The sequence below is a fragment of the Leucopleurus acutus genome (assembly GCF_964270905.1).
Source record: "Leucopleurus acutus genome assembly, chromosome: 10".
In the NCBI taxonomy this organism is placed as follows: domain Eukaryota; kingdom Metazoa; phylum Chordata; class Mammalia; order Artiodactyla; family Delphinidae; genus Leucopleurus; species Leucopleurus acutus.
The window spans coordinates 50111105-50255283 of NC_139153.1; positions in this window are offsets into that span (position 1 = coordinate 50111105).

The following is a 144179-nucleotide window of genomic DNA, read 5'->3' on the forward strand; positions in this document are numbered from 1 at the left end:
AATAGAATTACAAATAGGGTCAATTTCTTTCAAATCTTTAGAAAACATAAATGTAACTATAACAGAGGCCATATTAAAATATTAAAATAAGAAACACTGCAAAAACATAAAAAGCAAGAGTCAAAAACTGGAGTAATAGAAAATAAAATGCATGAATTATATCAATAAATGTAAATGGCTTAAAAAACAAACATTTCCTATTGAATTTAAAAAATCAACAAACTGATAGATACTAAAGGAGAAATAATTAAATGCAGTGTTGAGCCTACATAGGATCATGGAAGTGACATTAGTGGAAAAACTGGTGAAATTCAAATAAGATTTAATGTTTAGTTAATAAATTATACCAATGATAATTTTTTCTGGTTTTGATAACTGTACTCTTTCATGTGTAAGATATTAACATTAGAGGAAGCTGGGTAAAGGATATACAGGGATTCTGTACTATTTTTGCAAACTTTCTGTATGTCTAAAGTTATTTAAAAATTTTAAAAAGTTAAAAATAAAATAAAACCCAACTATATGTTACTTTAAGAAAGCAGACCAGGGACTTCCCTGGTGGTCCAGTGGTTAAGACTCTGCACTTGCACTGCAGAGGGCATGGGTTCGATTCCTGGTCAGGGAATTAAGATCCCCATGCTGTGCCAAAAAAAATAAATAAAATGAAAATAAAAATAATTTTTTAAAAAAGCAGACCAAATCTAAAATACTGCATATGAACGAGGCTTTCCATTTAACAATGGTTGCTGGATCACAACCTTCAATGCATCCTGTTTAAATTACTTTTGAAGTAGGAAAAATGTGAAAGTCTATAAGAAGGCTAATAAATAAGACTGATGACCAATTTATATGTTGGTTTCCACAAATATAAACTGCAAGAAATAAAAGTTATGGAAGTAGAAATTTTATACTTAGAGAGATATAAAGGACACAGCACTAATTATAATACGTTATTCATACTGGCATCCTGATTTTTAAATTAAGTAAACGATAATGGCATTTATGAGACAATTACAACTGAATAATGATTGGATATTTGATGATATTAAGGAATTACTATTAGGTCTAGGTGTAATAATAGTGCTGTGGTTATATTAACAAAAACAAGAACAGCAACAACATAATAAGGCTTTACTTTTAGAGGTCCACACTAAAATATATATGGATGAAATGGAAAACAATTCTTAAGGGTAGGAATTCTGGCTATATGAAAAACTGAACTTTAACAGAATTTTCCTTTTTCTCCCTTCTTGTTAAAAATACAAAAATGCTGGGCAATATCATATGATACTCACTAAAGGAACTAGTAAAAGGTGTACTATAATTTAAAACATTAAAACTTGGAAGGAGTATGGTTGACAAAGTAATAGAGGACAAATAAGTTAGTCATCGTGGTGGTAAAGAATACTGGACTGCTGTCACTGTTAATAATGGTGATGACAATGGTGACTAACTTGGAGGTCCTTTACAAAAAAAGTGGAACTAAATATTATACAAAAAATTATGGAAAGAGAAATGGTCACAAGTAGAGTGCTCCAAGTTCCTATACTGCTTGGAAGGATAATAAAGACACTAATTAACCAGGAATTTTAGGTTTGGACTTAATATCATATGTAAACTTCAAAGGTGTAAAAGTAATGAAAAATAGTAAAAATATAATTTAAACTTCAAAATCCCTAGAGGAAAACAGGGAAGTAAAACAAAATAAAGTAATCAAATAGGAGGGAAAAAAAAGGTAAAGAAAGAAATAAACACAAAAGTATGGCAAATAGAAATCTTAAAATATCATGGTATAAATCCCTCCATATATGTCAGTGTACTAGATATTGTTGTGCAACACTGCCCTTGAACACTGGCTTAAAGCAACCACCATTAATTTGGTCCTGCAGGTGGGCAATTTAGGCTGGGCTCAGCTGGCTGTTCTGGTCTTGGTCCAGCTCCCTCACACATCTGCAGTAAGCTGAGAGCGGGCAGGTGATTCTATTCTGGGGTCTGGGCCGGCTGTCATTTGGTGTGCATTGGCTCTCCTCCACATGGTTTCTTTTCCTCTAGTAGGTAATTTGTGCTTGGTTAGACGGAAGAGCCAGATTTCCAGCAAAGTGTGTGAAACGATGCTGTGCCTATTGAGGCCGAGGCTGGGAACTGGCTGAGGAATGGTCCTGCTGCATTCTATTGGTCACAGCAAATCAGAGACCAGCCCAGGTTGAGGGGACAGAGGAACAGACTCTTTTCTCTTCATGGGAGAAGAGACACAGTCACAATGCAAAGGGCGTGGAAACAGGGTAGGGAGAGTATTTAGGGATAAATACTAAATAAGCAGTAAATATAAATGGATAGAACTCTCTCACTGAATATTAGAGATTTGTGTATCATAAATGTTAAAACAGCCAGCTTCTTAATATATATGAGACTAAATTGAGATAAGATTAAACAAAAAAATTAACCATGTAATGCAAAACGACAAGCAATGCAAAAAATTACTAATCAAAGGAAGCTGTTGGGGCTTCCCTGGTGGCGCAGTGGTTGAGAATCTGCCTGCCGATGCAGGGGACACGGGTTCGTGCCCTGGACCAGGAAGATCCCACGTGCCGCGGAGCAGCTGGGCCCGTGAGCCATGCCCGCTGGGCCTGAGCGTCCGGAGCCTGTGCTCCTTAACGGAAGAGGCCACAGCAGTGAGAGGCCCGTGTACCACAAAAAAAAAAAAAAAAAAAGGAAGCTGTTGAGGAAAAAAAAAGTATCTATGGTAGCAAGAATTTTTAGAATAGGAGAGCCATTGTTTAATCATAAAAGGAAAAATTCACCAGAAATACATTATAATTTTGAGTCCATATACACCTAACATTGGAAAAATCAAGATATATAATGTGAAAATTAACAGAATTAACTGGTAATTAAAGTGACAGAAAAACTGATAGAAAAATTTGGATGACTAACAGTAGAATTCAAAACAGAAAATATACCTTCTGAAGCACCAGATATGGTAAGAGAAAAGTAAATAAATCCCCCACTAAAAGAGCCAGAATTCAGGGGAGCCTCAAAGGAAACAAGATGGCAAAAGCAAAGCAAAATGTACGTGTTTTAACGCATGTAAAGAAGTTCATCTTTCTTATTAAGTGACAGATACTTTGAATGGGTCAAAAACAAAATTGAATTATATCTTATGCAATATAAATAGACCCTAAACCAAGTGTAATGATAAGGTAAAAATTAAAGATATAAGGAGAGGTATGTCAACAAACATGTAAATATAGCATTATATCATAATATTATTTTCAGATAAGGTAGAATCCAAGGCAAAATGTTGCAACTTCCTGGATTATTGATGTGTTGAATAATTTTGCATAAAAGTATTTTCAGAAACATAGTAAAAGTGGGAAATTTTAAAAGACCATTCTGATGTTGACAGATGATGGAATAACAACTCAGCAAATACAGACCTTAAGAATATAAATTATGACATATCTACCTTCATTTATATGTGATATGCACAGGCTCTATGCAGAAGCCAGTATAATCTGCAGTCTTGTTAAAAACCAAGTATCCTCAATGTGATAACTGAGCAGAAGAGAGCAGACTTGCCAATTCAGGCTGGGAGTTTTCTGATGGGATTAAGATAATAACTTAACCATAAATTTCAACAATAGAGCAGACTCCAAAACTGTGATACATCCCTCACTTCTCAACTTTTGCGGAAGGCTGTATCTGTATTGTGACAAGGATCATTCTAGATGAGTGCTTCTTCACCGAGTCATTTTCTTCCTTTCATGGGATATTTGGCAATGTCTGGAGACATTTTTGGAAGTCACAATAGGGTGAAGGGGCTGGCTGCTACTGGCATCTAGTGGGTAGAGGCCACAGATGTTGCTAAACATCCTACTACGCAAAGGACAGCCCCCTACAACAAAGAACTATATGGCCTTAAACGTCAATAGGGTCAAGGTTGAGAAACCCTGATCTAAACCAAAGTACTTAAAAGACCTGGCATAATTTGGAGTCTAATAGCATCAAATGGAAAGGATTTTGTATAAGGCAGTGATGCTGAGAGGGGTTCACTATGCAGTTTTACTAACTTCAGGCACTTTTGAAAGCAGATTATCAAGCAACCTGCTCATGAAAAAGGAATTTCCTCTGTGAAGACTACTCGATTTATTCTATTTGCCTATTCTATCTGAGCGTGAAAGAACTTAAGAGGGTTTTGATCAAAGAGTATGAACCTTCAAAAATTGAATGTCAGTCAAGTGGAGAGGAAAGTCTTAATAACATCTATAGCAGTTCCCACTTACAAATACACTTTTAGAACACATTTGTTCATTCATCTATTCAGTATTTATGTTTCAAATTTCTACTGTATTCACAGCCACATCTTTTGATGATAGACATAATTAAGCTGAGACCTTTTTCCTCAGCTAAGTGAGAACTGGGAGAAATAGGGACAAAAATGTTGGCTGGGTCACTAAGCTAATTCCAAAAGCTTCTTAAACTCGAGATGAACCTGCAGTACAAGGTTGAAATGAACACACCAATAAGGACCCAACAAGCCTGGATAGTCAAGAATTGAAAATTCAAACATAGGGAAAGAAAATCATTCATGTAAAGCATTTTCTTAATATCACCTATCATAGAATCTCTAATTTTAGCCTTACAGTAACTGAACAATTTAGCTGTTATTATTCCATTTGCAAATAAGGAACTTGAGACTCAGTGACTTGGAGTCACCTGCCTTTATTCACAGAACTTGGAGGGTGGTGTAGGGATCTGAATCTTAGGATCAGTGATTTGCCTACTCCACCAAGGTCAGCATGATCTGCTCAGGAAAGGAGTATCTCTCTCCATACTTGCACCCCTGCTCTACATGCAAGTGCAGACCATGAAGAACAGGGGCCTGGGACCTGTAAGAGGAAGGCAGAAGATACAGGATCTGAATTATCTGAGTTTGAGGAGAACCTGTCTATTCTGTGATGACAGACTTTCTTGTCCTCTCTACACCTTAGTATTTCCTTTGTACTTTGTTTGTCCCATGAATTATTCAGAAGTTTTCAAATTCCAAATATTAAGTTTTACCTTTTAGTTGACTTCTAATTTAATTGCAGCACTGCCAGATTTGTGTCATACATTCTTTAAAACCTATTGCGGGTTGATTTATGAACTAGTATATGACCAATTTCTGTAAACATTACATGTACACTTCAGAAGAATCTGTAGCTTTAATTGTTGGGTATATATGTCTGTTATGTGATTTTCGTGTGCATAGTTCACCTATCAATAATTTAAAATGTGGTGAAATCTACATGGTAGAGGTATGTTTCTCTAGTTAAATGATTCTTTTCCTTTATATGTTATGGGAATAATTTATATAAATTTTTAGAATTGTTTTATGTTCTTAGTGAATTGAACATTTTAATCATAGTACAGTGTGTCAGCCATTAAAATGGGTCTCTCAGGTCTCTAGCTGTAAAGAGCATAATTGACCCATCACCCCAACTACTGGGGCCTGAAATTCATTACTGTGTTCATGTGGAAGCCACTTGTTTCATGGGCTGCTCTCAGCCAAAGACTGAGTGTGGCAGCCCTGTTCCTGGAAGACATGGGATTCCCCTAAAAGGTAACTTTGACTCAGGGACTCCCCATCAGATTTACCAAACTTTCCTGAGAACTGCACCACATTCTAAGACTTTCCCTTTGGTTTTCTGCCAACATCTGTATGTAGATTTTTCGTATTTTTCCTGCTTGGTGTTCTCTGAGCTTCCTGGACCTATGGTTTGGTGTCTGTCATTAGTTTTGGAAAATTCATGGACATTATTATTTCAAATACATCCTCTCTGTTGTTTTTTTCTCCTCCTTTGGTATTCCAATTATACATATGTTACACCTTTTGATACTGTCCCATAATTCTTGCATGTTTTGGTCAGGTGTTTTTTGTCTGATTTTGGTGGTGGTGGTTGTTTTGAATACTTCTTTCTATGTGTACTTCAGTTTGGGAATTTTCTACTGACATAGCTTTAAATCCTTGATTCTTGCCTTGATGGTGACCAGTCTACTGATGAGCCCATTAAAAGCATTCTTAGTTTCTGTTAGTGTTTTTTTAAAAATAAATTTATTTACTTTATTTATTTTTGGCTACTTTGGTTCTTTGTTGCTGCTCACAGGCTTTCTCTAGTTGTGGCAAGTGGGGGCTACTCTTCATTGTGGTGCGTGGGCTTCTCACTGTGGTGGCTTCTCTTGTTGTGGAGCATGGGCTCTAGACATGCAGGCTCAGTAGTTGTGGTGCACGGGCTTAGTTGCCCCGTGGCATGTAGGATCTTCCCGGACCAGGGCTCGAACCTGTGTCCCCTGCATTGGCAGGCAGATTCTTAACCACTGCCACCAGGGAAGCCCTCTGTTAATGTTTTTGGTTTATAGCATTTCCTTGTAATTCTTTCTTAGAGATTCCATCTCTCTATTACATTACCCATCTATTCTTGCATGCTGTGTACTTTTTCCATTGCAGTTTTTAACATATTAATCATAGTGATTGTAGTTTTCTCCAGGGTAATTGCAAAATCTGACTAATATTTGAGTCTGGTTCTGATGCTTGCTTTATCTCTGTAGACTATTTTTTTCTTGTCTTTCAAGCATTTTTGTTGCTGTTGTTGAAAGTTGAACATGATTATGATGTGATTCATAAGAAATGCATATTTTGGTCTTCATCCTGGCTCCTGGCCAGAGATCCTAAAACCTCTGTAATGTCCTAAGCAATAAAGGTGCTAATAACATCTTTTGTTCTAATATTTGGTCTTTGATCCCAGTTCCTGACAGAGTTTGTAAATCCCTTGGAATTATCCTGAGTGACAGGAGTGTATTGTTCTAATGAGGAAGCTCTTGGTGGGCTCTTGGATAGCTTTAGATTGGGAGCTGGTCATCAGAAAGACCAAGCCATGATAAGAAGCTTGGGACTTTCAGCCCCACTCCCCATCCTCAAGGGAGGGGATAGGAGCTGGAGATTGAGTTAATCCTCAGTCATACCTATGTGACAAAGCCTCCATAAAAATCTCTGGTCTATGAGGTTCTGAGAGCTACTGGGCTGGTGAACAAATTGAGGTACTGGAAGGTTGCACGCCCAGAGAAGGCATGGAAGCTCTGTGCCCCTTCCTCTAAACCTGGCCCTACACATCTCTTCTACTTGGATGCTCCTGAGTTGTATCATTTTACAATAAACCAGTAAGCATATTTCCCTGACTTCTGTGAGCCATTTTAGCAAATTATCAAACCCAAGGGGGTGCTTGGGGTAACCCTGATTTATAGTGTCAGTCTGAGGTACAGATGACAACCTGGGACTTGTGACTGGCATCTGAAGTGAAGGCAATCTTGTGGAACTGAGCCCTAAACCTGTAGCATCTGATGCTTACTCCAGGTAGATAGTGTCAGAACTGAACTGAATTGTACACGTGGCTGATGTTGAGGAACTGGTTGGTGTGGTAAAAGACCCTCACATTTGGTGGCCAGTAGTACTGACATTAGAGGAAATGGTGAGCTTTTTCCTTTCAGTGTATTGGGTAACACGAAGGGAGGTAAGCAGGGTGTATGCTAATCTGGCCAGGAGTTGGCTGTGTTTGCTATATTTGTTAGAGAAGCTTCAGTTTCCTGCAGTGTCCTTGTTTTTGTCTCCCCTGTTGTCTTTGGGTTTCCCTGACAACTCCTTAAATAGAATCTGTGTCTTTAGCTCTTTCAGCTGTAATCCACTGTTATTTTACTCAATCCCTGTTGAGGTACAGGGAGGGGAAGGATTTTACAATTTTATGATTAAATCTCAGTCTTTTAGTGGCTCTGTGTCCCTGAATTCTGACCTGCACAAGCACATCTCAGCTTTTTCTACTCCCCTTAGGAGAGATAGAAGGCTCCTGGGTATTAGAGTTGGATAATTATTCTTTCCTCAGGTCAGATAAGGATCTGGTGAAGTCCTTTCCCGTGGAGAGTAGACCTCTGCTGTGGAGAATGCTACCTGCATTATTTCAAAAAGGTAACTTTTCTCCTCCCTCTGTCAGAAACACCAGGAGACTTTTCTTTACTTTTTATCATGTGAACTCGGTGGTGCTCCTGGAAGCATATCTATGAAAATGTGGGGTCTCCCTTAATATTAGGTACTCCAGAGTTTTCACTCCTCATCTCAGCTGCATTCACCCTCCAGCAATTTGTCACAATGACTTTAAGCTTTCCCACCAGTTGATGGCTTCAGAAATTTCTGATCCATGTAAGCTGAAACTTGGCTGTGATTCTCTGCTTCAACAGAGATTCTCTGTATTTGCCTATCTTTCCAGATTTCAGGGTGGTACTTTGTCCTGATTTCAATTCTTTGATGAACTGGAGGAAAGTCATTTATTTTCAGCTTGTCAGCTTTTTTCTTCTTTTTTAAAAAATATTTATTTATTTGGCTGCATCAGGTCTTAGTTATGGCATGCAGGATCTTTGTTGCAGCACGAGGGATCTTTAATTGTAGCATGTGAACACTCAGTTGTGGTACATGAACTCTCAGTTGTGGCACGTGGGATCTAGTTCCCTGACCAGGTATCGAACCTGGGCCCCCTGCATTGAGAGCACAGAGTCTTAGCCACTGGATCAGAGATTTCTGTGTATTAATTTTGTATCCTGCAACTTTACCAAATTCATTGATTAACTCTAGTAGTTTTCTGGTAGCATCTTTAGGATTTTCAACATATAGTATAATGTCATCTGCAAACAGTGACAGTTTTACTTCTTCTTTTCCAATTTGGATTTATTTCTTTTTCTTCCCTGATTGTTGCAGCTAGAACTTCCAAAACTATGTTGAATTAACAGTGGTGAGCATGAACACTCTTGTCTTGTTCCTGACTTAGAGGAAATGCTTTCAGTTTTTCACCATTAAGAATGATGTTCGTTGTAGGTTTGTCATATATGGTCTTTATTATGTTGAGGTAGGTTCCCTCTATGCCCATTTTCTGGAGAGTTTTTTATCAGAAATGGGTGTCAAATTTTGTCAAAAGCTTTTTCTGCATCTATTGAGATGGTCATATGGTTTTTCCCCTTCAATTTGCTAATATGTTGTATCACATTGATTTATTTGCATATATTTAAGAATCCTTGCTCCCCTGGGATAAATCCCACTTGAACATGGTGTATGATCCTTTTAATGTGTTGTTGGATTCTGTTTGCTAGTATTTTGTTGAGGATTTTTGCATCTATGATCATCAGAGATATTAGCCTGTAATTTTGTTTTCTTGTGACATTTGTCTGTTTTTGTATCAGGGTGAGGGTTGCTTCATAGAATGAGTTTGGGAGTGTTCCTCCTTCTGCAAATTTTTGGAAGAGTTTGAGAAGGATGGGTGTTAGCTCTTCTCTAAACGTTTGATAGAATTCACCTGTGAAGCCATCTGGTCCTGGACTTTTATTTGTTGGAAGATTTTTTAATCACAGCTTCAATTTCATTACTTGTGATTGGTTTGTGCATATTTTCTATATCTTCCTGGTTCAGTCTTGTCAGGTTGTATGTACCTTTCTAAGATTTGTCCGTTTCTTCCAGATTGTCCATTTTATTGGCATATATTTGCTTGTAGTAGTCCCTTAAGATCCTTTGTATTTCTGCTGTGTCAATTGTTACTTATCCTTTTTCATTTCTAATTTTATTGATTTGAGTCCTCTCCTTTTTCTTGGTGAGTCTGGCTAAAGGTTTATCAATTTTGTTTATCTTCTCAAAGAAGCAGCTTTTGGTTTCATTGATATTTGCTACTGTTTTCTTCATTTCTATTTATTTCTGTTCTGATCTTTATGATTTCTTTCTTTCTACTAACTTTGGGGTTTTCTTCTTTCTCTAGCTGCTTTAGTGGTAAGGTTAGGTTCTTTATGAGATTTTTCTTGTTTCCTGAGGTAGGACTGTATTGCTATAAACTTCCTTCTTAGAACTGCTTTTGCTGCATCCCATAGGTTTTGGGTTGTCGTGTTTTCATTGTCATTTGTTTCTAGGTATCTTTTTGATTTCATCTTTGATTTCTTCAGTGATCTTTTGGTTATTTAGTAACATATTGTTTACTGTACATGTGTTTGGTTTTTTCAATAGTTTTTTTTTCCCTGCAATTGATTTCTAACCTCATAGTGTTTTGGTTGGAAAAGATGCTTGAAAAGATTTCAATTTTCTTAAGTCTACCGAGGCTTGATTTGTGACCCAAGATGTGATCTATACTGGAGAATGTTCCGTGTGCACTTGAGAAGAAAGTGTATTCTGCTGCTTTTGGATGGAATGTCATATAAATATCAATTAAGTCCATCTGGTGTAATGTGTCATTTAAGGCTTGTGTTTCCTCATTAATTTTCTGTCTGGATGATCTGTCCATTGGTGTAAATGGGGTGTTAAAGTCCCACATTATAATTGTGTTACTGTTTTATGGCTGTTAGCATTTGCCTTATATACTGAGGTACTCCTACATAGGTGCAAAAATATTTGTAACTGTTATATCTTCTTCTTGGATTGATCTCTTAATCATTATGTAGTATCCTGCCTTGCCTCCTGTAACAGTCTTTAACATCTATTTTGTCTGATATGAGTATTGCTACTCCAGCTTTCTTTTGATTTCCATTTGCATGGAGTATCTTTTTCCATCCTTTCACTTTCAGTGTGTATGTATCCCTAGGTCTGAAGTAGGTCTCTTGTACATAGCATATATATGGCTCTTGTCTTTGTACACATTTCAGCCAGTCTGTGTCTTTTGGTTTAGGCATATAATCCATTTACATTTAAGGTAATTAGCAATATGTATGTTCCTACTACCGTTTACTTAGTGGTTTTGGGTTTGTTTTTGTAGGTCTTTTTTCTTCTATTGTGTTTCCCGCCTAGAGGAGTTCCTTTAGTATTTGTTGTAAAGCTGGTTTGGTGGTGCTGAATTCTCTTAGCTTTTGCTTGTCTGTAAAGGTTTTGATTTCTCCATCGCATCTGAATGAGATCCTTGTTGGGTAGAGTAATCTTGGTTGTAAGTTTTTCACTTTCATCACTTTTTTTTTTTAAACATCTTTATTGGAGTATAATTGCTTTACAGTGGTGTGTTAGTTTCTGCTTTATAATAAAGTGAATCAGTTATACATATACATATGTTCCCATATCTCTTCCTTCTTGCATCTCCCTCCATCCCACCCTCTCTATCCCACCCCTCTAAGTGGTCACAAACCATCGAGCTGACCTCCCTGTGCTATGCAGCTGCTTCCCACTAGCTATTTTCCATTTGGTAGTGTATATATGTCCATGCCACTCTCTCACTTTGTCACAGCTTACCCTTCCCCCTCCGAATATCCTCAAGCCCATTCTCTAGTAGGTCTGTGTCTTTATTCCCATTTTACCCCTAGGTTCTTAAGTTCTTCATAACCTTTTTTTTTCTTAGATTCCATATATATGTGTTAGCATATGGTATTTGTTTTTCTCTTTCTGACTTACTTCACTCTGTATGACAGACTCTAGGTCCATCCACCTCACTACAAATAACTCAATTTCGTTTCTTTTTATGGTTGAGTAATATTCCATTGTATATATGTGCCACATCTTCTTTATCCATTCATCCGATGATGGACACTTAGGTTGTTTCCATCTCCAGGCTACTGTAAATAGAGCTGCAATGAACATATTGGTACATGACTATTTTTGAATTGTGGTTTGCTCAGGGTATATGCCCAGTAGTGGGATGGCTGGGTCGTATGGTAGTTCTATTTTTAGTTTTTTAAGGAACCTCCATACTGTTCTCCACAGTGGTTGTATCAATTTACATTCCCACCAACAGTGCAAGAGTGTTCCCTTTTCTCCACACCCTCTCCAGCATTTATTTTTTCTAAATTTTTTGATGATGGCCATTCTGTCCGGTGTGAGATGATATCTCATTGTAGTTTTGATTTGCATTTGTCTAATGATTAATGATGTTGAGCATTCTTTCATGTGTTTCTTGGCAATCTGTATATCTTCTTTGGAGAAATGTCTATTTCAGTCTTCTGCCCATTTTTGGATTGGGTTGTTTGATTTTTGTTATTGAGCTACATGAGCTGCTTGTAAATTTTGGAGATTAATCCTTTGTCAGTTGCTTCATTTGCAAATATTTTCTCCCATTCTGAATATATCCTGCCACTCCCTTTTGGCTTGTAGAGTTTCTGCTGAAAAATCAGCTGATAACCTTATGGGGATTCCCTTATATGTTATTTGTTGCTTTCCCTTGCTGTTTTTAATATTTTCTTTGTATTTAATTTTTGTTGGTTTGATTAATATGTGTTGTGGAGTGTTTCTCCTTGGGTTTATCCTATATGGGACTCTGCATTTCCTGGACTTGGGTGGCTTTTTCCTTTCCCATGTTAGGGGAATTTTCAACTATAATCTCTGCAAATATTTTCTCAGACTTTCTCTTTCCCTTTCTCTTCTTCTTCTGGGACCCCTATAATTCAAGTGTTGGTGCGTTTTATGTTGTCCCAGAGGTCTCTGAGACTGTCCTCACTTCTTTTCATTCTTTTTTCTTTATTTCTGCTCTGTGGCAGTTATTTCCACTATTCTATCTTCCAGCTTACTGATCCATTCTTCTGCCTCAGTTATTCTGCTATTGATTCTTTCTAGTATATTCTTCATTTCAGTTATTGTGTTATTAATCACTGTTTGTCTTTTCTTTAGTTCTAGGTCCTTATTAAACCTTTCTCATATTTTCTCAATCTGTGCCTCCATTCTATTTCCTAGTATTTGGATCATCTTTACTATCATTACTCTGAATTCTTTTTCAGGTAGATTGCCTACTTCCTCTTCATTTATTTGGTTTTGAGAGTTTTACCTTGCTCCTTAGTCTGCAAATACTTCCCTGTCTTCTCATTTTGTCCAACTTACTGTGTTTGAGGTCTCCTTTCCGCAGGCTGCAGGGTCATAGTTCCTTTTGCTTTTGGTGTCTGCCCAACGTGGTTGAGGCTGGTTCAGTGTCTTGTGTAGGCTTCCTGGTGGGAGGGATTGGTGCCTGCACTCTGTTGGGTGGAGCTGGATCTTGTCCCTCTGATGGGCAGGTCCGTGTCAGGTGGTGTGTTTTGGAGTGTCTGTGAGTTTAGTATGACTTTAGGCAGCCTGTCTGCTGATGGGTGGGTTTGTGTTCCTGTCTTGCTTGTTTGGTGTGAGGCACCCCACAATGGAGCCTGCCGGCAGTCAGGTAAAACTGGGTCTTGGTGTCGAGATGGAGACCTCCAGGACAGCTCTCACTGATTAATATTCCCTGGGGCCAGGAATTCTCTGGCAGTCCAGTGTTCTGGAGTCAGTGCTCCCACCCCAGAGGCTCCGGCCCAACCCCCAGCCAGTGAACCAAGACCCTGCAAGCTGCACAGCATGGCAAAAAACAAGAAAAAAAATGGGGAGTGGGGGAAGGAGACAGAGAAGTAAAACCCAAGACAAATAGCAAAGACAGAAAGAAAAAAATAGCAACATCAACAATTAAAAAAAGGAATAAACAGAACAAACAAAACGCAAGACAAATGGTAAAAGCAAAACCAAACAAAAAAACAAAGAAACACATACACAAAAGAAACAAAGCAAAAGCAAAGAATACAAAAAAACAACCACCAAACAAAAGAACCCAAGAACGAAATCAAACAATTAAAAACAAACTAACAAAAACAAAAGACAAAAGAAAAGCAGAAGGCAAACTAGAAAACAAAGAAAACATAAACAAACAAGAAAAGATAAAAACAAAACAGAACAAAGAGAAAAAACAAGGAAAAAACACAAAACAATGAAATTGTAAATATAGAAAAATTAGAAAAATAAAAATGTATTAAAAAGTTAGAAAATAAAAAATAATAAAAACATAAAAAAATAATAGTAATAATAATATTTTCCTGGGGTCTCAGATGTCAGTGTCTTTGCCCCACTATGAGCCACAGCCAACCTCAACCTCCCCAGGATGCTTCTTCAATACCTCTAGGTAGGTCTCTTGCCATTCTGTGGGCACTGTGAGGACAGCTCAGACTCAGACCTGGCCCAAATCTCGTGTGTACTTGCACCCAAAGTCCACAGCTGCTAAGGCTAGACCTGTCTCAGTTGTGGGAACACTTGTCCATTCAGATATTCCATAGATGCAGGGTTTACCAAGCTGGTTATAGGAATTTAATCTGTGGCTTGTGCAGCTGCACAGAAATATTTTCGTTCCTCTTCCTTAGTCTCCCCACCCCTGGGGCTCAAGTGTGGTTTTAGCCCCACCTCTGCATGTGGGCCACCCACAGACGTCTGGTCTCAAGGATGCCCTGGAATACTTGGGTCTGCCCCGGTGAGGACAGGGACCAGGGGTGGCACAGCTGCCAGGGTTGCAGGAGCCTCGGCAGCGACAGGTGAGCAGGGAAGCTGGCAGCCATAGGCGCGAGAGATCCGGCACTAGTGGGAGCCTTGCCTAGTGCCCAGCAGCCAGCATGACAGCATCAGCCCTGGCGGGGGACTTGCCTAGTGCCTGGCAGCAGGCGAGCCCCTATTTGATTTAAGTCATTCCATCTTTGGCTGATAATTTTAAGAAGTTATCTTTTTAAAAATTTGAACTTCTCTCTTATTGCTTTCATCAGTGCAATTTGATCTACTTTAAAACACAGGTGCACTACATTTTTTTTAAGCTTGAAGAAAGGATATTAGAGGAGTCAATTTACTTTGAAAGGAAAAAAAAGGCACTGAGCAGTGTTTTATAACTGGAAAGGAGATTTGAACATCTAGTGAATTAGTTATATTTGAATATGACAGATAATTTTAGAAGCTTCATTTGTTCACTCTTTTGAGTACAATAATGGATGACAGAAGAGTCATTTTCTTTGTGAAAGATTAGTAGCCTGAAATACACTGAGAAATACACCCATCTCAATGTTCAGAATTCATCATAAAATGTTAGAGCTGGAGAGAATCTCACAGCTTAATTTCTCAGAACTCATCATCTTGTAGAAGAGAAAACTGGAACCAAGGTAAGCTACCTGATTAATCCTCCTCCCCAAACAGAATAAGGATTGGAACCCAGGTTTCCTCTCTCCCAGCTTGTCAGTACTGCCACTCCAGGCCAAATGTTCTAGGGAGTTCACACAGCAAAGAATCTCTTCTTTCTATCTCAAGTCAATAATCATTGAGTTTCCTGTGAAACTGGCAAAACCAATCAGAGGTAGTGAGATGTTCACATTTTGGGGATAAATTTCATTTAAAACATTTAAATATTTTTGGATTTTTAATGGTTTAAACAGTCAAGAACACTCTACTGGAATAAAATCTCTCTAAACAAAACTTTACAAAGGACAAATATTTTATTCAGGATTTATACATTTAATATCACCCATAAAATAACAAATGCTAATTACTGGGCCTACTCTGGCATATTTTTAATTCACCAAAGGGGGAAAATTAAATAGATTAAGCAAAAACTGGCTTAAATGGAGCACATCTGTAGTTGAATGACCAGAGTGACTTTAATCATATTTATCCTGCCTCACAATTGGGCTATTTATTGGCTAGCTGGTTGCCTCAAATTTTCATAAAGTTTAAATAACAGAGAATTAATTCACAATGGGCTAATCTTGTTCATCATTCAAATAAAGCTAGACTTTACTTCACGTGCATTATGTCATGACAAGTAATTTTAGAGTTGCTGGGTTTCTAGGTTATTTGGAGTTAGGACATAGGCTAGGGCCAAGGGTATCAAGGCTAAAGCACCACTATTAAAGAATGACTCAATTTCAGAAGCTGAATGAGGAGCAAGGTAAGAGCAGTCAAATACAGTTCCTTTAGGATCTCAGGAGAGTTGTATCCCATTATTAACACAACCTGATTCCAGTAAAAACGGGCCATTCACCATGAATCAGGGTAGAAGAAGAGAAAGTAGGGCTGTCAACAGAGAAGGTGCCTGGGGCTTTGAATATAGATGTCTCACATAATTGTGCATTTACCTTCACTTTCAGCAGACTCATAATTATTTCATGGGTGTAGCACCATTCTACAGCCCACAGAATTTTTACACATTATTCACCCATCCATGAATTGACTTAATTGCTGATTTCTGAAATTCTCTCTTTAGAGATTCATTTGTTTGGCATTATGCAAATCCCATTATCAGTTATTCATACATTAGCATACATAATTATAGCATCTTGATTAAGGCTGATTAAACTTTCCATTCATCAAAGAGAAATGCAGATACTCTGGATCTAGATATATTAGTTTTATTTTACTTTACCTTCTAAATAGTGCCTATAGAAAGCTGACTATTAGATAAGGTTTTCTCAGAGCCCAATAGCTAGATTGTTGGGAAGGTGAGGGAGAGAATAAACAAACTAGAGGTTCCATTGTATAGGAAGATCTGTTAGTTCCTTAGAAAGATGATTTAGTGAATCCTAAACTTCTTTATTTGGGGTTTTTTTTTTATTCTAAACATTTTTAAGCCATATAATCAACCATAATTTTGGCTTTAGGTGACTTTTAAGTTCTCCAATATAAAGAGAAGCTTAATAGTTGGGCTCTGCTCGGAAAGTACACATAGGTCCCAAATATCTGTATCTTTTTATTAATTTGTTATTTCTCACCTATTATGTAGCCTTCTCAGATATCTTTTAAGACTCTAGATTTATTTAGTCATAAAGTTGACTAAATGTTAGACTCAACTAGAGTTTTCATTTTACATTGACAGTAAGATAGAGAGAAAGGGGACCAAAGAACTTGAGGGTGTATACATCAGTCAAGTTCAACCACAGAAACAAAACTGGTATGATATATATCATCATATGTATAATATGATACATATTCTATATATATGTATATATGGATAAATCATATATATTACATAATTATACATATTACATAATTTATATAGTGTGTATGTATGTGTATGTAGGTATATGTGTGTGTGTGTGTGTGTGTGTGTGTGTGTGTGTGTGTGTGTGTGTGTGTGTATGACAAGGAATTGGCTTATGTGATTGTGAGGTCTGGCTAAGCAAGTCCAAAATCCATAGGGCAGAAGGGAAGATCATGCGTGGGCTGGAACCCATGGCACAAGCTGAAGCTGTTGTCCACAGGCAATCAGAAGGTAACATTTTAAATAGGACAGAAGTCCATGGGCATGGTCAGAAGCTGTTGTCCAAAGGTGGAATTTTTTCTATATCTTGGAGATGTATCAGTATGGCTTTTAAGGCCTTCCACTTGATTCAGTCAGGCCCACTCATAGTATTCAGGATAATACTCCTTACTTAAAGTTAATTGATTAGGGACTTCAATTTCATCTGCATAAATTTACATACCAACACCTAGGTTGGTGTGTGATCAAATAACTGGGGACTATAGTCTAGATAAATTGACGTATCACAAAAATCATCACAGTGTATAAAAGGGAGAGGTCATGGTGATGGGCCATAGGACCTTACAAGGGTAGCCCCTAAAGACATGACAATTTCTTTCTAACATCTTCAACCCTTCCTCTCTGGGACTATTTCCTATTAATACCACCACCACCACCCACCGCTTTTTGTTTTTGGCAGCACCATGCAGCTTGCAGGGTTTCAGTTCCCCAACCAGAGGCTGAACCTGGGCCACAGCAGTGAAACTGACAAGAGTCATAACCACTGGACCGCAAGGGAATTACCTGCTATTTCATTATTATTAAGTCTGTTAATTAAAAATAAGCATCTCTCTTGCCTCACAGCACTCTCTTATTATCTTTTTTCTAATTTTCCCCTTTATTTCACATGCAAACCTCTTTATAAATTTACCCACCTAAGATCAATTGCTATATGAGCTTGTGCAGCCTCTGAAATATTTATTCTCTCTCGTCAACACAGACATAATCTTTTCTTAACAAAATTGATCATCGACTCCTGTCACCACTTTTAACTGACTTGGTGGTAGAAGTACTACACTGAAATAAATAATAAATATAATAAAGAGGACTCCACAGAAATAAACACATGAATTACTTGAAAAGTAGTAAAGAAACAAAGGATAAAATAAATGAAGATGGAAAGGTAAAACTTAATCTGTCATTATCCCAGATGTTACAATTTTCTATATCAAAAAGCCTGTGAGACTCACGGACATAGAGAACAGACTGGTGGTTGCCAAGGCAGAGGGGGATAGGGGAGGAATGGAGTAGGACACTGGGGTTAGCAGATGTAAGCTATTATATATGGAATGCATAAACAACAAAGTCCTACTGTAGAGCACAGAGAACTATATTCAGTATCCTATGATAAACCATAAGGGAAAAGAATATAAAAATAATGTGTATATATATATATATGTATAACTGAATCAGTTTGCTATACAGCTGAAACTAACACAACATTGTAAATCAACTGTACCTCTATTAAAAAAAATTTTTTTAAAAAGGCCTGTGAACTATCCACACCTCTCATCCAGGGAGCCTGTGCAGCCCGCCACTGCCAGGGTCCCATGATCCAAGCACAACTTCCCTGGGAGAATGCACAGCAGGCCTCAGGCTGGTGCAACGTCACACTGGCCTCTGCCGCCGCAGGCTCGCCCCATACCCCTCCCTCCCCCCGGCCTGAGTGAGCCAGAGCCACTGATTCAGCTGCTCCATTAACCCCATCCTGTCTGAGTGAAGAACAGACACCCTCAGGCGACCTACACTCAGAGGCAGGGCCAAATCCAAAGCTGAACCCCGGGAACTCTGCGAACAAACAAGAGAAAGTGAAATTTCTCCCAGCAGCCTCAGGAGCAGCGGATTAAATCTCCACAATCAACTTGATGTACCCTGCATCTGTGGAATACCTGAACAGACAACAAATCATCCCAAATTGAGGAGGTGGACTTTGAGAGCAAGATATATTATTTTTTCCCCTTTTCCTTGTTATGTGAGTATGTGTATGCTTCCGTGTGAGATTTTTTTCTGTATAGCTTTGCTTTCACCATTTGTCCTAGGGTTCTATCAGTCCATTTTTTTGTTTGTTTTACTTAAAAAAAGTTTTTGCCTTAATAATTAGTTTTTATTTTTTATTTTAATAACTTTATTTTATTTTATCCTCTTTCTTTCTTTCTTTATACTTTTTCTCCCTTTTATTCTGAGCCGTGTGGATGAAAGGCTCTTGGTGCTCCAGCCAGGGATCAGTGCTGTGCCTCTGAGGTGGGAGAGCCAACTTCAGGACACTGGTCCACAAGAGACTTCCCAGCTCCACATAATATCAAATGGGGAAAATCTCCCAGAGATCTCCATCTCAACACCAACACGCAGCTTCACTCAATGACCAGCAAACTACAGTGGTGGACACCCTATGCCAAACAACTAGCAAGACAGGAACACAACCACACCCATTAGCAGAGAGGCTGCCTAAAATCATAATAAGGCCACAGACACCACAAAACACACCACCAGACGTGGACCTGCCGAACAGAAAGACAACATCCAGCCTCATCCACCAGAACACAGGCACTAGTCCCCTCCACCAGGAAGCCTACACAACCCACTGAACAACCCGTAGCCACTGGGGACAGACACCAAAAACAACAGGAACTACGAACCTACAGCCTCCAAAAAGGAGACTCCGAACACAGTAACATAAGCAAAATGAGAAGACAGAAAAACACACAGCAGATGAAGGAGCAAGGTAAAAACCCATGAGACCTAACAAATGAAGAGGAAATAGGAGGCCTACCTGAAAAAGAATTCAGAATAATGATACTAAATGTGATCCAAAATCTTGGAAATAAAATAGAGGAAATGCAAGAAACATTTAACAAGGACTGAGAAGAACTAAAGAGGAAACAAGCAACAATGAACAACACAATAAATGAAATTAAAAATACTCTAGAAGGGATCAATAGCAGAATAACTGAGGCAGAAGAACGGATGAGTGACCTGGAAGATAAATAGTGGAAATAACTACTGCAGAGCAGAATAAAAAAAATGAATGAAAAGACCTGAGGACAGTCTCAGAGACCTCTGGGAAAACATTAAACATACCAACATTTGAATTATAGGGGTCCCAGAAGAAGAAGAGAAAAAGAAAGGGACTGAGAAAATATTTAAAGAGATTATAGTTGAAAACGTACCCAATAAGGGAAAGGAAATAGTTAATCAAGTGCAGGAAGCACAGAGAGTCCCATACAGGATAAATGCAAGGAGAAACACCCCAAGACACATATTAATCAAACTATCAAAAGTTAAATACAAAGAAAACATATTAAAAGCAGCAAGGGGGCTTCCCTGGTGGCGCAGTGGTTGAGAGTCCGCCTGCCGATGCAGGGGACACAGGTTTGTGCCCCGGTCCGGGAAGATCCCACATGCCGTGGAGCGGCTGGGCCCGTGAGCCATGGCCACTGAGCCTGCACGTCCGGAGCCTGTGCTCCACAACGGGAGAGGCCACAACAGTGAGAGGCCGACGTACCGCAAAAAAAAAAAAAAAAAAAGCAGCAAGGGAAAAACAACAAATAACATACAAGGGAATCCCCATAAGGGTAACAGCTGATCTTTCAGCAGAAACTCTGCAAGCCAGGAGGGAGTGGCAGGACATATTTAAAGTGATGAAGGAGAAAATCCTACAACCATGATGGCTCTACCCAGCAAGGATCTCATTCAGATTTGATGGAGAAATTAAAACCTTTACAGACAAGCAAAAGCTGAGAGAGTTCAGCACCACCAAACCAGCTTTACAACAAATGCTAAAGAAACTTCTCTAGGCAAGAAACACTAGAGAAAGAAAAGACCTACATTAACAAACCCCGAACAATTAAGACAATGGGAATAGGAACATACATATAGATAATTACCTTAAATGTAAATGGATTAAATGCTCCCACCAAAAGACACAGACTGGCTGAATGGATACAAAAACAAGACCCATATATATGCTGTCTACAAGAGACCCACTTCAGACCTAGGGACACATACAGAATGAAAGTGAGGGGATGGAAAAAGATATTGCATGCAAATGGAAATCAAAAGAAAGCTGGAGTAGCAATTCTCATATCAGACAAAATAGACTTTAAAACAAAGACTATTATAAGAGACAAAGAAGGACACTACATAATGATCATAGGATTGATCCAAGAAGAAGATATAACAATTGTAAGTATTTATGCACCCAACATAGGAGCACCTCAATACATAAAGCAAATGCTAACAGCCATAAAAGGGGAAATTGACAGTAACACATTCACAGTAGGGGACTTTAACACCCCACTTTCACCAATGGACAGATCATCCAAAATGAAAATAAATAAGGAAACACAAGCTTTAAATGATACATTAAACAAGATGGACTTTATTGATATTAATAGGACATTCCACCCAAATCCAACAGAACACACATTTTTCTCAAGTGCTCACAGAATATTCTCCAGGATGGATCATATCTTGGGTCACAAATCAAGCCTTGGTAAATTTAAGACAACTGAAATTGTATCAAATATCTTTTCCGACCACAACTCTATAAGGCTAGATATCAATTACAGGAAAAGATCTGTAAAAAATACAAACACATGGAGGCTAAACAATACACTACTTAATAACGAAGTGATCACTGAAGAAATCAAAGAGGAAATCAAAAATTACCTAGAAACAAATGACAATGGAGACACGACGACCCAAAACCTATGGGATGCAGCAAAAGCAGTTCTAAGAGGGAAGTTTATAGCAATACAATCCTACCTTAAGAAACTGGAAACATCTCGAATAAACAACCTAAACTTGCACTTAAAGCAATTAGAGAAAGAAGAACAAAAGAACCCCAAAGTTAGCAGAAGGAAAGAAATCATAAAGATCAGTTCAGAAATAAATGAAAAAGAAATGAACAAAGCAATAGCAAAGATCAATAAAACTAAAAGCTCGTTCCTTGAGAAGATAAACGAAATTGATAAACCATTAGTCGGACTCATCAAGAAAAAAAGGGAGAAGACTCAAATCAATAGAATTAGAAATGAAAAAGGAGAAGTAACAACTGACACTGCAGAAATACAAAAGATCATGAAAGATTACTACAAGCAACTCTATGACAATAAAATGGACAACCTGGAAGAAATGGACAAATTCTTAGAAATGCACAACCTGCCAAGACTGAACCAGGAAGAAAGAGAAAATATGAACAGACCAATCACAAGCACTGAAATTGAAACTGTGAATAAAAATCTTCCAACAAACAGCAGCCCAGGACCAGATGGCTTCATAGGCGAATTCTATCAAATATTTAGAGAAGAGCTAACACCTATCCTTCTCAAACTCTTCCAAAATATAGCAGAGGGAGGACATTCCCAAACTCATTCTACAAGGCCACCATCACCCTGATACCAAAACCAGACAAAGATGTCACAAAGAAAACTACAGGCCAATATCACTGATGAACATAGATGCAAAAATCCTCAACAAAATACTAGCAAACAGAATCCAACAGCTCATTAAAAGGATCATACACCATGATCAAGTGCGGTTTATTCCAGGAATGCAAGGATTCTTCAATATATGTAAATCAATCAACGTGATATACCATATTAACAAATTGAAGGAGAAAATCCATATGATCAATTCAATAGATACAGATAAAGCTTTCAACAAAATTTAACACCCATTTATGATAAAAACCCTCCAGAAAGTAGGCATAGAGGGAACTTTCCTCAACATAATAAAGACCATATATGACAAACCCACAGCCAACATCGTCCTCAACGGTGAAAAACTGAAACCATTTCCACTAAGATCAGGAACAAGACAAGGTTGCCCACTCTCACCACTATGATTCAACATAGTTTTGGAAGTTTTAGGCACAGCAATCAGAGAAGAAAAAGAAATAAAAGGAATCCAAAACAGAAAAGAAGAAGTAAAGCTGTCACTGTTCGCAGATGACATGATACTTTACATAGAGAATCCTAAAGATGCTACCAGAAAACTACTAGAGCTAATCGATGAATTTGGTAAAGTAGCAGGATACAAAATGAATGCACAGAAATCTCTGGCATTCCTATACACTAATGATGAAAAATCTGATAGTGAAATCAAGAAAACACTCCCGTTTACCACCGCAACAATAAGAATAAAATATCTAGGAATAAACCTACCTAAGGAGACAAAAGACTTGTATGCAGAAAATTATAAGACACTGATGAAAGAAATTAAAGATGATACAAATAGATGGAGAGATGTACCATGTTCTTGGATTGGAAGAATCAACATTGTGAAAATGACTCTACTACCCAAAGCAATCTACAGATTCAATGCAATCCCTATCAAACTACCACTGGCATTATTCACAGAACTAGAACAAAAAATTTCACAACTTGTATGGAAACACAAAAGACCCCGAATAGCCAAAGCAATCTTGAGAACAAAAAATGGAGCTGGAGGAATCAGGCTCCCTAACTTCAGACTATACTACAAAGCTACAGTAATCAAGACAGTATGGTACTGGCATAAAAACAGATCTATAGATCAATGGAACAGGATAGAAAGCCCAGAGATAAACTCAGGCACATATGGTCACCTTATCTTCGATAAAGGAGGCAAGAATATACAGTGGAGAAAAGACAGCCTCTTCAATAAGTGGTGCTGGGAAAACTGGACAGGTACATGTGAAAGTATGAGATTAGAACACTCCCTAACACCATACACAAAAATAAGCTCAAAATGGATTAAAGACATAAATGTAAGGCCAGAAACTATCAAACTCTTAGAGGAAAACATAGGCAGAACACTCTATGACATAAATCACAGCAAGATCGTTTTTGACCCACCTCCTAGTGAAATGAAAATAAAAACAAAAATAAACAAATGGGACTTAATGAAACTTCAAAGCTTTTGCACAGCAATGGAAACCGTGAACAAGACCAAAAGACAACACTCAGAATGGGAGAAAATATTTGCAAATGAAGCAACTGACAAAGAATTAATCTCCAAAATTTACAAGCAGCTTATGCAGCTCAATAACAAAAAAACAAACAACCCAATCCAAAAATGGGCAGAAGACCTAAATAGACATTTCTCCAAAGAAGATATACAGATTGCCAAGAAACACATGAAAGAATGCTCAACATCATTAATCATTAGAGAAATGCAAATCAAAACTACAATGAGATATCATCTCACACCAGTCAGAATGGCCATCATCAAAAAATCTACACACAATAAATTCTGGAGAGGGTTTGGAGAAAAGGGAACACTCTTGCACTGCTGGTGGGAATGTAAGTTGATACAGCCACTATGGACAACAGTATGGAGGTTCCTTAAAAAACTACAAATAGAACTACCATACGACCCAGCAATCCCACTACTGGGCATATACCCTGAGAAAACCATAATTCAAAAAGAGTCATGTACCAAAATGTTCATTGCAGCTCTATTTACAATAGCCAGGACTTGGAAGCAACCTAAGTGTCCATCAACAGATGAATGGATAAAGAAGATGTGGCACATATATACAATGGAATATTACTCAGCCATGAAAAGAAACGAAATTGAGTTATTTGTAGTGAGGTGGATGGACCTAGAGTCTTCATGCAGAGTGAAGTAAGACAGAAAGAGAAAAAAAATACCATATGCTAACACATATGTATGCAATTTAAGAAAAAAAAAAAAAGGTCATGAAGAACCTGGGGGTAAGACAGGAATAAAGACAGACCTACTAGAGAATGGAGTTGAGGATATGGGGAGGGGGAAGGGTAAGCTGGGACAAAGTAAGAGAGTGGCATGGACATATATACACTACCCAACGTAAAATAGATAGCTAGTGGGAAGCAGCCATACAGCACAGGGAGATCAGCTCGTTGCTTTGTGACCACCTAGAGGGGTGGGATAGGGAGGGTGTCAGCAGGGAGACGCAGCAGGGAAGAGATATGGGAACATATGTATATGTATAACTGATTCACTTTGTTATAAAGCAGAAACTAACACACCATTGTAAAGCAATTATACTCCAATAAAGATGTTAAAAATAAAATAGGCCTGTGAGTCTAAAGACAAATAATCAGAATTTAGTTCTTAGCAAAAGTTATTAAAATAAAATGGCAATCCCAAAATTCATTTCATTTCTATTATCCAGCAGCAAACAATTTGCAAATACAATGTTTTAAATGATATTCTATACTTAAACATCAAAGAAATAATGTACTAAAGAATAAATTTAACAAATGAACTGTAAAGCCTTTGTAGAGGTCTTAAACCTTTGTTAAAAGATAGACCTATAGAATGTTATACTTAGTGAAGTAAGTCAGACAGAGAGAGAAAAATACTATAACATTTAATTGTGGAATGAATAATACAAATCAACCTATATACAAAACAGACTCTTAGATATAGATGACAAAGTATGGTTACCAAAATGGAGAGGGAGGGAGGGAGGGACAAATTATGAGTATGGGATTAACAAATACAAACCACTATACTTAAAACAGATAAGCAATAAGGATTTACTGTATAGCACAGGGAATCACATTCAGTATCTTTTAATAAACTGTAATGAATATAATCTGAAAAAGAATAACTGAATCATTTTGCTATAAAACTAACACAATATTGTAAATCTACTATAGTTCAATAAAATTTAAAAGAAATGTTTAAATAAACAAAAGATAAATCATGCAAATAGGAAAAATACTCATTGTATAAATATGTCTATTATCTTTGAATTAAATATATAAGGTTGATGCTATCTAACTTGAATCCCAACAGGAATTTTTGTGTTTTTAGGTTGTTATCACTGAAGGACCAAGAAAAATATATTATTCTAAGATCAGGGGAAGTAAGTTAAGCAATTGGGGGTTGGTAATTCTGTCACAATCTGCTTCTAATGTTTGGTAATTAGAAGCAATATAATCTTCCCAAATGTCCATTCAAACTCAATGAAATATTTAAAATTTAGTATCTGGTGAAAATCTCAGGACATATTTTTCACAGGCTTTCTGCAATTTCCTTTCTTCCCAGCACCACTCACCTCTTCCAAACTGAGGTATCTGCTTATACCTCCTTTTCCATCCCCCACAACCATCCTGTCTATGGAGTTCAGACATATATCCATTTATGGATTCTCACGCTTTCACCTAGAAGTATTGTCCTTTTAAACTGGATTTACTTAGACATATTTATTCATGTTGTTTTTCTTGATTTATAGCAACGAAATCTGTCCATGATATAGACAAGACAAAAAGTCTTTTCTTTTTAAACTCAAAATTTTAATTAAAATTAAGTTTTTAAAAATGTTTTCTATTCAAAACTCATCTTCTCATTCAGGACTATGTTTTCTCTTTGGTTTTGTTTAATCTGGTGCTGGTTCAAATAGTTGGCGATTTTAACTGTTAGCTTAAGAATTAGTGTTGGGATGTGGAGACACTGAATAATATCCTCCAAACTGACAACGTACTTTGAGATTGAAAACCAAAGCAGGCAACTCCATAAAGTGCAACTTTATGTAAGTGGGTAACTTACATACAGGAAGGATCTGGCAGAGGACAATCCACAGGCATTCACATCTGCACCCTGCACCGCCTACAGCAGTACAGGGGGATTTAAAGTGGCCAAAGCTAAAAACAGAATTTGACTAACAAGGGAGAAGCATGTCCTCACCAATGGGAACCAGGGTTTTTCCTCCCCTGGGGGGTCTCATGACCACTGACCATCTGTGTCAACAAAAGGCATTCTTCCAGTTTTCCTCTCAGGTGAAGGCAAGGTAAAAGTTGATAGGGAACTTATCTGGCTTGGGGGCATCCCTTGTGAGTAGGCTAAAGCTCAGTCACACAGAGAGGGGAGGTGGTAGGATGTGGGTCTAAAATGGAACTGACAAAACGGAGTCCGTGAGGTTTAGCCACAGAATCAGTTTTAAGACTAAGAAAATAGAAAGCTGACTTCTGAGCTCTGTGTACATAGAAGAGGTATTTGTGTGACTGGATTAATTAGCCATGTGAATGAACACTTATGTTAAGGTTCCTAACTATCTGAAATTTGAAGTATTTTCTCTGAGGCCATTCATTTTCTCTAGTAATAAATACTTTGCTATTTCTTCGATGATATGGGGGTATAGATTTCTGATTGCTGAGAATTCTGCACCCGTGGAGACAACAGGATTGTCAATTATTTCATCTTTAGTTTTCCAAAGGAGCTGTTTGATTTCAGATACATTTTCCCTTCTACCCATTGTCAAAATCAGTGTTTCCAAGTTTCAAGCCTCTTTGGGAGTCTAGAGATGGTGTCAGCCCCCTCTCTGTCTCTCCCACTCCATGCCTGCTCTGGCCTCTGTTTCCTCCTGCTCTAGTCCAATTCTTACCACTTTCTGTCTTAACATTAAGTTGGATGATTGTCTTCTCTGCTAATGTCTATTCTCCCACGTTTAGGCATTTAAAGTTTATCATTTTAGTATCAGTTTAGCAAGTTATCAGCTGTGTGAAAGAACAATATGTATTATCTAGCCAGTATCTTTAATGCAATGATAAGACAGGATAATGTTTGGATCCTACTCTTTCTGTCTGAACTTAGGGAAATACATAGCCTGGATTGCATCTGCCTTGTACCACTTTTTGAGCAGATAAGGAATAAGTCACTTGAAACGATGTCTGAAATATAGTTGGTGCCCAATAAATGCTAGTTCTTTTGTTTAATCTCTTAATGTTTCATTGTTCCTCTCCATTATATACAGTTCTTCTCATGACTCTTTCTATACATACTGGAGGAATTGCACGTAGTCCTTTACCTTTAACCTTGATGCTTCCGTGAATATGTCTACACGCAACAGGCTGAAGTCAAGATGCATCTGTTTGCTTTTCCTGGATAACAAACTACCCCAAAATTTAGTGGATTAAACAATAATTATTTATTTAGCTCAGAAATCTGTGAATTGGCAATTTGGGCTTGGCTCTATGGGTTGGTTCTGTTGATCTGGGCCAGCCTTAACAGATCTCAGTTGGACGTGCTGACCTGTCTTTGGTCATTTGCTGATTTGACAGGAACTGGCTAGTGTAAGATGCTTCTGCTGGAATCGTTCATTTATTTGCCATGAGGTTTCTCATTTTCCAGAAAACTATACAGTGATGTTCCCATGTCGGCCCACTTCATAAGGGCAGAAGTGGGCAAAAGACTAATTTAAATTTGTACAGTGTCACTTTTGCTACATTCTACTGGCAAAGTCAGTCACGAGGCCAACCTGCATGGGTAAGTGTACTCTCCCTTTCTCATCTCCTGCTAGAAGGAGCATGAAGAATTGTGGCCATTTCTGAATCTATCACATACAGCAAAGGTATTTAATGTAATGGTCTCTTGAAGATGTGTCCAGGTAACAGTATAATGAAAGGTCTGAGGAATATCAGGTTGAGAACCAGGGCAAGGTTTTACTCAGCAGAATCCCTGATTTTTTGCTGATCACTTTGTTCCCACCTGATTCACAGAAGGGGTAAGGGAAACACGACTTGCTAGCCAATTCTTGCCTGCATCTATTTTTTTGCAGTCTGCTAGGTAAGGATGGTTTTTACACTTTTAAATGGTTTAAAAATATCAAAAGAAGAATATTTCATGAAGTGAAAATCATGTGAAATTCAAATTTCAGTGTTCCTAAATAAAGTTTTGTTAGAAAACAGCCATGCCGCTATAAAGATTATTCAAATGACAATCTATAAACAACAATATGAGTATTTAAATAAAAATGTATTTTAGAGCTTAAAAAAAAAGAAGAAAACAGCCATACCTGTACATTTACATATCACCTATGACTGCTTTTGCGCTGCAACTGGCAGATTTGAGTAGTGGCAAAAGGGACTGTACGTGGCCCACAAATCCTGAAATATTTACTATCTTATCTTTTATAGAGAAAGTTTACCAACACCTGATTTATAACATATGCCAAGTGTTTGGAGATGGGTATACCATCCATGCAAAGCTACGAGGAAAAAAATAAAAGTCACCAAAAGCTATGAGAAATAAAGTTTAACACATAGAAAGGTCAAGACTTAAGACTCCCTCTCTGAAACATTAATGATCTAATACCACTAATTATCTGAAAACAATCTTAAGAAAGGAACTTGGTCTCCCGAGGCTTCTTTTTTATTGGGCATAAGTAGGAAGAACTAACAGATTTATCACATAATTCAAAATAAACAGCAGGAAGGGTTTATTTCACTTTTATCAGTTTGATCAGAATGAATGGTTTCCCTAAAACCATGTTTAATCTTTTCAAAATGGAATGCCCAAGTACCTTGAGTTTCTAACCAAACTTCAGTTAGAGTCTGTTTCCAAATCCTAGGAGAAATGGAGTGGAAGGAAAGCAGGATGATGACAGAAGGGGCAAGGTGGCACAACAGAAAATGAGAAGTTGACAGTGAGTAATAAAAATCTAATTTTTCCCATGAATTAAAAACGAGAGCAGAATTCACAAGAAGCAGCCATACCGAGAGCTTAAATGGCTTCAAGCTAGGTCTCCCAGCTCCCTAAAATCAAAAACAGTGTTTTTATAACTGTATACATTTTTCCTTTTTCACAGCACTTTGCACTGTAGCCTCTATCATTTTCGTTCATCTATTTTCAGTAAGCTAATTTTAAAAAAATTTTTATTGGAGTATAGTTGACTTACAATGTTGTGTTAGTTCCAGGTGTATAGCAAAGTGAATCAGTTATACATATACGTATGTCCACTCTTTTTTACATTCTTTTCCCATGTAGGTCATTACAGAGTATTGAATAGAGTTCCCTGTGCTGTACAGTAGGTCTTTATTAGTTATCTATTTTATATATAGTAGTGTGTATATGTCAATCCATATCTCCCAATTTATCCCTCCCTCCACTTCCCCCTTGGTAACCATCAGTTTGTTTTCTACATCTGTGACTCTATTTCTGTTTTGTAGGTAAGTTCATTTGTACCCTTTTCTTAGATTCTAGTAAGCTAATTCTTGATTACAAAATAAAGTATAAGTATATTCAATGGAGACAAATTGGAACATACAGAAAAATTTATTGTAAGTAAATTTAATTTTTTAATCCTCATTACTCAGGGATACATTAATATGTTGTCTTATTTTGTTCTCTACTTTTTAACAATGAACATTTACATTTTCTCATATTATACAAATTTTTTGTCTGCTTAATGTTTCATCAAATTACCATATTTTATAAATACTTTATCTAGTTTGCTTTTTATCCTTGTTAATTTTTCAGTATCATAAATAATGGCATTGAGATTTTGACATAAAGTCATTTTCTTCTGAATTTGTCATTATTTCTTAGGAAAGACTGGGAGGTTATCAGGTCAGCACATATGGATGTTTTGAAGGCTCTGGGTTTATGCTGCCACATCATTTTCTCCAATTTCTTTTTACTGAGGACTAAGATACCTGTCTTTGAAACAGAATGACTGTAAAGATCACTGAATCCCCTGCATTTTATTTTGATTTTGTAACACGCAGCTACATAGACTGGACGTAGGTTAGTAGCTACAGCCTTTCTTAGCAAGGCCTGATAAGATGAACAAAGCAATGAATCAATATTATGTAGTTGTAGAACAGCAGACATTCTTGATTAAAGACATCTACCTCTACTTTTATTCTTCCAGCTCTGAGGCACATCAGTCTCAGTGTAAATCAGGATGTGACTCTGACTAAAGCTTACCAAAGCTGTATTAACCCTTAAGTTTGTATTATATCAGAATTCCCAAATGCTGGGTCAGTAAATTGTGATATTTGAAAACAAAAACAAAACCAGCAAACAAGCAAAAACACATATCTCAGTGCATTCCAGTTCTGGCTCAGCTATGGGTTGTCTGGGTGATACTAGGAAAGGCATTTAATCCCTTGATACTTTGATTTTCTCATATGTAAGAACTTCTTGGATGTGATGAGTTTCAAGACACCGCAAACTATTTTTAAAAGGCTATTATTCTCATCACGTATTTAAAGTACACATACTGGTATTTTCCCTCCCAGAAAACTCTTCAAATTAACCTCCTTTCTCATTCAAAACAGATTTGGCTGTAAGGGTACCTGTGATTAAAAATCTAAAATGTTTCCCAACATCCTTCTATCCTCCTGTTCAAATCTCTTCCCCAGCAATTGATGCCTAATACCCCTACACTGACATAACTAGGTGAAACCACTGGAGTGATTCTTCATGGGCAAATGCTCATAGGTTTCAAAGTGACTTTCAGATCATACTTATATTAGAAGCAATCAACAATAATACTCCTTTAAAAAGAAAGGAGAAAAATAGTACCTTATACTCAGTTTTAACATAAACTCTTTCATGGTAATATTCTTAAGCTCCAAATAGAATTTCTAAAGGAGTGATAATAGAATATAAATATATGGAACACTGAGCTAATATAGACATTGACATTAATTATAAGTGGGGTTTTTTTGCAACTAATGTAAAAGGAAATAATTATAAATTACCTTATTATATAAAAAGGGACACACGTTTTCAGAAAAGATACTTAATTTTCTTCTACTAAGTTCTAAATGAACCACACAACGTAAGCACTGTTTCAACCAAAGTTTAAACAGAAAATACCTCATATCTCAATAGAATTCAAGAGCCTAATGTTAATGTACTCCATTGAAGGCCTTCTGAAGCTTCTTTCTAGGTTCACAGCTGTTGTTGTTTTAATTTTTTCACATGAATTAAATGAAATGCAACTAAAAATAAACTTATTTTCCTTGTTACTGTTTAATAGAATCAACAAATGCCATCAACTCAAACATAACTGGTCAAATCTCCATTAAGTGGTTTTCCTTATCAAAAGGACTGACAGGACATCACATATAAATTGTTGCTGATGGACTCATTTACAGGCAGATGATATGTTATGTACATTCATAATGAGTACTCTGCATTACCCATTTCCAAAAAGCATCATGTTATTCAGTGTAAGAAGCTCTGATTTTGGCTTGTCACAAATCAAATATAGTTCATCATTCACAGTATCTAATGAACTAGGATTTCTTTCCATAACAAATTCACCATAATTAGAAAATATGTGAAACACATTCCTGAAAATATCTTCCCTAAGCTCTGCTGTAAAACTCCAACCCAAATGTTATCCTCATCACTCCAAGAATCCTGGCGACCCAAAGAGGCCCCAGGACATTATATCCTCTGTCTTCTCCAAATAGTAGGAGAAATGCGGGGAAGAAGTATGTAAACCATTTACAAGGTCCCTACCAGTTACAGGACTGGGAGTGATCACCAGAGAGCAAAAGCAGGTTCTCCAAAAATCATCCCCCTCCACGTCCCCAGCCTTACTACAACTCGATTAAAAAATGGATAGAAGACTGAATAGACATTTTTCCAAAGAAGACATATGGATGGCCAACAGGCACATGAAAAGGTGTTCAACATCAATAATCATCAGAGAACTGCAAATTAAAACCACAATGAGGTATCACCTGCCACCTGTAAAAATGGCCATTATCAAAAAGTCTACAAACAACAAATGCTGGAGAGGGTATAGAGAAAAGGGAACCCTCCTACACTGCTGGTGGGAATGTAAATTGGTACAGCCACTGTGGAAAACAGTATGGAGATTTCTCAAGAAACTAAAATAGAATTACCATATGACTCAGCAATTCCATTCCTCAGTATATATCTGGGAAAATGAAAACACTAATTTGAAGATACTTGCACCCAACGTTCATAATAGCATTATTTACAATTGCCAAGATTATGGAAGCAACCTAAGTGTCCATAAACAGATGAATGGATAAAGAAGATGTTTTGTGTGTATACACACACACACACACACACACACACAATGGAATACTACTCAGCCATAAAAAAGAATGAAATTTTGCCATCTGCAACAACATGGATGTACCTAGATGGTATTATGCTTAGTAAAATAAGTCAGGTAGAGAAAGACGAATACTGTATGATATCACTTATATGTGGACTCTAAAATAATACAACCAAGTAGTGAATATAACAAAAAAGAAACAGACTCACAGATATAGAGAACAAATTAGTGTTTACCAGTGGGAAGAGGGAAGGGGTGAGGGGCAACATATATTGTACAGCACAGGGAATATAGCCAATATTTTATAATAACTATAAATGGAGTATAACTTTTAAAAATTGTGAACTATGCTGTAAACCTGAAACATATAATATTGTACATCAACTATACCCCAACTTAAATAAGTTTTTTAAAAAAAGTAGTCCCTGCCTTATTATTTTTTTTTTTTTTCTTTTTGTGGTACGCAGGCCTCTCACTGCTGTGGCCCCTCCCATTGCGGAGCACAGGCTCCGGACGCGCAGGCTCAGCGGCCACGGCTCACGGGCCCAGCCGCTCCGCGGCACGGGGGATCCTCCCAGACTGGGGCACGAACCCGCGTCCCCTGCATCGGCAGGCGGACCCCCAACCACTGCGCCACCAGGGAAGCCCTACTATTTAGTAACTATAAATAGATACACTATCAAGCCATTTTTTCCCTGGTTTTACTGTTTCTGTATGACACAAAGAAAGCTATCTTGGGGGTCTCTCCTAAACTGGAAGGAAAGAGAACACTGCCCCCCGGAGGCTGCAAAGAGAGGACAACTTCATGGGCTCACAAAACTCATGGAAGGGTGAGTGCTGTCCATGGTTTCATGGTTAGACACAAATCTCATCACCTGGGTTTCACTAACAATGGGGAAAGCTGAAGTAAGGTATTGAGAACCAGGGTCTGACCTGTGTCTCTTACCCCCATTTATAACCTAACCTGCATTCTGCGGCTGCTCCTTCTTCACTAAGTACATGCACTAGGATTGAAACAGAGTGAGCTAATAAGTGCCATTTCCAAGGCTCCCTATGACTGGAGTATTGTGAACAATGGGAACCTCCCAAATATCCACATTGAACTGTAATGGCTTCACTTAAGTTGTCATGGAGGCTTTTCCTAAAGAGGATTATTCTTCAACATATGGATGATTAATTTAACAATTCCTAATTGACTAAATATAGGAACAAAGTCCAACAAGCCCACTTATTCAGAAGTATAAAGGAATTTTGTCTCTTAATGTTTTGTCAGAAAGAGTAACGAATAAAACTGCTCTTTTGGGACTTCCCTGGTGGTCCAGTGGTTAAGATTCCGCACTTCCACTGCAGGAGGCATAGGTTCGATCACTGGATCACTGCTCGGGGAACTAAGATCTCACATGCCGCACAGCATGGCCAAAAGAAAACAAAAACAAACAAAAAAAACAAACTACTCTTTTGCTTCCTTTCCATGAATTGTAAGGGGGTTTCACTTCCAAATTATTTCCTACCATTTAAACAGAATAAAAAGGGAAAGGAATGAAAGGTCTACCTGGAACAAAGCTGAAAAATCAAATAGGAATGTTGAAGAGAAAAGAGCATATTTAGGAGGGGTAAGTAGGGGAAGAAGATATATATGGCCATTTCCAAAAGTCAGTAAATTACATCAGCCAACTCTAGGGGCAATTCCATTGTTTCTTTTTAGAAGGGGTTTGGGATGGAGTAGTCTGACTGAAAAAGGGGTCTTACAGCTTCATTTGCATAGACTTCACAGCAGATTTACTGTCAATCATCCACGTCAAAGAGGGCTAAGGTCTTCCTTTGCCATAGACACACACACACACACACACACAACACACACACACACACACACACACACACGAGCAGCTCCACATCTCCAGGCAAACACTGCCTGCAGAGTGCCCTGCAGTTTGGGATTTACTTCTTTGTGAGGAATATTGCCCTTTCTTCTCTGAATCTCACAGTCCTGGGACTCAGAGCTTCTTCTTCAAGTTCTCATCATTTTGAAGTAATAGATCATGAGTCTAGAAAGACTTTGATTCTCCAAATTGGATACTTCCCAGCATAAGTAACTGAAAATCAGAGGAAATTGAGGCAGCCCTGATTTCTGGGAGTCTCTGAATTTTGTAGGATAAAGTAAATGAGGTTAATCCGAAAAGCCAGGAAGCACCTTGAGTTCGTGTTAGTGAAGAGCTCCATCTCCTGTTCCGTGTGGGTATATTCCCAGAACAGCTTCTACCAGCAAGCGGCTGCTAGAACACCAGAGTTATCAAAGGAAGTAAGCCAGCTTATAAACCCTTCTGCAATGCAGATTCTTCTGTTCACAAATTGAGCCTAAAACTTAATGTTTTTTGTATCACGGTAGGTACTGATAACTGAGAGAAGAAACACAGAATGAACTAAAGTTTTTACATGTGTAACCTTCAGTAAAGAAAAAAGGTTGCAAGCAATTTTATAGGTTTTCTTGAAATAATTTTATCCTTTCACTTAGGAAATTCAATTTTGAACATCAGGGCAAGCAACAAGAAAACCTTTTTCTAACCTCTGTGGGATGAGTGAGTTAGAGCAGCCTCAGTACAGAGCAGGTTCAAGCTTGTAAAGAAACAGCTTTCCTGGCGCATAAATTGAACCAGGTTTGGTCTATTTGACTCTACAAAAACTCTATGTTGATTTTAACTTTAGTCTCCATCTTCTCTGCCTTTCATTACTAAAAGCAGCTTAAAGAGAAGGAAAATGAAAGGGAAGGTGTTTATTATAAGGCAGAAATGCTAAGGATCCAACAAATGAGTGGATGCTGTTAGACAAAATTACATTTTCTTTCTTTTTGGTTTTTTTTTTTTTTTTGCCTACCGAAAGAACAGTTTTTTTTGAGTACTCACTGCTAGTTTTTATTTGTTTGCTTGCTTTCCAGTATTTTCTTGGAAAGACAATGAAACAATCAAATTAAGCAACTTTTCCTCTACAATTATACTGGAAGGCCATCTAACTTGAAGTAAAATGCACTGGACTATGATTCAAAAGAACTGAATTCTATTTCTCTATCCAAAAACAACTGACAATAACAACCTCAAATATTTCCTGTGGAAGGAAGGGTTGCCTTAAATGAAACCTTATTTTAATGCCTAAAAATGTTATTATTGTGCTATCCACCAACAGCATGCTGACCTTTAGAAATACATTTCCTATTATGTTTATAAGAATGATTTGAATGTTTGTATATTTTGAATCAATATAACTAAGTCATTTCTATATAGAAATTACTTTTACAGTGGAGGTTGTCCATGGTCCTTTACCATTCTAACTGGCCTAACCTAGAAAAGGAAGTCCAGCTTAGCTTAGTGGTTTTCAGCATTAGATGACATAGGATTAAGCCCAGTCAGTAGTAATAACATTGCTAATGTGCCTTGGTTATCATAGTTCCTGGATGTTTGAAGCAACACAAAAAACTTCCATATTAACATCACCCCTTTAAGTTGCTGCATAAAATAATACCCAATATCCTAAAATACTCAATTACAATTAGTATATGAATAAATATTTAATTTCCAGAGGGCAATTAGTATTAAACACTAAACAGAGAAAATTGTTTATTCTACATTAATCCAAATATACTGACTCAAATTACTTTTTTTTAAAGAGTCCGCATATAAATGAGGTCATGCAGTATTTGTCTTTCTCCATCTGGCTTATTTCACATAGCATAATATTCTCCAGGTTCATCCATATTGGCATAAATGGCAGGATTTCTTTATGTTTAAAGCTGAGTAATTTGTATTCTCTATCCTTGCATCTGTGAATGGACATTTAGGTTGTTTTCATAGTTTGGCTACTGTGAATAATGCTGAAATGAACATGGGAATGCAGATATCTCTTTAAGATCCTGATTTCCTTTCCTTTGGAAGTACACCCAGAAGTAGAATTGCTGCATCATAAAGTAGTTCTATTTTTGTTTGAGGAACCTCCATACTGTTTTCCATGATGACTGTGCCAATTTCCATTGCCATCAATAGTGTACAAGGGTTGCCTTTTCTCTGCATCCTTCTCAACATCTGATATATTTTGACTTTTTGAAAATAGCTATCCTAACAAATGTAAGGTGATATCTCATTGTGGTTTTGATTTGCATTTTCCTAATGATCAGTGATGTTGAGCATGTTTTCATATACTGTTGGCCTTTTGTACATTTTCTTTGGAGAAATGTCTATTCAGGTCCCTTGCCCATATTTAAATTTGGTTATTTGTTACTTTGCTATCGAGTTGTATGAGTTTCTTATACATTTTGAATATTAACCCTTTTATCAAACATATTTGCAAATATTTTCTCCTGTTCCATAGGTTATCTTTTCATTTTATTGATTGTTTCATTTGCTGTGAAGAAGTTTTTTAGTTTAATGTAGTCCCACTTGTTTTTTTGTTTGTTTTGGGTTTTGGCTTTTACTTTTATTGCCTGTGCTTTTGGTGTCAAATCCAAAATCTCATTGCCAAGACCATGTCATGGAGCTTTTGCCCTATGTTTTCTTCTAGGAGTCTTAAGGTTTCAGGTCTTACATTTAAGTTTTTAATCTTTTTTTTTTTTTGTGGTACGCAGGCCTCTCACTGCTGTGGCCTCTCCTGCCGCAGAGCACAGGCTCCGGATGCGCAGGCTCAGCGGCCATGGCTCACGGGCCCAGCCTCTCCGCGGCATGTGGGATCCTCCCGGACTGGGGCACGAACCCGTGTCCCCTGCATCAGAAGAGAGACTCCCAACCACTGCGCCACCAGCGAAGCCCTTTAATCTATTCTGAGTTGACTTATGTATGGTGTAAGATAAAGGTCTGGTTCCATTCTTTTGCATGTAGATATCCAGTTTTCCAAACACCATTTATTGAAGAGACTATGTATTCTTGGTAACTATGTCAAAGATTAGTTGATCATATATGAAAGGAGTTATTTCTAGGCTCTCTATTCTCTTCCATTGGTCTATATGTCTGTGTTTATACCAGTACCATGCTGTTTTAATCACTATAGCTTTGTAATACAATTTGAAATCATGAAGTCTGATGCCTTCAGCTTCGTTCTTTGTGCTCAAGATTGCTTTAGTTATCTGGAGTCTTTTGTGGTTCCCATAAGAACTTTAGAATTGTTTTTTCTATGTCTGTGAAGAATGACATTGGAATTTTGATGGGGACTATACTGAAGGAGTATATCTCTTTGGGTAGCATTCACTAGGAACAGCATGCTGTCTTTCTGTCTACTAGGGTCATGACAGTTCTGAGATTTTACAAATCATCTTTTGTGCCTTGTACAGTTTATTGGACTTGGTTTAAATTTCTAAGCATAAATAACTACAATGTTCAATTGAATCTGGCTTTTTTTCTTATTAACTTCATGAGTATCAACAGCCCTAGCCCACTATGTTGAGCCTTAATTAAGTATGAAGTGTGACATTTTAAATAAAAATAAAATCCATTTTCTATTAACCACAGCATTAAGAACATCCTTGAGATTAGTTCAAGATGGCGGAGTAGATGGACGTGCTCTCACTCTCTCTTGTGAGAGCACCAGAATCACAACTAACTGCTGAACAATCATCGACAGGAAGACACTGGAACTCACCAAAAAAGATACCCCACATCCAAAGACAAAGGAGAAGCCACAATGAAACATTAGGAGGGGGGCAATCACAATAAAATAAAACCCCATACCTGCTGGGTGGATGACTCACAAACTGGAGAACACTTATACCACAGAAGTCCACCCACTGGAGGGAAGGTTCTGAGCCCCATGTCAGGCTTCCCAACCCGGGGGTCTGGCAAGGGGAGGAGGAATTCCTAGAGAACCACACTTTGAAGGCTAGTGGGATTTGACTGCAGGACTTCGACAGGACTGGGGGAAACAGAGACTCCACTCTTGGAAGGCATACACAAAGTAGTGTGCGCATCAGGATCCCGGGGGAAGGAGCAGTGACCCCATAGGATACTGAACCAGACCTACCTGCTAATGTTGGAGGGTCTCCTGCAGAGGTGGGGGGTGGCTGTGTCTCACCGTGAGGACAAGGACACTGGCAGTAGAAGCTATGGGAAGTACTCCTTGGCGTGAGCCCTCCCAGAGTCCACCATTATCCCCAAAAAGAGCCCGGGAAGGCTCCAGTGTTGGGTCACTTCAGGCCAACAACCAACAAGGAGGGAACCTAGCCCCACCCATCAGCAGAAAAGAGGATTAAAGTTTTACTGAGCTCTGCCCACCTCCAGTGTTGGTTGGGTCACTTCAGGCCAACAACCAACAAGGAGGGAACCTAGCCCCACCCATTAGCAGAAAAGAGGATTGAAGTTTTACTGAGCTCTGCCCACCAGAGCAACAGCCAGCTCTACCCACCAACAGTCCCTCCCACAAGGAAACTTGCACAAGCCTCTTAGATAGCCTCATCCACCAGAAGGGAGACAACAGAAGCAAGAAGTCCTACAATCCTGCAGCCTGTGGAACAAAAACCACTTTCAAACAAAGACAGGCAAAATGAAAAGGCAGAGGACTATGTACCAGATGAAGAAACAAGATAAAACGCCAGAAAAACAACTAAATGAAGTGGAGATAGGCAACATTCCAGAAAAAGATTTTCAGAATAATGACAGTGAAAATGAACTAGGACCTTGGAAAAAGAAGGAGGCAAAGATCGAGAAGATGCAATAAATGTTTAACAAAGACCTAGAAGAATTAAAGAACAAACAAACAAAGATGAACAATACAATAACTGAAATGAAAAATACACTAGAAGGAATCAATAGCAGAATAACTGAGGTAGAAGAACGGATAAGTGACCTGGAAGACAAAATGGTGGAATTCACTGCTCAGAACAGAATAAAGAAAAAAGAAAGAAAAGAAATGAAATGAAGACAGCCTAAGAGACCTCTGGGACAACATTAAACACAACAACATTCACATTATAGGGGTCCCAGAAGGAGAAGAGAGAGAGAAAGGATCCGAGAAAATATTTGAAGAGATTATAGTCAAAAACTTCCCTAACATGGGAAAGGAAATAGCCACCCAAGTCCAGGAAGCGCAGAGAGTCCTATATAGATTTAACCCAAGGAGAAACATGCCGAGACACATAGTAATCAAATTGGCAAAAATTAAAAACAAAGAAAAATTATCGAAAGCAGCAAGGGAAAAACAACAAATAACATAAAAGGGAACTCCCATAAGGCTAACAGCTAATTTCTCAGCAGAAACTCTACAAGCCAGAAGGGAGTGGCAGGACATATTTAAAGTGATGAAAGGGAAGACCCTACAACCAAGATTACTCTACCCAGCAAGGACCTCATTCAGATTCGATGGAGAAATCAAAAGCTTTAAGGACAAGCGAGAATTCAGCACCACCAAACCAGCCCTACAACAAATTCTAAAGGAACTTCTCTAAGTGGGAAACACAAGGGAAGAAAAGAACCTACAAAAACAAACCCAAAACAATTAAGAAAATGGTAATAGGAACATAAATATCGATAATTACCTTAAACGAGAATGGATTAAATGCTCCAACAAAAAGACACCAACCAAAAGGGCTTGCGGAATGGATACAGAAAAAAGACCCATATATATGCTGTCTACAAGAGACCCATTTCAGACCTAGGGACACATACAGACTGGAGTGAGGGGATGGAAAAAGATATTCCATGCAAATGGAAATCAAAAGAAAGCTGGAGTCACAATACGCATATCAGATAAAATAGACTTTAAAATAAAGAATGTTACAAGAGACAAGGAAGGACACTACATAATGATCAAGGGATCAATCCAAGAAGAAGATACAACAATTATAAATATGTATGTGCCCAATATAGGAGCACCTCAATACATAAGGCAACTGCTAACAACTATAAAAGAGGAATTCGCCAGTAACACAATGATAGTGGTGGATTTTAACACCTCACTTACACCAATGGACAGATGATACAAACAGGAAATTAATAGGGAAACACAAGCTTTAAATGACACAACAGACCAGATAGATTTAATTGATCTTTATAGGACATTCCATCAAAAAACAGCAGATTACACTTTCTTCTCAAGTGCGCACAGAACATTCTCCAGGATAGATCACATCTTGGGTCACAAATCAAGCCTCAGTAAATTTAAGAAAACTGAAATCATATCAAGCATCTTTTCTGACCACAATGCTACGAGATCAGAAATCAATTAGAGGGAAAAAACTGTAAAAAACACAAACACATGAAAGCTAAACAATATGTTACTAAATAACCAAGAGATCACTGGAGAAATCAAACAGGAAATCAAAAAATACCTAGAGACAAATGACAATGAAAACATGACGATCCAAAACCTATAGGATGCAGCAAAAGCAGTTTGAAGAAGAAAGTTTATAGCAATACAATCCTACCTCAAGAAACAACAAACATCTCAAATAAACACTCTAATCGTACACCTAAAGGAACTACAGAAGAACAAACAAAACCCAAAGTTAGTAGAAGGAAAGAAACCATAAAAATCAGAGCAGAAATAAATGAAATAGAAACAAAGAAAACAATAGCAAAGATCAGTAAATCTAGAAGCTGGTTCTTTGAGAGGGTAAACAAAATTGATAAACCATTAACCAGACTTATCAAGGAAAAGAGGGAGAGGACTCAAATCAATAAAATTAGAAATGATAAAGGAGAAGTTACAACAGACACCACAGAAATACAAAGTATCCTAAGAGACTACTACAAGCAACTCTATGCCAATAAAATGGACAACCTGGAAGAAATGGACAAATTCTTATAAGGGTACAACCTTCCCAGACTGAACCAGGAAGAAATAGAAAATATGAACAGACCACAGGTAATCACAAGTAATGATATTGAAACTGTGATTAAAAATCTTCCAACAGACAAAAGTCCAGGATGTGATGGCTTCACAGGTGAATTCTATCAAACATTTAGAGAAGAGCTAACATCCATCCTTCTCAAACTCTTCCAAAAATTTGTAGAGGAAGGAACACTCCCAAACTCATTCTACGAGGCCATCATCACCCTGATACCAATATCAGACAAAGATACTACAAAAAAAAAATTATAGACCAATATCACTGATGAATAAATGCAAAAATCCTCAAAAAAATACTAGCAAACAGAATCCAACAACACATGAAAAGGATCATACACCATGATCAAGTGGGATTTATCCCAGGGATGCAAGAATTCTTCAATATATGGGAATCAATCAATGTGATTATACCAAATTAACAAACTGAATAATAAAAACCATATGACCATCTCAATAGATGCAGAAAACGCTTTTAAAAAAATTCAACACCCATTTATGATAAAAACTCTCCAGAAAGTGGGCATAGAGGGAACCTACCTCAACATAATAAAGGCTATATACAACAAACCCACAGCAAACATCATTCTCAATGGTGAAAAACTGAAAGCATTTTGTCTAAGTCAGGAACAAGACAAGGATGTCTACTCTCACCACTATTATTCAACATAGTTTGGGAAGCCCTAGCCACAGCAATCAAAGAAGAAAAAGAAATAAAAGGAATACAAATTGGAAAAGAAGAAGTAAAACTGTCACTGTTTGCAAATGACATGATACTATACATAGAGAATTCTAAAGATACCACCAGAAAACTACTAGAGCTAATCAATGAATTTGGTAAAGTTGCAGGATACAAAATTAATGCACAGAAATCTCTTGCATTCCAATACACTAATGATGAAAAATATGAAAGAGAAATTAAGGAAACACTCACATTTACCATTGCAACAAAAAGAATAAAATACCCAGGAATAAACCTACCTAGGGAGACAAAACACCTGTACGCAAAAAACTATGACACTGATGAAAGAAATTAAGGATGATACCAACAGATGGAGAGACATACCATGTTCTGGGACTGGAAGAATCAATATTGTGAAAATGACTATACTACCCAAAGCAATGTACAGATTCAGTGCAATCCCTATCAAATTACCAATGACATTTTTTACAGAACTAGAACAAAAAATCTTAAAATTTTTACACAAAAGACTCCGAATAGCCAAGGCGGGCTTGAGGGAAAAAAATGGAGGTGGAAGAGTCAGACTCCCAGGCTTCAGACTATACTACAAAGCTACAGTAATCAAGACAATATGGTACTGGCACAAAAACAGAAATGTAGATCAATGGAACAGGAGAGAAAGCCCAGAGATAAACCCACACACCTATGGTAAACTAATCTATGACAAAGGAGGCAAGGATATATAATGGAGAAAAGACAGTCTCTTCCATAAGTGGTGCTGGGAAAACTGGACAGCTACATGTAAAAGAATGAAATTAGAACACTCCCTAACACCACACACAAAAATAAACTCAAAATGGATTGCAGACCTAAATGTAAGACCGGACACTATAAAACTCTTAGGGGAAAACATTGCAAGAACACTCTTGACATGAATCACAGCAAGATCTTTTTTGATCCACCTCTTAGAGTAATGGAAATAAAAACAAAAATAAACAAATGGGACCTAATGAAACTTGAAAGCGTTTGCAAAGCAAAGGAAACTACAAACAAGACGAAAAGACAACCCTCAAAATGGGAGAAAATATTTGCAAATGAATGAACAGATAAAGGATTAATCTCTAAAATATATAAACAGCTCATGCAGCTCAATATTCAAAAAACAAACAACCCAAGCAAACAGTGGGCAGAAGACCTAAATAGACATTTCTCCAAAGACATACAGATGGCCAAGAAGCGCATGGAAAGCTTCTCAACATCACTAATTATTAGAGAAATGCAAATCAAAACTACAATGAGGTATCACCTCACACCAGTTAGAATGGGCACCATCAGAAAATCTACAAACAACAAATGCTGGAGAGGGTGTGGAGAAAAGGGAACCCTCTTGCACTGTTGGTGGGAATGTAAACTGACACAACCACTATGGAGAACAGTATGGAGGTTCCTTAAAAAACTAAAAACAGGGGCTTCCCTGGTGGCGCAGTGGTTGAGTCCGCCTGCCGATGCAGGGGACACAGGTTCGTGCCCCGGTCCGGGAAGATCCCACATGCCGCAGAGCGGCTGGGCCCGTGAGCCATGGCCCATGCGCCTGCACATCCAGAGCCAGTGCTCCGCAACAGGAGAGGCCACAACAGTGAGAGGCCCACGTACCACAAATCAAAAACAAAAACAAAAAAAACACTAAAAATAGAATTATCATATGATCCAGCAATCCCACTACTGGGCATATACCCAGAGAAAACCATAATTCAAAAAGACACATGGCACCCCAATGTTCACTGCAGCACTATTTACAATAGTCAAGTCATGGAAGCAACTTAAATGCCCATTGACAGACGAATAGATAAAGAAGATGTGGTACATATATACACTGGAATATTACTCAGCCATAAAAAGGAACGAATTTGGGTCATTTGTAGAGACGTGGATGGATTTAGAGACTGTCATACAGAGTGAAGTAAGTCAGAAAGAGAAAAACAAGTATCGTATATTAACGCACATATGTGGAATCTAGAAAAATGGTATAGATGAACCAGTCTGCAGGGCAGAAACTGAGACACAGATGTAGAGAACAAACGTATGGACACCAAGGCGGGAAAGTGGCAGGGGTGGTGGTGGTGGGATGAACTGGGAGATTGGGATTGACATATATACACTAATATGTATAAAATGGATAACTAACAAGAACCTGCTGTATAAAAAAATAAAACTAAATTAAAAAAACATTTTGGGAAGGGCAGCTTTTAAAGTATTCTGATAATTTTTCAATTGTTCAACTAACTACCTAAAAAGGAAAATTAGTACTTATATCTGTGTCATCTAGGTACAGACTATAATGATTTCAGACTTTTCAATTTACTTCTCTGAATATTCTCAGGAAGAATAAGGAGAAAACTGAAAGAGGTTAGAAAAATTCAAAATAAAGGAAATATTTATTTTCATATGATATGACTTTTCTAAGATATTTCAATTGCTACTGACAGGTAACAGGCAAGCAGAGAAGATGAACATTTGAAGCTACTGTTAGTGACATTAAGAATAAACTGCCACCTCTGTGTGCAAAGGTACTTTCATATATAAAAACTTACTCAATATTCAAGGCAGCTCCATGAGGTCAGCAGGGCAAGAGAAATCTCCAAAAATGAGTCTTAGTCTTTCCTTTCACTTTTTTTTAGTGTGTTCAGACATTTAGTATCAGTTGTGGGAATTGCTGCTGTCTTGGTTACTCTTTTTTTTTTTTTTTTTTTTTTTTTTGCGTTACGTGGGCCTCTCACTGTTGTGGCCTCTCCCTTGCGGAGCACAGGCTCCAGACACGCAGGCTTAGCAGCCATGGCTCACGGGCCCAGCCGCTCCGCGGCATGTGGGATCTTCCCGGACCGGGGCACGAACCCGTGTCCCCTGCATCGGCAGGCGGACTCTCAACCACTGCGCCACCAGGGAAGCCCTGTCTTGGTTACTCTTGATTGAGACTATCTTCATTGGGCATTAATCAATACATGAAGAGTCTAAATAAAACTTATTACCAAATCAATTAAAGATAGAAAATCCTCAAAGAACTTCTAGAAAAGCTTCTGCTCAATGAGCAAATGGGAGCCAGGAGCTGGCTGAATAGCCAGAAGAGCAATTTGGGGGTTCCCACTCCATAGAAGCTCGAGAACACCATAAGAAATAAACTTAGGTTTCCAATCAGAATTCTAAGTAACAGAAAAATATAATCTGGGCCTGGTTCTACTGAAGTAAACAGAATCCCAGAGTATGAATTAAAAAGGAAAAATCCTACAGTATGAATTACAAAGGAAAAATCTTGCTAGCAATAGTCAATTTCTGGAGAGGAATTTTACATCAGTACAGCACCACCAGTGCAAGCAGCCCTTCAACTATCACTTGAATTCAGTACTCATAACACACAGATATCCTAAAACCAGATGGCTTCTTGCATGCTGTGGTGATATTTTCAGGGGAAAAAAACGTTTATGTTAATGTGCAAATTTTTAATATTTTTCACTTGATTCCCAAATTGATGCCTTGTTTGAAAAATCACTAAAAAAAGTGAGGAAGAACAGATCTTCAAAACCACAGTTTCCAGTGTGAAAGCCAGAAAGAAACGTTAAAATACAATTTTAACATGATTTTAATAATTATTAAGTTAACTTTGTTTTGGCTGATTGTGAAAGAACAACACTATCTAAATACAAATGGTGGGTGAAAAAAAGTGAAATAAAAGACAAATACAAATATTAAAAAATGTTTTATATCTAACGCATGTAAAACTCCCTTATTTTTGATAGAAAGGAAAGAAGTATACAATTTTTGTTAATATAAAATCAGATATTTTTACTGTAGTTGATTTACAATATTGTGTTAATTACTGCTGTACAGCAAAGTGATTCAGTTATACATATATGTTCTTTTTTTAATATATTCTTTTCCATTATGGTTTATCATAGGGTATTGAATACAGCTCCCTGTGCGATACAGTAGGACCTTGTTGTTTATCCATTCTAGACATATAAGTTTACATCTGCTAACCCTAACCTCCCACTCCATCCATCCCCCCAACCCCCTCCCTCTCAGCAACCACCAGTCTGTCCTCTATGCCTGGGATTCTGATTCCATTTTATAGATAGGTTCATTGTGTCATTTTAGATTCCACATAGAAGTGATATCATATGGTATTTGTCTTTCTCTTTTTGACTTACTTCACTTAGTATGATACTCTCTAGGTCCATCCATGTTGCTGCAAATGGCATTATTTCATTCTTTTTATGGCTGAGTAGTATTCCACTGTATACATGTACCACATCTTCTTTACCCATTCATCTGTCAATGGACATTTAGGTTGTTTCCATGTCTTAGCAATTGTGAATAGTGCTATGAACATAGGGGTGCATGTATCTTTTTAAATTATAGTTTTTTTCCAGATATATACGCAGGAGTAGGATTGCTGGATCGTATGGTAATTCTACTATTAGTTTTCTGAGGAACCTCCATACTGTTTTCCACAGTGGCTGTACCAACTTACATTCCCACCAACAGTGTAGGAGGGTTCTCTTTTCTCCACACCCTCTCCAGCATTAGTTATTTATAGACTTTTTAATAATGGCCATCCTGACTGGTGTGAGGTGGTACCTCATAGTTTTGATTAGCATTTCTCTAATAATTAGCAATGTTGAGCATCTTTTCATGTGTCTATTGGCCATCTGTATAAAATCAGATTCTTAATAACATCTTCATGTAAATGCTAAACAAATATCCAAAGAATATTGGGTTTTAAATGATTAACTTGCCTGGATTACTTTCATTGTCATCAGCTCCATATATTAAGGTTAACTTTGTCCTAGCTCAGTATAGCAGGTTCCTTATTAATGGAGGAAGCACTGATGGAACACACCATCCAGAAAACAGCACTATAATCACTACAGTGAATCTCACTGAAGTTCAAAATAAGCATCACCCAAGGCTTATAGGAATGTTATATAACTGAGAAGAGATTCAACTGTAAAAGTTTCTGCAAGATCAGTTTTCTGAATTATTTTCATAAGAACTTACTTAAAACATGAAAGGTAACCCTTTCATGGCTAGCTGGGACAACACTGTAACAGGCCCTCTCCTGGGTGAGGAATGATCCCTTGCTTGGTCCTGACTTTTCTCTTGGGAAAATCTTCCTTGTCCATTGTTCTTTGTGATCCCTGGCCCCACTCTGTGGGGTTCTTCCTTTACCTTTCTCCTCCTTGGCCATCTCTGAAGTGGGTATTGGGGAACAGACTCTGCTTACAGGTGCACAACTTTCCCAGTCCAAATTCTGCTCATGATGGGTAGGTGTCCAAGACTCAGTTACAGGACATTTAAATATAGCCTCAAAATATATTTGACAATAGACTCTCAAAACGTAATAGATTTCTTGTGCATTCCGTCACAGCAAGTTTCACGTGCCAGAGATTTTTTTTTAACAAATCTTTATTGGAGTATAATTGTTTCACAATACTGTGCTAGTTTCTGTTGTACAACAAAGTGAATCAGCCATATACATACACATGTCCCCATATCTTCTCCCTCTTGAGCCTCCCTCTTATCCTCCCTATCCCACCCCTCTAGTCATCTCAAAGCACCAAGCTGATCTCCCTGTGCTATGCTGCTGCTTCCCACTAGCTAACTATTTTACATTTGGTAGTGTATAAGAGAGATCTTTTTAAGAACATGTATTTCATGTAAATTGTATTTCTTTGCTTCTTTTGTCCTCATATCTTTTTAGTTTTAAATTAGATTACCTTAGAGCTAGCAAGCTATTCCGAAAATGCTATATACCCTTATTCTTATTTTTGCTTTGAGGCTTCTTAATTCACTTTGCTATTTTAACTTTACCTTTAGAGGTGATGGCCATACCTTTAATTTGGTCTATTCCAACAGATTAAGTTTTAATGGATCTTAAGACTTTTTCAATTTAATCTTTTACATTTTCAGTCTAAAAGAAATCAGCTATTCTAACTCTACATTGTCCCTAATTTCTGATATCAATTTATCTCTTTTCATTTCCACTTTCAAACTGGCCAATTATTTTAACTAGCTCATATCACTCTTTTTTTTTTTTTTTTTTTCACGGTACACGGGCCTTTCACTGTTGTGGCCTCTCCCGTTGCGGAGCACAGGCTCCGGACGCGCAGCCTCAGCGGCCACGGCTCACGGGTTTAGTTGCTCCGTGGTATGTGGGATCTTCCTGGACCGGAGCACGAACCCGTGTCCCCTGCATCTGCAGGTGGACTCTCAACCACTGTGCCACCAGGGAAGCCCATATCACTCTTTTAATTCCTTGCCAAATGCACCCAATTGCTTTTAGTTCAGTACCTACATGGTCCCATCTACCAAGTTACTGCAGGTTACTATTTATGAGATACCTTTCACTACAACATGGGATTCCATTTTTCCATTTTCTAATAACAGTTTCCTTACCACTCTCGAGCCAGCAGCTAAGCCAGTACCACATATTTTATATTGATATGAGATGCCATACTTCTGCTACTACCTGAATTAGACAAGGCTAGGCTACATTTAGATTTCAGGACCAGGATGAGCTGCAAATTGTGTAGCCTTGAATTAGATATGTTGGTGTTTTCACCTCAGGGAATATTTCACAGAAATTTTTGGTATGGTCTAGGGTTTGTGGGTTGGGTGGTGGCCATTTCCTTATTTCTTTAAAATTGTACGCAATATTTAAATTTTTCAGTGGATTTAAGGACTGAGGATTAGAGCAAAAATAGTTTCACTTAGTCATATTTAAGCAGGTCTCAAAGTAATAAAAACTTAAAGACACACAGGGCATGTATTATGTCTCTTATCTTCCCCTAATTAGTAGAAAAGGAAGCTCCTTCCAGTCAGGCCATGGCTCTTACCTTAATTTAAATAGAATTTCAAGAATTAACTCAGCATTTTTATATTATCTCTCTCTAAAATCCCATTAAAACATTAGTAATCTAATAAAAATACATAAATAGTGAGAGCAGAGGTAACACGCAATGCAGCAGCAGTGGATTGGAGATTTCAACATCTTTTGGGGAGATGGAATGCAGATGGGAGAGATGGAATGTAGATTGGAGAGTGGAGACTCTCTACTTGAGAAAACTAGACTAGATAAACTAAATGCTTAAAGAGGAAGATCTTCCTAGTCAGAATTAGACCTGAGATGCCCTACACATTTTCAGGATTTAGAGTCAACTGGTGTTATAGAAGTTGGAAATAGCACATGGGCTGAAAATATGGAGAGTGCTTCAAAGTTTACAAACAGAGAGCTTATATGTCCAAGTATCCTCTGCCACTCCACATGGCTAATTGATTACTACCTTCCGCGCCTCCCAACCAAAGCTGGAGAAGGTGAATGAAGAGAATCCACTGACTGAAGAACACAAAGAACAGTGGAGAAGGCTGAAATGGCATTAAGTGAAAGCCTAACCTCTCCCTCTCACTTCCTAGACTGTTAGCAACCAAGTATACACTTCAGACAAAATATTAGAGGATCTTCTTGTAGAGATGACCAACCCAACACAAAAAGACCAACAGAAATTAATATACTCTTTCAAAACCCAACTGCTCTACAGTGAATTCTATCAGTAGATAAATCTTTTCCAGGTATGCAGAGTTTTAAAATCACCTATTTAATATCTCACTCTTAAATACAAATGGACATCCAGGGAGAATCAAGTTGAGAAGAGTTTCCAACTTGATAAACAGTCTAAACAAATGAAAAAGAACTCAGAGGAAACAAAGACTATAAAGGGGACAGAGGAAAAGAAAGATTATGATGACAACAAGAACAATAATACCTCTAGTATCCTCAAAGGGATAAGAAAGGATATTGCATCCATGAAACAAAAATATAATTTTTATAAGAGCTTTAGAGAAAGAAAAATGAATTTTGAACAATAAAAAATAATAGAAATTGCTAAAATAAAATTGAGGCAATTCCAGAAACATGAGCAAAAGGCCAAAAATGGAAAATAGAAAATAAATTATAAAAAATCTAGAAGATGAATATAGTAGAACTATTAGAAAGACAGAATGGGTTAAAAGTGGGGGAGGAATTAAAGAAATAACAAAATCTCTCAAGATTGACAGGGATCTTTTCTGCCTGTCCGCCACAATGAACAGAAAAACAACCTTCCCCAAGCCATATTATATGACATTTCAGAACATTAGGAACTAAGTAAAAGTAAATAAACAAAACCTTCATAGATAAAAATATGTAAAATACAAAAGATCAGAAGTAATAAGTTTTCAGGGATTTCCCTGGTGGTGCAGCGGTTAAGAATCTGCCTGCCAATTCAGGGGACACAGGTTCGATCCCTGGTCTCGGAGGATCCCACATGCCACAGAGCAACTAAGCCTGTGCACCACAACTACTGAGCCTGTGCTCTAGAGCCCACAAGCCACAACTACTGAGCCCACGTGACAGAAGCCCACACGCCTAGAGCCTATGCTCTGCAACAAGAGAAGCCACCGCAATGAGAAGCCTGTGCATTGCAGTGAAGAGTAGTCCCCGCTCACCACAACTAGAGAAAGCCCGCATGCAGCAACGAAGACCCAATGCAGCCAAAAATAAATAAAATAAATTAATTAAAAAAAAGAGGTTATCTCTGGATGATGATATTGGGAATGTTTATTAAAAAAAAAAGAAGTAATAAGTTTTCAGACTTAGCAGCAGTACTGAAGAGTAAAAGAAAATACATCCAAAATTCTGAAGAAAAACCGTTTCCATCCTAGAATTCTATACCCAGCCAAACTACTCAAATTTAAGGTTAAAATAAATAGAATGACAGACAGGCAGAATCAATTTACCTAAGTACCTTTCTTCTTAGAAAACTTTTGAAGGATGTACTTTACTAAGAGGTAGAATAAACCAAGAAATGGGTAAACATGAGCTCAACACTGGATAATGTAGGACCGTTCTGGAACAATGTGTGCCCAAAAGCCTAAAGAACAACCAGTTTAAATTAGAGAGGGAACACAAAGAAAGTCTCTAGGAAAAATAAAATGCACTGATGAATTGTTTGATGTCTTTGATTAGAAATAAAATGAAAGCATTCTGGATGAATTTGTAATAAATACATAGAAAAGAAAAAAAATTGTTTTGTAATGTACAAAACATAACCATATTTCACTAACTGGAATTGACTCTTTGCGAGTGTATTTCAGCAAGGTCAGTTACTTACAGCCATAAACATAAATACTGAATATTGATTTAACCATAGTATATGAAATAACTGTATTGGCAATATAGAGAAGAAATGGTGGGGGTGGACATTCTTTCTGGCTAAACCCTAATCAACCATAGGAATAAATCAGTAAGTAACATCTGAATGGCTAACTCCACAAACCACAATGTAAACATAGTATTTAGAAATATTAATATAAATATTATAGTATAAATAGCTAACAGAGTTGAATATTTTTGCTCCTGGCCAGTGGGACTCAGGTATAAAAAAGAGCAATTAGACTAGCATCTTTTTCACTTTCAGCCATTTAGAACAATTTAATTTTTAAGCACATTTTTAAATAAAATGTGAGGAAAGTAGCAAACAAAATCCATACTTTTGCTATTAGGAGTTTTGGATTTGTTTTATAATAGCCACCTGAGAAACTAGTTTCACTTTTGCACAGGATTTTGTCCGAAGTTTAGCACTTATACTAAAGCTGCCATTTATAATTTTAAGCACAAAGGCAATGATACTCATCACAGGAAGAGTGTATCTATTTTTGATGAGCTTAAATAAGTTGCGAATTTGTGCCAGAAGCAATGGTATGGGCATTGACAATCATAAATATTAATGTCCCGGGAGACCAGGCAGCAGCCTCAGAATGAAAATCACTGGGAGTAACAAGAAATAACACTGATACTTTAACATGGAGAAAATTAGGCAAAGGGTTTTTATATGCGAGGCTGAAGAGTTGACTTTGATCAGCAAATCAACATCATCTTAAAATACTGGATATCAATTTCAAAAACTCTCTGCCTTTCTTGAATGGATTCCAGTCCTCTTAGAGAGTCATGCTAAATTTCAGAAATAGAACAGAAGTCAAAGTTCCTTCTTTTATTTTTCTAAGCTCTAAACACTAAGGCCAACCTTTATTTTTTCTTCCCTGAAGATCCTTCTCTTACATATGACATAATCTTCAAATAGTCTGTATTCAAGAATAATCTGCCATTAACCTACTAGGCCGTAGCCTTACTTTGTGACTGACAACAGGTCAACCATCTTAGAAGGCAAGGATGCTTACATCCACATTAAACATAAACATACAGTTGTGAGGGAAGGGCAGTGTCATGAATCGTAAATGCTGTAAAACCATCTTTTTTTTGGATGCTTCTGTACACAAGGGATCACTTAGCTCCTTATCTCTCTTCTCTCAGTCCCCATCTTCAAGGAAATGACAGAATCACTGGCAAAAAGAAAACGAATCCATTCAAGAAGATATTTAAGCAAACAATGTTTCTCAATTTTCAACATTATTAGCCTTAGTAGCAGAGAGGGAACATGGACCTTCAGGTTAGCTTTGGGGGCTAGCCTGATGTGGGCTTCTAAAATCACAGTGTCCTTGAACTTGTGTTTTGTCTTTTAAAATGATGGACATTTAATTACATGACATGCACCATTAATGTATCCCTTTTTAATTTAATTTAAAAACAATTTATATTATTCACCAGTAAAACTGTACACCCAAATTTCTCTTAACATTTTCTAGAAAGCTTGACAACTCACTAAAAATGTCCTGTTACTACTATGACTACAGTTATCCTGCAGCTGATACAGTAGTCTCCCCCCTTAACCATGGTTTTGCTTTCTGAGGTTTCAGTTACCCGCGGTCAAACACTGTCCAAAAATATTAAATGGATAATTCCAGAAATAAACAATTCATAAGTTTTAAACTGCATGCCATGCTGGGTAATGTAGTGAAATCTTGCACTGCCCTGCTACATCCAGTCCAGGATATGAATCATGCCTTTTGCCAGTGTCCTGCCCCTTAGTCACTTAGTAGCCATCTCAGTTATCAGACTGGCTGTTTTGGTATCACAGTGCTTTTGCTTAAGTAACCCTTCTTTTACTTAATAATGGCCCAAAGCACAAGGGTACTGATACTCACAATTCAGATATGCCAATCAGAACCTGTAAAGTGCTTCCTTTAGGTGAAAAGGGGAAAATTCTCAGTAAGGAAAAAAAATTGTATGCTAAGTTGCTAAGATCTACAGTAAAAACCAATCTTTTTTCTGTGAGATTGTGAAGAAGGAAGAAGAAATTTCTGCTAGTTTTGCTGTTGTACCTTAAACTGCAAAAGTTATGGCCACAAAGTATGATAAGTGCTTAGTTAAGGTAGAAAAGGCAGGGACTTCCCTGGTGGGGCAGTGGTTAAGAATACACCTGCCAATGCAGGGAACACGGGTTCGATCCCTGGTCCAGGAAGATCCCACATGCCGAGGAGGAACTAAGCCCGTGCTCCACAACTATTGAGCCTCTGCTCTAGAGCCCTCGAGCCACAACTACTGAGCCCGCATGCCACAACTACTGAGCCTGTGCTCTAGAGCCCCTGAGTCACAACTACTGAGCCCGCATGCCACAACTACTGAAGCCTGTGCGCCTAGAGCCTGTGTTCCGCAACAAAAGAAGCCACTGCAATAAGAAGCCCACGCACTGCAACAAAGAGTGGCCCCTGCTCACCGCAACTAGAGAAAGCCCGCGCAGAAACGAAGACCCAACACAGCCAAAGATAAATAAACAAATAAATAAATAAAGGTAGAAAAGGCACTGAATTTGTACAGTAAGACACTCTGAGAGACCACATTCACATAACTTTTATTACAGTATATTATAATTGTTCTATTTTATTATTTTTGTTGTTAATCTCTTACTATGCCTAATTTACAAATTAAACTTTATCCATGGATATGTATGTGTAGAAAAAACATAGTATCTATAGGGTTTGGTTCTATTTGAAGTTTCAGGCATCCACTGGAGTCTTGAAATGTATCCCCCATGCATAAGGGGGAACTACTGTACTACAGATGGTCTCTGAGGGGACTAGAGGAGCACAGTGAGCAAGCACAGATGCTGGTCCTGGTGAAGATCTGAAGTCCTTAAACTGTGGGATATTGGTGAAAACACAGATTTGGACCTCAAAAATATTGTGTTCTAACTCAGCCACTCACTTGACACATGACCTTGGAAAGTGTCTCATGTCTCTGATCCTCAGTTTCCTCTCTGAGACAGCAATGCTAAGTCACTGGTAGGACTAAGTGGGTGTTAAATGAGATAATGTACCTGAAAGACACCATAAGCAAGGCCAGTGGTGGTCGTCAGGGATGGTCCTCTTCCGTGTGCTGGGCCCACTTCTCCTCCTCTTGAGCTTCCTTTATCCAGGGTGCCTGGGAGTGTAGAATATAGATTCTCATCACACGGGAGGCAACTGGAAAGATTTCTGTAGAAGAGTGGGGTTGGACTATCACTCCTGGACAAGAGAATCCAGAACACACAGTGACATGCAATCAGGGGGAAAAAAATCTTTCTTGGGATCGGCAGTGTGACAGAATAAAATAAAAATAATTACACTTGTATGTATAATTTTAAACATTTATCAGCATCCCTATTTCTTTAAATAGTAATTAAAGTGCTCAAATTCTTTTTGGCTAGTGGATATATTCAGAAAATAGAATGAAAAAGCTTTGAAAGAAGACATGTTTAAAAGATGAAAAGTGAGATTAAGGCAAGTGGTCCCTCCATGGGAAAAAGTGTTGACATTTAAAGCTGCAGCATCTCAGTCCTAGAAAACCAGACACTGGGCAACACAGGCAATGAAATTTAATACCCAGCTCTCAACAGGTGGACAGGCTGAAGCTATGATAAACTGTTTCAACTCTGGTGTTTAGCCCAGGAACTGGAGCAGCAAGCACCAATAGATGGAGACATTCAAAAACTATCTTTATGGAGATGAGAGAGAAAGCTGTGGAGAAGGAGATGGGAGAGAAAAAGGCAGGGCAAATGAGGTTCTGAAACATAGCAAATGCCATCTCTAGATGACCTAAGATCCAAACGGGAAAACTGCAAATGGCTCTTTAAAGAAAAGTTAGCCTAATATAAATGTTAAGCAAAACAAAACAAAACGAAAAACAATACTGTTCCTTACACCAAACTGAGGCCTTCCCTACTGATTATGAGTTCCATGTGGAAAAATGACTTCAGATGATATTCTGGACCAAGGGATTCGTAGTTTGGCTTCCTGCTGCAAAATCTGCCTCTGGCCGCCACACAACGTTTTTGTTTTTCTCTCCATTCAAGCCCAAATTCTGCAGAGTCTTACCCTATTTGGGACCCAAAGTGGGTCCCCATCTCGCAACATACTTGAAATAACGGGGCTGAAATCCTCCCCTTGTTCTTGGTTTGCTCTCTCTTTTTTTTGCGGTACGTGGGCCTCTCACTGCTGTGGCCTCTCCCGTTGCGGAAAACAGGCTCCGGACGCGCAGACTCAGTGGCCATGGCTCACGGGCCTAGCCGCTCCGCGGCATGTGGGATCCTTCCGGACCAGGGCAAAAACCCGCGTCCCCTGCATCGGCAGGCAGACTCTCAACCACTGCGCCACCAGGGAAGCCCTGGTTTGCTTCTTGATACATATTCTTGGCGTCTATTTTTCCCCTATAAATGTTTTAGTGCAGCCACTGCCAGTTTTCCATCTCTTCCACTCCTTCCACGCCCTCAACTTACCCCCTCAGATTGTCTTCCCGCCTCAGCTTCGGATCTCGCTAAACCTCTTCCGCCCCGGGTCTTTCCTACTTCAATACTAGTAGCCATTCTATTTATCAGCTCCCCGCCCCCTGTCCCCCACCCCACACACTCACAGACACCATTTGGTCTCTCTCCGTAGACCCGGAATTCAGCGCCTCACAGGCCGAGAATCGGAGAAGGAGAACCCGGGGTGCTACGCAGCTTAAGTGAACTCGCAACACGCCTGAGGGATATCACGTGACTCACCTCTGAGGTCAGAGTTCCAGCGAGACGGTTCGTCTGGTGTGGGCACCAGCCGCAGCGCGAACACCCAAGAAGCCCGGACCTGACCTTCCACTGAACTGCTACCTTTGCCCTCCGTCCAGCCTTATGATTGGACGAGCCATTCTCGCGCGACCTGTAGTAGATTCGTAAAAAGAAGAAACTATCGCGAGACGTGGAATCTGCGTCTCCTTCTTCCGGAAGGAGGGGCCGTGGAAGCAAGCAGAGCTGTTTCGTCAAGGACATCCGCATTTAAATCTGTTAGGGACCTTGTTATTTTAAAATGTAGATTAAAAAAAATATATGTTGCCTTCAGGCCCCACTCCAGATTTACTAAATCACATTCGCTGGGGTTGGGCGGGGAATATAAGGATGAATGCAGCAGTGTGGCGTGCTTTGGGGTTAGATGGTGGGCAATTATGCTTTATTCTGAAAAAAACGTGTTTAGTGTTCTTTTTAAAAAATATTTATTTATTAATTTGGTTGCACCAGGTGTTAGTTGCGGCAGGTGGGCTCCTTAGTTGTAGCATGCAAACTCTGAGTTGTGGCATGCAAACTCTGAGTTGTGGCATGCAAACTCTGAGTTGCAGCATGCACATGGGATGTTAGTTGCCTGACCAGGGATTGAACCCAGGACCCTTGCATTGGGAGCGTGGAGTCATATACACTGTGCCACCCGAGAAGTCCCTGTATTTCTGTTCTTATGCAGATATAATAATAAACATATAAATGTTTACATGTATCAAAGCATCACTGTTGTATACCTTAAACTTAGGCAATGTTATATGGCAATTGTATCTCAAGCAGCTAAAATGATCTTACAGTACAAATATGACTATGTCAGTTTCCCAATTAAAACCTTGAGTGGTTTCCCATGGCTCATAGGATAAGACTCCAAAAATCCATACCATATCAGGATGGGGTGGTGGTTAAAAGCGGGGGCTTTGTACCCAGACAAAGCCTTCAGTCGATGCTGTGCTCCATCACTCATTGCTGTGCTCCTTAGTTAAGGCTCAAGGTCCTCATCTAATCTCTCTACATCTTTTCTTATGAGGACTAATTAAGACACTGTATGAGAAGCACTTGGCAAAGTGTCTGGCGCATAGAAAATGCTCTGTAAATGTTAACTGCAGTTATTTTTAGCCATTAGAATCACCCTTCTGACCCCAGCCTACCTTTCAACTTTCACTTGGTACCGTTATTTACCTTGCGCTTGATGCTCTGGCCATATTACTCTTCAGTCAGTTCTTCAATAAACTATAACCTTTTTTCACTTTAGAACCTTCATATATGATTCTCCCTTTGCCTAGAAATCCACCTCTTTTACCCAATTAACATCTCCTCAGACTTAAGATTTAGCCTCCATTTTTCTTTCTTTGTACAAAGCTTTCCTGAGACCTGATAGAAATCATCAATCTCCTTCACCAGGCTTGTGCACCCATCTTGCAGCTGCTGTGAGTGATGACCCCGTTCTTCAGGGAACTGACGTAAAGGAGTGGATCTCAAATAATGTTATGATTCATAATCACCTGCGTGTTTGTTGACCCTCAGAGTTCAGGGCCCCATTTCCAGAGTTTCTGATTTAGTAGATCTGAGGAGATCCCTGAGAATTGACAGGTCTAACAAATTCCCAGGTGATGGAGCATCAACATCGTGATGACCATGGATTGCCCTTCCACTGAGCTAAATCCTTCTTGCCTGAGAGTTACAGCAAACCCTGCCCATCCCTCCTCCACATCAAGGACTATGACTCACTGACAGAGGGCCAAGAGAATGGCTTCCTTACCACAAGGTGCAACCAACTCTGGGGTATAACTCATCCTCCACGGTCCCTGTGGGATCAAGCTGAGGCCACTGCTTTGCTCAGCTCCTTTCTCTGCCCCACCCTGCTCCCCCCACTTTCATTTTCCTCAGAGCGCTCCTTCAATAAACCATGTGCATAAGAATCCCTGTCTCAGCCTCCACTTCCGAGGAGCCCAAAAAAACCCACACATATGTGTGGAAATACAGGCAAGTATAAAAAGCAAAATTGATAAGAGAGGAATATGAATTTGCTCAGAAAAGGATTTGCAGGAGCTTTGTGGGGTGAAGCAAGCATATTTTTCCTTGAAAGCCTGAGCATAGGAAAAGATGAATCTCATAAAAATCTTAAAAGTTTATCAGCATCATTTTTAACAAGCCTCAAAAGCCCAGTTGTACCTGAGGCCCGTGAGTACTTGGAATTACCCTATCTCTGAGGTGCTAGGTTGTCATTTCATATAATGAGATGATCTGTACTTTCCAGGACCTTACACTGGGAGGCTCTATAAATTCTGCACCAGGCAGAGTGTGGAAGTATCTTTTAATGACCCCAACAACTACCATTTCACTGTCTGGGATCTGCCGATATGAGATAATGTTGATAAACTGCACTGCTTTCTGCCAGCAATAAAGCTAGAGAGCAAACAGAGTTTAAAGGCTGCAAGTAACTTTGTGTTACAAGCAAGGCCAGAGGGCAGGGAAGTGGATGGATGAGGAGACCTCAGTGACTGGTTTCTAAAAATGGGCTATGGGGCCCGACCTGGCCAACACTCTGGAATCCGTGTCATCTTTGTAAATCAGAATTAATGGGCTCAGCCGTCTTCCTTGGGCAGGTGTCAGTGCCCTCCTTCCCAGGCTGGCATACCTGCAGTAGAGGCTGCAGCCATCTGGACTGTTGTCAGGGAATCACAGTGATGCTGAGTTTGGACCACAGGGCAATTAGCAGGGCTCTCCACGGCAGCTTTGTGTACGCTGGAGCCCTCCTAACCAGTCCGTTCCTCATACTTGACATGACAGTATCCACTTGGCTACAATAATAATGAAGGCATGGACTGACTGGGCCATCTGGTAGGTTGGTGAAAGTAATAAGCTCTCTGCATGGGTAACGGCCCCAATCACAAGTCAAAAGAGGAGTACCTGGTGCTGAGTCTAGCTGGATATATTTCCAGATTTATACATTTTTAACAATAGGGGGCGAGAGGTGTCTATGTTGTCTGTAGTTTTCAGTTTGCTTGTTAAAACCCTGATCCCTTTCCTGGTTTCACCAGGTAGTTCTACTAGCAAGATTTGCAGGTGGGTGCTGTTACCAGTACCTTTACTACTCCTTGAGTGAGTTCAATAAAGACAACTCTGGGGACTTCCCTGGTGGCGCAGTGGTTAAGAATCCGCCTGCCAATGCAGGGGACACGGGTTCGAGCCCTGGTCTGGGAAGATTCCACATGCTGCAGAGCAACTAAGCCCGTGCACCACAACTACTGAGCCTGTGCTCTAGAGCCTGCAAGCCACAACTACTGAGCCCATGTGCCACAACTACTGAAGCCCATGCACCTAGAGCATGTGCTCCACAACAAGAGAAGCCACTGCAATGAGAAGCCCATGTGCCGCAATGAAGAGTAACCCTTGCTCACCACAACTAGAGAAAGCCTGCGTGCAGCAACAAAGACACAATGCAGCCAAAAATAAATAAATAAATTTACTTAAAAAAAAAAAGACAACTCTGGCTGACAAAATCACAAGAGATTTCATGGCTATGATAGTTCCCACAACACTGTGAGAGCAAATGCAGGCAGGATTCAGGTTTATCTTTTAATAAAGATCCTGAGCAAAGCTATAACAAGGAAAAGAAATGCCCTTTCCGTTCCTCTGAAGCATTTCACATTCCTTCCCAATTTCATCATTTTCTGAAAATAAGAAAAACTTTTGTATTCTGCTTGACAATGGGAGGAAGGAACTTCCATCAACTGAAAGTTGATGGAACCCAACTTTTCACTGTGGCCTTTCCTCTCAGAGTTATTTATCCAGAGGGATTTCCTGCTCCTTATCTTCCAAGTATAACATCTGTTCCACCAAATACTCTAAATTAATCTTACATCTATATTGGGCAAGAGAAACATAATTCCACACAATGGAAACATTATCACTGGATAAGAAATGTAAAGTGGAACATTGTTACACTACTAAGTCCTGGAGATTTTTGACTGATACTTGAATATTGAATTCAGAAAATCCTCAGGAAACATGCAAGAAGCCATAAGAGGCTCATCTTGAAAATGTTTCATATGTATTAAGCATCTCCTATCTTAACCTGTTAGCAGTTGATATGTAATAGAACCTTGGGAAAAGATACATAACATGGAAAACATAGTTCACCTCTTTTCATATTATGATGTAAATGACCAATAATTTTTTATTTATTTTTAATTAAAAAATATTATGTTTATTTTTAAAAATTGTTCATTTTATTTATTTATTTTTGGCTGCATTGGGTCTTTGTTGCTGTGCGCGGGCTTTCTCTAGTTGTGGCAAGTGGGGGCTACTCTTCATTGCAGTGCTCGGGCTTCTCATTGCGGTGGCTTCCCTTGTTGTGAAGCACGGGCTCTAGGCACATGGGCTCTAGGCCCACGGGCTTCAGTAGTTGCGGCACGTGGGCTCAATAGTTGTGGTGCACGGGCTTAGTTGCGCTGCGGCATGTGGGATCTTCCTGGACCAGGGCTCGAACCCACGTCCCCTGCATTGGCAGGTGGATTCTTAACCACTGCGCCACCAGGGAAGTCCCCTGATAATTTTTTAAAGACTGTAACGTTTAATATCATGGGCTCAAGCTCTAATAATGGCTCCATCAAAGGAGGAAGCATTAGTTTACTGGGATCTTGTTTCAAAAAAAAATCACATGTAGTCTTTTTTGTAAAAGACAGTTTTGCCTCAAGACTACTTAGTGACGAACGGAAAAAATAGAAGCTACTCATCTTAAACTGTAGTTTTCCTTCTCCACCTACCTCTTCAAAATGAAACCCCAATCTTTTTTTTTTCCAACTTTTTAGCTGACAGAACAGAGACCCAAGAAATGGCATGGCAAGTTTGGGTAGCTTTCTGATTCTCACAGGCAGATGAGCAGAGCAGCTGGTACGCTTACCTGTGAGGATACTAAGGAGGAAGTGGTCCATGAAGCTCATGTCTGGAGTGACTTACTGAGAATGTTATCCCCTCAAGTGGGTGACTGTGACCTATGGTTCTTACCAAAGAGAGGGCTGTCAGCACCAGCTCTTGACCTGTCCCTCCCCTCACATTTTTTTTCTGCTCTCTGGATCCTCATATTCAAGGGTTTTTACTTAATCTTACAGATAACTTTCTCTCGGGGTACTCTCTCTTAAGTGCCCTGGTTATGATTAAAATGTTTACTCTGTTCAAATAGTAATTTTTCTATCATCATTTTATGCAGTTTATACAGGGTGACTTCTGTTTTATATAGTATAAATGTTATATATTTGCTATGAGCCCAACAAATTACATTCTAATTTAAAAAATTTATACACAGCAATGCAGAATAATAAACAATTTCCTGCCTCTACACAGGAAGTAGAGTCATTATAAAAACTCATCTAGGGCTTCCCTGGTGGCGCAGTGGTTGAGAGTCCACCTGCCAATGCAGGGGACACGGGTTCGTGCCCCGGTCCGGGAAGATCCCACATGCCACGGAGCAGCTAGGCCCGTGAGCCATGGCTGTTGAGCCTGCGCGTCCGGAGCCTGTGCTCTGCAATGGGAGAGGCCACAACAGTGAGAGGCCCGCGTACCGAAAAAAACAAAACAAAACAAACCAAAAAACTCATCTAAAAAAGAGGAGAGGCTTCTAGAATGTCAAAGATTTTCTCTAAGTATCTTCCTTCAAATAAGTGGTGGTAGTACATGCCATGTACAAGAATATGCAGTTTGCTTTTGGGACTCCATTTAGGTTATTTTTCTCCAAATGATTTTTTCATGCCCTTTTTATCGTAAGGAAGTGCCTTTTCAGAAATGGCTCTTCGGGCTTGCCTGGTGGTGCAGTGGTTGAGAATCTGCCTGCCAATGCAGGGGATGGGAGTTTGATCCCTGGTCCGGGAAGATCCCACATGCCGCGGGGCAACTGGGCCCGTGAGCCACAACTACTGAGCCTGCGCGTCTGGAGCCTGTGCTCCACAACAAGAGAGGCCGCGACAGTGAGAGGCCCATGCACCACGATGAAGAGTGGCCCCCGCTCGCTGAAACTAGAGAAAGCCCTCGCACAGAAACGAAGACCCTACACAGCCAAAACTAAAATAAATAAATAAATTAATTTAAAAAAAAAAAAAGAAAGAAATGGCTCTTTGTCGAAGGAGGAGCACTTCCCTTCCCATCTCTGTTAATGGAAGATCTCTTGCTGTCAGCTTGGAAACCACCAAGCACGTGGTGATTTGTGGAGGGCAAGGTAAATGCTCCTCATTTACATCCCTTCCCCACCTGTGAGTGGGGCTAGTGAAAGGACCTGCCACTGTTTTCATCATTTGCAAGGTTCTCTTTATTGGAAAATAGAGAGCTGGTAGGATTTGTGTTGGAGGTGATTCTTCTTTCTTGAGAGGATGATAGCATGCCTAAAATTATGGAAGCATAAAAGCTGCAGGTTTTCTATAATGGGCACTGCTCAGTATTATTAATAACTGTGCACAAGGCACTTTTATGTTGGCAAGTGGCTTCAATCATTTTTATCATGCAATAGCTGCAGAGGTTCAGCGAGCTTTCCAATGTCTTCACAAGATTGGGTTCCAGTAATATGTAGTGTTTTAAGGCTAGGTGGAAATTCCGTAGACTCACTGAAGGAATATTTTTGAATTATTAATTCAAGAAATATTTTATATACACACATACACACACATCAATGTTTATCAGGAGGGACATACCAGTGAAATAAATGAAGTCCCTGCATTATCTCATTTAATCCTTACAATAACCCTTGGAGGAAAATACTATTATTGTGCCCTTTTCACAGATGAGGAAAATGAGGTTTAAAGAAGTAGAGGAATTTTTCACAAAGATAATAAGTAGAAGAGTCTGGACTCAAATCTAGGTCTCTGATTTCAAACCACGCATTCTTATACTAGAACCGTCTAATGAGAGACCACATATGACAGACAAGAGGATGCTCTGTGCCTCTGCCATACAACCACTCCCCCACATGATGCTTGAGCCAGAGGCCCAGAGTCTACACTAGGGTTGGAAACAGAGCCAGCCTCATATCAACATTAGCTGCTGCTGATGACTCATGTCTCCTCTCCAGGCCCCAACACCCTCCCTGCCACTGTGCATCCTCAGCCAGGCAGAGACCATGCATTCCAGAAAATAAAAATCAAAAGGAGAGAAAGAAATCAATAAAGACAGAAATCAATAAATTAGAAAGCCAAAAGAAGAAAAACCAAGTGTTTAATTCAAGAGCTGGTCTTGGGAAACACTGATAAACAGACAAATTGCTGACAATGTTGAAGAAGAAAAAATTATTAAGAGAGAGAAACGGGGTATAGCCTGAATTGAGAGGGAATGAAGCAGCTAATTATATATTTAAAAACCTATGTAGGAGACTTTCAAGATGGCAGAGCAGTAAGATGTGGAGATCACCTTCCTCCCCACAAATACATCACAAATACATCTACATGTGGAACAACTCTTACAGAACACCTATTGAACACTGGCAGAAGACCTCAGACTTCCCAAAAGGCAAGAAACTCCCCATGTACCTGGCCGTGTGGTTGACAGGGTCTTGGTACTCTGGCTGGGTGTCAGGCTTGTGCCTCTGAGGTGGGAGAGCCGAGTACAGGACATTGGTCCACCAGAGACCTCCCAGCTCCATGCAATATCAAATGGTGAAAGCTCTCGCAGAGGTCTCCATCTCAACATGAAGACCCAGCTCCACTCAACGACCAGCAACATAGAGTGCTGGACACCCTATGTCAAACAACTAGCAAGACAGGAACACAACCTCACCCATTAGCAGAGAGGCTGCCTAAAATCATAATAAGGTCACGTTCACCCCAAAACCCACCACCAGACGTGGTCCTGCCCACCAGAAAGACAAGATCCAGCCTCATCCACCAGAACACAGGCACTAGTCCCTCCACTAGGAAGCCTACACAACCCACTGAACCAACCTTAGCAACTGGGGGCAGACACCAAAAACAACGGGAACTACGAACCTGCAGCCTGCAAAAAGGAGATCCCAAACAGAGAAAGTTAAGCAAAATGAAAAGACAGAGAAACACACAGCAGAGGGAGTAGCAAGGTAAAACCCACCAGACCAAACAAATGAAGAGGAAATAGGCAGTCTACCTGAAAAGGAATTCAGAGAAATAATAGTAAAGATGATACAAAATCTTGGAAATAGAATGGAGAAAATACAAGAAACAATTAACAAGGATCTAGAAGAACTAAAGAGCAAACAAACAATGATGAACAACACAATAAATGAAATTAAAAATTCTCTAGAAGGAATCAATAGCAGAATAATGGAGGCAGAAGAATGGATAAGTGACCTGGAAGATAAAAGAGTGGAAATAACTACCACAGAGCAGAATAAAGAAAAGAGAATGAAAAGAATTGAGGACAGTCTGGGACCTCTGGGACAACATTAAACACACCAATATTTGAATTACAGGGGTCCCAGAAGAAGAAGAGAAAAAGAAAGGGACTGAGAAAGTGTTTGAAGAGATTATAGTTGAAAACCTCACTAATATGGGAAAGGAAATAGTCAATCAAGTCCAGGAAGCACAGAGAGTCCCATACAGGATAAATCCAAGGAGAAACACCCCAAGACATGTATTAATCAAACTATCAAAAATTAAATACAAAGAAAAAATATTAAAAGCAGCAAGAGAAATACAACAAATAACATACAAGGGGATCCCCATAAGGTTAACAGCTGATCTTTCAGCAGAAACTCTGCAAGCCAGAAGGGAGTGGCAGGACTTATTTAAACTAATGAAAGGGGAAAACCTACAACCAATATTACTCTACCGAGCAAGGATCTCATTCAGATTTGATGGAGAAATGAAAACCTTTACAGACAAGCAAAACCTAAGAGAAATCAGCACCACCAAATCAGCTTTACAATAAATGCTAAAGGAACTTCTCTAGGCAGGAAACATAAGAGAAGGAAAAGACCTACAATAACAAACCCAAAACAATTAACAAAATGGCAATACGAACATACATATTGATAACTACCTTAAATAACTACCTTAAATATAAATGCATTAAATGCTCCAAGCAAAAGACATAGACTGGCTGAATGGATACAAAAACAAGACCCGTATATATGCTGTCTATAAGAGACCCCCTTCAGACCTAGGGACACATACAGACTGAAAGTGAGGGGATGGAAAAAGATACTCCATGCAAATGGAAATCAAAAGAAAGCTGGAGTAGCAATTCTCATATCAGACAAAATAGACTTTAAAATAAAGAAGGGCACTACATAATGATCAAGGGAGCAATCCAAGAAGAAGATATAACAATTGTAAATATTTATGCACCCAACGTAGGAGCACCTCAATATATAACACAAATACTAACAGCCATAAAAGGGGAAATCGACAGTAACAATCATAGTAGGGGACTTTAACACCCCACTTTCACCAATGGACAGATCATCCAAAATGAAAATAAACAAGGAAACACAAGCTTTAAATGATACATTAAACAGGATAGACTTAATTGATATTTATAGAACATTCCATCCAAAACCAACAAAATACACTTTCTTCTCAAGTGCTCATGGAACATTCTCCAGGATAGATCATATCTTGGGTTACAAATCAAGCCTTGGTAAATTTACGAAAATTGAAATCATATCAAGTATCTTTTCTGACCACAACTTTATGAGACTAGACATCAACTTCAGGAAAAAGTCTGTAAAAATTACAAACACATGGAGGCTAAGCAATACACTACTAAATAACCAAGTGATCACTGGAGAAATCAAAGAGGAAATCAAAAAATGCCTAGAGATGGGCTTCCCTGGTGGCGCAGTGGTTGAGAATCCGCCTGCCGATGCAGGGGACACAGGTTCGTGCCCCGGTCCGGAAAGATCCCACATGCCGCGGAGCGGCTGGGCCCGTGAGCCATGGCTGCTGAGCCTGCACGTCCGGAGCCTGTGCTGCACAACGGGAGAGGCCACAACAGTGAGAGGCCCGCATACAGCAAAAAGAAAAAAAAAATACCTAGAGACAAATGACAATGAAAACACGATGACCCAAAAAGTATGGGATGCCGCAAAAGCAGATCTAAGAGGGAAGTTTATAGCAATACAATCCTACCTCAAGAAGAAGAAACAACTCAAATAAACAACCTAACCATACACCTAAAGCAAATAGAGAAAAAAGAACAAAAAACCCCCAACGTTAGCAGAAGGAAAGAAATCATAAAGATCAGGTCAGAAATAAATGAAAAAAAATGAAGGAATCGATAGCAATGATCAATAAAACTAAAATCTGGTCCTTTGAGAAGATAAACAAAATTGATAAACCATTAGCCAGACTCATCCAGAAAAAAACAGCGAGAAGACACAAATCAATAGAATTAGAAACGAAAAAGGAGAAGTAAAAACTGTCACTGCAGAAGTACAAATGATAATGAGGGAATTCTATAAGCAACTATATGCCAATAAAATGGACAAACTGGAAGAAATGTACAAATTCTTAGAAAAGCACAACCTTCCGAGAGTGAACCAGGAAGAAATAGAAAATATAAACAGACAAATCACAAGCACTGAAATTGAGACTGTGATTAAAAATCTTCCAACAAACAAAAGCCCAGGACCAGATGGCTTCACAGGCTAATTCTATCAAACATTTAGAGAAGAGCTAACACCTATCCTTCTCAGACTCTTCCAAAATATAGCAGAGGGAGGAACACTCCCAAACTCATTCTACGAGGTCACCATCACCCTGATACCAAAACCAGACAAAGATGTCAAACTACAACAGGACAATATTACTGATGAACATAGATGCAAAAATCCTCAACAAAATACTAGCAAACAGAATCCAACAGCACATTAAAAGGATCATACACCATGATTAAGTAGGGTTTATCCCAGGAATGCAAGGATTCTTCAGTATATGCAAATCAATCAATGCGATACATGACATTAACAAATTGAAGGAGAAAAACCATATCATCATCTCAATAGATGCAGAAAAAGCTTTCAACAAAATTCAACACCCATTTATGATAAAAACCCTCCAGAAAGTAGGCATAGAGGGAAATTACCTCAACATAATAAAGGCCATATATGAAAAACCCACAGCTAATATCGTCCTCAATGGTGAAAAACTGAAAGCATTTCCTCTAAGGTCAGGAACAAGACAAGGTTGTCCACTCTCACCAGAATTATTCAACATAGTTTTGGAAGTTTTAGCCATGGCAATCAGTGATGAAAAAAGAGATAAAGGGAATCCAAATCGGAAAAGAAGTAAAGCTGTCACTCTTTGCAGATGACATGATACTATACACAAAGAATCCTAAAGATACTACCTGAAAACTACTAGAGCTAATCAATGAATTTGGTAAAGTTGCAGGATACAAAATTAATGCACAGAAATCTCTTGCATTCCTATGCACTAATGATGAAAAAATCTGAAAGAGAATTTAAGCAAACTCTCCCATTTACCACTGCAACAAAAAGAATAAAATACCTAGGAATAATCCTAACTAAGGAGACAAAAGACCTGTATGCAGAAAACTATAAGAAACTGATGAAAGAAATTAAAGATGATACAAACAGATGCAGAGATATACTATGTTCTTGGATTGGAAGAATCAACATTGTGAAAATGATTCTACTACCCAAAGCAATCTACAGATTCAATGCAATCCCTATCAAACTACCAATGGCATTTTTCACAAGACTAGAACAAAAAATTTCACAATTTGTATGGAAACAAAAAAGACCCTGAATAGACAAAGCACTCTTGAGAAAGAAAAATGGAGCTGGTGGAATCAGGCTCCCTGACTTCAGACTCTACTACAAAGCTACAGTAATCAAGACTTTATGGTACTGGCACAAAAACAGAAATACAGATCTATGGAACAGGATAGAAATCCCAGAGATAAACTCACACACATATGGTCACCTTATCTTTGATAAAGGAGGCAAGAATATACAATGGAGAAAAGACAGTGTCTTCAATAAGTGGTGCTGGGAAAACAGGACAGCTACCTGTAAAAGAATGAAATTAGAACACTCCCTAACACCGTACACAAAAATAAACTCAAAATGGGTTAAAGATCTAAATGTAAGGCCAGACACTATAAAACCCTTAGAGGAAAACAGAGTCAGAACACTCTATGACGTAAATCACAGCAAGATCCTTTTTGACCCACCTCCTAGAGAAATAGAAATAAAAACAGAAATAAACAAATGAGACCTAATGAAACTTAAAAGCTTTTGCACAACAAAGGAAACCATAAACAAGACGAAAGACAACCCTTAGAATGGGAGAAAATATTTGCAAATGAAGCAACTGACAAAGGATTAAACTCCAAAATATACAAGCAGCTCAATATCAAAAAAAAAAAAAAAACAACCCAATCCAACACTGGGCGGAATACCTAAATAGACATTTCTCCAAAGAAGATATACAGATTGCCAACAAACACATGAAAGGACGCTCAACATCACTAATCATTAGAGAAATGCAAATCAAACCCACAATGACGTATCACCTTACACTGATCAGAGGGCTCTCATCAAAAAATCTACAAACAATAAATGCTGGAGAGGGTGTGGAGAGATGGGAACACTCTTGCACTGTTGGTGGGAATGTAAATTGATACAGCCACTATGGAGAACAGTAAGGAGGTTCCTTTAAAAACTAAGAATAGAACTACCATACGACCCAGCAATCCCACTAATGGGCATATATCCTGAGAAAACCATAATTCAAAAAGAGTCATGTAGCACAATGTTCATTGCAGCTCTATTTACAATAGCCAGGACATGGAAGCAACCTAAGTGTCCATCAACAGATGAATGGATAAAAAAGATGTTGCACATATATACAATGGAATATTACTCAGCCATAAAAGGAAACGAAATTGAGTTATTTGTAGTGAGGTGGATGGACCTATAGTTTGTCATACAGAGTGAAGTAAGTCAGAAAGAGAAAAACGAATACCATATGCTAACACATATATACAGAATCTAAAAAAAAAAAAGTCCTGAAAAACTTAGGGCAGGACAGGAATAAAGATACAGATGTAGAGAATGGAGTTGAGGCCACGGGGAGGGGAAAGGGTAAGCTGGGACGAAGTGAGAGAGTGGCATGGACATATACACACTACCAAATGTAAAATAGCTAGAGGGAAGCAGCCACAGAGCACAGGGAGATCAGCTCGGTGCTTTGTGACCACCTAGAGGGGTGGGATAGGGAGGGTGGGATGGAGACGCAAGAGGGAGGAGATATGGGGATATATGTATATATATATATAGCTGATTCACTTTATTATACAGCAGAAACTAACACACCATTGTAATGCAATTATACTCCAATAAAGATGTAAAGAAAAAAAACTATGTATAACTCACCAATACGTTTTCAGAATCTCACTGAAATAGTTGCTATCTGGGCTAATACAAATTAAATGTAAAAAAGACAAAAGAGGCAGAGAGCCTTGAAAAGGAAACACATAGGAGAAAGAGGGGAGAGGCTTCAAAGAATTAAGTGTCCAAGAGGCATTAGGTTGTCACTAATTTACTGGCAAATTTTATGAAGCTTTTAAAATATAATACATTCTCAAGTTTTATGTTTCTTTGAGTGTGCCTATGTGTATGTGTTTCTATAGCTATTGAGTACTTACTACTTGCCACAAATCCTGGTAAGTACTTGGTGTGAACTATCATTTAATATTCACAATCTTATGAGGTAGATACAATTGTTATCTCTTTTCTTACAAATGGGGAACACTAGCAAGTAATGAAACTGGATTTCTAACCCCAGTAGCTCACAACTGAGAGCTTAGATTCTTTTTTTAAATTTTATTGAGATATACCTGGCATATAACATTGTATTATATGATTTGATATATGTGTATATTGCAAAACAATTATCAGAACAAGTTTAGTTAAGATCCATCACCACACATAGTTACAATTTTTTTTCTTCTAATGAGAATTTTTTAAGATCTATTCTCTCAGCAACTTTCAAATATACAATACAGTATTGTTAATTATAGTCACCATGCTGTATGTTACATCCTGAGGACTTTTTTATCAAATAACTGGATGTTTATACCTTTTGACCATCTTTACCCATTTTGCCCACCCCCTACTCCCCATATCTGGCAACTACCAATCTCTTCTCTGAATCTATCAGTTCGGGTGTGTTTTAGATTCCACATATAAGTGAGATCATACAGTATTTTTCTTTGTCTGTCTGAGTTATTTCACTTAGAATAATGCCTTCAAAGTCCATCCATGCTGTTGCAAATGGCAGGACTTTTTTTTTCTTTTTATGGCTCAATAATATTCCATGCTTTCTTTATCCATTCATTCATCATGTACACTTAAGTTGTATCCATGTCCTGGCTATTTTAAACAATGCTGTAATAAACATAGGGGCGCAGATGTTGTTTCAAGATAGTGATTTCTTTTCCTTCAGATAAATACCCGAGTGGGATTGCCGGATTGCTATTTTCAGTTTTGGGGGGGAAGCTTCAAACTGCTTTCCATTGTGGTGGCAGCAATTTATGTTCCCACCAACAGTGCACAAGGGTTCCCCTTCCCCCACATCCTCGTCAACACTTGCTATTTCTTATCTTTCCGATAATAACCATTCTAACAGGTGTGAAGTGGTATCTCATTGTGGTTTTGATTAGTATTTCCCTGATGATTAGTTATGCTGAGCGCCTTTTCATGTACCTGTTGGCCATCTTGTCTTTCTTCTTTGGAAAAATGTCTGTTCAGCTCCTCTGCCCATTTTTTTTTTTTTTTTTTTTTTGCAGTACGCGGGCCTCTCACCATCGTGGCCTCTCCCGTTGCGGAGCACAGGCTCTGGACGTGCAGGCCCAGTGGCCAAGGCTCACGGGCCCAGCCGCTCTGCGGCACGCGGGATCCTCCCGGACCGGGGCACGATCCCACGTCCCCTGTATCGGCAGGCGTACTCTCAACCACTGCGCCACCAGGGAAGCCCCCTCTGCCCATTTTTATATTGGATTGTTTGGGGGTTTTGTTTTTGTTTTGCTATTGAGTTGTTAAGCTCTTTATATATGTTGGGTATTAACCCTTTATCAGATATGACTTGCAAGTATTTTCTTCCACCCTATAGTTTGCCATTTCATTTTGTTGATGGTTTCCCTTGCTGTACAGAAGTTTTTTAGTCTGATGTAATCTTATTTGTTTATTTTTGCTTTTGTTGCCTTTGCTATTGGTGTCAAATCCAAAAAATCATTGCCATGACTGATATCAAGTAACTTACCCCTATGCTTTCTTCTAGGATTCTGATGATTTCAGATCTTACATTCAAGACTTTAATCCATGTTGAGTTGATTTTTCTGTATGGTGTAAGATAGTGGTCCAGTTTCACTTTTTTTGTATGTGGCGCTCTAGTTTCCCAACATTTATTGAAGAAACTATTCTTCCCCCATTGTATATTCTGGGCTCCTTTGTCCTAAATTAATTGACTGCATAAGTGTGGGTTTATTTCTGGGCTCTCTATTCTGTTCTATTGATCTATGTGTCTGTTTATGCCAGTACCATACTGTTTTGATTTGTGGGAGCCTAGATTCTTAACCACTACCTTAAAGTTGCTCCCAGAACATAAATTGCGACAAAGTACAGAATTTTATTAAACAAGCATAGTGTTGACACAATAATCTTACCAATAGTTATACATAAGAAAAAAATATTGGGGCAATTCTCATTTTGCAAACATTGAAACAAAAATCTTAAAATAAAATATTGGTATATTAATCATTGGAGCATGAATAATATAACATAATCAAGTATGTTTATTTCATCAATATTGGGAAATATATTACCTAATAATTCAAAGGTGAAAAAGTCATATGAATCATATCAATTCATGTCAGAAAAATTATTTATAAAATATAAATTCTATTTTGATTAAAAAAACTCTTATTGTAATCTCTGACTCTCAATGGTAAAATATTAAAATAATTTCATTCAAGGTAAGAACAGAAAAATGATGTACACTCCCTCCTTCATTATTTTTATTTTTAAAGAACTTCTAGTCAATGCAGTAAGAAAAAAATATTTAGATATTTGGAAGTTGCAATGGAATTTGTTATAATTACCAGCAGATTCTCCATGTGAAAATCTGAGAGGGTCAAGGTAGCAATGATGAGAAATTTAGAGGACAATTCAGCAAGTAAGCTAAATATAAAGGACTATTGAAACAATCAATATGTGCTTGGGCTTATTACCCAAATTTATTTTGAGGTCATTTTTCTTATTGATTTACTAGCACTTTGAATATTATTTTTAATTTCACAAGCCTTTTTAATACTGGATAGTGTTTTTGCCATTCTTTAAAATCTTGTTTTAAATCCCCTGTTTCGTGTTTTGATTAAATTCTCTCATATTAGAAACACCACTCAAGGCTCTGGCTATACTAAATGAGCTTGGGCAGAAATAACCATGTGTCCAAATGCCATTTCCTCCTTCTGAACATGTGACAGATGCCGTTAATCATTTCTTCCCCAGCCCAAATGTGGTCTCCAAATCTTTCTCCATACAGCTACTACCAACTGATTGGCACTAGTTTATGCAATATAAGTGACTTTTCCTCCCCAGTCTAATAAATTTGTATCAGTCCACCCAGTGAATTTCCAACTGGGAAAGGACAGTCTTCTAGTATTCTATACAACCTCTAACTTGCTACAAATTCAACTTTATTCAGTCCTCTCAGAAAGGTCAAGGGCTATAGTATGTAATCCATTAGAAAGTAAACCCTTTTGGAAATGGGATTAGCAGAGGATGTGACAAATTGATTCAAAGGGAACACCAAACTTTATTTCTGAATTTTCTGTAACCTGTAGCCTTAGAGTGAAAAGCTTGACAGTTCTTTTACACTTAGACTGTCAAAGCCATCATTGCACCCAACATTCGTAGTTCATGGTCGTTTCTAGCTAGCAACAATATCATGAGCTCAAGTCAGCTATTTGGGAAGGTTCAAACTTGATTAAAAATGATTAAAGAAATATCACCTGGGGGGAAAAATGGTGCAGAATTTCACACATATTCTCCAGTGAGAGTTGGTGTAAGTCATTTTGAGTGGCCTCAGCCTGCAGAGGCTTGAAGCAGGATTTTGGTTCCCCAGCCAGAGACTGAAGTCAGGCTGTGGCAGTGAGAACGCTGAATCCTGACCACTAGACCAGTGGCCAGTGACAAGGCCCTGGCCCATCGGCTTTGTAGAACTGAATTCCCTCAAAAGGACAGAAAGTAGTGAAACAAGTAAAGTGTTTACTAGGAGGAAAAAAGACATGTGTGAATAGACTCACACATGCAGGCTCAGAGAGTCACGCCCTCATAGTAGTTTGAATCACTTATATGGGGAATTTGTTCCAGGTTTCCTCTGGCCAATCATCTTGCTTTGCCTGGTTCTAAGTCCATATTTGGTTTATCTCAGGGTCCTCCCATGTGTGCATGCGCATCTCTTAGCCAAGATGGATTCTAGTGAAGAGGCCTATGGGTAGGTTGACATCACCTACTATGGGGTGGTGCCCCCCCCGCCCTTTGACCTCCAAGGAGGCTTTTTGCACATGTGTAGTAGGGAAGGTCTCCTTGACTTTGAGAATGAGGAATATGTGGTCTCTTTATCTCTTATCTGGGCAGGGCCCAGCCTTCTCCTTGCTCCTGCTATCATCTTCATCTTGGAGTATCTGTCCACAGGGGACAGACTCCAGCTGCTCAGCCTGGGGCCCATCTATCTCCTGTCTCATAAGGATATAAGAAAATAGCCATAATGACAATGCCTATATGAAGATAGAAACGCTAACTCATTTTATCTCAGGAAATAAGCATTAAACAACCGATATCCTCAAATAATTATTTAGGCACTGTGGAGTTAAAGACATATTAAAGATAAAAGGTATGCATTGATGTATCAACCCACAGTGCTTCCCTTCTAGAAGAATAAATAAACATCTGAAATTGGACTATAGCAATCACTGGTTAAATCTTGTAAGAGACTTCCCTTTGCACTTAAAGTAGATGTGAACTCTTTAGCAGACTGTTGAATGATGTGGTCCTGCCTTCCTTTCCACACGGATGCAGTTCTACTTTTCCAGTCCATTGGTTCACTCTCAAGGCATTTTGACCTCAGGGCACCACTGCAAAACCCTGTGGGGCTCCATTCACACAGACAATGACACAGCTTTATACTGCATCCTTGAATGACCTTCTTTTAATTCTTGGAAAATAGTCTGTTTTTACTTCAAAACATTTGCCTGTGATTTTCCTTCTGCTTAGAATGTTGTTCCTCTACATTCCCATTCTTCACTTGGCTAATTTCTTTTCATCTTGATGTCTTGGCTGACAGTTTATTTCCTCACCAAGGCCAACTCTGAATAATCTTCACCCCCTCCACCCCGCCCACATACACAATATAATCCTTCTTTATTTTCTCCTGTACTCCATGCTTTTGCTTCACAGAACTAGTTAAAATGTATAAGTATATATTTATTTTGAGTTTTCTTAACACAAGTAAATTGTATGTTTTTTGAGAGCAAGGATCATGTTTACTTTGTTTTATAGTCCAGATGCCTAGCAAAGTCCTTGCCATTTACTAGGCCCAGACTTAATAAAGTATTAATTATAAAATATTGAATGGATAAAAAATTGAAAAAAGACATATTACCTGTAAGGCCAACTGGCCCGAGGCAGGTTGCATCAGACCGAAATTCTCCGGACCATCCAGTTCCAGAAACTGCCCTGGAGACATTCCGGACCACCCAGTTCCAGGAGCTGACCTGGGGACTTTGAACCCGGCCCAGCCTTCCCGCCTTTTGAGGGGCGGGACTAACGGTCCCCCAGGATACCTGAAAAGACCACCAAATAAGGAATACCCTGCGCCCTCCCAGATTCACCACACCCCTTTCCCTTCCTCCCCTATAAAATCTTGCCCAACCCTCGCCGGGGTGTGACTTCTCTGGCCCCCTTTCTCTCGGACCAGTGAACCTCGCCCGGGAGCGCTCCCTAATAAAGCTCACTTGAAGCTTTCCTCTGTTTCGCCGTGCTGTTTGTTAAGATCCGACCTTACATTACCTAAATAAATGAAGAGGAAACATAATCAGTGATGAGCTAGAGATACAGAGTAAGATTTACAGGAACTGGGAAGAGTGAGAAATCACTTCTAACTGGAATGAGGGAAAGGACTTCATGAATTTGGTGATAACTGTGATTAAAAAACTAGTTGGGAATTCCCTGGCAGTCTGCTAGTTAGGAGTCGGCATTCTCACTGCCAGGGGCAGTGAGATCCCTGGTTGGGGAACTAAGGTCCTGTAAGATGCGTGGTGTGGCCCCCCCAAAAAAGAAAAATCAACCAAAAAACAAAACAAAAAACCAAAAACCAAGTAATATTGGGATGATGGAATATACTGAAGTTTAACAAGAACTCTGGAGTCCAAGAGAGCTCTAAATTTAAGCAAGTTGTGTGAATTTGGACAAGTCACTGAAGTCCTCACAGTTGTTTTGAATGTGAAATCGAGGCTGTGATGATTAAAGCACATGAGATAACATTTGGAAACACTCATTCAGTTCCAGGCATAAAGCAGATAGTTGATTCTTGACAACTATTATCTTGACAACTATTATCACTACGTAGACGTCATGGGGCTTTCTAGATCAACTAGTCAACTAGACAGAGTGAATCAAGGAAGTAGGTGGAAAAGTGAAGGGTATGGGGAGCTGGGGATTTGGATTTAACTGGAACTGGAGTTAGCTGAAAGGAAGGAGAAAATATGATTTGAAAAAATTGTCTTCAGATATTCTTATTCTGAGGTTAGTGGGGAGTCATGAAAGGCTTCTGGTTGAGAGGGCGAAATGATCAGAATCAGGTTTCAGGAGTGTTGATTTGGTAGCTGGGTTGGGGAGAACTGAAAGAAGGGAGAAACCACTTTGAGTTGCTATAGCAATGGTGGAAGGAAGATTCTATGAGTGGCATTAATTTGAGGGAATTCAGAGTAGAGAGAGAGAAACATTTGGAAGCAGTGTGCTGGAATGCTATTTGTTGAATGAATTTTTAAGTATTAAATGACCTGAGAATTTGAGGACCTAGAGGCAGGTTGGAATTTCCTCCAGGGCTAGATCATACTGGAGCAATTTGACAATATCAATTAACATATATTAAAAACTTAAGAATTTCTTTTGATGTCTGTGTTTTGGGAAGTACGTGCAAAAATAATATTCAAATTAGATAACTGGCAGTGATATTCAGATATTTACATATATTTTAGATAAATAGGTTACTACTAAAGCGGAATTGGGATGAAAAGAGAAGAATGAGAGATGTTCACACATTCATCATAATGCTACCTTCCTCTCCAAGACAAATTCACATCTACATGTCCATATACAGTATCTGTATGTCTGCATCTATAACTGTATCTGTGTCTATATTTTTAATATATTTCTACAACTGCCATTGGAGTTTAATTACGATAATCTATAGCACTAATTTAGACCACGCTTTTAACGGAAAGCAATTTGTCTCTATACATCCATAGTCTTAAAAATCTGATAGCATGTCCTTTAAGATAGGATCCATGGCTGAATCCCATTAGCTCCCAACCCTAGCACCACACCTAGCAATGATACCCAAATAAAAGTGAGTATGTGTTGAATAAATAAGTGAATTAGGACTTCCCTGGTGGCACAATGGTTAAGAATCTGCCTGCCACTGCAGGGGACACAGGTTTGCTCCCTGCCGGGGGAAGACCCCACATGCCGCAGAGCAACTAAGTCCGTGTGCCACAACTACTGAGCCTGTGCTTTAGAGCCCACAAGCCACAACTACTGAAGCCCGTGTGTCTAGAGCCTGTGCTCTGCAACAAGAGAAGCCATGGCAATGAGAAGCGTGCGCACCACAAAGAAGAGTAGCCCCCGCTCGCTGCAACTAGAGAAAGCCTGCATGCAGCAACGAAGACCCAACGCAGCCAAAAATAAATAAATAAAATAAAAAAATTTATTTTAAAAAGTGAATTAGTAAATACAACTCTGATACTTTAACCCCAGTTCTCAGATTTCACTGTGAATAAGTAGTTCAAAATATGGGGAAGAGAACTTTAGAATTTAAAAATTTTATAATTTTTGGAGAGTTTAACACTAGTTTGTAAGAATGACAACTTGGTAAAAGCATAAATACATTATCATCAATTAATGGTTAGGTAACTTATGGCATGGCAACTCATTTGAAAACAATAGAATATTTTACCAACAAAATCTATGAAGTTTAGAACAACTTGTTAAAATGTTAAGTGGAAAAGCTACATACCAGGTTTTAGGTGCAGAATGAGTCTAAGTAAGACATACGAATAAAAACCGAATAAAAAAACGAAGAAAAAATAGGGAAAGTCATGCAACTCAGGTTAACAATGCTTTTTTCTTTCTTTCCTGCAGAGGGCGCCGCACTGGGACCAGCTGCCCTCACTCCGGGTCAGCCCCACGACCCAGCACAACTCCGCTCGCGCCCATGGCGGCCGGCGAAGGCCTGGCGACGGCCGCTGCTCCTGCTGCTGCTCGGTGAGTGGACTGGCCGGGGGCTGAAGTCTGGGGGGCTGGGGGATTGTGTGGCCGGGCCGGGCTTGGGTGAGGTGCTGCGCGGGTCCCAAGGGATGCGGGGCAGCTTGACCGGCCGGCGGGCGCCGCGCGCGGCCCGGGAGCGGCGGGCTGGAGTCTGGCCGGGCCCGGGGGCTCCCGGGGACGGCGGCCCGCGGGTCGTCCTGCACCGGCCTAGTCGGTTGCCGGGGGGAGGTAGACGGTGGACGAGCGCGGGCCCGGCGAAGCCCTCAGGTCCCGGCGAGGCCCTCAGGTCCCGGCACTCGTGTTCTGGGGTCAGTGGCAGTGATTTGGTGGTTTCTGAGCGGCGTGCTTCGCGCCTTGACCTTGGGGCCCCGGTAGCGGCGAAGGGCGGCGTGCGGCCGTGTAGCCACGGACACGGGAGCCGGTGGGGAGACCAGGGCGGCGCGGCCCTTCGTGCTTTAACCTTCGCCCCTTGCAGAATGGCATGGCGCTCGGATGCGTGTGTTTCTGTTGCTGTGAATTGTAATGAGATTATAATGACTTAAAGTTACCCTAAAGAGTTTTGGGCTGCCCACAGTGGACAAAAGGAGAGGTGGGCTGGGCCTGGCCTCGCAGTGGCCCTGTTCATTTCTAGTGAGTCGTCGCCCCTGTTCTGTGGCTGCTGGGCCCCGGGAGTCTAAGGAGTGCTCCATCAGCCCACAGAACTCGGGAGCAGGCCGTGGGTGCAGGTGTTTCACCCATTGAGGAATTCTGCTCTCAGGTGTTTGTCCTAATGAGAAAGAAACACGTGCTGACCTAAGCGGGAATCACTGCATGGTTTGATCTTAGGGCTTTTTAGAGCTCTCCCTGGCACTCTTTCTCACCCGGTCCCCAGAGATACGGGAAGATTAAGTGCCAGGATCTGAAAAGTCATACCGGAGAAAACTCGTAGGAGCTCACTCGAGTTCAGTAGACACAGAAACACGTGCCCACACGCGCCTGCCGCGAATTCTCTAAACATCTCTGCTCTGAAGTTCTGTCATGGTGACAGAATGGATTTTGGTTTCAGGTTTTTGTTTTGCCTGTTGTGTAAAATGAGTTCTTGAGCTGCAAGAACAGCCACAAGGGGTGACCTTATTCTAGCGGCAACCTTGCTCTTCCTCAGCAGGTGTAATTAGTTAGGAGAGGAGCTGCTAGAAGAAGTCTTGTTGCGTCAGAAGGACTCATTGTTCTTTTTTTAATTAAAAAAAATTTTTTTAATTGAAGTATAGTTGATTTAGAATCTTGTGTTAATTACTGCTGTACAGCAAAGTGATTCAGTTATACATGTACATACATTCTTTTTTTAATATATTCTTTTCCATTGTGGTTTATCACAGGATACTGAATACAGTTCCCTGTGCTATACAGTAGGACCTTGTCGTTTATCCATTCCATACATAAAAGCTTACATCTACTAACCCCAACCTCCCTCTTCATCCCTCCCCCAACCCCCTTCCTCTTGGCAACCACCAGTCTGTCCTCTATGTCTTGGATTCTGATTCTGTTTCATAGATAGGTTCATTGTGTCATATTTTAGATTCCACATAGAAGTGATATCATATGGTATTTGTCTTTCTCTTTTTGGCTTACTTCACTTAGTATGATCATCTCTAGTTGCATCCATGTTGCTGCAAATGGCATTATTTTGTTTTTTTTTATGGCTGAGTAGTATTCCATTGTATATATATACCACATCTTCTTTATCCATTCATCTGTCGATGGACATTTAGGTTGTTTCCATGTCTTGGTAATTGTGAATAGTGCTGCTATGAACATAGGGGTGCATGTATCTTTTTGAATTATAGTTTTGTCCGGATATATGCCCAGGAGTGGGTTTGCTGGATCATATGGTAATTCTATTTTTAGTTTTCTGAGGAACTTCCATACTGTTTTCCACCCTGGCTGCACCAACTTACATTCCCACCAACAGTGTAGGAAGCTTCCCTTTTCTCCACACCCTCTCCAGCATTTATTATTTGTAGGCTTTTTAATGATGGCCATTCTGACTGGTGTGAGGTGGTACCTCATTGTAGTTTTGATTTGCATTTCTCTAATAATTAGCTATGTTGAGCATCTTTTCATGTGCCTGTTGGCTGTCTGTATTTCTTCTTTGGAGAACTGTCTATTTAGGTCTTCAGCCCATTTTTTGATTGTGTTTTTTTTTTTTTTGCTGTTGATCATTGTTCTTTATTAGAAGAGCTCACATGCATTAGAACTTTCATATTTTGTTTCATGTTTTAAAAACTCAGCTGAATGAAGTGAAAAATCTGTAACTTCCCTACACTGATAGCTTGGACTATTGTGCATGTAATAAGCTTTTAATGTACATTCCACCGTATCTTTTAAGTTTTATATTCAGTTAAAAATCCAACTTAAAAAAAAAAACAATGCTTTTTCTGGGAGGGTGGGAGATGAGCCTAAGTGTAATTAATCATTATATTTTATATTTTTAATTTTCCAAAACTTCAGTAATAACTGTGCATTCCTTTATTATAAAAAAAATACCTTACTTTAAAAGCCAACATCATCAGCAAAACCAACACATTTCTCAAATATAAATCCCACCAAGGAATGGCTTGATATTGGGGTACTTATCACTATTCTGATTTCTGTAGGATGTTCACGTCAAAGTTTTAGGGTGTTGTGTGAGAGGACCTGTCCTTGGTAAACAACATTGAAAAATGCTGGGTTAATTAAAGCTTGGGAGCATTCTTCAGTGTAGCACTTTTCCGAGCATTCAGTATGCTTGTGTGTATTTTGCACTTATTTGATTATAATCACTCTGGAAAATGTTTCCAAATCTTTCTTACCCTAGCCAACTTTCTCATATGTAATAACTGTAATGCAATTAATAATGAAAATTATTGAGTCCGTACTACCTTACTACATGTCAGGTAAAATGGTAACGATATTTACACATATAATGACACTTAATACTTGCAACAATTCTATTAGTCAGGCATCACTATCATACCCATTATATAGATGAGGAAACTGAGATTATGAATTTCCCAAAATCTACATAGCAAGAAGCAGAAACAGATCCTGAATCCATTTCCTGTTTTTGCACAGTACCAGATCTGCTTCCCATATTACACAAAAATGAGCTTGCTGTATTCAAGACACACGAATACAAGTATCCTAAAAAAAATATCAAGTACTCAAGATGAAGAGTCCAAAACTGATTTTTCTCTTTATGGACTCACACTGCTGCAATGCGCCAAAGAACAGAATGTGTCTGACTTTCACTAACAATAGAGTCAGGTCATATCTTTAATCTTCAAAACAAATGTTTAAGCCAAAGTGTATTTTTGACATTTTAATTTATTATCTGTGTTTCAAATGGAAAAGGGATTTGAGTGCTGTTAGAGATAACTTGATTTGTGCTTTGGATAGCAAATGCAGTATCAGTCATTTAAACATTTTCCTATAGCTCTTTCCTAAATATTTGCTGTCAGGATGAAATGAATAAACAAAAGTGCAATTTGAATATAATAACACTTATATCATGGTGAAAGACATATGGTCATACGTGAGAGAAAAAAGATGTAGTTTTACCTTTCCAAAGCAGCTGAGAAAAACCTGCTGGCTCTAAATGTTTGTCATTTCTGTGATATTTCACTTTGTGGGTGTGTATGTCCTTAATCGTAACCTGTTGGAGTTTAGCATAGTATCATGGCAAATTTTAAAAAAAATCTTCCATTTCAATGAAGCTTTATTTTAACTCCCATAAATAGTTTGTGTCCAATATATGCACAGCTACAAAGAAAAAGGCACAGTTTAAGCCTTCAGACTCTTACTGAAAGGAATTTATTCTGAAACCAGAAGAAAGAAATGGTACAGTAGAATATGTTCTGTGGAAGACTGGCGTCTTGCCACAGTTCAGATTGTGGGGAGGCCTGAGTAATAGCTAAGGTTTCCGTAAGTATTCTCTTCATGGAATATAAACTTGAGGTATGGAATCCAGTTCAATCAGAATTTATTTAGGGATGACCACATGGCCAGAGGCAGTGAGGGGATGAGGGAAACAGCTTTGCACAGGCTGGAGCCAGGTAGACCTGGGTCATCCCTATTCCATGGCCTTTAGTAGCCCTCAAAGCTTCTGTTTCTTCATCTGTCTGATGTAGAAGTTGTGTTATCTGTATCTAATGTCATAATGTGTCTGAGATGGATGGCACAGTGTTTGCTGTAGCGTAAATAATTTTGATGCCTCCTCCCAAATGCCTTGAACCCTCCACACTGTTGGATGGGTTTTGTGGGTGACATAGAGAAAACTGTCAGATGCAGTCACTGGGTTGTCAGTTCTTCCAGAGTAAGGCTCAGCATTGTATTTAATCTTGACAACTCTCAAGGCACAGCAAGACTTAAAAGCCCTTAATCAGACTTAATCAGAGACAGTGGATACCACTAGCAGGTTTCTAGATAGAGAAAAGGAAAGGAAGGGAAATAATGTGGTAATAACATACATATTTAAATTTTATTTAAATTCAAAATGTAAATAATGAATTGTTGATAATAAATGTAAATAACAGACTGAGGCAAGCAGTCTGGGTTCATACCCAGAGCTACCATATACATGCTGTGTGACCTTGGGCAACTCACTTGACCTCCCTGTGCCTCACCTTTCCAGAGTTACATAGAATATAAATACAAGTTCAAAAACATTAAGGAATGATGTAAAATATTTCACATCAATACCCAAATAAGAGTTTGGGTATTTGTCTAAATAAATAAATGTGGGTATCAAATAGATTGAGGGTTTAGATTCTATTAGATGCAATTAAAGAATTTTATTTTAAAATGTCTATTTATGATATGCTAGAAATTACATATTTTACAACTAATTAGATTTATAATAAAAAGTTTTATATGTCAACTCTAAATATGTAAAGAGGTACATAGTTTTTCAACATATTTTTAGGGGTAAAAAAAGCACAAATTTTAAAGATCATGGATGTAGATTTCTCACTTCCTAAAATAGTTATAAAAATGAAAATTAGCTTTTGGTGTATAGCTATTGTGGTTATATAAAACATAAAAATATATTATCTTTATTAACAATTAAGATAAAGATTCTTAGAATCTGTAAGTCGAAATTTTCAATTAAAATTTTATGAAATCCCAAATAAACTAGTGGCTATTTTCCGTCACAGTACCTCTAGAGTAGTAAGCAACATCTGAAATGTAAAATTCAAAAACAACTCAAAAAAGTTTGACAAGAAATTGTATATTCAACAGATCTAAGGTATCATTTTGGCGTTACATTCCACTGAAAATAGCAGAGCAATCAAATTATGCAGCATTTTTAAGATCCACATTAGTGATTTGGTGCTATTTTCCTGTCAGTTTGATTCTCAAACTTTCATATTACTAACAGCCTAAAATTGATGAATCATGGATAATGGGATATTTTCACTGAAAAAAAAAAAACCTCTAACATTTCGAACACCAAGCTTTTGGGGGTGGGGGGTTGTTAATGATTCAGTTTGTCATCACCTGAATCCAGAAGGTAATTTCTATTTCTTCACATCTAAAAGATCCACACACTCCAAGCAGGAAAAATGACAAAGAAGGTCACACAGAGGTGAAACCACAGCACCTTTCCACATCTGTCTCAAATGTAACAACAGCAGATTGAATGCATAAAGAAAGAAGAAAATATATTTTCAACTATTAAGAATGGTTTACATTGAGGGGGAAAAAACCTAAACAAGTTCATTAGAAAAAAAGGTTCTCATTTTTCTCCATATACTTGTGAATCTTTTACAATAAGTTATTCATGTATTGTGTGAATAAAATAATATGAAAAAATACCCTTAACTCAAAATAAGAGAGGGAACTTATCCAAATTTCCTTTATGGTGATTTTACTTCCTTCTTTTAAAATCAATCACAATATTACTTAATTTGCTGTGCTGTTTTATGGTTTAAAAAGGTTTTCACTTATGTTTTCTCAATTGATCTGTATAACACTCTTATAGGCAGGTGTTAATATCTCTACTTAACAGATGAGAAAACAGAGGATTAGAGAGGCAGATTGATTTTCCCATGGATATATAGCTAGTAGTTATTAACCTAATCTATCACTACCAAATTCAGAACTTTTTTCTCTAACAGAATAGAGTATCCATCTTCAAAATGGAAGAAAGCCTAACTCATAAAACAGAGAGCGAAACAGGGGTTATCAGTGTCTGGGGGTGGGGGGATTTGGGGAGATGTGGTTTAAGGGTACAAACTTGCAACTAGTAGATAAATAAATTCTGGACATCTAATGCACAGAATAATGATTATAGTAAAAAATGCTGTATTGTGAACTTCAAAGTTGCTAAGAGACTAGATCTTAATTGGGCTCACCATAAAAAAGATATAATAATTATGTGAAAGGATAGCGGTGTTAGCTAATGCTACGGTGGTAATCATATTGCAATATATAAATGTATCAAACTAACATGTTGTACACTTTAAACTTACATAATGTTCTATGTCACTTATGTCTCAATAAAAACTTTTTTTTTTTTTTTTTTTTTTGGCGTATGCGGGCCCTCACTGTTGTGGCCTCTCCCGTTGCGGAGCACAGGCTCTGGACGCGCAGGCTCAGCGGCCATGGCTCACGGGCCCAGCCGCTCCGCGGCATGTGGGATCTCCCCGGACCGGGGCCCGAACCCGTGTCCCCTGCATCGGCAGGCGGACGCTCAACCACTGAGCCACCAGGGAAGCCCTAAAAACATTTTTTTAATGGAAAAATAAAAAATGAAAAATAGAGCTATTACCCACAATTCCAGTTTCTCCACAGGATTTTTCAAACTAATTTTCAGTCTCTCATAGTCTGGTTCAATATTCAAGTGTCAGTCATGTTAAGGCATCTGGATAAGAGTGTAAAAGGAAAGTAAGATCTCATCTGTACTTAGATTTTAAGAACTAGAGAAATATTATAAGAATGACTTCAGCATTTGTTCGATATTTCAGAAGGTACTTGGAATTTTGCTGTGAAGTCAATATGTTAAAATACAACAAGCAAAGTCTTTAGGAAATTGGCTTGACTGGTGTCATGTTTTAAAAAAATAACAGTATTGAGCAATAGTTAGGATTTTGTTTTAAGCTCAGGGCCTTCAACTTTCCTGTTACTTTTAGTGACTTCAGTACCTGAAATATTCAATGAATTATTCATAGCTATAAGGAAATGGCTGTACCTTCTGGTTGGTGTTTTAAAATAATGACAGATTCTAGAATGTTTGCTACAGCTGAGAATGTCGGCTATGGATAGGGCAGCAGTAACACCACCAATTTCCAGCTCTTCTCTCAATAACTGGGAAGCAAGCATGTCATTTTGTCAGGGAGGCATTTCTAACCACCAATACAAGTGGCACTAAAAACACAAGGGAGGGACTTCCCTGGCAGTCCAGTGGTTAAGACTTAGCCTTCCAGTGCAGGGGGTGTGGGTTCGATCCCTGGTCGGGGAGCTAAGATTCTGCATGCCTCAGGGCCAAAAAACCAAAACATAAAACATAAGCAATATTGTAACAAATTCAATGAAGACTTTAAAAATGGTCATGTCAAGAAAAAAAAAAGAAGAAGAAAACACAAGGGAGCTAATAGTTCAGAGATGGGATAGTTATAATCATCATTTCAATTTTTGGGCTCCCTCTTTTAGCACTTATTTTTGGATCTGGTCATGTTAAGTCTCCTGATCTTGCAATTTTTAAATTTGAAAGATGAATATACCTGTCAGAGAGTGTTGCTGTGAGAAAGTGATCAGGATTGAAAGATGGTTCTCAAAATTATATGACCCCCATCTTGCTAATTACTAGCAAGCACCTGTAATTATGGTATTGAGAGTAACTCAACACCCCACCAATGTGGCTTCTGTTCCACGTATAGGCAGAGTCCTACACTCTAATGAGCTCTGTTATGAGACAAGAAAGTCAGAATAAAGGAGATAGAGTTGGGGTACATTCCAATACATTATTAATATAGCCAAGGGATGACCAATATTCAAAAATTTGAAAACGCTTGGATATTATTCTGTATATGCATGAGAATTTATGCAAAAATATTTGGAGAGAGTATCTTTTGTTACTACCCAAATGTAGAGAATAGAATATAATTACATATATTATTAATTTTGGTAACCATTTATTTCTGTCCTACTTTTTAATAATTGGGAGCTCAGTGTCAACAAGAAGTAAGGTTAATTGAAACAGATATTTAACTTCTAGGGAGACTTATTAGTATAAGGAAGAGAGAAAAGAACTATATGGGAAGAAGAATAGGTATTTTCAGATTATTTTAATAGTTTTTTAATATTCAGAAATATTTTCAAAAGACCCATTAATTCTAACACTTAACATTTCTTTTAGGGAACCCTGATTAAATCTTGACTTATTTGCCTTAGATGTTTGTAACAAAAGGATCATTATGTTCTTTCCTTCTGTGTCACAATTTCTACATAATGGCTGTTTTATTTTGAATGAATTAATAAGGTGGCTTTCACAGGAATATCACTAATATACTTAAAAGCACTTTTCACAGCATCAGAACAATGCCTCCAATTCAGTTCGTAATTGTCGTCCCCACCCCTCTGCATCCCACCCGCTTCAACTTTCACTCTTACCATTCCTAATGGTAGTTTTCCTGAACACTGCCTGTGAACTTAAGTGAAAGAAAATTTATGTCAGGATGTTCTGCTGACATAATATATGCCCAGGAGAGATGCAATCTACCAGGTGGGAAAGGCGTGCAAGAAGTTAAGTGAAGAACAGGGCTGCTGACATTCTGAGTTTCATAAGCCAAGTTACAACTTCTTGAACTCACCTTAATAAGTTTACATGTCAATCTTCTTCCTTCTAGATTTTATACCAGTTCAGCCAGCTTCCAACACATACTCTCAAGAAAGATTCCTGTATATTCCAACCTACCCTGTGAACAATCTACAATCCAGGTTGTCATTAATGTGTGTGAATAAGATTTCAGAATTACAGGTGATGAAATGGTGGTCGCAGTAATAGATGCTTTGTAGAAGCTTGAAAGTAGGGAGGCTTCGATGGTGAGGGAGCAGGAGAAAGAATTACCATTGCACACTAATTTAATGAAGCCGGAGTTATCTTTAATGTCCCCCTACCAAAATACAAACAAAAAATGATCCTAGATATATACTTAAAATGTTTAAAACTTACATGAGAAAACCTTTAAAATAATTATTCATTATGAAAATTTGACCTCAACAGATAGAAAAGTAATATGTTCATGGTTAGAGAGTCCAAGGAATATTGGTGAGATGTCAGTTCTTGCTAAGTAAATTCATAAACTTGTGGCATTACAATAAAATACATACATTGTTTTTGTAACTAAACAATCTGAAAACAACACTGTTCTCTAAGACAAAATTAGTTAGAAAAATCCTTAAAGAGAAGAGCAATTTGGGGAACAGCCCTACCAAATTGTAATGCCTCTATAATTAAAACAGTATGGTATTGGCTATATGGGAATGTTCCTACAGACTAATTGGACAAAAGGTAAATCTCTGAAATATATACGGGGTATATGGAATCTTAACATATGACCAAGAAGTTATCTCAAGTTAGTGAGGAATGGATGGACTTTTTGATAAATGGTATTGGAAAATTGGATAGCCATTTGAAAAAAGATAAAAATGTGTACAACACTCCAAACACAAACACCAAATAGTTGACAGACCTAAATATTTTTTTAAAAGGTTATAAAGATACTAGAAAAGAATGGATGGATTTCATTCTAAAATGAAGGAGTGGAAAATTTCTCTATGATTCAAAATTTAAAAGCAATTAAAGAAAATATTGGTGATTTCATTTACATTACAAAGCATTTATAACTAAAAAAAGCTTTGACAACCCACATCCAAATGAAAATATTGGGAAAATCTACATGGAAATGTATAACAGAAAAATGTTTGAAAATCTCTAATATATAAAGAACTCCTAAAAATTAAGAAGTGGAAGACTAACAGCAAAATGGACAAAATACATGAGTAAACAGTTTAGAGAAAAATAATTTAAGATGGCCCTTAACTGTATGAAAAGATATTTGCTCTTACTGATCAGAGAAGTACAAACTTTGATGTTCTTAATATATTTCAGAAAACATGATTTTCAATTAAAAAAAGTTAACAAATATGAAATCAAATTAGGTCAAAACTTGTTCATTTGAAATTTTAACTGAAAATATCATTGTAACTCCTGACTTTTTCTTTTAAAAAAATACATATTTCTTTTATGCACTTATCCACATAACTTCAAAATATATGATACAAAAACAGATAGATCTTTAAGGAGAAATAGAAAAATCCGCAATTATAGTTGGAGATTTCAATACTTCTCTCTCAAGTATTGATAGAACAAATAAGCAGAAAAACACTAAGGTTATAGATGGCCAGAACTTGCAACCAACTAGACCCAATTAAAATTTAAAGAACACTCCACCAAACTTTCTTCTCAAATGTGCATGGAACAGTCAGTGACCTAGACCACATTCTGAGTCATAAAATAAATCTTAAAAAATTAAATATGTATATATATTAAACAATTATATACATATATATTTCTTCTTTGACCATCACAAAATTACACCAGAAATCAATAACAAAAGATATCTTGAAACATTCCCAAATATTTGGAAATTAAACACATACTTCCAAGTAACCCAAACAGAAATCAGAAGGAAAAATTGTAAAATATTGATTTAAATAACAATGAAAGCACAGCATATCAAAATTTGTGAGAAGCAGCTAAAGCGGGAAAGATACACCATGCTCATGGATTGGAAGAATTAACGTTAAAAAATATCCATACTGGGCTTCCCTGGTGGCGCAGTGGTTGAGAGTCCGCCTGCAGATTAAGGGGACGCGGGTTTGTGCCCCAGTCCGGGAGGATCCCACATGGCGCGGAGCGGCTGGGCCCGTGAGCCATGGCTGCTGAGCCTGCGCGTCTGGAGCCTGTGCTCCGCAGCGAGAGAGGCCACAACAGTGAGAGGCAAAAAAAAAAAAAAAAAAAAAAAAAAAATCCATACTACCCAAGTCAATTTACAGATTCAACACAATCCTTATCGAGATACTGATGGTATTTTTATAGAACTAGAAAAAGTAATCTTAAAATTTGTATGGAATCACAGACGACCCCGAATAGTCAAAACAATCTTAAAGAAGAACAAAGCTGGAAATATCATGCTCCCTGATTTCAAACTGTATTACAAAGCTATAGTAATCATAGTAGTATCGTATTGGCATTAAAAACAGACACACATAGATCAATGAATAGAATAGAGAGCTCAGCAATAAACTGAAGCTTATATGTCAATCTATGACAAAGGAGGCAAGAATATGCCATGGGAAAAAGTCAGCCTCTTCAGTAAATGGTGTTTGGGAAAACTGGACAGCTACATACAAAAGAATGAAACTGGGCCACTTTCTTACACCATATACAAAAATAAACTCAAAATAGGTTAAAGACTTAAATAAATGTAAGACTTAAAACCAAAAAACTCTAGGAGAAAACATTGACAATATATTCTTTGACATCAGCCTTAGCAATGTACATATTTTTTGATCTGTCTCTTCTGGCAAGGGAAACAAAAGCAAAAATAAATGGGACTACATCAAACTAAAAGCTTATGTACAGTGAATATATACAATATATAATATATATTCTTTTTCAGATTATTTTTTTAAAATATTTATTTATTTATTTGTTTGTGCCAGGTCTTAGATGCGGCTTGCCAGCTCCTTAGTTGTAGCACTTGGGCTCCTTAGTTGTGGCGGGCAGGCTCCTTAGTTGTGGCTCCAGGGCTCCTTAGTTGTGGCATGCAGACTCTTAATTGCAGCATGCCTGTGGGATCTAGTTCCCTGACCAGGGATCGAACCCTGGCCCCCTGCCTTGGGAGCGTGGAGTTTTATCCACTGCACCACCAGGGAAGTCCCTCTTTTTCAGATTCTTTTCCACTATAGATCATTACAAGATATTGAATGTAGTTCCCTGTGCTATACAGTAGGACCTTGCTGTTTATCTATTTTATATATAGTAGTGTGTATTTCCCAGTTTCTTGTGCAGTGTGAATTTTTTAAATAAATCCAGGCAGAATGATAATGATACACAAACTGGGCTGCACCTTGTGTTTTCTCATACACACACACACACACACACACACACACACACACAGAGTATTTAATGTGATACGCTATTTTGTTGACGTACCACACTTTCTTTTACCAACCCTCATTAATGAGTATTTCTGTGGTTTCTGCTTGGTGCTACAAATGATATTGCAATTGAAATAATTCTATTTTTTCATATATATGTAAGTATATATTTTGCTCAACAAAATATATGATATATTTTATGTTCCTTGATATTTTGAAAATCACTAATGAACATAGAGAATCCAGGGTTGAAAATATTGCTAAAAATATTTTCTGAACAGTCCAAAATATTTTAACTAAATTGTGTTTTCTTAGCTATTCCATTTCTTCATATTTACTTAACCATTAAGTTCACTTCAGTGAACTAAACATGTGATGGGTCCCTCCATGTGCCAAGCATCGTACTAGATGCTCTAAGCAATGCTGCTTAGAAAAAGTCACAAGCCCTGGAATGAACTGTCCTGGAATCTAAGAAGAGTGAACAAATTAATAAATACAATATGTCTAAAATATCTCTGTAGAATTTATAATTCCCTTAATGTCTTGAGAAGTTTCTTTGAAGGTGATAACAGGGCTATGCTAAGTTTGAGTAATGGTGGGACATCCAACTGGTGATTCCTACATTCAACTGATTAGAGAGAATGCTTAAAGATCTGCGAATTGTCATTAGACATCCTGTTTGAAGTATTGAGAGTATTTTCAGCTAATTAGAAAGAGGGAGAGTATTAGAGAAAACCAGAGGGCTAATGACTGTGCTTTAGAGATCCACAATTACAATGACAGACTGAAAACGCAGAGAAGGAACAATACCAGTGGTAAGAAGAGATTCCAAGGGGATTCTCTTGGAAAGTCATGGAAAATGATGACTATTCATGTTACCACCAATAGGTTCTCCTTTGAACCAAGCCAGCCGTGCCAGGTAATTCCTCCAATTGATTATCAAGCCTACTGCAGGTGGGTGCCAGGATGCTGTTGGCTAACTGTGAGCTTTGTGCTTCTGGTACTTAAAACAGTGCCTAACAACGTGGAGCTGTGAATAAGTGTTAGCTGTGTTTCCTCTTCCTTCCTCTCCTTTCTACTTCTTCCCCCGCCACCGACCCCCATTTCTCCGGGCTGTGGACCTCAGATATCTGTCCCTTTTCTGGCTCCTCCATTTGGTTAACCCAGTTAGACTCCAAATCGCCAGATTTAGTTTGTACACTTGGATGAGCTCTGCCCATATCCGTGATTTCAGTGTCCACCGTGGTTTCACCTGAGGCATTTCCTACTTTAGGCTCTGCTGGAACACTCCTATCCCTGCCGGAGAGAGAAGATCAACAGCAACCTAGAGCAATTGTGACCAAAGGAGAAAAGTGAGAAAAGAGATGTTGGACATGAAAAAATAGAGCAGGAAAAATATCTTTAGTTCATTTTCTTGACCTACCTCTAATTTTTAATATCTTGACTTTTATGAGGGGATTTTATTTCCAACTTAATTCGATCATTGAATCATATGGAAGATCATTTATTTTTCCTATATAATATTTAGGCACATATTAATTTCATATATTTAATACTCTGTTAAATTTAGACTTTGACCCTAAGTAAAGGGCAATATTTAAAGAAAAACTTTACTCTGAAATGTCTTTCATTTCCTCCTCATCCAGCCCTGAGCACATAAGGGTTGGCCCATTCTATAGATTTGCAAACCAGTGATCAGATATAAGAAGTGTTTGAAATGGCTTACTGGTAGTGTCAAGTACAGTTTCCAGCTCTAAATCACAGTTGCTCTAAAAGTTTCACGTAGGTGATAATTTTCTTTGCAGAGCATTAAAAACTGCTTTATAATAGCAACTCCCACAAAGCCTCTTCAGTTTTATGGGCCTGTTAGCATTTTATTTTAAACACCATTTTGACAGGTGTATTATGTAGTTATTATATTTTCCATGCATAGAACATTCTTGACATTTACTTCACTTGCCGTTTTCTCTTAGAAAAAGAAAAAGAAAAAAAACTGTCTTCTTGGCTGAATGAGAATGAAAGAGGAGTCCGTTTTGTGATGACTCTTTGTGTTATTGACCCAAAGTAAAACAAACCCCAAATTCATTCAGACAACTTTTCATTCATGTAGGCACTCACAAGCTCATTCACTTATTCATGTGCATTATTATTATTATTATTTTACCATGCATGGGGCCTTGTGCTAACCATACGGAATCTAAAAGAGCTAGTTTGTGACTGCACAAAGTTCATATTTTTATGCAGAGAAGTAATTACCCCAAAGCAGCTATCAGATATGCTAGAAATAGAAGCGGTATAGACAAGGGTGGTTTCCTGTGTGAGCCAGGAAAAGCCTCACATCTGAGGTGTTTTTTCTCAGAAAGGTCATAATTCACCAGATCAATATGGAGAAAACCTTTCGAGGCTGAGGAAATTGCCTGTGCAGAGGCAGAGAGGCCAGGAAGGACGTGGGGAGCTGGGTGGGTGAGATAGCTCGGGACAACTGAAGAGAAGCCTGAACATGAGCCAGGGGTCAGGGCTGGGAGCTGAGTAGTGAGTGGCGTCCAGATCATCAAAGACGGTGGGTGCCCCATGAAGAAATTCAGACTTCAGGGCTGCAGAAGTGGGGAGAAACCAGTGATTTCCATGGTGATGTCTTTTCATGGTGTTTCAGGCTCTGTTTATCTGATTTCTAAAGGACTTTCTTTCCACTTCCCTTTTCCCTCCCTCACTCCAGCCACAAGTACTATTTTTTTAAGAGGCCAAGCAAATTTCACCACCTCCCCGATCCCTCCCACCTCCCCCTTACCCAGACCTTTGTACTTACTCTTTCCTCTGTTTAGTTTGTTTTTCTTCCAGTCAACCATGGTCTTGCCCCCTTATTTTATTCAAACTCAGCTGAAAGACACCTCCTCGGAGGGTTTTACCTGACTATCCCATGCAAAATAGAAGCATCTGATCATGTCTGTATGATGCTTTTAAAACTTTCTCTCGTTGTGCTATGTAATACTTTGAATTATTCATTTATTTATTTATTTTTAATTTTTGGCTGTGCTGGGTCTTCATTGCTGCATGCAGTTTTTCTCTAGTTGGGGTGAGCGGGGGCTACTCTTCGTTGCAATGCATGTGCTTCTTATTGCGGTGGCTTCCCTTGTTGCAGAGCATGGGCTCTAGGCATGCCGGCTTCTATAATTGTGGCACGTTGGCTCAGTAGTTGTGGCGCACGGCTTTAGTTGCTCCGCGGCATGCAGGATCTTCCCGGACCAGGGCTCAAACCCGTGTTCCTTGCATTGGCAGGTGGATTCTTAACCACTGCGCCACCAGGGAAGTCCCAATACTTTGAATTATATTAGATACGATTTGTTATTGTCTGTATCTCTTACTAAAATATAAGCCCTCCAGAATACATGATGCTTTCATTACCACAGCAGTAACCAAAATAGCCCCTGGGATGTAGGTGATGGTCTGTGAACATTGGCTGAGTGGTGAATGCATCAAAGAGATGTATTTTTGTGTGCACCGCACACATGTACAGTTGTTGTAGCCCCACCAGAAACACAAACATATTATACAAAAACGGAGAGGGAAATTTGGTGAAAGTTGTCCCAGATCTCATCTTATTCTAGTTTCAGTTTCTGAAAGAGCTTCGGGAAGGGCTCTTTACTAGCATGAAGTAATAAAGTCTTGAGAAAGAACCTTCTGTGCCTCAGAAACTTCTGTGCTGGGAAGTGGTACCTTTTCACCCATTATTTTCTCTCAAAGGGTGACAGCCTTTGAGAGAAAAAGAAAAGATTTGATAAGCAAGGGGTTTGCCAACTAATTTCTTTCCCTGAGGTACTTTGTGGAGTTTGGCACGAAGCTGACAAAAGGATGGCTATCTGAAGATCTCACTGTGGCTATCCCAGAACAACACCCATTTCCTATCACTAGGCAATCTTAACTCTCAGGGCTGAGAAAAATCCTTTGCCCCAATCACACATCAATTTTACTAGGAGTCTTCCTTAATCAAATTGTCCATCACAGGGGAAGAAATGGTTGTTCAGAGCCTGAGAAGAAGGAAAAAGAGGATTTCCTTCTTAGACTCTTTCAGCACATGTGGTACAGTCCCCGTTAATTATAAATAGTATCTTTTAGGACATCTTGGACTTTAGTGGGGTCTGAAGTTAGAAGTAGATGAAGGGTATGAAAAAGTTATGTCGGCTGACAATGATTGCCTCTAAATTGTGGCAATATGGGTGATTGAGATTTCTTTTCTTTTCTTTTAGGTTATACTCCATTTATAGTTATTATAAAATATTGGCTCTATTCCCCCACGTTGTACAATATATCCTTGTAGCTTATTTTATACCCAATAGCTTGTACCTTTTACTCCCCTGCATGTTTCTTTATATAGTTTTGCAAATTTAATTTTTTTTCCAGGATAAAGATGTATTCATTTTATAATCAGTAAATAAAACAAAGCCCATCTATGCTTTTTCCTAGCCAACAAATTTAAGAATCCAGCCCTTGTGCCTCCAGGATCCGTTGATTAAAGTAGTTCTTCATTTGGGCGAGTGGGAGCAGGAGTGACTTCTATAACTACTGGGCCCTGACTAGCTAGCTTTCTTTAGCAATAGAATTCCAGTTTTACATGGGCGCACGCCACCTAGCCAAGGTTTTCTTTTGATGTCCCCAGGATGTCATTTCTGAGAAGGGTCAGTTACCACTCTGCATTGGAAAATCAATCAAATTCTAGCTATTCCCTTTCTCCCTGTTGTCCCCCACTTACTGAATAGAGAGAGGAAAACCTGTGCGAAGAAGTACTGGGTTTCTTGTTCTGATTCAAGCTGACTTTCCATTGCATTATTATGTCCCAGACACAAGGAAAGTTGAAGTGGTGTCCCTGGTCCTTATCTATACCCTCGATTAGTTCTGGTGGCTCCATGCTGGGTTTTCTGTAATCTCTCCAGGCTCTAACCCTCTAACCTCAGGCACATACTGCTTTGCTTCTCCTAATCTCAACCTGCTGCTTACTTTGCTGACTTGTATATTATCTTCTTTACCCGGGATGAATATGTAAAGACTATGATCCTGACTTTTCATGTTTTGGAGGGTAGCTGTCAAATGCAACAGCTTTGCAGTTAAGCAGCCTTGTTTTTACTACTGGCACGGCTGCATACTAGCTGTAGGACCTTCTGCTTGGTCCTTCTTTTCTCATGTGTGAAATGGAAGGGGGTCTGGGTAACAATAATACCTAACATATGGAATGACTTTGGAGATTTGATGACACGGCACAATTGAAGTCTTAGGATTGTGCCTGACCCATAGCTGAGATTATGACATTACTAGATTTCTTCTCCAGAGTCATTACCAGGGGAATCATTGCCCCTTGTTAAGGAAATAACTACACGGAACTGCTCACCTTGCAGTACCTGTTATGTTGCTGTTCCAGCAAGGAACAACTCTGTTGCAAACCTGCTGCTGTAGAGGATGGTGGTCCAGCCTTGTGAGGTGTCATCTGCCCCCAGTCACCAAGTGAATTCCATATATGCCACATAGTCTATATTTTAAGGAAGTCTACTTAAAACGTTAACTACTATGTATAAAATAGATAAGCAACAAGGATATATTGTATAGCACAGGGAATCATAGCCATTGCCTTGTAATAACTTTTAATGGAGTATGAGCTGTAAAATACCAAATCACTATGCTGTACACCTGAAACTAATATAATGCTGTAAATCAACTATACTTCTCATTAAAAAACTTCTTTTTCTCCAGCCATTTTTCCATGTGATTCGGTAGCTGAAAATTTGCCATGAATTTATATACACACAGATGATAATTTCCTGCAGTCTGTTCCCATGTGTAAATAGAAGACTCTTTCAGGTTCCTTACTTGACTCAGAGTCTGAAGATCAGTTTCTACATATTTCCTGTTACAAGAACTTGAACAAATCTTGTGGTAAAATATATCACAAGTTCTTTCAATTATTTGGGGTAAAGGATGCTTCCGGCAGTAACAGTGGTAGAATCAGTGTTGAGCTAACTCTGTAAACACAGGTTTAGAGTGGAAATAAACTAGTGCACCGTATAAATGATAGATGCTACTTTCCGGATCCCCTGAACTAGTTCCCACCAAATGCTGAGTATGAAATTTCCATTTCAGAGGATTTCCTAAACTCAGTGTGCCTCTTATAGCCTCCTTCTTGTGCCCGTTATAGAGGGAGAAGGGAAGGGAAGAGCCTGAGAGAGCTAATACCCAACGCTGGAGCTGTCAGTGATGACATTCCCATTGTGTCTCCTGAAGCACCAAAGCCCATAGTCTGGCCGGCCCCTGTCTCCTATCTTCTGTGGCACCCATAGAGAAGGATGTGATGATCCAGGGGAGAAGTGGCGCCTCCTCTCCTGTTAAAGCAATCAGTGAAATGGATGAGTAATGAGTGAGAGAGCATTAGCGACATTGCTGCTTAATGAGCTCAGTCGTCTTTGCTGCATATCCCTAATTTCCACAGCTTGCTAAATAAAAGTTTATTTATGTTCTTTAGTGTAAGATAATTTCCACAAGATGAGCTTTAATAAAGTGAAAAGAGGTCCAGGGAGAAGCACTACAGGAAACTAATGAAGGCAAAAATGAAGAAGAGAAAAAATAATATATTTTTATTAGGGATCCCTGCCAAGAAACCCCCCTGTGTAAGAACAAATCTTGAGAAGAGATATTGCTTAACAGTTATGTGTTCTTTCTTGAACAAGGGAGGTGGGTACCCTAGCTACAGGACACTTTAAAGCACACTCCAATTCTAGCCATTCATCTTTTGTCACTCTGCCTTACCCTGCAGCTACAAATTGGTCTAAGATCACAAAAGCAGACTCACAAGTTATTTAAGCGCCTGAAGGAATTTCACTACTCTCCAGTCCATTAATTACAGAGGCTTCGGTGTTGCCTCTGGATTACCCTCTCACAAGCCCGAGATCCTCACATCTTAAGGGGGAATCTTTTCTTTGATGCATGGGAGGACCACTGTGAGCATTCTGGGCCATGTGATCCAGATCTATACAGAGCATCCCTAATAGGACACAGGAAAGTCTTTGGGCAAGAGTGGAGAAGCATATGGTGGAGGGCATAAGAGTCCTGAAGACGGTACTGAGAAGGAGGCCATGGACAGGTTATTGAAGGAAGATAAATATCTGTGACTTTGATTTCACTTTGAAAATCCCTGGGGATTTAGGGGACTAGGGAAAAAATAACAAAGAAACCTGAGAAGGAGCAACCAATGAGTAAGAGGAAAACCTAGACTGGAGGCCAGGTCATGATTTTGTTTCTAGGAGGAAGGAGGGACCCACCATAAAAACTGCTACTCTAATGAGATAGGGACTGAGATTTGAACATTGGATTTAATAACGTGAAGGCTCTTTATAATAGTATTTCAGTGGAATAATGGGGGAAAATCACTGATTAGCCTGAGTATAAGACAAAATGAAAAGAGATGAAATGGAGACAATCACTACAGTCACCAATTTGAAGTACTGTTGATAAGGGGAACAAATAAATGGGTGGCAGTTTGAAAGGAATGTGTGTTCAAGATACTAGACTTTTAATGCAGAAGAAATTGCAGTATGTTCATATGCTAGTATGAATAATCCAGTTGAGGGAGGAAACTGATAATATTCGAGGGAATGGTATATTGCTGGAGTGTTGTCCTTGTGTAAACGAGAGAGGAGGGGAGGATGCTTTACAAAGGAAGGCAGATAGTTAATCTATTGTACCACTAGGGAAGGCAGAGCATATGAATACAGATGTTAGATATATAGGTGAGTATTAAGAGTCATGAGAAATTATCTTCTGATTGCTTCAGTTTTTCAGCGAATTAAGAAGCAAGATCATCAACAGAGAGTAAAAAATGCTGTGAACCTTAAATTGCTCTAAAAACATAAGGCCAATTTAAAAAAAAGGGAACCTAAGCCTCCCATCATATACTCAAATTCACTCAAAATGAATTACAGATTTAAATATAAAACTTTTAGAAGCAAGTATAGGAGAAATTCGGTGAGACCAAGGGTTTGGGGAAAATTCTTAATCATGATACCAAACTCATGATTCACTAAAAAAAAGTCAAGAGAGTAGAGGCAATAGTTAAATAGATAGTAAAGGTAACTCTGAAGAAGAAAGATCAGGGTCTCTAGACTGAACATATTCAGAGTTCCATCTAAATTAATCAGAAAAGGCACAGCCTCCCAGGCGTACCTGGTAAAACCCGTGCTCTCTAAGGATAAAAATGATATAAACTTGCAGGCCAAAAGAAGGTACCTACAAAAAATACACAGAATTTGACTGCTATCAGATTCCTCAATTGCAAAGTTTGCATTTAGAAGTCAGAGGAAAAGTATTTATATATCATTAAAAACAAACAATTGAAACAAAAGTGTCTTAAATTTAGGGAAGATATTATTTGATATATCTCTATTCTGTTTATATCTCTATCTATCTAATTTTTGACGAATTTTAAGAACTCTTAGAATAATCCACATAGTTTATTCTCTCCTAAGAAATATATTTGAATCATGCTTCTAGTAAACAAATAGAACAGAGACCTCATGGAGAAAAGAAATAGTAAATATGGGATGTAGAGTTGTAGATATAGACAAAGCTGATAGTGAATTTGCTTGCATGAGTACAGGTGTAGTGGTTGTTTAAAATTATTGAAACACTTCTGTACCGCTTGGTAGCTAGCTACTAACCTGATCCCTGAACTCTCCTCCACACCTCTGACCCTTGCTACCTGGTCTCTTTCCCGAGGATCCACTGGACCATCTTATAGTCCAGCAACTAAAGGCTTAATGTCTGGACTATCAGGAGACCACTCTTTGTTGCCGTAGAGCTATATAGAGAGCTGTACCTCATGTAATTCTCTTACTCTTTTGTGCCTCTCTCTCTCTCCCTCTCTCTTTCCCCTTGGTTAGATTCAATATGGGTTAATCTATTTTTTCAGTCTTCTTAAATAAACAGTGCTTGCATAATGCAACTGGAATTGATTTCTGTGCTTGCCAACAGATTCCCTGGTTGATGTGCTCATAATTTCATCACCCATAGATGAGCCCTGCTGCTCCTCTGACTTATTTGCTTCTAGATATAGAGACTGATAAGCATAGACACAGAGATTTCAAAAATGAAATCACATTTTCGAATGTTGTGCAACCTACCTTTTGCCTTTACTAACAAACAATAAACATATTTTAAGTTTAAGTAAATATTAAAATACACTATAATTCTACCAATACAATGGTGTAATTTATTTCACTAGTCTTGTATTTTTGAATATTTAATTTACTACCAGTGTTTTGTTATTGTAAACACAGTAGTGAGCACACTTATATTCATTTTAAATCATTTTTGTAGGGCCGTTTCCTATAAGTGGAATTTCTGAATCAACTAAAAGCATAATTTTAAATTATTTGCTATGCACAGCCAATTTCCCCCCAGAAACCAGATTCTTTGATAATTCAATCAGCAGTGTCTTAAAAATCAAGTTCCCAAGTTCGTCCATCTATTAGTGAACCATCTGTTTAATAATGGGTAATATATTTTTGAATTTTATTTTATTTATTTTTTTATACAGCAGGTTCTTTTAGTTATCCATTTTAGACATATTAGTGTATATATTTCAATCCCAATCTCCCAATTTATCACCCCCTCACCCCCCGCTACCGCTTTTCCCCCTTGGTGTCCAAACGTTTGTTCTCTACGTCTGTGACTCAATTTCTGCCCTGCAAACCGGTTCACCTGTAACATTTTTCTAGGTTCCACATATATGCTTTAATATATGATATTTGTTTTTCTCTTTCTGACTTACTTGACTCTGTATGACAGTCTCTAGATCCATCCATGTCTCTACAAATGACCCAACTTCGTTCCTTTTTATGGCTGAGTAATATTCCAGTGTACATATGTACCACATCTTCTTTATCTATTCCTCTGTCGATGGGCATTTAGGTTGCTTCCATGACCTGCCTATTGTAAATAGTGTTGCAATGAACATTGGGGTACATGTGTCTTTTTGAATTATGGTTTTCTCTGGGTATATACCCAATAGTGGGATTGCTGGGTCGTATGGTAGTTCTATTTTTCGTTTTTTAAGGAACCTCCATACTGTTCTCCATAGTGGCTGTATCAATTTACATTCCCATCAACAGTGCAAGAGGCTTCCCTTTTCTCCACACCCTCTCCAGCATTTGTTGTTTGTAGGTTTTCTGATGATGCCCATTCTAACTGGTGTGAGGTGATACCTCATTGCAGTTTTGATTTCATTTCTCTAATAATTAGAGCTGTTGAGCAGCTTTTCATATGCTTCTTGGCCATCTGTATGTTTTCTTTGGAGAAATGTCTATTTAGGTCTTCTGCCCATTTTTGGATTGGGCTTGTTTTTTTAATATTGAGCTGCATGAGCTGTTTACATATCTTAGAGCTTAATCCTTTGTCCATTGATTCATTTGCAAATATTTTATCCCATTCTGAGGGCTGTCTTTTTGTTTTCTTTATGGTTTCCTTAGCTGTGCAAAAGCGTTTAAGTTTCGTTAGGTCCCATTTGTTTATTTTTGTTTTTATTTCCATTACTCTAAGAGGTGGATCAAAACAGATCTTCCTGTGATGTATGTCAAAGAGTGTTCTTCCAATGTTTTCCTCTATGAGTTTTATAGTGTCCGTTCTTCTGCCTCAGTTATTCTGCTATTGATTTTTTTGTAGTATCTTTGTCTGGTTTTGGTATCAGGGTGATGGTGGCCTCTTAGAATGAGTTTGGGAATGTTCCTTCAACTGCAGTTTTTTAGAAGAGTTTGAGAAGGATGGCTGTTGGCTCTTCTCTAAATGTTTGATAGAATGCACCTGTGAAGCCATTAGTCCTGGACTTTTGTTTGTTGGAAGATTTTTAATCACAGTTTCAATTTCATTACTTGTGATTGGTCTGTTCATATTTTCTATTTCTTCCTGGTTCAGTCTGGGAAGGTTATACCTTTCTAAGAATTTGTCCAGTTCGTCCAGTTTGTCCATTTTATTGGCATAGAGTTGCTTGTGGTCTCTTAGGATACTTTGTGTATCTGTGGTGTCTGTTGTAACTTGTCCTTCTCCATTTCTAATTTTATTGATTTGAGTCATCTCCCTCGTTTTCTTGATGAGTCTGGCTAATGGTTTATCAATTTTGTTTATCTTCTCAAAGAACCAGCTTTTATATTTATTGATGTTTGCTATTGTTTTCTTTGTTTCTATTTCATTTATTTCTACTCTGATCTTTATGATTTCTTTCCTTCTGCTAACTTTGGGTTTAGTTTGTTCTTCTTTCTCTAGTTCCTTTAGGTGTAACGTTAGATTGTTTATTTGAGATGTTTCTTGTTTCATGAGGTAGGCTTGTATAGCTATAATCTTCTCTCTTAGAACTGCTTTTGCTGAATCCCATAGGTTTTGGATTATCGTGTTGTCATTGTCATTTGTCTCTAGGTATTTTTTGATTTCCTCTTTGATTTCTTCAGTGATCTCTTGGTTATTTAGTAGCGTATTGCTTAGCCTCCATGTGTTTGTGTTTTTTACGTTTTTTTCCCTGTAATTGATTTTTAATCTCATAGCGTTGTTGTCAGAAAAGATGCTTGATATGATTTCAGTTTTCTTAAATTTACTGAGGCTTGATTTGTGACCCAAGATGTGATCTATCCTGTAGAAGGTTCCGTGTGCACTTGAGAAGAAAGTGTAATCTGTTGTTTTTGGATGGAATGTCCTATAAATATCAATTAATCTGGTCTATTGTGTCATTTAAAGCTTGTGTTTCCTTATTAATTTTCTGTTTGGATGATCTGTCCGTTGATGTAAGTGAGGTGTTAAAGTCCCCCGCTATTATTGTGTTACTGTCGATTTCCTCTTTTATAGCTGTTAGCAGTTGCCTTATGTATTGAGGTGCTCCTACGTTGGGCGCATATATATTTATAATTGTTATATCTTCTTCTTGGATTGATCCCTTGATCATTATTTAGTGTCTTTCCTTGTCTCTTGTAACATTCTTTATTTTAAAGTCTATTTTATCTGATATGAGTATTGCACTCCAGCTTTCTTTTGATTTCCAGTTGCAAGGAATATCTTTTTCCATCCCCTCACTTCCAGTCTGTATGTGTCCCTAGGTCTGAAGGGGGTCTCTTGTAGACAGAATATATATGGGTTTTGTTTCTGTATCCATTCAGCAAACCTGTGTGTTTTGGTTGGAGCATTTAATCCATTCATGTTTAAGGTAATTATCGATATGTATGTTCCTATTACCATTTTCTTAATTGTTTGGGGTTGGTTTTTGTAGGTCCTTTTCTTCTCTTGTGTTTCCCACTTAGAGAAATTCCTTTAGCATTTGTTGTAGAGCTGGTTTGGTGGTGCTGAATTCTCTTGGCTTTTGCTTGTCTGTAAAGCTTTTGATTTCTCCATCGAAACTGAATGAGATCCTTGCCAGGTAGAGTAATATTGGTTGTAGTTTCTTCCCTTTCATCACTTTAAATATGTTATGCCACTCCCTTCTGGCTTGTAGAGTTTCTGCTGAGAAATCAGCTGTTAACCTTATGGGAGTTCCCTTGTATGTTATTTGTTGTTTTTCCCTTGCTGCTTTCAATAATTTTTCTTTATCTTTAATTTTTGCCAATTTGATTACTGTGTGTCTTGGTGTGTTTCTCCTTGGGTTTATCCTATATATGGGTCTGTCTGTGCTTCCTGGACTTGGGTGGCTCTTTCCTTTCCCATGTTAGGGAAGTTTTGAACTATAATATCTTTAAATATTTTCTCTGGTCCTTTCTCTCTTCTCCTTCTGGGAGCCCTATAATGTGAACGTTGCTGCATTTAAAGTCGTCCCAGAGGTGTCTTAGGCTGTCTTCATTTCTTTTCATTCTTTTTTCTTTATTGTGTCTCGCAGCAGTGAATTCCACCATTCTGTCTTCCAGGTCACTTATCCGTTCTTCTACCTCAGTTATTCTGCTATTGATTCCTTCTAGTGTATTTTTCATTTCAGTTATTGTATTGTTCATCTCTGTTTGTTTGTTCTTTAATTCTTCTAGGTCTTTGTTAAACATTTCTTGCATATTGTCGATCCTTGCCTCCATTCCTTTTCCGAGGTCCTGGATTGTCTTCACTATCATTATTCTGAATTCTTTTTCTGGAAGGTTGCCTATCTCCACTGCATTTAGTTGTTTTTCTGGGGTTTTATCGTGTTCCTTCATCTGGTACATAGTCCTCTGCCTTTTCATTTTGCCTGTCTTTGTTTGAAAGTGGTTTTTGTTCCACAGGCTGTAGGATTGTAGGACTTCTTGCTTCTGCTGTCTGCTCTCTGGTGGATTAGGCTATCTAAGAGGTTTGTGCAAGTTTCCTGATGGGAAGGACTGTTGGTGGGTAGAGCTGGCTGTTGCTCTGGTGGGCAGAGCTCAGTAAAACTTTAATCCACTTTTCTGCTTTGGATGGGGCTGGGTTTCCTCCCTGTTGTTTGTTGGCCTGAGGCGACCCAACACTGGAGCCTACCCGGGCTCTTTGGTGGGGCTAATGGCGGACTCTGGGAGGGCTCATGCCAAGGTGTACTTCCCAGAGCTTCTGCTGCCAGTGTCCTTGTCCTCATGGTGAGACACAGCCACCCCCTGCCTCTGCAGGAGGCCCTTCAACACTAACAGGTAGGTCTGGTTCCATCTCCTGTGGGGTCATTGTTCCTTCCCCTGGGTCCCGATGCGCACACTACTTTGTGTGTGCCCTCCAAGAGTGGAGTCTCTGTTTCCCCCAGTCCTGTCCAAGTCCTGTAATCAAATCCCACCAGCCTTCGAAGTCTGATTCTCTAGGAATTCTTCCTCCCGTTGCCGGACCCCCACGTTGGGAAGCCTGACGTGGGGCTCAGAACCTGCACTCCAGTGGGTGAACTTCTGTGGTATAAGTGTTCTCCAGTCTGTGAGTCACCCACCCAGCAGGTATGGGGTTTGATTTTATTGTGATTGCGCCCCTCCTAATGTCTCATTGTGGCTTCTCCTTTGTCTTTGGATGTGGGGTATCTTTTTTCTGAGTTCCAGTGTCTTCCTCTCGATGACTGTTCAGCAATTAGTTGTGATTCCCGTGCTCTCACAAGAGGGAGTGAGAGCACCTCCTTCTACTCTGCCATCTTGAACCAATCTCAATAATGGGTAATATATTTTTCTTTTGCCAAGTTAATTGGGTAAAAATAGTGTCACGTTAGCTTAATTTGGATTTCTTGAATTGGAAACCTTAAAAATGTATTCCACATTATCCATTCCTTTCCCATTGTTTTGAATTGGCCACTTTTCATAAACAAAATTATGTATATATTTGGGCTCTTTCTAGACTTGTACTATCACTACATATCACTATATAGTGTATTATAAAGTAGCCACTAGTCAAAAATGGCTTTTTAACTTTACCTTTAAATTAATTACTATGAAATACAATAAAAAATTCCATTTCGCAGTCACACTAGCCACATTTCAAGAACTCAAAAGTTCTTACATGCGAATAAGAGCCAACCTAGTGGGCTGCACAGCTATAGATTTCCATCACTGCAAAAGGTTATATTGGACAATGCTGCTCTTAAATTTCTGTTATACAATACTTTAAAAAGTTACTAGATTTTTATAATACTTTCAGAAATTAATATCTATTAATTTAAAATCTTTTAGGTAAGGCCCATCTTAATATCTCAGATTCATTTGGTATTCAGTTATGTAGACTGGGTCTTTGCTTTTGAATTGTTATATATATTTTTTACGGGTTGCATGAATTTGTTAGAGCGTTATTTGGGTATAAGTTATATACCATAATATAATATGCTATATAACTTGTAAATATTCAGTTCAGTTAGTTTCCATATATTTATGGAGTTGTGCACCCATAACCACAGTCCAGTCTTAGATTATTTGCTCCACCTCAGAATACCTCCTTGAGTCTCTTTGCAATCAACCCTCCAGTTGTGCGGGTCTGTGCCCTGCACCTGCAAAACCTCCAGTTCACCCACGATGAGTGGAGAGATTACAGGCCCCTGTGGCTCTCTCGTCTCCCAGAATTCACTGTTAAATCCCTGGCTAGTCTGCTGATTCATTCCCAGTCCCACACAGGACTATTACAAGGTTAGTGGAGCTAGCTGCTGGTTTTGTTTCCTTGCCACTGAGGTCACCATTTAATTGACAGTGTTCTATTTAAGGGTTCTCTGTCAGCAGTGCAAGGAAAGCTGCTGGTGTCCACTGCCTGCTCTGCCCTGGTTGAAAGACCACACTAAGTGGGGAGTGGGGAGTGCTGGGCAAGGATGCTCTGTTCTTAGCAGAAGTTCAACAGTTTCACGAATGAATGCATCTCAGTTTGTTTTTCATCTTTTGACAATTTCCAGAACACTGAAATGGCTGTTTTTGATAGTTTTGCCCAAGCTCTTTTGTTGCTTTTGGGAAAGGATGTGTTGCCCCCCTCATTCCATCATGCTGGAGCTATGTGATTTTTGTCACACTGTTTACACTTCCAGAGGGAGAGAGGTCTTGCTTAGTTTGGGGAGTTGCTCTTTGTGGGTCCTTCTGAATATTACAGATCCAGATAAGATGAGAAAAGAAATGTTTGGTTTACCAGAGTTTTGTTTTGAAATTTCAGAGATGCAGCACCTTGGCTGGGCAGGTATGGAAGGAAGTAGATATGGAAACAGGCATGACATGGGTCTTCTCTTCTGGGCTGAAGAGTTTATTTGGGGCACTTATTATGGTAGCCAAATGCTAGCTCAGGAAGGTACCTCCTTTAGTTTCCTTGAATAAGATGTCTTCTTGCAGTTTCTTTTCTTCAGCATAAAGATTAGAGAAAAACTGAGCAATGTGGGCATTTCCCAAATAGAATTTGTGAAACAGTCTCTTATTCCTTTGCTCGCGGCTTATTTACATTATCATGTTTGGGAATTTGTATTGAAATGTTATAGAATAGATTCATGGAACACTGTGTGGCAAATTGGAAATTTGAGAAGGTTGCTATCATCCCAGAAGCAAATACATTTCTATGAAGTGTTTCTTCATGTCTTTATGAAGGAAAGGTGGATAACCTAAGACTTAACCCACTGGGGAGTTAGTAAGAGAGTCCAGAGTAGGATCCTAAAAATTCCCCTGACTGGAACCAGCAATGATGTCAGACAAGGACAGACTATAGCAAACAGTGGACCTGGGAAGACTGGATCCTAAGATTACTTCTGGGAATCCTCAGATTACAACAGGCCAGTGGCTACAGATATAGGAAATTCTGTGGTAATTCTTACTCCTTGCTTACATTAGTGTGGAGGACTTTCTTTGTAATGAGTAGAAGAATTCTCCCCAGGTAATGCCCCCCTAATTCTGAACTTCCCCATTGCTTACTCAGAAATGTGTATATGCAGCAGCTCGTATTATTCAGGTGTAAATACAAAAAACGTGCTCACGACTGTGATGTTACATTCTATCTCATGGGTATGCACTGTATTCCTATAAGATGGTAAACTCATTGTAGCCAGGATTGCCAGATAAAATTCAGAGATCCTGGTTGGATTTGAATCTTGGATACACAAGAAGTACATTGTTAGTATGAGTAGACGCCAGGTATTGCAATGGGCATACTTATACTGAAGGATAATTCATTGTTTATCTGAGATTCTGATTTTACTGGACTTCTTATATTTTTATTTGCTAAATCTGGCAACCTTAATTCTAGTATATTGGTCATTCATTCCCCTGGCTTCCAGACTTTTCCTAACCTAGTCATCTTTCTCTAGAAATCCCTACGTCTGTCAATAATCTTCCTAAAAAATATGATGCTTCTAAGTAAATGCAAGTGTCTTGGTGTCCAGATGCCTTGACATCATGGTGGTGTCCTCTGGGCATGGTTCCCTTTATGTGAGACCACTCCAGGTGAAGGACTGAGATCTGAGCCAGTGGTGCAGAGATGAGGTGAATCCCTCCCTCATTCTGGGACTGTATGTATGCTTCCCTAGGCAGTACAGGTTGTGTTTACTCCTTTGTTTAAGTTCTACCCCGGCAAGAAATAGTTGTGTATTTCCCTGAGAAAACAAAAGGGAACAAAATAATTTTCCAGGTCTTTCCATGTATGAGGCACCATTCTAAACACTGTTTCTGCAATATCTCATTTAAGCATCACAGCAGCCCTTTAAGGGTGAGGTATTATTATTTCCCTTTTTACAGTCTCAGCATTATTAAGTAGCTTGCTTGTACAAGGTTACAGAGTGTTAGGGACTGAATATGTCCCCCAAAATACTTACGTTGAAAGCCTAAACCCCAGTATGATGGTATTAGAAGGTGAGGTCATGAGAGTAGAGTCCGCGTGGTAGGATAAGCACCCTTATAAGAAGGAAGAGACCCTAGAAAAAATTGGAAATAAATAAAAATTTTAACAAGAGTAGAGAAATTCCACGTGGGATCCTGGGTTTCCTTCCCATTGCTTCTTGCCAGAGTTCACCTGCCCTGCCCAGCTTCCACCTCAGAATTTATGACTCAGGTAGACTCTCTCTGCTTGGATGTCCTTTGCTCTCTGTTTCATTGATGCTTCTGACATAACTCCATGAACTCTGGGCAAGTTCAGGCCCACCCCAGCTGTCTGAAATCTCAAGGTACCCTACTCGGTTCCTGACTCAGTGCTCTGTGCTCTTGTTTGGAAGGAGATAATTAGATGAGGGTAGAAAGAGACAGCAAGGCTTTGAATCCAGGATGAAACTGGTAATGTGGAGAATGAGTTAAGAGGTGGCTTATTGTTTGGCTATGTAAAACGAAACTCGATGATTCTTAGCAGGAACAGAAGAGTCAATGTTGTTTTGGGCTGTTTCATTGCTCTTGGTGTTGCCTTAAAGGTAAAGGGGGCTATATGGGTGTAATGGCTGAAGGGGCCCATAGAGAGATGATGTCTGACATTACAGTTTCTGAAAAGACTGATTAACTCACCACATTGAAGGGGTTAAATACATTTGCAGTATCTCATATAACAAATTGGAGCCAAGGCAGCTTGGGTATCACAAAGTTCTTGTGTTTTCTTACCTCCAAATGATAAAGACAATGACAGCATTTATTTCCATTTTAGGCTCTAGGGACAATTTCACTAAGTAAAACCCATGATTCAGAATAAAGCATAAACCCTTGAAGGATGCTCACTCCTCCTTATTGCCAAAAAGAGGAGCCGTGTTTGTCTGAGACACTATCACAGAGGGTCAGTCTATTCTGTGATGTCGTTTTTTTGTTTTGACTTCTGCCTTCTGCCGAATCTCTTATTCTCCTCTTTCAGAGAATCTTTCTAGCCTCCTGTGTGCCCACAGAGTCTCTACCCTCTGGTAAGATTCACCGAGTGATGTCAGTGCCTTGGTCACCTACACTGTTGAGAGCAAAGAGCAGCAAAATCATTTTAAGTTCACTTGTTGATAAATGCACTGTTAATGGATCATGAAGACAAATGGACTCAAGCTGCAAATCCATGTGATTTCATGAGTTTATTGTAAGGGTAAGGTTAGGTCAATTTCAACGTGATATATTGAGAGCATAATTTTTATGACACCAACATCTGTACACCATACAATTGAGTTGCAGTAACACGCATCCAGGGGTAATGAGGTGATTCTCCCATTTTGTGAGTTGAAACTTCTGAGAAAATGTTGTCCTCTATTTGCTGTGGCAGCCACTCAACACACTGTGAGATGCCTTCACCTCTCCTTCAGGGCATGGCCTTCTGTCCAAGACAGAGTTTCTGGGGAACCAGAAAGCTCACAGCTGGACCTGCTCATTTGTTTCCTATAGTACATAGTACATTCCTGACTAAAACAATGGCTCTCAAAGTCCATGTTCTATGAAGTACCTGTATTCCAAAATATGTGCAAGAGCACCTTGTATTTGAAGAAGAGAAAGTGGGGCTTCTGATTTAGGCCTTCATTTAAAAACGGATTCCAGGGCTTCCCTGGTGGCACAGTGGTTGAGAGTCCGCCTGCCGATGAAGGGGACGCGGGTTCATGCCCTGGTCCGGGAAGATCCCACATGCTGCGGAGTGGCTAGGCCCGTGAGCCATGGCCACTGAGCCTGTACGTCTGGAGCCTGTGCTCCACAACGGGAGAGGCCACAACAGTGAGAGGCCCACGTACTGCAAAAAAAAAAAAAAAAAAAAAAGGATTCTACTAATTTAAGAAAAATTTGAAAACCACTGGTTTGTGGTTTAATTAGAATTTGAGCAGAAAATCCACTGAAGACAAGTGGATGATCAGATGGGATAGGAAAGAAAAAAGTAAATGACACATTGTCTGGGGCCTGCAGATAACACTGAATTATTGACCCAAAAGCTCTGTGTAGTTGTCATAACAACAAACTGTTTGTGTGTGTGTGTGTCTGTGTGTGTGATCGCTACAGGAAACCACGGAAAATCAGCCCAACAAATGGGATTTGGATTCAGGCAAGACTGCCTTTTACCAGCGATGGCAGCTTGGGCCACTTATTTAATGATTCTCCCTTTTCTAGTTTTCAGAGAGGGCCAGTAATCCAGTAATACTGGATAGGGGTATTGTAGGAAGAGATGATGTCACAGTTGTGAGCAGATGTTCACAAAAGTAGTCGCTTTGCCTTTTTCATCCCAGTTCTCAACTAAATAATAATCGAAGACCAATTTCTCCTGATTGGTTATTAACAAATCAAGTTTCCAGGCTTCTGTGTATTCAATACCTTAAAGAAAAAAGAACACCAGTATTTTAAGTCTCAACTCAGTCATTGTGAAACCAAGAGTTCATGAGTAAAGAAGATGTGCATGGAGAAGGCAGGCAGAATTTCTAATGGGTTGCTTCAAGTCTCATCCCAGGTTGTCAGGTGATAGGAGTGTGCTGGGCTTCATCTCCCAGAGGGAAGAGCTGTGCACAGACTCAATTCCTACAGGACCATAGCCCCCAAGCTCTCCACGTGATGTGCTGGGAGTCTGGCATTTCTCAGCACTGCACCAAATCATTGGTGTCCAATCTCAGACTGCTTAATATCCAAGTCCAAATGTTTATGGCAACCACTCAGTGTTGCTACCATGCCTGATGCATGAAAAAGAAGAGTCTAGGTCCCTTGGCTGGAGCTCAGCCCCACACCATATCCAGCTATCCCTCAGCCCAAGGACGACTCTCCAAAAGATATTGGGGGAATGGGGGCCAAGATACTTGTTGGCCTTTTGCCCAGAGTCCATACTGGACCTGGTAACCTTCACTGGTGTTTTTCCTGGGAACTTTGCTCAAAAATCACAGCTGTGACAATAATGCTAAAAACTTCCCTGTCTTCAAAGAGCTTCCAATTTAAAAAAGAGATGTAACAAATATTTTCTCATAGGAAAATGTGTAGGGTGTGTGGAAATTGTTCAATCAACACTAGGACTGTATTAATTGAATAAAATGTAGCTGGTGGTGTGTTAGAGGCTTAAATATATTTAAATGCCCCAACTGACATCCTTTTGATTGGAATTGGTGAAATTTGAGTAAAATATTTTTATTCTGTGCTTAATTTGTTTGTGTTATTTAGTTTAAAACTACTTGATAGTCAAATGAAAACACCAATCATATTTTAGGGAGATATGTTTAATCTAACTGATAACACTGCTTTAAATGCTTTAGCAAAAATTTATATGTATATAAATAATTTAATATAAATTATTCTTATTGTAGCCATTAAACACAGCAGTCCCAAAGGACACTAACATGTCAGAGTCTATGAATTTAAAATAAATAGAACTTCATACTAGCATATAATTCAGAGACTTTTAAAAAATGAAAACATGCCTTCCTCCAGTGAGTTTAAAATTTTCCCAAATTCTGATTCTTCATGAAGATACATTCCTTTGGATTAAGTCACTTAGTGGAGAAAACGATGGCACCTTAGCAATTTTAATGATGTTATCTGTGCAGTTTTATTTTATTTATTATAATTAATATTTAAGGTAATTTTATTCTTTTAAATGTTACATATATTTATTTATATCATTATTGTCTTTAGGCAGCTTGAAGTTTTCCAACAAGTGAATAGCTACCTAGTTCCAGACAAATTCAGATAATTTCCAGGCAAAGTGAAGACGAAGTTACTATCCCTGACTTCATAGAGCTTTCAGTCCGTCAGGGGAGACAAAGGTCAAACAACTGCTCATTCACTTAGAATGTGATAAATGGAATGTGATCATCTTCAGTGTATGGGCTGAAGCTAATAGTTCATTCATTCATTCAACAAAAATTAAATGAGCGCCCACTGGGTGCAGGGCATTGCTCGAGATGCTAGTGACAGAGTGGTTAAGAAGATGAGGTCCCTGCTGGAGCTTACAGCCTACGGGTGGGCGGGGCAGAAACAATAAACAAGAAAACAAGATAATCACCGACTGTAATTGGTGCTCTGAAGGAAATAAACTATGCCAGAATAAAAAACCAACCAACCAACCAACAGAATGAACAGGGAGTTTTAATCTATCTGGGGGTGACTATGGGAGAAATGCTCACCTATAATGATGGTTTACAGGCTGAGACCTAAGAGATGGGTGGAAGAAATACACTAGGAGAAAGGGAGGATCATTCCATACAGAATAGAAATCTCAGAAGGAGAGGAGAGGAGGCAAGAACAGAGGTGCGAAGTAGGCAGGGACCATGTCATGAGAGGAAAAGGGAAATAAAAATTAAAACACATAGGGCTTCCCTGGTGGCGCAGTGGTTGAGAGTCCGCCTACCGATGCAGGGGACACGGGTTCTTGCCCCGGTCCGGGAAGATCCCACATGCTGCGGAGCAGCTAGGCCCGTGAGCCATGGCCGCTGAGGCTGCGCGTCCGGAGCCTGTGCTCCGCAACGGGAGAGGCCACAACAGTGAGAGGCCCACGTACCGCAAAAAAAAAAAGAAAAAAATTAAAACACATAATCACTTATCGGCAGAGGGCAACTACAGAGGTCAGTTTTAAACAGAGTGTGATGTAGGATACAGATGTTCAGTAAAGAAAGTAAAAGGAATTCCTGGCAGGGGAATGGCTTGAGTAACAGCAGGTCAGGGGGGAATCTTCAGAAGTTAGAACATGGGGAGCACAGGAAAACTGCAGATTGCCTGGGACCAGATGATGGCAGGGTTTGTATTCACGTGGAGGAATTTGAATGCTATCCCCACAGCAGTGGGAACCCACAGTTGATCAGATGGAGTTGATCAGATGGAGATCAATTTAGGCTGGAGACTGAAAGAAGAGTTAGTAGATGGTAGCAGTCACCATCCACAGTGGAAATGATGAGGGCTTATACTGGAGCACTGGAGATAAATGGCCAAAAATAGATTTGAGAGCAGTTAAAAAAAATTTCTTTTATTGAAGTATAGTCGATTTACAATGTTGTGTTAATTTCTACAGTACAGCAAAGTGTTCAGTTATACATATATATATATTATTTTTCATATTCTTTTCCATTGTGGTTTATCACAGGATACTGAATATAGTTCCCTGTGCTATACAGTAGGACCTTGTTGTTTATCCATCCTATATTTACTAGTTTGCCTCTGCTAATCCCAAACTCCCAATCCATCCCTCCCCGATGCCCCCTCCCCCTTGGCAACCACAAGTCTGTTCTATTTGAGAGCAATTTTAATGCATAGAGCTGCCAAAAATTTTGACAGCTTGTATTTAAAGGAAGGGTGAAAGTGTTTTAGGTTTGTTTTGTGTTGTTTTGTTTTCTGGGAAACATTACCCTACCAAAATAAGGCTTTTTTATAAGTTAGCCTCTCTGGCTTCCTAAAGGGCCAATTTGGAGAATTAGAGCCAGTTGGTTCTCATTTGCTGTGACACAATTCATCCTTTGGGTGTTTACATCCTTTGGATCAGAATGTTGGGGAAACATCCTGGAAATGGCTGAAGCCAAGTTGCTGAGGCTGTTGTGGGTAATTGACTTGGGTTTTGTGTCGTGGACAACTGAGCATGGAAATCGCAACCTAGACGGTGGTCAACTAAAAGCAGCAATAGTTGTTAGGAGCTTCTGGTATCATGGACCCTTGTGATCACAGACAGGGAAAAAAAAAAACACAACAACTCGACAACCTACGTATTCCTCTCTGACTAGCAATGGGCCTCACAAGCAGCCATATCTTGAGATTCTAATCTGTGCTATTTCCTGGTAGCATACACTGAATTTTGCAATCCAAACTTAAAAGTGTATCTATATTAACATCTCTCTGTTTGCTGCCAAATATTCTCAATATTTTTCGTCATCTAATGTAATACTGTACTTGTCTAGCTTTTATTTTTTTCTGAGATGAAAACTGCCATTTCCATGCTCACCGAAAAGCTGCCATTACATACCTATCATGAGAATATACTGCATTTGGCATTTTTCTTTAACTAAAATTGGAAAATTATCTCTCAGAATGTTCAGATAAACTGAAAGAGACAATTCAGCTGGGAAAGGTGCTATTTAAAACAGCAGAGGAAATACATTCTTGTTATCAGTTCATGAGACCAATTCTAGTGTTACATTCAAAATCAGTGGCAGTATCGTACAGTATATGTGTCAGTCCTGATCTCCCAATTCCTCCCACCCCGCCTCCCTCCTGCCTTGGTATCCACACGTTTGTTCTCTACGTCTGTCTCTTTCTGCTTTGCAAATAAGATCATCTATACCATTTTTCTAGATTCCACATATATGCGTTAATATACAATATTTGTTTTTCTCTTTCTGACTTCACTCTGTATGACACTCTCTAGATACATCCATGTCTCTACAAATGACCCAATTCCGTTCCTTCTTATGGCTGAGTAATATTCCATTGCATGTAACTAATGAGAACATACTGTATAGCACAGGGAACTCTACTTAATGCACTGTGGTGACCTAAATGGGAAGGAAATCCAAAAAAGAGGGGATATATGTATATGTATAACTGATTCATTTTGCTGTACAGTAGAAACTAACACAACATTGTAAAGCAACTATATTCCAATAACAATTAATTTAAAAAATAAACAACAAGAAAAACAAAATCAGTGGCAGTGCCAGTGAGAAGAGAAATAAAGAATGAAAGAGTAAGCCAAGATGTGAAAGAAAAGGAATGCAAGAGGGATCCTGTAGGAATAACAGGGAGAACATTTGGGGGAAAAAAGTGTGATGAGGGGGGACTTATATGGTTATGGTAATTATTTGTTTGGATGTAAGTTACTAGAGTGTAAATCTTTGGTGGAGAAAGGCTAGGTCTCTTTCATCTTTCAGTTCCATTAGCACCACTCACAATTCAATGGCTCTGAATAAATAATAAATGAATGAATTAATAATGATTTCAGAAACAAATAAATGAAACAGACACAGAATACCAGTACTATAAGACGCTTGACTTGAAATAAAAAATTACAGAAGCTGGCTTAGCTCTGGGGCAAATCCAAAGTAAGGTGAATTGAACTCAGAATTTCCCTTCTGTGTCTGCTCCTTTGAGATGCCTAAATGTGGAGATGGTCCAGTTGAGAATCTACATGTTGCTGAATTGCAAATAACTTGTACAAAGACCAACACATTTTCTACTTTGGCCTACTTTTGAAATCTGCACTCCTCAAAAAAAAAAAAAGATTAAAAAGTTGCTAGAAAAATGAGCTAATCCTAGAGTTGCACTAGGAGGTAAGAGGCGTGTTAAGGTTCAGACAAAGTCACTGAGGGAGTCCATGTGTTTCCTGCAGAGAACTGAACCAGGAGGAGGCAAGCAGAGGGTCAGCAATTGTATAATCAAGGCCAGAAGCAGAGGTCATTGGATTCTGTTATGCTTTCCCAAGTCACACCTTAAGCATCTGTATTCTCAAATGATAATATTAAGAATGAAGTTACATTGAGGGCTTATTGCAGGCCACATGCTCTCAGCTTGGCATGCATATCACAATCATATGAAAAAAGTGATGTTGTTATCCCACTTTATAGTCAACAGAAGCTACAGAGGTTGACAACTTACCCAAGGGCACGCAGTTGGTAAAGGTTGATGTAGAGTTTGTATCCTTTTGGTCTGATTCCAGAGCCTGTGTAAAGTAACTCACTGCATGTGGTCTCAGATCCCAACAGTGAGCTTAGATCTCAGATAGCCTTGGGGAGAATTTTTGATCATTTCAATATCATTCCTTTAAACCAGTTCTTCTCACATGTTGTGCATATGAATTATTTGGGGATGTTTAAATGTAGATTTTGTTCAGTGGGTCAAGAGCTGGGCCCAAGAATCTGCATCCTAACAGGCTCCCTGGTGATGCGGATGCTTCTGACACAGGCCCACACTTTGAGAAAGTAGCAAGGCTCTAAAGGACAGTCAATTCTGTTAAATTGAGCTGCAGTCCAGCAGGTCACATCCACATCTGCTTGCTTTGATTGCCTGGACACTTCCAGCTGCTGTGTATTACCTTTCGGGGGTCAGCTCACTTAATTAATAAACTGCATAAGCTGTTTTATCAAGTTGCCCGCAGTGGGTGGAATTACAGAAAAGAATCTTTATCTCTCCCTGATTTCTTTCATGCTCTGGAGCAGGCTGTGACATAGGTAATTTATGCCAGCAGTTACAGATTACACGTTTGTTTAGCAAACTGAGTGCAATAATAAGACCCCACAGGAGGTGAAGCTGGTTCCCAAGTCTGTGAAATGCTGAAAATCTCTGCCCAAATGTAGCAATTATGCAGGTTTCAGTGGCCTCCTTATGCATCCCCAGGTAGAAAGGTAATCAATCCTCATATTAAATGTGAATCTGGCCCGTGACCTATTGGTGTCCTCATCAAAGGCTTTCTAGTTCTTATAGATTTTATTTCTGGGCACACAGGGGAAAAGCTGACCTGTGTAATTAATTCAGTCAACTACACATGTTGGGGAGGCTGCAGCAGCCCTGATTACCTCCTTGTCCTGTGTGGGACTCAGGATGAAAGAGACTGTCTTCTCCTTGGCTCTTTTGGCTGCTGCGGCTCTAAATTCCTTCTCTGGTAATCCCTAACAGCATTTATTTTGTACTGATGGTGGGGCAGGGAGGTGGGTGAAACTATGAGAGTGTTAGCTGCTTCCTTGGACATTTTGTCCGTATCTCTCCAGGCAAAGCTGTCTCGGGGTGACACCACTGGACAGATAGTGCCTGTAATTCCTTTACTCTCAAAATAAGCGGGACAGAACAATAACAGAGCCTATCTCTAGATTGGAGACAAGAAATGGGGCACTTTTGGCTTCTCTGTTAGCCTTGTAAAATTTGGGACAGTTACCTTTATGAAGAATACAAAGTTAGATACAGACCTTTTTTTGTGTGTGTGTGGTATGCGGGCCTCTCACTGCTGTGGCCTCTCCTGCCGCGGCCACAGCCCATGGGCCCAGCCGCTCCGCGGCACGTGGGATCCTCCCGGACCGGGGCACGAACCCGTGTCCCCTGCATCTGCAGGCGGACTCTCAACCACTGCGCCACCAGGGAAGCCCAAATGCAGACCTTTTGATGGACCTGTGCAAGGGAGGGACTCTGAATCTTAAATGTAATCAGCTTTCTGGTCAGTTCACCTCTGCCTGTACTCTTCCTCTTTGATTTATCTTTGGTTTCAAGGCCTTGTTTTTTCATTACCCTTCTGCCGCTTACTGTGTCACCTGAGTATTCTTTGCTTGTCTTGTCACTTCGTGATTCCTCATCTCTCCTGGTGACTCTTCAGGCCATCAGCATCTGTATTACCCAGAATGACTTTCTGAGGTTTTCAGTGGCTCCAGGGACATTAAAAAAACTGAATTGTTTCAGGCTTTGTTACCTCTTTCATTCACTCAGTCTTCTGTAAGTTTTTGTTTTTGCTTTCATTTTTCCCCCCACTTCCCTCCACAAGCCTAGAAATCAAGGGAAAATTTTATTTACTTCTAAAAATGGATTTAGTGGAGCAATATTTAATTTGGTAGCTTCATTTTTTTCCACATTTCATCTTGGATCCAGCCAGGCGTGTCCTGCCGTCTTCTGCTTTTTTTTTTTTTTTTTTCCCAATTAACTAACCCATTGTGTGATCAACAGTATGGAAAGGTATCCCAAGCACTTTATGTGTAATATCTCATTTTTTTTAATATCAGATTCAAAGAACTGTTACTGATCCTGATTTCCTTATACATGTTCCCTTGTGGACCTGAATGAGAGTTTCTTGGTGTATTTCCAGGAATGGAATTGTGTCCTAGAGTTTTGAGAATCCTCAGTTCCATACTAACAGTGCCAGATTCTTCTCCCCTGGGATTGCTCTCTGTACATCCCTGCTTAACCAGTACCTGCTTCACCTACACCCTACTCACATGACTGACCTTCCTACTTTCTTGCCCCTGTCCCATCTAGTGATTGTTCTAATCTTAAATCAGAACATCTTCACCAGGATAGCTTATCAAAGGGGCAGTGAGGGGCGTGCCCCTCTGCTGGTTTCCTTGGTAACCAGTGAGCCAACCAGATGTCAATTTCCTCTATAACTGGTAACCTTCCTCTCCCCCGGTAACGAAGACTACTGCCATGTCCTGCCATACACGGTGGGGATTCGCTCTAGGACCTTGCTCTAGACACTTAAGATCACCCATCCATTAAACCATTGATGTCTCTGTTGCTGACTCTTCCATCTTGAAGCTGGCCAGGCACGGGACTTGCAGGCCTGTGGGGTGCAGCCCAACATGGTGGCCGTTTATATTCCCACTAGGAGTGTAAGAGGTATTGCATTTCCTTACGTCCCTGATAGTATTTAATATCATTTCAGTTGTCTAATTTTTGTCAGTCTGTAAGGGTATACATTGGTGTCTCTCTTTTTATATGTTATTCTACTGCTTTTACTTTTCAATCCTTTTTAACTTCTTGTTGAAATATAATAAACATAAGAAAAAGATAAGTATCCTAAGTGTACAGGTAAATAAATTTTTAGAACAGAACACACTCGTGTAACTAACCTGGAACAACAAAGTCTCATTTTTACTTTAATCCACATTTCTCTGGTTACTACTAACATTGAATTTCCTTATACTCGTTAGCCATTTGGAGTCTTCTGATTTCATACCCCTAGTCCATTTTCTGTCGAATTCCTTCTTTTCCTTTTTCTGCTCTGCAAGGTGTTCTTTTACATTCCAGAAATTAGTTACTTCTTTTACATGTTACAAATGTCTCCTGCTGGTCTGCCTTGTATCTTTAGGTATTTTTAATGTGTAAGGGCTGTAGCAGATGGGGAATGGGAGATATTTGTGTTTCAAAAACTAGTGTGCACCCATAAAAAGCCAGGGGCCTGATCTTTTTTTTTTTTTTTTTTTTTGCGGTACGCGGGCCTTTCAGTGTTGTGGCCTCTCCCGTTGCGGAGCGGACGCGCAGCCTCAGCGGCCATGGCTCACGGGCCCAGCCGCTCTGCGGCATGTGGGATCTTCCCGGACCGGGGCACGAGCCCGTGTCCCCTGCATCGGCAGGCGGACTCTCAACCACTAAGCCACCAGGGAAGCCCCAAGGGGGGGGCCTGATCTTTAAAGCAGAAAACTTTTCCACCCCATCACAATACAAATAGTGCAGACTCCAAGCAGCAGAAAAATTATATAGGGACTTATTTGGTCATAAAGGTAAAAAAAAAAAAATGGCAAATGTAATTGCTTTACTTTAATCGTATTGCTCTTCTATGTCTTCACTCAAGGGTCTCTGACTGACAGCTTCATGGCCACTAAATGGGTTTTCTTAGCATTAGACCCAAGTGAGTCCACTAAATTAATTGAAAGGGCTGTAGATTTTAGACCACTTGTTCCTCAGCTGTCTTAAGCTATGAGCATGTCAGATAGTCTACTGGGTTTAATTTACCTTCTTTATTGAAACCAAACTATCAGTCAAATTTGTAGAGTATAGGAGGAAAATGCAACATTTAATTGGAAACTGAGCAAGGACAGACCTGTTGGATTCCAGAGCAACTTTGGCACTGATTCTTACAGTAAGTCACCATCCAATGGAAAGCAGTATGTATGTCCAATGAACAGTGTGAACAGCCGAAAATTACTAGATGAGCTCTGAAGGGGAGAGCTACCTTCCCCAGGCTCAAGCAGTGTCTGAAGAGTACATGAGCATCTCTCATTCACATATGGAAGGCTGCTAGGTGTAAATGCAGACAGCACCAGGGAGCTAGCAGATGCTGGAATTGCTAGGGAGTAAACACCATTTCTGTTCTAAGGTCTCTGGAGTTCCTTGGGCTGGGCTTCCATTCCTCCCAGGCACACCCATAGAGATTGGCACACCTGCCTTCAAAAGTGCCAGCAACACAGAGCTCCAAAACGTGAAGGGACCTGAGACAATTCGATTTATTTCCAGAAGTAGTGTACTTAAATATTTTTATGAATGACCTGTCTGTGCTCATTATTCACATTTTCAAGTCTTTTAAAAAATTTTTATTTTATATTGGAGTATAGTTGGTTTAACAATGTGTTAGTTTCAGGTGTACAGCAAAGTGATTCACTTATACATATATATGTATCTATTTTTCGGATTCTTTTTCCATTTAGGTTATTACAGAGTATTGAGCAGAGTACCCTGTGCTGTACAGTAGGTCCTTGTTGGTTATCTATTTTAAATATAGTAGTGTGTATATTATATTTTCAAGTCTTGAAAAAAACTAAACATTTTATTTTGAGTTGCATAATTCCTGTATCTATAATTTTTAGGCTCTCATTGTGATGTCTGTTGTTTCTGATGACTATCTTATGTGCCTTGTTTGTATTTTGTATTCCCCCCACCCCATGAGCTGCTACTATATGCATGAGGAGTTTTTGAGGCCTGGAGTCATGTGGGTTTTTCAATAGAGAACTTTCATCTGCTCCTAAAAGGTGCCTTGAGGGTCTACTCATCAAAAATGACTATAAATTAAATACCTGTTTTAATTATTTTGGTTTACTCAGGGAGTTCATTTGAGTTTCCTCTTCTCTAAAGTACCTGCTTAAGTATCCATTTTTGTATTGGATTTCTTGTGTCTTTCACATGGCGATTCAACTATTTTTGATAAGAATACTATTTTTTTGTTGACTATGGCACAACTACTTTTTCTCAGTATGTGACATGTCTTCATTGCCTTTACAGTAGTTTTTCAGACATGGAGGTTATTCATTTTAATAGTCAAATTTGAGTATTTCTCTATTTTGTTTAAGGACTGCTTCTTTAGTGTTATGTGATAAGTATAATTCATATTTTAAAAAATGTTTTATAGTTTTGCCCTGCACATTTAAGCAGTTTATTCACGAAGTTTTTTGTAAAATGTAGGAATTGCAATTCTATTTTCCCCACATATATAACTAATGTATATAGCACTATTCATTGAGTAATCCATCCTTTCCCCAATTATCTGCAATACCAGAGTTGACAAGTGCTGTTTCTATATTGTCATCAGTTTGTTCCTGGAATTTTACTCTGTTCCGTTGGTCTATTTGTTTGTCACTAAGTCAAAATCATGCTGTTTTTATCAATAGCCTTTAAAACTACTCTAACTTGTTAATAAATCTTTGTCCTGTTCCCTACCTGGTCATTTTCCTTCAGTATTGTGATTTTTTTGGACTTCAGCTTTCCCAGAAATTTTAGACTCAAATTGTCAAGTTCTGTTAGTCATCTCTTGACTTTTCTATTGAACTAGATTAAATTTTAGTTGATTGTAAGAACACTGACATCTCTACTTTGTCTTCCAATCCGTGAACATAGTACATTTCTCCTTTTATTTAGATCTACTTTACTGTTTTTCAAAAACATATAATTTTATCTCACAAAGCACTATGCATCTTGTGTTTTATGCATAGATATCTTCATATCTTGCCTGATATTTGAAACATGTTTCGTTTCTGATAATTAAAATACAGCCTCCTTTGCTTCTCACTTGTCAACTTGTGGATAGCTTTGATTTCATTATACCTGATTAAAGGTTCATGGGATTTTAGTCTCTAATGCTTTGATGTATTTTTTTCCCCAAAGAGTCAGGCATTTTTCTACAAAATAGTTTAACAATTAGGCATACCGCTATAATAATGTACATAACCAAGGAATAAAAAGGTGGTTGTGTGAACATTAGGACAGCAGGGTCCTATAGTATAACTAACTTGAACACCCCTCCTTCAATGATGTTAAAACATCAGTCATTATAGGACAACCTCTAGTTAAAGAATTAGGAGGGGAGAGGGATAAATTGGGAGATTGGGATTGACATAAACACACTACTATTTATAAAATAGATAAATAATAAGGACCTACTATATAGCACAGGGAACTATACTCAATACTTTGTAAAGACCTATATGGGAAAAGAATCTGAAAAAGAGTGGATATATGTATATGTATAACTGATTCACTTTGCTGTACAGCAGAAACTAACACAACATTGTAAATCAACTATAAGTAAATCAACTCCAATAAAAATTAAAAAAAAAATAATTAGGAGAAGCCTGGGTATGAGATTTTTAACTAAAAAAGTTCTAGACTCAGAATGAAGCCAAATACCTAAAAGGCTAAGCATCCTTCTATCTTAGGCTGCTGACTCCATCACATCACCTATAGATTACCTATGCAGTAACAGAGTCACGTTGTAGTGTTGCCTACTTTTCATTCAGTTGTGTGAAGTTGTTGCCTCCGGCCCCCAGGATGCAGAACCAGGCCATTGTGCAGTTTCTTCTAGCAGTTTCCAAAATTCAGCATTCAGAAATTTAAAGGAGAGAATGCAGAGCTCTTGGTGTTGCGGCACACATTTCTTCATTCTTATTTTAAAATACAAAATAAAATTGAACAGTGCACCAGGTATTCTACAGTGTGCCTTTGCCTACTTTTCCATCATATGTTCCTTTCCTGTCTCTCGCCCTTGATCCTTCTATGTACCCAGGCATTCATGAATACTATTCTTCTGGCTCAGCAGTTTGTTTGTCTCCAAATTTGTCTCTTTGTTCTCAGCTGACTCTCTCTTCTCCCTCCTTCCTGAAATAGCTACATTTGATCTTATATTATTGAAATTTATGGCTAAAACATCTAAGTCCATTTGATGTTGTGGATCCTTCTCAGCAAGAGCTGAAAAATAAAACTTTAAATGGGGAGTGAAAATATGATTATGTATGATTTGCTTAAACTAAAGGTGTCTCCTCTAGGAATCCTGAGATGTACCACTTCTCTGAGACTGACTCTTGCTCAAAAATGAAGCTGAATTTATTTCTTCTAGCCCTGGTTTTTCTAATGCTAAGTTGAGTACTAGAGGGCTAATAATAACAACAGATCAAAAACCTAAAACCAATCTAAAAGTTTCTGCTGCAGCAATTCAAAGCCGAGGAAAAGTAGTACAAGGATGTTCAGCAAATATTCAGTCTCTTAGGGAATTAAAGGAAATATTATTTCCAAGGACAGCTTAACTTTAGGTTGAAAAATTTAAACCTATTTTAGTAGCTTCAGTTCATCTTAGAACATCAATTTTTCCCTTTCTATTTGTAGCATCAACATAGCTCAGCAACTTTGGGGGAAAAATCTAAACCAGAAGTAATTATTTTTTTTCTCTTTCTACTTTACAAATACAGTGTGAACTTAGACTGTGATTTTTGGAAGTCAGTTGTTCTGACTCAATTTTATACGAATGGTCCCTCTTTTAATGTTGTATTTCTGTCCTTATTTTCAACAAGTATTTACTGAGTGCCTCTTCTGTATCAGACACTTTTGTAGGGGCCAGCATAGAGAAAAAAATTCAGACATATTGTCCTACTCTTAAGAGGATGCAGTCTAATAGAGGAAGAACCAATCAACTTTTGGCCCTTATGTATTCAGAATTTGGTTTGTGAGGGAAAATCGTTTCTTGGCATTATAAAAAAATAACCAACTTATGAGACAGTAAACTCAGCATGCGCCTAAAATTATTTTAAATGTTCTTCAGTAAATAAACCTAGCTAGCCACAAGTCTTGGTTCTGAAGATACAGTGGAGATTCAGTCATGGTCCCAGAGTCAACTGGAAAGGTGAATATCTGAACAGACTATTGTAATACCGTTTAATGACGGGAATCCTCACCAGCTTAGGATGGACCAAACAGGATTTCACAGAGTAGGTATCATTTGAACAGAAAGAATGAAATTGTATAGTGAGTTCAGTAAAGGCAAGATTTTCCATGTGAACATTTCATGGGGAAGGGAAGGAGGGAGGCTGATAAGACCACAGGGCCCAGCCCCAGATTTTCTGAGGAATTACATTAGATTCTACCGAATGATAGAAAGTGAATGTCTAGAGTAAGGATTTTTATAAGAGTATGTTTCTCTCCATAGATAAATATTTCAAACGGCACTTGACTCACAGAAATAGACCAGAACATTGTCTCCAGTGAAGGAGAAACTGACTTCTAAATCGCTTTTAATGTCAAATAACGTTTTGTAGCTGTCTGCTGGTGTGCATGAACTGTCAACTCTCATTCATGTTTCCCTGCTCCTTGGGGTCTCTCTGTTTAGATACTGTGATCCTACAACCAGTAGGTTACTCCCGAGGAGGATGAAGATCATGTGCCAACTGGAGACTGTATGAGTCCCTTTGCTGTCACCTTCCTGTTCATTTTATTTAAATAAATAAAGCTTCCTAGTCTAAGGAAGAAAGCTTTGAACACTCCAAGTCTCCCGAGAGACTAAAAATGGCACTGAAATTGCTTTTGTGTGGAGATAATAAATATAACTGCCAGGAGGTTGCCTGGTGAGCTATGCAGGGACTCAGCTGTCCCTGACACCACCCTTTATAAATTACCTGGAAAAGGAAATGAGAGAGGGAGAGAGAGAGACAAGAAAGGCTAAGGAATCAGAAAGTAAGGAGCAAAAACAGAGAGGCTTAGAAGATACTTTGCAAAGTTACACCTGAGGGAAGAGTCACACAGATTAATACAGAAGAATTGACAAGATGAAACAGAACTAATTCATAGCAAACCTCTTACAGCCTAAGTTCACTTTTTTTCCCACTGAATATCAGCATGGTTTTGCACAATATTCAAGAATGACAAGCATCAGTGTATTTATCAAGCAAAAACTCAGCATTTCAAAATAATTAATCATTCAATACAAGTTATCTGCTTATATAACAGACACTGTAGATGAACAAGGCAAGTCCTGTACTTCAGTAGGCTTATAGCTGAAGAGAAAGTAAGAAAGACACTCATCCATTCACGTAACATTTATTACACCTAGAGACTCTTTTTAAGAAGGGAGGATGTATTAAGGAATATAAAAACAATAGGTTTTCTGTCTATAAGGGATTACATTCTAAGAACAAAGAAAGAGAAAAGATAAACATATAACCAAGCAAGATCTGTGGTTGCAGATAGTGGCAAATGCTAGCAGAAATTAAAAAACAGGATGATTGGGTAGATACACTGGAGGCTACTTGAGACTAATTGGTCAGGAAAGTTCCTCTGAGAAGACAATTGGGTTTTGACTTGAAAGATTGGAAAGAATCACATCTACAAAAGAGTGTCTAAGGAAGTCAGAGTTGCTAGTATCTGAAGAGTAAACTAGCTTCACGTGTTTGCAGAACAGAGCGAGGCTATGGAAGTTAGAGTTTAGAGAATAAAGACAGTTTCATGAGAATTTCAGGGAAGTAGCCAGAGATTTGTTCATGTAGAGTATGGGTATCTGTTGAGAATTTATTTTTTTCAAGCTCTATTGAGACATAATTGATATATAACATTGTGTAAATTTAAGTTGTATGATTTGATACCACAATATGGTTAATTAACACATCTTCACCTCTCATAATTATCTTCTTGTTGTTGTCGTTATGGTGAGAACATTAGAACTCTACTCTCATAGCAACTTTCAAATGTACGTTTTAACTGTAGTCACCAGGCTGTACCTTGCATCCCTGCAACTTACCCATCTTATAATTGAAAATTTCTACCCTTTGACTAACATTCCCCCTACCTCTGTTTCCCCTACCTCTCAGCCCCTGGCAGCCACTATACTACTCTGGGTTTGATGTTTTTCTATTCCACACAGAATTCAGTGCAATTGAAAACAGGAAAACAGTAGAGAAAATTAATAAAACAAAAAGCCATCTCTTCAAAAACAATAAAATAGAGAAACCTCTAGGACGACTGAGAAAAAGAGCAAAAGACACAAATCACCGATATCAGGAATAAAACAGGTGGCATCGCAACAGATCCTGAAGTTATCAAAAGATAATAAGTGAATACTACAAACTATTTTATGTTCCTAAATTTTATGACTTAGAAGAAATGGACCAATTCTTTAAAAACTGCAAACTACCAAAAGTCAACCAAGTGAAATAGATATCCCACATTATTCTGTAACTATTAAAGAAATTGACTTTTCACTTAAAAATCTCCCCACAACAAAATATCCAGGCCCAAGAGGGTGTGGAGATAAGGGAACCCTCTTGCACTGTTGGATGTAGATTGATGCAGCCACTATGGAGAACAGTATGGAGGTTCCTTAAAAAACTAAAAATAGAGCTACTGTATGACCCAGCAATCCCACTACTGGGCATATACACTGAGAAAACCATAATTCAAAAGGACACATGTACCACAATGTTCATTGCTACACTATTTACAATAGCCAGGACATGGAAACAACCTAAATATCCAATGATAGATGAATGGATAAAGAATATGTGGCACATAGATACAATGGAATATTACTCAGCCATAAAAAGGAACGAAACTGGGTCATTTGTAGAGATGTGGATGGACCAGAGTCTGTCATACAGAGTGAAGTAAGTCAGAAAGAGAAAAACAAATATAGTATATTAACGCTTATATGTGGAATCTAGAAAAATGGTACAGATGAACCTATTTGCAGGGCAGAAATAGGGACGCAGACGTAGAGAACAGACATGTGGACATAGGGAGGGAAGAGGAGGGTGGAACGAATTGGGAGATTACGTTTGACATAAACACACTACCACGTGTAAAACAGATAGCTAGTGGGAACTTGCTGTATAGCACAAGGAGCTCAGCTCGGTGCTCTGTGATGACCTAGATGGGTGGGATGGGGGTGGGGGAGGGAGGTCCAAGAGGGAGGGCATATATGTATACATATAGCTGATTCACTTCATTGTATAGGAGAAATGAACACAACGTTGTAAAGCAATTTTACTCCAATAAAAAAAAAAAAATCCAGGCCCAGACTGTTTCATTGGAGAATTTTACCAAACATTTAAAGATGAATTAACACTAATTCTACACAATTACTTCCAGAAAATGGAGGAGGATGGAGCACTTCCTAACTGATTTTATGATACCAAAATTTTCCTGATATGAAAATCATAGACAGCATAAAAAAGTAAACTACAGATGAATATCTCTAATGACCTTAGATGTACAAATCCTCAAAAAAATTAGCAAATTAAATCCAACAATATGTAAAAAACATATATCAGGACCAAGTAGGACTTAATGCCAGATATGCAAGGCTGGCATTCCATTCAAAACTCATTTAGGGATTATGGTTGGGGAAGCAGGAGACCTGTGGAGGTATAAAGCAGTAGCAAAGGAACCTCATGGTAATGGTACAGGTAGGGATCTTGTTTGCAACAGTGGTTATAGGAAACAATGCATGATAAAATTGTATAGAGCTACACACACACACACACACACACAGACACACACGAGTGCATATATAACCGATGAACTTTGAGTAAGCTCTGTGTATTTTATCAGGAAATTACGATTAGAATAGGACAGGCAATGTATAAGGTAAGAGTAGCAAAGATTATTCAGAAATTAAAGTCACAAAGCTTCATATAAAGAAAGCACAGGAAATCTCGACCATGGTAAAGAAAAAGAAATCCACACCTAGACACATAGTAGTGAGACTGTATGCAACTAAAAAAAAAGAGAAAATCTCAGCAGCTGTTAAAAAAAATGATCATCTAAAGAGCAATAAGACAGCTGCTTTCTCAGTAGCAAAATGGAATGTAAAAGATAAGTCAGTGATATCACAGAAGTGCTGAAAGAAACCTAAAGTTGTTCAAAGAGGACAAAATAAAGAAATGTCAGAGAAACAGAAATGAGTTTTTACCCAAAGAATTTCATGGAAGGGATTCCAGAATAAAGGAAAATAGTCATAAAGGTACTCTGCGATGCAAAAGGAATGGTGAGGCAAGGAATCCATGGGTAAATGTTAATAAGCACTGACAGTATAGAAGAATATTTTTTAAAAATATTTATTCATTTATTTGGCTGTGCTGGGTCTTAGTTGAGGCATGCAGGATCTTTAGTTGTGGCACGTGAACTTTTAGTTGAGGCATGCGGGATCTTTAGTTATGGCACACAAACTCTTAGTTGTGGCATGTGGGATCTAGTTCTTTGACCAGGGATCAAACCTGGGCCCCCTGCATTGGGAGTGCAGAGTCTTAGCCACTGGACCGCCAGGAAAGTCCCTAGAAGAATATTTTTAATGTCTAATTTACAGGGTTACAAAAATACAGAAAAAACACATTTTTAATATCTGATTCGTTGGTAACCAAAAATAACACAAAGTACAAAATGGAAGGCAATGTTTGGAGTTAGTTAAAACTGTCTAAGGCTCTTGTTTGTTTAAGAGGAGTATAAATACACTGATTTGATTCATTTTTTAAGTTATGTATGTTAATCAAAAGTAACCATTAAAGAGATGTAAAGTGAATTGAAAATTTTCAAGCCAGTGAAGCAGAAAAATAATTAAAGCCTCTATATATTAAAGGAAAGAGAAAAGTATGAAAAATTGAAGGCAAAAGGAAAAAAAAATGCAAATGTTGCTGTTGTCACAGTAATAAAAATGCATTGAAATATCCCATTAAAAGATAACAGATTGTCACATAAGGTAATAAAAAATATAGCTATATGCATGTTTAGAGATGTATATAAAACATAAGGACAAAGAAAGGGCCATAGTAAGAGAAAGAAAAAAGATGTGTAGAGGTGTTAATGGGCTAAGGAATTTGGACAAACCATCACAGAAAGAATGATTTAAAAAGCTGTGGAGACTTCTTTCTTTTTGTTTGTTTTTTTTTTTAATTTTATTTTATTTATTTTTTTATACAGCAGGTTCTTGTTAGTCATCAATTTTATACACATCAGTGTATACATGTCAATCCCAATCTCCCAATTCATCACACCCCCACCCCCACCCCCGCCCCTTTCCCCTGTTGGTGTCCCTACGCTTATTCTCTACATCTGTGTCTCAGTTTCTGCCCTGCAAATCGGGGCTTCTTTCTTCTGGCACGATGGAGTGAGAAGGTTGAAAAGTCACTTCCCCAGAAGGCATCTAAAAACTCGGAAAAAATGGTCCCAAACAACCATGGTAATGCTCAGAAATTCACGTAAAGGCATGCAACAAACTAATATGTGTTTATCAAAACTGCTGAACTTGAGTACGAAGAGTATGAGTATGTGGCATTCTTGCCTGGAGCTGCCTCCTTCCTCACCAAGCTCAGTCAGTATGGGTTTTCAATCACGGCAGGTGGGCTATGGAACAATAAAAAGAACCCAATTTTTCTCCCTTCTAAACCCAAGAGGCTGTCAGGTATACTGCGTAGCTTCTCAGTCTCTCTCTTTCTTCTGAATTCAGCAAAGCCTTTGGGAGAAAAGGAGCTTCAAATGACAGTCTTACCCATCTGAGTTTTCATTTTTTCCTAGATCTTTTGTTCTGGTAATTCTTCACAAGCTTGTTATCAATCCAGTCACTTTTAGGCTTTGTTTCCAGTGATTCTAATTGTTCTCAGCAAGAGAGTTGGTCTATGGGCTCCCCTGGTGGCGCAGTGGTTGAGAGTCCGCCTGCTGATGCAGGGGACGTGGGTTCGTGCCCCGGTCCGGGAAGATCCCACATGCTGCGGAGCGGCTGGGCCCGTGAGCCATGGCCACTGAGCCTGCGCGTCCGGAGCCTGTGCTCCGCAATGGGAGAGGCCACAACAGTGAGAGGCCCGCGTACAGCAAAAAAAAAAAAAATGAGAGTTGGTCTAATTTGCCTAGGCTGCCATTACCAGAAGCAAAAGCCACTAATACACCAGTTACAGTGTTCAGAGCCCCTGATCAGAGTGAAACTTGTCTATTAAATACACAAGCATGACTTTTCAAGGTCAGAGCCTTTAGGTCATCTTCATCTGAAACATCCAAGTTGTGATGTTCACCGTTTACTTGGGGTTCTTGTCATCTTCATGATGAGTCCCTAGGGAATTCATGAGCTAGACTGTGTGAATAATTTGGGAATCATTAAGCTCAAAATAGTCATCGGAATATCCATTATCAGTAGGCGCCACTAGAGTAACCAGAAAGGGCAAGGTGAGGGACTTTCAGCTTTGGAGGCCATTTAAGGGGAAAATTTTAAAGGATGGTGAGAGAAGTGGCTTTGATAAGCCTCAAAGAGGCACTTGAAAGAAATGGGAAACATGCTGACCAGGTGGGTGAGTAGAGGTCTCATGGTCCTGAGGGCAGCAGTAAGAAATTCAAGAATATGTAACCCCAGCAGAGAGACCCGAGTAAAGGAGCACAGGGATCCAGGCCAATGCACAGAATTTGTTTGCTCCATTTGTGTTTTGCTTTCTATTGGCTGGTGGTCAAACACTGACCCTTTTGTAATGGCACCTCTAGATGTTTTATGCTATTTTAATGTAGTCTTTAGTCTCAGAATGTGTTACCATGAGGACCTGAATTCAGACAGACTTTTTTTTTTTTTAACAATGAGATGAAAGCGTTTTCCATTCAGGACATGTGATAAAGACCTCAAAATCCCCCCACGGTGAAGTTCCAACCCATGGTTCATTTAGAGTTTGAAAATAGTAACAAAGATATTACAGATATAGAGAGACCAGACATAACCGTGTGCCATCACATCTCCATTATCAAGCTTTACTCTGCCTCCCTGATACTTGTTCAGTCCTATCCATTCAACTGCACCTTAAAACCCTTAGAAGCAGCCAAAAAGGCAAATTGTTTAGAAAAAATGAAGAGAATTCTAATCATATTCTCAAACTCACACCACCTGAAAATGCATTTTTCTATAGACTTAGAATGCTACCTTTAAAAAGCCCACCTCAGGTACACCGTAGTACTGGCCGTGGCTTTCAGGACCTTCAGAGCCTGGGTCCCCAGGTGGGCATCCAAACCGGCTGTCGTCACCACTAGCCCTCAAGGCACCTTTGTGAGAATTTGAAATCACACTCTCTCCCTTTGTGGAAACACAGCTGCATTGATGTGTGGCTTGGGTGAGTGGACAGTGGATGTGTATGAATTAGAAAAAGGATCTATGGACTGATGCTTGGCAAGGGAATTTGGACTAGATTTCAGCTGCTACTCACCCCCTCAACCAGATGTCCCTGTGAAGTGAATTACGTCTGGGATGTCCCTGGAAGCAATCTTATATAAGTTTTAGGAGTTGTGCATGTCACTTCCCTGGCACATGGCTCTGGCAAAGTCATTTATCTTTGTTGTTATAAAGCCTCATTTTGAGGTCCAATTATGGGCTAGAAGATTACATTTCAGAAGGATTCATAATTTTTGCTATAAATAGTGGAATTTTAAACATGAATTTCAACACAGTAGTGTTGGGATGTTTACTATTAATACAACTACTACTATGACTTCTAAAAATAATAGCTAACTTTTATTTATTTATTTGTTATTTATTGTAATAATCCCTCAAGCCAGAGTGGAAAGCACATAATGCATGGACGCTATAGGCAAAATATGGTAACTTAACAATATCTGTGTTTCCTACTTGAAATAGTCTGGACCAAAGACCTTGCCCATATATAATATGTTTTCAGTAATTGTTGCTGTGTGAAGGAAGGAAGGAAGGAAGGAGTGACAGAGCAGGACAAGTATCTCTGCCACATAGCCATCAAAATAACTCACTGTCTCTGATGGAATAGCAAAAATCAGAGTTGCTTTGAAATTGGGCAAATCTGGATTTGAATTCTGTATCCAGGATTTATGAACCAGATGGCTTCAGGGAAGTCATTAGTCTTGCTAAACTTTAGTTTCTTTACTTGTAAAATTGGGAAATAATCCACCCCCCACAAAGTTCATTTGATATATGGTAGCTTTTATTTTTAGCTTTTTAAAAAAAATAAACAGGGTCTCCCCTCTCTTTACCTGTGGTGCAAACATCCACCTAACATTGAAGGCCAGAAATCTAGGATTTGTTCTTACGCTTCTTTCCTTGCCAACCCCCTCATACTCAAATCAGCCCCTCAAAATGCTACACAGCCAATGCAGTCATCTTCCTGAATTCTGTCCTGACCAATCTACACTTTTGTCTGCATCTTCAAGCTGCCCATCCCCCGTCCATTTCCTACAAAGCAAATCGCAAACTTTTAAAATAGCATTCAAGGCCATTTATTGTAAATCCGGTCTTGCCTGTTCCTTCAGACTAATTTTCTGCCTTTCTCCCATCCCTGCACCACCCTTAAGCCAGGAGACTTTTGTCCAGCTTAAAATTCTGTAGGCTTCATTATTGAAACAATGGCTGTATTAAATGAGCTTTTTGAAACTACTTGTGCCTGCCTCTCTCATCCCCAAGAGGCTTTGCGATAATCCCTGGATGTGTCTTGCATCACTCCAGTTGATTGAGAGTCACTGGGTTTTGATTTTCCAGCATGCTTTCCCCATGTGTGGAATTTCTCCCATCTGCTTCATTAAAAGCAAAAAACTGATCCAACATGCATGCACCTAAAGTCACAGGTTTCAAACTTATTTTAGCTCTTCAGTAACGAGGGTTTCTCCATATCTCTCTCTCAGAGAGATTAGGGGAAAATGGAAATATTGTTGCTTCTCTTTATCAGGAAGATGGTGAAAGTCATCATTAGTTGGCCTTATAAAAAGTAATGAAGCTGGAACACCATAATTTTTTTTCCACCTTTTTTTTTTTTTTTGCCTCTAATTCATTGTCTGTCTTTTGTTTGCCCTCAGAAGCAATAATCCCAATGGAAAAAAATTTTCTCTTTGATCTGTCTTGACAAATCAGTTTGAGGTTTCTAAAACAGAGAAGTGGATATGGATGAGAGAAGAGTCAAGTCTTAAAACGATATTTGATTTTTATCACCAAGGCTACAACAGTTAAGACTATCCTGCCTGTCTTTTACAAGCTCTTAAATAGACAAATATCTTCTTTGGACAACTTTATTTTAGTTATAACCCAGCCACCAGCAGTAGGAAGAGGACCAGAAGGAAGAGGAGGAGGGAGAGGAGGAGGTGGGGGAGGGGGAAGAGGAAGTAGGAGGAAAAAGGGGAGGGGAGGAAAGGGGGAGGGGAGGAAAGGGGAGGAAGAAGAAGAAAGAGAATATAAAGTAAGCCATTTACACTTGGAGAACTTGTTTTTGTAAGATGCCCGGGTTGATTTTTCCGCCAGAAAATGCCATCTGGGAATTGTTATCCATTTTAGCAAAAGGACATGGAGGATACAGTAGCACTCCAAGAATGCAAACAGCATACAAATCCCACTGCTTTCTTCTATGGGAATTTTCCGTGAAAACTGTGTGAAAAGTGGATGAGGAACCCTCACTATTTTTAACTTAGGAAATTACTACTGTTTTGATTCTAAGAACATCTTCTTCAAGATGAACAAATTCACTGTAGTTTAGAAGAAATAACATGCAGAGAAAGAGATAAAGGGCTTGTTTACCTGATTCTTAATGATCAAGATTGCCTAATCGATTTATTCAGGTTTACTCAGCATATTGAATGGTAGCTAACTTACCAAAAGAGAAAAGCAAAAAGTCTGATTTAATTTCATCATCCGTTCAAAAGGGAACAAACAGTCCACTAATCTGAAAGAAAAAAATATATATATTTTCACAATTTAAGAGGAATTTTCTCACTAAACTCTAATTGATGTTAAGAGTCTCAAGTTCTGTTTTTCTCTTAGATCATCTCTACTTCCAGCAACTTGTTCTAGACTGCAGAGTGAGAAGACGGTGCTTGAGGGCAGGTCCCGGAAACCCCCATGTATTAGGACACCCGGACAGGGAGAAGGGATTCCTTGATCGCCTCTCAAAAGGAAAAACTTCTCATGTTGGGATGAGATCTTTACTTAGCCACTGGAGTTGAGGGCATGAAAAGAAATTGTGAAGTAGCCAGTCGCTATGTACAACTAAAATTTTGAGTTTTAAAATGAAAAGGCAGGTTTACTTTTTAGAAATGCAAAGCTAAGCAGTGCTGAGGAATGAGGAAGCTAGGTAGGCTGGGTGGCAGCAGCCTTGAGAAGGTCCTGTGGGGAGTGACAGTCCGAGGCTTCAGCCTTGTCCTCTGTCAGTTCTCAAAGATCTATATGAAGATTGTGTTTGCGCTTTGGCTTCGCAGAAACCCATGGAGGTTTTTCCCTTCCTCTTGGGAAACAAGGTTTTTCTGGCTTGAGTATTTTGGCAAGGATGAAAGATGGGTCCCCCGGCTCCAAGTCCTGTAAGAAATAATAACTTTTACTCCAACAAAGCCTTTGTTACCTTGTTTCTCTGACTCAGCCTGATTCCAGTGTGAAAATTCATGAGGATTCACTCTCTCCCTGATTCCACAGGGGGTGTCCCAGAAATCTCTACCATAATCATGAGAGCTTCACTAACCAATGAGCTTAAAATATCCCCTCAAATAAGCCAGTCCCAGGGTCCAAAGTGAAGGGAACTGTTTTCCCCAGGACCCAACTAACTTCCCTTGGGTACACTCTTAGCTTCTGATTCTAATCCAGGAGAATGTTTGAGAATAATTGATGGAAGATAAAGAAAAATTCTTAAACATTCTAATGTAAACAAATGCATTTACCTCACTTCCTCTTAAGCTCCAGTAAGATGGAAGTAAAGCAATAAAAATGTGGATAGGTAAAGGAAAAAGAAAAGTATGTGATATGAGAATTAGTGAAGATGCAACAGCTCATTTAAGATGTTATTTCAATTAATTTTGGAAGCAGGAAAGAATATGGACAAGTGAAAACTGACATAGCAGAGCTGAAAGTGTGCAGTGGGGGAGCCTTTAAGGAACAAACTGATTCATGCCACAGAGCTCTGGAAAGGCTCAGAAATTGGAAGTTCCAGCTACCTTTGAAGGTGGATTCCAAGGCTGGTGTGTTGGGTGGAGGGACAGGAAAAAGGATGGAAATTTTGTTTAAGGATCAGTTAGACCTATCGCATCATTCTCCAGATCCATACAACCAGGTAACAGCCACTCCATAACCCCAGGACACATTAGGTTTACTTTCTGGAGAAGCTGCAGTTACGGATCATGCGGTCATGACATGGCTAGTGTGATAGAAATTCCCAACTGAAAACACATGAATGATGAGAACCTCTGCCCTCTTCCCCTGCTGAGGCCACCAGATTTATCCACTTCAGGCAGGATTGGAGGTGTTTCCTCAGCCCCAGAGACCATAGGTACAGAGAATGACATTGGGGGAATCTTAATTAAAAAATCAGTTTAACTCCTTATCATTCTACATTCAAAACCACCTGTCAGTTTGCCTTTTGCATGGACTGTCAGTTCAAGGAAGATTTTTAGATTTTTAGGGACTCAACTGCAAATTTGAACAGACGGCCAAGAATCAGAGGAAAGCTTAAAGTGAAGCATTTCTTTATGAATTAATGCCAGGTTATAGAAAATTAAACAAAACAGTAAAGCTGTAAGAATTAGCTTCAAAAAAATGAAAAAAATACATAGTTTAATAATAGATACGGATTGGATATAAAAATATTTAAATGGTTATAACGTAAATACTTAATATTAATTAAACCAAAATTTGTGGTATTACCATAGCAGGGAGATGGAGAAGGAAATGCCTTTATAATCACTATAAAAGAAATAAGTGGTCATTTTCTATAATATAGAGTTTCCTGATAATGTTCACTTTTTAAAAATTCAAGAAATACCTATAAAAACATATATGAATTGACTCATCCACGCCTGATACATAATTCTCTGTTTTCAAGATCATGCTAATTTTAAATCTAAATGGACCCTGATCACGTGTATCCCTGATAAGGGTCTCCACTCTCTTGATTATTCTACATGGACATGAAAAAATGTATTTTCTCCTAATTAAAAAATTGTAATTATAATTTATATAGTACTTACTATGTGCCATTTCCTGTCCTATGTGTCTGAGTTCATACTCTCAGTTAATCCTTAGAACAACTAGTGGCAAAGCTATTATTGCTACCTCATTTTACAGATAAGACCAAGCCTCAGAAAGTGTGCATAATTTCCTTTAATTGGTTTTGAGATGATGCTAGCTGGAAATATGGAAGCAATTTTCAGGAGAAATAGCAAAAAAGTTTAAAATATCTGCCTCTAAGAGTAGGAATTAAGAATGGAGAAGGAGGTGTATCAGTATTCACATGCTGTATAACAAACCGCCTTATAACTTAGGGGCTTAAAAAAAATGAACATTTATCTCTTGAATCTTCAGTTTGGGCAGGGCTTGATGGGAAGAGCTCTGCTCCTTGCAGGATCAGCTGGGGTGGCTTAACTGGGAGGATCTACTGTTGCAGCAAATTTGAGAAAATATTAGAAAATGGAAATATTGGAAAGCGTGGACAATTTAGGAAAGTGCATTTATATATGTTTATTTGCATTTAAACAGCAATATTTGCTTTTCATCCAACATCTGATTATCCAAAGTAGGACTGCGTGGTAAGAATTGACCATGACATTCTGGGCTAATGTCAGCCTGTCCTAGACAACCCCAGCCTTGAATTCCTGTGATGTTAGAATTCACAACTATAAAAGGTTTGCAACTGTTGCAGATAAATAAAGAACACATGTGAAATTGAATATCAGAGCCAAATGCAGTGGTGTTACATGTTCACCTTTCAATGATACATCCAAACAGGTGCAAGCAGAGCTGAGACTATGAACATCAATCAGCAGGAATCATAGCTGAGCCCCCAGGATCCCTGACACCAGCATAGCATACAGACAAGATTCTGCAGCTGTCAGAATATCTGGTGCTTGAAGCTGCATTCCATGACTTTTCACTGATTGACAGGTCTCTTCCAGATGCCTTGGGATTTTATTGCCATCTGGCATTGTTCCTGTCCCTTATCTTGGGAGTGTTTTATGATGATTAACTGATTACACTCCAGAAAGGCAGCATAGAGGAGAGAGGAACAAGTGGCAATCACTCTCTTTCAGTTAAAGGTAGAGAAGTAATCAAGCATTGGGAAGTTAGATGACTCATACAAGGTCATAACATCCCAGATTCTGATACCAGATCATATGTTCATTTATTATTTCATATTATTGAACAATTGTATGTGCTGGGATCCGAGCTTAGAGGAATGAATAAAATGAAAGACTGCCCTTGTGGAGCTCCCAGACTTACAGAGAAAAATATATAAATTCAAAATGTTGGAGGAGAGAGGCATGTAAAAAGCACAGTGAAAACACATGGGAGCTTGCAAGACAGGATTCAAGAAGGCAACATCTGTCTTCAGTTGTCAGACATGAGTGTGAATTTGCCCTTATGGTGGCCATGTACGTTTGTATGGGATAACGGGAGGGGGAGAAGCAGTCTCAGATGTCTAGGAAGCATTGTGTAAAAAAGCCCAGGGGCATGACATTGTACTTCCTCTTGTCTGAACATTCTTTGCACCAAAAAGTCGGCTGTGTGGCTGGGCAATATATCAATTATAATTTGCATTTTCTGAACTACATGGGTTAGACCAGAGTCATCGTAACATATCTAGAGAAGAAAGCATTAAATAATTATGACAATTTACTAAAAATGGTTATGTCATCTATAAAATACATGATAAACTTTTTGCTGTAAAATGTTATCTTGAACAAAAGGAGAAAAATAAATAGAGAAAAATCAATGCTAAGAGGTACAGAACCAGAGGATCTAGTGATGGCCCATGTTAGGCTTCTGCTCTTTAGACAAAACTGGATGCGGAAGTCATTTGAACAGCTTAAAGTTAAAAGTAAAATTGGAGATGACCAACTACTCCTCAATCATGGGCTCTTTTTATAAACACCCAACTTGCTCTGGCCTAGAAACGATCAAGTCCAATCTATTCTTTGTTCTTCTCAGATTAACATCTGCACTTCACTGCTAAATTCCTGATCTCAATAGTGTTCACCTTCCTCCACTCAACCTTTGTCTTAAAATTCGTTGTAATCTAGCCAGGGGCCCACCTCTCTATTTCTGCCCCAGCCCCCAACACTCATACACATTGTATCAGTTATCCATTGTCATGTAACAAACCGCCCCAAACTTGGTAAAATGAAACAAAAACAATTTGTTATCTATCACAATGCTGGAGGTTAGGAATTGAGACTGGGCTCAGGTAGGTGGTTCTTTTGTTTTCGGTGATGCTGACTGGGGTCACTCCAGTGGCTCCGGTCAGCTAAGAGTTCAGATGGAACTAGAACATCCCAGTTGGACTCTTGTCATTTAGGGTCTCTTTTCAGGTGTTTTCTAATCATTCAACTCATTAGCTTGGACTTCCTTAGACCATGGAGGCTGGGCTCCGAAAGGCAAGAAACAGAAGTTGCCTGTCCTCTTAAAGCCCAGGTTTGGAAGTCCCAGAATGTCACTTCCACTGCATTCAATTGATCAAAGAAAGGCAAAACTGTAGTCTCTACCCCTTGATAATGAGCAGTGGCATTTGTTTACAAGGAAGGAACTGTTGGCAGCTGTCTGGAGACTGTCTCCTAAACACATACACTCAAATGAAGCTGCTCTCAGAGATCACAAATGGCATGCTCCCAAATATATTATAAACCTCTTTTCTCAGACAGTATCCAAGGTTATTTTTTTAATTTAATACGTTTCCTAGGGATGCCATAACAAAGCACCACAAACTGGGTGGCTGAAAACAACATAAATTTATTCTTTCATAGGTGTGAAAGCCAGAAGTCCAAAATCAGGGTGTTGGTAGAATTGGTTCTTTCTGAGGGCTCCAAGGGAGAATGGGTTCCATGCCTCTTTCTTAGCTTCTGGTGGTTGCCAGCAATCATTGATGTTGCTTCGCGGGTAGATACATCACTCCAGTCTCTGCTTTTGTCCTCACATGGCATTTTCCCTGTCTCTGTGTCCAAATTTCCCTCTTCCTATAAGGATACTTGCCCTAATGACCTCATCTTAATTTGATTACATTTGCAAAGACCCTATTTCCAAATAAGGTCACATTCTGAGGCACTGGGAGTTAGGACTTCAACATATCTTTGGGAGACATAATCAACCCATCACACGCGTTACCAAAAGTGGCACCAGGACTGACATCAGCAGCAACTGAAACTATTTAATACCACCTACTACTATCATGTCCAACATTCCACATTTTTTTTTAACTTACTCTTGAGAATCTTGATAGCGGTGTCTTGTTTTACATTGCATAGCTCCTAGCTTGGTGCTAAACAAATTACAAGTACCTATTGAATCTAGTTGATTTTGATTACGTGACCTCCTGAGTTCATGGGTAACAAAGAAGAATGGGATCATCCCCACCAGGGCTGCATAAATACATAAATATGCACATACAAAATCCTACACAGTTGAAATTGTCTGACAAAGAGCAGTTACAGAGCTCTAAGTTCAAAAGTGAATAGTTGTCTGCTCTGAATATAGCTGCTTCACCCAGGTAGGAGGTTGGCTTCAGGCTTATTTCAATATGTTGTGTTGGAGGGAAATGATTTTATGGAGACTACTGGAAACAGACACATTGTTTCAAGCTGCACTTATTTTATAATGCAAACTCTTATCTATCTTACTGGCAGATGAATAGTTTAGATTTCTAAATACCAGGCTATTCAAATGTCAAAATTGCTCAGACGAAAACAGAGTTCCTCAAGCACTAATGGTTATTGGTCATCACCATCAACTGGAAGATGTGTTAAACTGCTGATTCTGTTCTAATCAGCCTGGTTCTACTGTCTTTGTTCTCTCTCAAGGCCATGGTTTCTAGGCATAGGAGTGGCACCCAATCAATATCTATTGAATCAATATTAATGTCATCAACAGAAATAATTGTAGGAGTAACATCATTTTTTGAGAAGTTTTTCTCAGGTAATGTGCTCCGTACATGATTCATATTAATTCACTAATCATCTGTTAAGCTTTGAATAAAATTCTATTATTACCCGTGTTTTAGAGAATGAGAAAACTGTGGTTTGGCTGCGGTAAGCAATGGAGTCAGATGGGTCTGGCTTCAGCCACACACTACTGGCATTTCAACCTGCTTAGCACAATTCAGTCCAGATCTTCCTTGACTTAGGATCAACCCATTACCAGTTGAAAATATTGTTAAGTCGAAAATGCATTTACTACATCTACCCTACTGAACTGCATAGCTTAGCCTAGCTTACCTTAAACGTGCTCAGAATGCTTACGTTAGCCTAGAGTTGGGCAAAATCCTCTAACACAAAACCTATTTTATAATAAAGTGTTGAATATCGCATGTAATTTATTGAATACTGTACTTAAAGTGAACAACAAAATGGTTGTATGCGTTCAGCCCATACAAATGGTCAGTGTATGGGCTGTTTACCCTCGTGATCACATGGCTGACCGACCGTTCTTCACCGTGAGTCATGGGAAGGGTCATTTCTTCCTTGCTTATTTCTCAGGTTGAGACACATGCATGATATTTTCTTCCCTCTAGACCTGGCTATACTCCTTGACATGGTTTCATATAATTGTCAATCTACAACTTTCTAGAACATTGTTGTTCAAAATGCAATGTTCCAAGTACTGCAAATGGTCTATGGTTCCCCCATCACCTCATTCCTTTTAATGTATCTTTGTTACAGCACTCTTTAACAATGTGACCTTAATTGTTATTTGTATGAACCTCTTCTCCAACTCTGCTTGAAGTCAAAGATTGGGTCTAATTCATCACCCTTTGTTTAGTGTACACCTTGCATGTAGTAGAAACCGATATACTTTCACTGAATTCCATTTAGCAACTTCAATGTGTTCTTTCCTCACCATGTTACAAGTCTTCATGCTCCTTTGTTCAGTGCAGAAAATGCCATTGATGTGGTTAACTTCTAAAGCAAGCCCCATTCTCACTATCATATTGCCTGCAAAAAATGATTAATATATGAATATATATTAGAGGTAAGAGCTTCTCCTTCTAAAGGTTCTGAGTGGCAATATGGCAGGGAGATGAAGATGACAATTTCAGTAGGCTTGGGATTGAATCCAGGCTCTAATACTTATAAGTTGTTTGTCCTATATGCTTTCTCAGCCTGAAATGGGGCACATTGCCAAAATGGGGATAATAATGCCTATTGTAGAAGATGACAAGGATGACTAAATTAGATACTATGTATCAAGTGCTTAGCTCCATGGCTAGTACATAATTACAGCACAATAAATCATACATGTTACTACTACTACTGCTGCTACTGCTACTACTGAATACAATTCTAGAGAGCGAATCTCAACCTGCAGTCGCTGCCTTAGTAACTGAAAGTGCATTAGAGGATGGCCTGGCTCAGAAACAAAGGCTGTATGCCCTTAGAAACAATCATGACAGTGCACATTTCAGATTAGCTGTGATTGAGGGACAGGGGAGGAAGAAATCATATTTTTACAAACATAGAGTTACAAAGTTAGTTAACTCATGGTTCCCAAGAGCCCTAGTGTTATCTCATTTGGTTCAGGAAATGGAATTAGCTTGCCAAGGCAGATTTCATTACCATTGTTCATTCTGATTTAGATTGAGAAAGGGGGGGAGGAAGGAGGAAGACAGTGTGTGTGTGTGTGTGTGTGTGTGTGAGAGAGAGAGAGAGAGAGAGAGAGAGAGAGAGAGAGAGAAACTGTCTTGAAGCCTGCATTTTACAAATGCACCAACAGCTATATATTGCCATGCATCTTGCTCTGTAGCAAATACACCAGGATCATTGTAGGCATTTGCTGTAAACACAGACACACACACACACACACACACACACACACACACAGAGTACATCTTATTTGACACAAGGGGAAAAAACAAGAGAAGAACTCTCCAGAGCTTCAGAGACATGGACAGCTTCATCTAAGAACTCAAGGAAAAACTGAGAATTTCAAATTTTGGTGAGCAACTTATTTGTTCAGCCTCACAAAGTCCATTTTTCTTCCTGACTGATCTCATTTCCAGATAGAATCATCCCATGTCCAAATGCAATTGCCTAAATTGAATATGTGCAACTCACAGCCCTGTTTACAGAGTATTCTTTCAACTCCAGGACCAAGATAGTGATTTTGTCATCATCACGGGGACTCAACCAGTCACTGTCAAACATCCAGGACTCATTTGTACTCATTAAGAAATAAAATTACTGACCACCTGTGCCACTGATACACACATGACTAAGGAAAAGGTGCAAAACTGCAGAGAGTTGGGGGAAATGGCTCATAGGCTTTCAAAAATAATGGTTTCTGAGTCTTACCAACCTATTCCTTTTTTTTTTTTTCCAGTACTCGGGCCTCTGACTGTTGTGGCCCCTCCTGTTGTGGAGCACAGGCTCTGGACGCGCAGGCTCAGCAGCCATGGCTCACGGGCCCAGCCACTCCGCGGCATGTGGGATCTTCCCGGACCGGGGCACGAACCCGCGTCCCCTGCATTGGCAGGCAGACTCTCAACCACTGCGCCACCAGGGAAGCCCTGACTATCCCTTTTTACTTCTTTATCTTGCAGTGATCCCATACCCATGTCAGAGTAATTTCCCCAAAGCACAGTTCAGATCCAGTGCTACCCTGGTCAAAAGTCATCTCTAGTATTTTGACTCTCAAGAAGTGATTTGTAGAAAACTGGCTCCTGTGGTATTGGTAGGTTTCTTATAGGCTGGGGTCCTAATGGAGATAATCCAGGGGAAGCAAAACAGCACGAACAAACAGAGGAGGCAGAATGAGTTTGGGGAAGAGCAAATAACTCTTCATCGTTGAAGCATAAAGTTTCTCTAGTCAAAATAATACTGCAGTGCTAACAGTTTTACCTTTGGAGCTCTTTGATTTAGATCATATTAGATACAGATAGATGATTGATAGGTAGATAGATAGATAGATAGAATGAGCTAGATTTAAAGAGAAAAGAGAGTAGAGAGGGAAGACAGAGGGAAGGAGGAAGAGAGAGAGACAGAGAGTGGGGGAAGATATAATAAAGAAGAGTAAGACATTTAAGCAGAGGACTGTAGGGGCTTTCCTGGTGGTGCAGTGGTTGAGAGTCCGCCTGCCGATGCAGGGGACGCCGGTTCGTGCCCTGGTCCAGGAGGATCCCACATGCTGCAGAGCAGCTGGGCCCGTGAGCCATGGCCACTGGGCCTGCGCGTCTGGAGCCTGTGCTCCGCGGCAGGAGAGGCCGCAGCAGTGAGGGGCCTGCGTACCACAAAAAAAAAAAAAAGAATCTGCCTGTCAATTCAGGGGACAAGCGTTCAATCCCTGGTCCAGGAAGATCTCACATGCTGCGGAGCAACTAAGCCCGTGTGCCACAACTACTGAGCCCACGCGCCACAACTACTGAAGCCCGCGTGCCTAGGGCCCGTGCTCTGCAACAAGAGAAGCCACTGCAATGAGAAGCCTGCGCAGCACAACGAAGAGCAGCCCCCGCTCGCCACAACTAGAGAAAGCCTGCGCACAGCAACGAAGACCCAACACAGTCAAAAATAAAAAAGTAAATAAATTTATTAAAAAAAAAAAAGTACTATACACAAGCAAGTCCAAGATCATGAAGAATGTCTCAGATTACATGGACACTTGCTTCTTTGCATTTTAATCTGTCTTCTACAAGTGAGGCAGCTATTTATGGTTATTGGAAACTTCAGTTCATATTGAAAAGTACAAAATTCTCTGAATTATTTTCTTTCACTTTTTCTAGGCTACCGTTATAACTGCTGCAGAAGTTAAAAAGAGTGGGAAAATTTTTGAACTCAATGCAAGAAATTATCTGTTGCATGTGAATTTCAATCAAGTATTAGGGTCCCTGCCCTGGTTCTGTCAAACACTTGTCCAGGGTCCCTCTGACCCCACTCCTCTCGTTCTGTCTCAATTAGCCCATCAGCACCTACATGTTCAAATCCCTGCCTCATGCTCCAACTTCATTCAACTTCATCTCTTATTACTCTCCCCCAACTAGCTTCGCAACAACCATACTGGCCTTCTTGGAGTTGCTAAAACAAAGCAAACTGAACCTGATTCAGAGCCCTTCACTCCTCAGTCTCTTCTCTGCAGATCTGTTTCCGTGAACTTGACAGGACTTGCTCTTTCTCTTCATTCAGTTCTCTCAAAACACATCTCCTTGGGAGACCTGCCCTAATCACACTGGCAAAACTCACCCCCAGTCACTCTCTACTATAGATCACTATCAGTTATCTCCACTATTTTAAATGATCTTATCTACTCTTTTGTCTACATGCTGTCTATTTTGTAAATAATGATAACTGACTGTAAACTTTAATGGAAAGGAGAAAAACCTTGACAAAGCATCAAAACATGGAAGAGGAGGGGCTTCCCTGGTGGCGCAGTGGTTGAGAGTCTGCCTGCCGATGCAGGGGACACAGGTTCGTGCCCTGGTCCGGGAAGATCCCACATGCCGCGGAGCGACTGGGCCCGTGAGCCATGGCCGCTGAGCCTGCGCGTCCGGAGCCTGTGCTCCGCAACGGGAGAGGCCACAACAGTGAGAGGCCCGCGTACCGCAAAAAAAAAAAACCATGGAAGAGGAGCAACGATGGAAGAGTGAACACTGATATGGAGGCTTTACTGTAAGACTACAGTAATCAGGACAGCATGGTATTATTGACAGAACAGACTCATAGATCAATGGAACAGAATCCCATGCCTGGAAATACACTCACACAAATATTGTCGACTGCAGAAGGTCTGCTCCCAAGGAGGTGGAGCATAGAAACTTCCTCAAAGAGTATGGAAACAAGAAAAAAACATGGAATAAGTTTACTGTGGATAAACCTGACATACACTGTTCAGCCAAGTCATCAACATCACGGTAATAAGCTATGTTGGTTGTATGCACACTTCATATGATGTGATGAAATTGACGCTTTACCTCGGGACCTCCTCCCAAAACCCACACCCCAGTCTCATTATGAGGAAGACATCAGAAGAACCTCATTGGAGGGATATTCTACAAAATACCTAGGCATCAATTCTCAAACCTGCAAAGGTCATCAAAAGCAAGGCAAGACTGACAAGACTGTTATAACCAGGAGGAACCTCAGGAGACACAACTACTAAATTAATGTGGTATCCTTGACAGGATCCTGGCACAGAAAATATGTGAAAACTAAGGAAATTGGAATAAAGTATGGGCTTTAGTGGATAAGAATATATTAATGCTACTTCATGGATTGTGATAAGAGTGCCATACTCATTGAGGATTTTAACCATGGGGGAAACTGGGTGTGATATATACAAAAACTCTGTGTATTATTTTTTCAGTAGT